Consider the following 103,184-nt stretch of genomic DNA (forward strand, 5'->3'; position numbering starts at 1 on the left):
GGGCTGTACACAGCTACAAAAAACGAAGTTGAAAATTGTGTAATTATATAGACACAAAGGGATGATTTAGCTCATAATTAAGAAACCAAGAACATCCACTTCTTGCATACATCAAAATTTCGTAGAGCATCAAGTAATTTGGATACCATGAAGTAAAAGCAATTGATATTCGCAAATGACGTGTAACAGTTGGGCATGTTCTTTGGCGGTATAATTATCGCATGCGAGAAGACGACACAAAGAAACCCTGCACCTCTATAATGATGCAGATAAAATGAGGAATCAAAAAATTACTTTCTCGGCCAAGGAAGTCAATAAAAATAGCCTAGTTAGTTAAATAATTAGTAATTACCGGACCATCTAAGTCGGCGCCATGACCGCCCAACCGCGATTCGAGGCTACTGTTTGGTTAAGTATTCCCAGATAATATTGGACTGAAAAATAATCTTCAGCAAATAACCCACTTCTTCGGGAAGTAATAGATGACTGAATGATTCACCGAGAGGTAATCATAAAAACTTATCGAAGCCAAAACAACTTCGAAACTATGGCCACCGCAATATGCATAAGAATGCGCGCGAAAGTGAGCTTCAGAGTTTTATCGTATCAGAATTATGGAGAACATATAGAAAAAACTTCTATATTGCCATTAGGAATGAAATAACACAATTAATAGGAGCTTTCTACTCGTGTTGAGCAATAAACAAAAGAATACTCGCACGCTTAGTTTCCCGGGGACGTGGACTACATTAAGTATACCTTAGGTTCTTATTCTATTAGTTGCTATCAAAATATCAATTATGTACAACTTACTTTATTTTTTTCGAATCATATTCTCCTCGGATACCAATTTCAGCAACAAAAACCAATAGCAATCTCCTGAATTGTTCAAGCGTTGCATGCTACGGCGGGAAACTACATCACCGCCAAAACCAAAATAAATCGACAATTATACACGTACGTATGTACAATAAACGTGTAACTATCGATGAGCATCAACGTAGCAACAAGAATTCCTGGTCAATAGTCCATGAGACAAATAGCCTTAGCTGCTGAAATTTGCAAAGTTTGCCCACTACTTCCCGCTACGAAATCCTGCCTTGAAAGGTATACGAAAAAATAACTGCCCGAGGAGGGCGCTGACTTAACCAGGGCGTCGTAATCTCTGATTGGTAGAAAAGTTTTCGGTAGCGGTAGGGGTGGTCGGCAGCAGTCCCTCGAGTCCCCCTACATCCCCCCAGCTGTCGCTCAGCTGATCGCAGCGGCTGCGTGTAGGGCAGTGATCAGGGAGGCGGGAATTCACTAATTCCCGCCAAGATTATGGCAATTGAGCATCTAATGAGATTAAACGGGATGATTAATTTGATTAACTTCTGCTGTTCGTGTGCCTCAAAAACTGATCTCAATCAGCCGCAGCAACTATGATAATCTACCATAATTGGCGATTAAACCTTGGCTGCATATTCTAGGGTATTTCAGCTTAGCAAATATGTGTAACAAATTGGTATCTTTGTACACAAAATGAGCTGGTGTCCTGAGGTATATAAAAAATTAGATGAAATTATTTAATATGATATGAGAAACTTTGAATACTTACAGTCGGTACTCATGTTCCAGTGATGCATCTCAGTAAAAACAATAAGAGACGATATGACCAAAGCAATGGATTGTCCAGATCAATCAAGGCAGATATTTTTCTTCGAGTAACGAAAGTGCTTTTTTACAAGTGTAGAATTAAAAAAATAAAATTCTCTTGAAGATATCCACCTGAATTTTTAAAAAAAATATGCGAATTCCAGACATAACCGCGGTTCAGATAACATATTTCATCGACATAAAATGACGTTCTAATAGATATGGCCACAATGATAAGGATCATGGACATACGACACAATTTCATGGATTGATGTATGAATGAGAATAAAAACAAAAGCATTTTCATGATGGGATATTTGCCTCAAGAGAAATAACGAATAATGAGGCCTCAAGTTAACAAAACGTAAATTCAATTGCCTAGATACAAAAACGGATTCTCGAGTATTTGGCTTTGCCTACCAGTTCAAGCCGCAGTATTACTTACATATACAATGTATGACAGTATTATCAAAATTGTTTATGCTGAATGATATGCATATACTGATTTCGTCAGTAGCGGCAGAGGTTTCCTCGCACCCATGGTGATGGCATTATTACCGGACCCAAGCAAGCTTAGCCCGGAAGCAGAATGGTTCTCAAAGACAGTAGAACCCTTATCCAGCCTTGGAGAAATGCTCACATTTTGATCCATTACTGGAACTTTACTGTTTCGGTGGCAATCAGTTGAATGCATAGAGAACACCTCATAAGTTGTCTTGAATGCAGCTTAACATGATACACATTTGAAGTGTTCCTTACAGTCTTCTACATTAGGGGTTAAGAATAAAAACATGACTCACCGAAATGAATCGCGGTGGACGTCCTTAGTCAATAGCACAGTCTAGAAATATAATTTTTCACAAATAGGCACTCAAATATCTAAAATCAAGTTCACTTTAACTGCCACAGTGAAAAAGTCACTTTCATTGATACAATTTCTGACAAATAAAAGCAGAGGGAAGTGCTTGATCCTTATGTGGAACCGAAAAAAATATTTTTCAAAATGTGCCAGAGAAAATTTCACCTAATGTTTTTATTCATAGTTTTAGGTATTTCATTGAACGGGGCAAATTTGTTCAATCAGTTGTATTGCAATTCAAATGTAAATTTGAAATTATACAATTAAGGACGTTAAAAATAAGGATATAAAAGTGTTTCTACGCGAGGAAGAAGAAAAGTCCGTTGCCCCTGCATAATAAATGGAACCATAGTCGGGGATATACATTGATAATCCCCAAACCTAGGTAGGCCAAATTAAGCTCTGCCTAATACGAACAAAAATCCAATGAGAATATTCCGCAAATAATTTGGATTAAATAGAGCCAGTAAAGAGTGCCATAGGTAAGTTACACGCATCTCATAGGAATGACAAAGATAATCGTGAGAGAAGAAGAACGCAGAAGTGAGATTTTCAGTAGAATCAGGTTTAAAGAGGCATATTTACCCTTCCCTTACATTTTTCATCTAGTCCTAAGAATTTATAAATGGCATATGCTGCAAATTATATTAATTTTGATTAAAACAAAACCGGAAACATGATTGTCGATCTTCTAGTTTAAGAATATCCTAGAAAGAACCGTACATTGTATAATGTGGAATATTTAACATCACTAACCTACGCATATGCTATTAAAAAACACAAAATATTATATTGAACTGCAAGGATGTCAAAGTCCACTCATTGTGACAGTTTTCCATTTTGACAGCAAACGAATACGTGATCTAGGCATCCAAATTTTCCGCCGTTAAAATGTAAACACTGAACAAAATCGTAACGAAATGCAATATCTTCTTCGGCGCTGTATTATGGAATCCCTTAAAAAATGTTATTTAAAATGTGAAAATGGCTTGCATGATCCTATTTTTCTACCGCATTTACAGCGTATTACTATTGGGAGAGGACTCGACACAAAAATTACTGACAAAAAATGCTCTAGGATCCAACGTAAGTTACATATATGCCTTAAAAATTTACAAGATGCTCTCATGGCATATAACGATGTTTTCAGTACTAATGTTTAAACTGTAGTGTAACCAAAAATCTTGTCATATTTTAACCTTGCTGTGAGCTAGTATCCCTAACAGCTGACTACACCAAAGATGAAGTTAAAGTTCAACGTAATGGACCAAACCCATCGGGAGTAAATGGACAACCCTTGACTGGAATAGGAGAGGCATCGTCCAAAAATCTGAAGAATGGCGACACAGTGGAAATTATTCTTGGGAAATACATTCATAGAATTTATTTTGAGACCATCGACGATACTTCTAATTATAAGCTGACAATGACATCTACAAGCAGTGAGTACATGCAGTGATATCTCCATAAGCTTGCTACCTCAAGCATTATGAAATGTCCGTTTATGATATAATTTTGTGAAAATTCTATGTGAATTACTATCAACCTTAGGTACGATGGCGACCAAGAAAAGAGCGCCTTCTCCGGACTCTTCTGTATCTTTATTTGGTGAAACCAAAAGACACAAAGTACAAGAAATTGAAGAGTCTTCACCTTGTAGTGCTACCGTTAAAACGACCCCAATTAATAGAAAGCCGTCTTTGGAGAATGTTTGGAGAAAGGTTTTCAATGGGAAAATGCTCATTTTTACGTCATCTGGAGTGGAGGGACGAGAGAAGGTAACTGTCAGAAAATCTATTGGTAATATTTTTAATATTCATAATCAGAATTATTTTTATTTCCTAAAGACGGTGTTGTGGCCTATAGGTCAACAATGCGTTGTCGGGAGCTATTTTTAGTGGTTGCTTGATTAGTAATTCATCATTTTAAAACCCTTAACGTAATGGATGGCAATAATAATATAGCGAATTAAAACGATTTTTGTGCATTTTTATCTAGATCCTATATCTATATAATTTGTCAGGTTGCTGCGTATGACATGGACGGTACCCTTATAACAACTAAATCTGGTCGTGTTTTCCCTAAAGACTGTGATGATTGGAAAATACTTTTTACCGAGGTCCCCGGAAAGCTTAAAAAGTTGTGGAGTAGCGGATACAAAATAGTTGTATTTACCAATCAGGTATGTTATTGCTGCATATTTATGTCAGATCTATTTTGAGTTTTTCAATTCAATTTTGTATAAAAACTGCATGTCTGTTGCACATGCTAATCCTTTACATCAAATAAGTACCTGTTTGCGGTGGTTTTGTCTCTTTGGAATATCATTCATCTTTTGTTATAGATAAAGGCTATGTATTGACATTATTATTCATTTACTGTGTGTTCATTTCTTTTCAATTGAAGAGTTTCTTGTGTAGATGATAGATGAAATGAACTTCCATGAAACTTAAAATAACCACAAGTTCACCTCAGGCTAAGATGGCATTTCAATCTTAATGATAAAAAATCTTTCCTAGCAATTGAACAGCCTTTACTTTTCTTGGTAAATGAGTCTCTTCAATCTGGTGAGTAGCCTGCTCCACTCTAAGTAGCCAAATTCATACCCCTATATAAGGGTTAAGGTAATAAACTTAATATGAGTTCATATAGGCCAATCTAATTATTAAATCAATTTGGCAATCAACTTTTTGTAACAGTTTTTTACAATTGGCTAATGTTCTACTCAGAAACCCAGAATCCACCTCCCAGCATGGCTTTAGGAAATCAAGATCTACTTCCACTGGCTCATATCAAGTTGTCAATCAAATATTGTATGATCTGGACAGCATTTCTAAATCTGCCGCACTTTTCTTTGACTTCTTCAAGGCCTTTGACCATGCTAACCATTAACTACTATTTTCAAAACTCACTAGCTTTTGCATAAGAGGTGTATCCTTTGATGGATGGATCAAGTTGTATTCAAGTGATAGACAATTAGTTTCACTATACAAGAATGGGAGGAGATATGTATCATCTCCCAAACTTATCAAATCCAGTATCCTCCGAGGGAGACTAAATCCCTTGCCTGGCATACTCCCAGTGCTCTATGCTGATGACACCAATGTTCATATTGGTGTCATCAACATAGAGCACTGATATGCTGCATATTGTATGCAGTATTAAATAAAAAATAACTGAAATTGAAACTGCTAAAACACTAGGAATTTATATTGATACAAAACTTAACTTGGAGACCCACGTCATTCAGAGCTGTTATAAACTGAGTAAAGCTGTTTATATGTTAAGAAAACTCAACTTTCTCATTTCAAATGAGTATCGTTTAACACTTTGCCATGCCTTCTCTCAATGTCATTTGAATTATGGTGTTGAGATATGGGGCCATTCCCAACATATTAAACAAATTTTGCCACTGCAAAAGAGAGCTATTTGCTCTCTTGCTAATATACCACCTTGCGATTCCTGTGAGCCTTTTTTATTTGGTATGGAATCATGACTGTACTTAGTTTATATATTGAATAACTGATCGAAGTACTTTTCCACTTGATAAAATTTTTTTATTTTACGACCGGGTTTCAATGTATTACATCATCATCAGGTAACAAACTGAAGTTGTGTGCAGGCTTATATACCTTTAGGATTCCCAAAGGAGGGGATAGGAGTTATTCATTATGTTTGACTTCCACCACATCACGCCTGAAACTACTCAATTTGTAGTTAACATATGTTTAAGTCTCTGATTCGTGTGAAAGTTAATCTAGAAACTGACCAATTAAGATCTCACATCCATAACTACACCACAAGGGGAAATCGAATTTAAATACTACTTATTGTTGAGTGTCATCAACTTACAACACATTTCTTGATGTGGACATACTACGGTATAACTATCTGCTCATTGAAATTGGACTGCCTACTCAACTGAAATAATCCAGAGTTTCAAGAATAGGGTGTATATCTGGTTACTTGCTCACCCACTTTACTCATTTGATGAATTCTTTTGTGACAATCTTCATCACATTTAAGAACTTATGTTTATATATCAAGTAATATGTATATTGATGACATTTAATATGGTTGTACCATTTTTCAAAATGAATAAAGTATTATTATTATTTGAAATAGAAAATAAATTATCTTGTCATGATCATAATAACAAGTCATGTTATGAATTAAGCTCCATTTGTTTTCTCATCAGCTCATCGTCAGTAATTATGTCCTAACAGCTATGTATTATGGTTATTTCTATGCACATGTAATGTGCAGTGTCAATTTTAGGCATTCTTCACCAAAAACCAGTACAAAAAAGTTTTGTGCTGTTTGAATAATGTGAGAATCCAGATCGTCCTGGGAAATCATAGGTGACATGAGAAAGAACTGGCCCCTACCCTGATGGTTGAATGTCATATGCTGTTGGGTCTAGCATCAGTTAAGCTTTGCCATCAACTATCAAACCAGCATTTGAGTTGATTACTTTGGTTTTTTTTGTTTATAGTAAGGGCATATTGGTAAATGCAAGGCATGAAAGAATGGCATTAGCCTATTCTCAATGAAAATGTGCAAACTCTATGGATATTTTATGGAATGGTTAAAGCTGGAAAGAATTCTTTGCAAATAATCCCTTCTATGTTCAGTCAGGCATTATCATCAAGGATTATATTGATTCATAATCTCTGAAGGCTAAGCTCTAAGGGATGCAGGGGTTTATAGGAGACTCATGTCATAAATAAAATCAAGGGTTTTTTCCTTGAAAGAGACATTGATTTTCAGAATTCAGGGAAATCTTCAGTTATGTAATGTAGGGAAATTATTGTCAAAGCAATGGTTATTGGTAAGAATCAACTTTGAATGGATGCATTCAATATGTTCGACAGAAATTACATATTGCTTCACAATATAAAAATTTCAATTTGCTACATTTTATTTATTAGGAGAGATTGTTTAGAGCTTCACCCTATCATTGATTTTTTAGATGCCACTTTAGTTGACCTCACATCACATCATGATATCCACACAAATTCTGTTAAAAAACAACATAGAAAACATACTTCAGGTGGGTTTAATCCATCAACCTTTTGGGGAAAGCAGTGAATGCATTACCCTCTGGACTTCCTGGATGAACATGTGGAAGGCAGTTCCATGAGATTCTATGTACTTACCTCAAGTTAAAGTCACTAGATATGGAGTTTGGAATCCATTAAATTCCTTTAACCAATTACTATTATTTGCTCAGTAGTTTTGTAGTTCTGATAGTGTCATGCATAGGCAAAGGACAATGATGCACTGACAGTCACACTCATGGTTACAGGTTAAAAAGGGGAAAGAATGCGTGCACTCCGGAGTATGCTTTGGCAAATAAAGTGATGAATTCCATTGCAAAATAAGGGTGATATTTTGTCCAATGCTGGCAAAAATGAGGGCAGATGATTTTTAAGTATGCTCCTCTGCGTGAAATGATAAAAAATTGACTCAACTAAACTGTAAAGCCCATTGCCCCAAAACCTCTGACTCACACACCCCTTCCTTGTATCAAATCAACCAACCCTCCTAAACCCCATTCCCACCGGCTCAAATTGAGATCCGGATAGGATTCACAGTTTAGGTTTCTGCTGTGGAGATTTTCAAAGCAGACTAATTAAGATTCTTTAAGTAACTTTTCATTGAGACTGCATTGAAATTTTCAAGATAATAAATCTTACCGATGCTACTAACTCCAAAAAAAATCATAATCCATGTAAATTTAGAAACCATGCCCATTACTTGAGTAATGGGTGTGTCTAATACACTTATGCATTCACCTGCGTGATGAAACCATTTGTTCCATGTTAAGCTTTTAATAAAGTATTCAGAATTTTTTACTCACGTCCTGTAACCTTTTATATTTTAGGCTGGCATTGAAAGCGGTAAAATGCGGATTGAAGATTTTAAAAGGAAAGTGGAATGTATTGTACAGCGACTTGGTGTGCCCATTCAGTTGTTTGCATGCATAGCCTCTAGTGGGTTATATCGGAAGCCAGCCCCAGGAATGTGGGATGTGTTGAAAGATATGGTAAGTCAAAATAAATGAGATAATAGACCTCAGCAGTGTTCTCATACATTGACGTATCTTCCGAGCACATTCATCCATCTTCTATAAGGGTACATAAGCTTTGGGATTCAAAGTATATCATTATTACATATACGAGGTGTGTTCAAAAAGTAAGGTGACTTTATATGGTTGTGAAAATATGTGTAATTTATTCTTCAAAATTCAAGTTTTCCCCTTCAAAGTAATCCCCACCAGATATTATGCACTTGTTTAATACACTTTTTCCAATCCTTGAAGTAATTCTGATAAGCACTTTTTGTTATAGCCTTGAGCTCTTCCAGCAATGCAGACTTTATCTCCTTAATTGTTGCTAATCTCCGTCCTTTCATAGGTATCTTCCGTTTTGGGCACAGGACAAAGTCGTAGGGTGCTAAATCCGGTGAATATGGTGGCTGAGGCATGATTGTGGTGTTGTTTTTGGCCAAAAAATCTCTCACAAGAAACGATGAGTGAGCAGGTGCATTATCGTGACGGAAAAGCCATGAATTGTTTGTCCACAATTCCATACATTTTTTCATATTGCTTCTCGCAGACAATGCATAAAATCCTTATTTACGTTGTGGTAATAACTCCTGATGCACTTTGCCACGGTAATCGAAGGAAACAGTGAGCAAAACCTTGACATTTAATCAAACTTGGCGTGCTTTTTTCGGTCTTGGTTCTCCTGGGTTCTTCCAGTGGCTTTGGTTTTGATGTCATAACCATACACCCATGATTTGTCACCAGTTATGATCCTTTTGAGCAAATCATGATCATCATTGACGTCATTCAACAGCCCTTGAGCAATGCTCATGTGATGGTTCTGGTGGTCAAAATTAAGTAGTTTCGGAACAAGCTTAGCTGACACGTGTTTCATGCCCAAAACATGAAAAAATTGCATGGCATGCGCCAACCAATATGCCAGTATCTTCAGCAACTTCTCTAATAGCGATTAGACGATTCTGCAAAACAATTTTCTTCTCTGCTTTTATGCTTTCATCTGTCATTGACGTTCTGGGGCATTCAGAGCAAAGTTCATCATTGGCATATTCTTGGCCATCTTGGAAGAGCTTGTACCACTTATAAATATTGTTTTTACTCAGAGCAAACTCACCATATGCCATTGTCAACATTTAAAGTGTTTTGGAGTACTTAATTCCATTTTTTACCCCAAAATTTGATGCAAATTCTTTGATCCATTTTTTTTAGCATAAAATTGCTGAGCACACCAAAACACATCCAACATTTTTTTTGTCTATAACAAAATAAATATGCTATGTTATTTAAACTGTAAAAAAATGTTTATGACGTGTACCAACACAACAAAAATATCAAAAATCGAATGTATGTTGCCCACAAAATTTGAAAAGTCACCTTACTTTCTGAACACACCATGTATGCTATAAAAAGTTGCTGAATCCAGCCCTTGAAATTATGATGTAAAAAGTTAAGGTGATATGACATATATGCCAATTTGTATTTCAGGTGATTACCCTCCCATCCACATTTTGATCGAAATTGTAAACTTTCCTCCTGTCAAAACCAAATTGCTATTTTTTGAGAACTTAAATATGGCAATAGTGAAGTATTCAACTTCAAAACAATATTTTCTTTGCTGGAATTGCCTCCAGAAATCATCCACAAACACCAAATTTTAAAACTGGCTAATTGGGGTTGAGATGAGTATCTAAGAGGCAGAATCCTTAGCAATTGAAGAACCAAAAAGAATTATATGTAGTGAGAAAAGAAGTGTGTCAAAGGAAATATTCTTCAAGGTGAAGTGTACTATCTGCTAACAATAGATGCCGTGAAATGAGAAAATAGTGTCATTAAAAATAGGCATGTAACATATCTACTTGTATAAGTCAATGAGACATGGGTATTTATAGTATTAGTAAAGGAAAGATTTTCAGCAATGTATGCTGGTTAATGATTAAGATCAAATATGTATGTGGATAAAAGTGTCAGTGAAGATTTCCATCTGACTTTAAGTAAAATAAATTTTATTTACAATTTTCCAGGCAAACTCAATAAGAAATGAAGGACAAAAGTCAGATAAATTCATAATTGGAAAGGAAAAAGCTCTCTTTAAATTGGCCGTTGACTTTAGTTGATGAATCTTTGAATCATTACAAAATGAGGTGAAGTTCCTGTTTTATTATGAGTATGAGGATCATGATGTGTTTTATTTGTGAAATATATGACTGATAAGTGAGCTACATTGGATAAATGGTGCAGCTTATGCACCAGCTACCATCTTACCCTGAATTTAGTGTATTTATATTTTTCATTAATTTAAGCCAAATGGCTTGTTCAACAGATAGAAGTCATATCACATTAGATAGGAAAAATCAAGGGAATTTGGGATACGAACTTAAGAAAATGAAATGAAGACGGAGTGAGAACAAAGAGAAATTCAAGAAGTAAATCTTAGAATTTTAACCATTAGTGGTGTTTGGAATATAACTGGGGCACTTATTGGATTAAGGAAATAACTCTGGTCAAATGTAATTTGTGCATCGAATACTTATGCAGTGCAAACATTGTATCTTTGAAAATACATATTTAAAATCCTTTCATATGAAAAATTTTTAAATAATGCCTATTAAAACTATGTATTAGATTTGGCTTTATCCCATTTGGTGATTAAACTATCCTTTAAATCCTTGACTTGCATTTCCATATTCTTATTTTATAACACTAGAAGTATCTTTTTACCTGTATATTTCACTTTTGCTATACTCCTACTCATTGTTTATCAGTTATTTTTCTTTCAAGATTTTGTTTTTTTTGGTATTCAATTTATATATTTTTCCTGGATAAAATACTCGATACAATAGAGTCAATTGAAAATGATTTTAAGGTGAGAAATGCACCAAAAATATACACTTGCTCTGCAAAAAATTATATGATTAATGATTAAGGTGTTTTTCTTTATTTTTATTCTGGGGACATTGCTTGTGATTCGAGTGTAACTTTTTAGCAATATATTTATCAGCTATTTTTATAGCAACTTTTAATTTTGTTACCTCTTCCTAGGAGAATAATGGAGTGCCTTTAAGTGAAAACCCTGCAGATCACATGTATATTGGTGATGCAGCAGGACGAGGAAGAGAAAATAATAGTGATTCCAAACCAGCCCGTGGATCAAAAAAGGCTAAAAAGGACTTCTCCTGCTCTGATCGATTATTTGCCCTCAATCTTAGGTTGAAGTTCTTCACTCCAGAAGAGCACTTTTTAAATAGACCTCCTGAGCCTTTCTGTCTGCCTTCATTCAATCCTGCAGCTCTTGTCGAAGAAGCCCGCCAGTGTAAATCACCTGCTTTGGCTTCCAACAGAAAGGAGGTCAGTTTTCCACTTGAATGTAATATACTGTTTTAAAATTAAATACGTAATATGCGTGGCCTTATTTCTGGTGATCTATACTGTTTTATTTTTTGACCAGTTATATACAGTGGCATCACATTCAAACTCTAATTTTAAAAAACCTTGAACTGCATCAAAACCTACTTCCCTAAATTGAATAGATGAACTTTGGAATTAACTTGAAATATACAGATTACATAGTCTAAATAAAAGAAATGGAGTTTATATAAATACTGTATATGGTATGGCATATTCCAAAACAATACAGGACAACAGGAAACATGGAATACTCAAATGTCTGCAATAGCAGATGGTTTAATTTGATCGTTGTCTCGCAGTTGTTGAATGTTTCACCCCTTTCTGGACCTGATCTCACATTAGTTACATTTTGAGATTTGGCTATGTCTTGGGACTTGCCTTTATAATGCATTGACTTAAATTCAGATTGATTTCATTTATAAATTAAACGGTTCATTACTATGCACCCACCAAGAAATCTAGTCCTGGAACTAATTTCATAATCAATAAACCCTGGTAACTTTTTTCAAATGTTGAGATTATGTAGCAAAATACCAGGGTGCCCTTTTTTAAAATAATAATGAGCCCTTTCATATTTTTCAAATTTAACTGCAGTATTTTGTAAACTTTCAGATGTGCTACTGTTCGGCAATATTCCCTATACAGGGAATATTGTCGAAACCAACCCTGAATGTGTTTGGGGCCTGCTGGGCATATTACTAACACTTAAAATTTACTCGTAGCACTTGTACCTTTGAGAAAACTGCCCCTGATGTCATTTCCTTGGATCTGTTTTGATGAAGCCTTGTTGAAGTCAACATTGAAGGAATTTAACTTTTTTCCACTTAAAAATCCTCATAAATTCAGATTTAGAGAAAGATTTTCAACTAATGATATACTAGTTGTGAAAAATTTTCTTGTTGTCTCATTTTTAGTACTTTCATAATACAGGTACTTATTAGAACATGTTGAGTAATATTAATTGATAGAATGTTGAACTCCTGTAGTCAACATATATCACCCACAGCAGGGCCAAATTTCATATGGCATGTTGAAGAAATTTCTTGCCCAGCAAAAATTTTCATGACTTGAAACTGAATCCTGAGATACGAGGAGATTTTCTGTCCAGGATTGCGATTGAATCCCAGAATTGAAAAGTCATGGAAAATCTCAGGATCACAAATTCAGACCGTACTTTAATTTATCATCCTTAAATCCATGATGTTGCAGGTGGTAGTTATGGTTGGCGGACCTGGATCCGGGAAGAGCTATGCCTCCAAAAATTACTTGGAAGGATATGCACGTGTTTGCAGAGATGAACTTGGTACCAGAGAAAAATGTGAAGCTGTTGCTAGAGTGAAATTATCATCAGGATTGCCAGTGGTGTTTGACTGTACCCATCCTGAGAAGGCCTCAAGATCAAGAGTTATATCCCTTGCGAGGTCAGCTGGGGTCCCGGTCCGGTGCTTCCTAATGACGACCACCAAGGAGCAAGCAAAGCATAATAACAAGGTGAGTGAATGTGAAGAAGGTCCTTCTGGAGTTATATTCCATGGCTCTTCTGCAGTTTGTTTTTATCTTGTTAGGAAATTTTTAATGCAACTCTGTATTATGAAAATATCGGCTCTTTTATTTCTTTTATTGGGAATTGGATGGGCAATAGCTTCAAAATAAAATTTTTAATACATCTGATTTTAATGATTCATATGTTAATTATTTTTAATAACAATAAATGCAGCATGATTGCCTCATGGGTGAAGATAAGCTGGCGTTTTTTTATTATATCCACTTATAATTATGCATATATATTACACGGAAAGGTTCAATGTAGCTCAGTCCATTGAAGTTGTAAAGCTTCTCCTGCGATACTGTGGTTGTAGAGCTTTTAGGTGGAAGTAGGATGCTATAGTTGTGTTGTGAAAGGTTTTGTGTATCATCCACTAATTACTTTTTAAATGTCTTTATTTGCAGTTCCGAGAAATAACCGACACTTCACATGTGAAAGTCAACGATATGATAATCAATTCATACTAGTAAGTGTGTATATTTTACTATTGAATGCTTCTGTAGTTATTAAGAGGAAAGACCAATCAATTTTTAATGTTTAATTAATGCTTATGCTGCTACTTCATCATTCAATATATGTAATATTATATTATGATTTATCTTTATTTGATAGTCATTGATATCACCTAGTAAAATATATATTTCTTTTAATTTCAGCTCAAAATTTGAAGAGCCTACCACAAGTGAGGGTTTTGAAGAAATAGTTCAAGTGAGATTTCTGCCTAAGTTTGATGACCCGGAAAAGGAAAAACTGTATTCTATGTATTTAATTGATAAATAAACAAAATCTTTCATTAAAAATTGCTCTTTTAATAATGGGGAAAGTTATATAACTTTATCCCAGTATTTTCGATACAAATACCCTGAGGTAGGTCTGCTTCATGGGGATGACAAGGGTGTCCTGGAAAGCATAGGGTCACTCGACCTTTAGTTCACCTGCATGACCGTCCTCTTTTTAAGAGCACCTGGATAGCATTTTATTAGAATCAAGAATTTTCTGAGCATAGACAAACTTATGTCTGTATGCATACACATAAAGTATCCTCTTTTTTTGGTCCATAATGTCCTCCTTTTGTCCTAAATTTCTAATACCTTTGACCGTAACTTGGGAGAGAAAGATCTGGTAACACTAGACAAGCATCACTTGAGGTTAAGAGACCAATGGGTACCATACATACATACTATCATATTTTTGTTTATGATTTTAATTTATTGCAAATTTATACGGCTGAGAAAGCCTACAAGACTCAGAAAAATGTTTAATAATACTTTAATTTGAATGTAGAAAAAAGAATGTCCCTACCAGCTCTCGTTTTTACACTTGTTCAGTTGCCTGCCCTAAGCAATGGAGATCGTTCTGAGTGTACGACATGATTAAGTTTAAGTCAAGTAAAAAGTAAATATTTTACTGTTAGTTTGAACTTTAATTAAAATTTGTTTATCATTGTGCCAATATTTAGGAATATGAAACAGCCAATGCAATCAATGGCATGGTCAGCAACAAAACTGAATCAGTAATATTAATTGGCAAGGCAATACATTACTTATGCATAGAGACATGAGCAATGACAAGAAAAACGTATGCACAGAAATGCATGATATTTGTGACAATGCCTTTACAAATATGACTTCCTGCATTTGTTTCCCATCTTAGAAATTCATTTATTCGGATCATTAGCCATCTAATAAATTATAATTAACCATAGCTTATGTGGAGAATCAGCATCTGGCCATTTATTACTTAGATGATGACAATTCCTCAATTATACTCCCATATTAGTGAGGACATGAAGAGTATAAATTAAAGGAACTCCAATGCAATATTTACAAGGGGGTACCTAAAGATAACTGGAATCATTTTTTGAAAGCTATGTATTTAATTTTTGTACCAAACCACTTACCAACATCAAAGTACTCTCCATCACATTTAATACATTGGTCCAATCTGCGATTCCATTCCTGGAAACATTTTTCAAACTCATCTGTTTTGATGCCAAAAAGCTCCTGCCTTTGTTTTTTCTTTATGGCTTCCACATCTTCAAAACGTTGTCCTTACATGACCCTCTTGATTTGAGGAAACAAGAAGAAACCATGGAGCAAGGTCAAGGATGTGGGGCAAGGGAGTCACGTGGTTTTTGGTGAGAAACTGGGGCACTGAAATGGCTGAAATAGCTGAGCCAAGGGTGAGATGACAATGAAGTTTTCCACTGGCTTGATGGTTGTTTGGTTTCAGGGTGGTAACCATAGTACCATGGCTTGTTACCAGTAATGACCTTGAAAAAAAAAATCTGGGTTGGTTCTTCTGGGAAAAATCTGGGAGATAGTCTTTCAATGCCCTGCAAAGTTCAGTTCGATTCTCTTTTTGCTATTCAGTCGAGACCTGAGGTATGAATTTAACAGTGATCCTTCTCATCTTGAAATGCTCCAACAAAAGTTGCTGAACCAAGTTCTGTGTCAGTCCGGATAACTTACTAATCTCTTCAACAGTCAATGGTTGGTCTTCAAGCACGATTGCCAAAAACTTTTTCAACATTTTCGTCAATTCTAGAATTTGATGGACGTCCTGAACGAGATTTGTCTTCAAGTGGCTTTTCACCTTCTTAAAAATGGAAAAACCATTGGTACACTTGACTTTTCCCCATATCACAATCCTTGCAAGCTGTTTTTAACATCACAACAGTTTCTGCGGTGTTTTCCCCAAGCAGGAAGCAAAGTTTCATATGGTGCGCTGTTCACTTAAACCCTTAAATGATGAAAAACAAGTAGCAAGCAAAACTGCTTCAACAAAATGTGTTGTTATGACTGACCAAGACTTTCCCAGACCACAACAACACCTTCCTAGAACTCATTACGAGTTGCACTATGCTCACCTAGTGGAAGAAATGCATACTACATCAGCTACACATACCATAGCACTATTCTGGTTATTTTAGGGTACCCCCTCATATTTAATAAATAGTAATAATTTAGCAATAATGTCCATAAACACATTTCACTAGGATCGCAAAATAGTCTATAAGAAATTTAATATTGGTGATGGAATATAACATTTTCTCCACTTATGATTCAATTAAATTTGCATAACCATAATATGAAACATCAAACTCATTGACTACATCCTGAGCATTATCAGTCCTATTGTGATCAAATGCTTTCTCTGAAAGTGTCTTCAAATTATTACTGATGTCATTGCATTTTGCCCGTAGACTACATGATAGGATGGCCCTGCTTTCACTCTTCACTTATTGAATATTCTTTCCTTTATAGAACAGTACTATATAGTCTCTGTAATTCTGAATGTGATTTATCCAGCATAACTGTGAGAGTATCTAGTTCACATAAACCCCAGTAGAAAGACACCCTAACGGAGGATGAAAAATATAAAGGGAATGTGCTGTTGACAAGAATAGTTTGGAGCCAGGAATACTAGATAGTGAGATTGAAAACTTCTCCAAAAACTACAAAAACATTTTTTTTATTTTGGCAGTACTTCGGAGGAAAATGGGCATAATAGTAGGGACATTACAAGAATTGTATTGATAAAAAACATTTTGCAGTGAGAAGGTAATATAATAAAAAGGTAGACTAGAGGAAACATCAATGAATATTAAACTATACATCATAGCACTCACTGCATAAACCTGAAGCCTGGTCTTTGAGGCAAAAGGATTAGTGGAATTCGGTGGCTGCTGATAAGCTAGTATGGGGAAGAATGGAGAAATCAAGCCGTAGAGAGGTAAGTGAAGAGCAGGAAGGAATAGAGTAGGCTTTTGAACAGCAGGAAAGGAGATAGAAGGGATGCGCAAAGAACTGGAGAAGGAAATAATGCAGACCAAACGAGAGGATGACCAATCGATCAGAGTACATAGTTACTAGGAGCATCCAAGACCTACATTTTATACGTAGATTATGTTTGAAATGGGTAGAACAGTTCCAAAAATTCCACTGAAAATAACAATCACTGAATGATAAAATCTCAAACATGTAAAATGATATTTATCATAATCAATTTCCGCATCTAATGTGGCACTGACTTAGGTATATGCATGCTATATTCCGTCATGAGATATACCTTACAATTATTGTTGCAGAAATCATTGTCTTTTAATGATAGTGTCATTTGCTTTGGGATTCTGACTTAACAAGATCATAGGATTATTCATGATCAGACAATTCAATTGGTACATAATTAGGACAGAAAGCTGTACCATCTAGCCAAAAATAATAGTTTCATAATAATAATATTTATTCATTCCATGTCCAACATGAAGATAATATTACACCATGATTAAGTCATAAATTACTAATGCATGTAGATACAAAGACAATACATAAAGTATACAATGGTCCCTCCAGTATAGAATCATAATAATGATCAGGTCTTTAACAGCCCTGTTATTTTTCTCAAATTAAAAAAATATGTATAGGATATGATGACAGAAGGCACATAATGACATATGAACAATGGCCATTTTAAATCTTTATTAGGGGAGATGATAAGAAAATATGATCCCTAAGTGGATGAGCTTCCATACTATACAATGCTGTCACATGGCATGATAACTGAACATCCAACCACTGTCTGGCCACATACCCACATATGCATGCATTAATGTTTTTGTGGATCAAAATACTCTAATAAACATTTAAATATATAAATAAGATTAAAATTCCATATCATGAAAGGGGCTAGAGAGGTGGAAACAAGACCAGTTTGCATAAATCTCTTTGGAATCCAGATTTGGTTGTGGAATGAGTAAGATACTCAAGAATTGGAGAGAAAAGATGAAATAAGATTAAGATATGTATCTAGGTAACCCCATGTTTTCTCATCCCTTAAATTTGGCAGAACATGATTAAAGAGGAAGTTTAAAGAATAATATTACTTTCTGAGTTCAATCGTATGTGACTTAATACATGACTGAATTAAAATCAGTGTGAATAAATCAATATTAATCCATGCATGGAATAATGTCTAGACAACAACTAAATATGAGATTTTTTAGCATGAAGATTTTCAGCTAAGCATTCAAACTTCTTGACATTTATTGAATAATTAATTACTTAATATTTAACTCAAGACAGCATGCTAACAAGCATAGTAACTTTTATGACTCCACTTTCGTATTTAAGAGTCCCATAATATCTGAATTCATCTACATATTTCATCTTGGCCATCTTATTTATCATATATAGACATTTGATTGACTATATCTTGGTGTATTATGCAGGGATTGTAACTCAAGCAACATTATATTACCATTATATACTAAACTAATCAAGATTACATTAGAAATACTAGTGCATGAGGGGTGAAGCTGAGAATGCCCAGAGGCATCCTCAGAAATCAAACCTGGGCCCTCTGGTCTGTAGCCCAATGCTCTACTCACTGGACAACCATGTCCCAGTTTTATTATAGTTTTATAGAAAAAGAAACAGGAGGCATTACTTTCTGAGCAACCTGATACTAAGAAACTACCATAGTTTGACAAATCTAGGTTTTCAATGGTTTAAAGCAATGATAATCATCAGCAAAATTAAGATTAACGATAAGGATTTAAACACACTGAGAAGTCCTTTGTGATGAAGAATGAAGGGAATGCAAAATGAAATAAGGTTTTAGCTATCAATCAACTCACTGACTCAATTAAAAACTACAAACAAAAGACAAACATATAGGTATATTAAATCAGATAAGCCAGGTAGCCTAAATATTCTAGACTGTTAAACCTCAAGAGTGTGGAAGTATACAAATAAAATATGTTAAGTGAGGAATTATGCAAAGATTCTCTACCTGAGAAAAAATGTGAGTAAAATTAGTTGTATTCAAATTTTGAAGAATCTTGGAACTTGTCAGATTTGGTGACAATATGTTGGTTTCATTATGCTATCAGTAGGTGCCTTGAAAATGATGGTCATTTCATTTTTTGATGGATTCAAGACCTAAACACTTTTAATAATATAATTATCTATGCTTAAAAAAATCATTATTTTTCCCAAGTATATTTCTCAGTTAATCAAGTAGATAAAACATTATTATGATATCACGCTTGATATTTTACTTGAAGGTTCAGATATTCCATAGCCAAACGTCGAATGTACTGAGGCACCTTAGATACAAGACTCATCCTTAAAAATTATTCCACAAAAGATTATTGAACTGATGAAAATAACTTGGGCATGACATAATATGTCTTGCTTTCAATTGCATATGTATTAAAATAAAATTAAGTACTACGTGCATAAGTTTCAACTTCCTTGTGTCTTCTTCAAACAATATTTGTGTTTTGGGATAATTTATCACACTTCCAATACATATTATCAATGATGACCATGTTAAATTTTTCCAACAATGGAAGGATTTAACGGAGATGGTCGCAGATTCCTCTTAAGCAAGTCCTGCACTGAAGTTAGTGTTTCAATTGCTCGAGCTTTAGGCAAAGTACAGTCCTGTTCATACTTCTTTACATCAATAAATTCTTTGAGGGCTGTATTACCTTGCTTCACCTGTGAAAGCCTACGTTCAAGATTTCTCAAAACGATCCATAGATTGTCATCTTCAAGTTTTTGCTGATTGCCATAAAGAAAAAAAAGGAGTATATCGTTAGAATTTATACTTGTAACCAGAGCAGCAGTAAATACAATATTATATTATTCTATGACACTACATTTTCTTTATAAAACTATAATCCATGCCTTTAAAGACGATTTTATACATTGATTATTATTGTTATGCATTCTTTGTGCACTAGAAGGATATTTTCAGTAAACTGCAACTATGTAAGACTTCTAATAAGAGACCTTTCATATGCTACTAAGGAATTGGAAGTTAGTGAAGGTATAATCTATTGAAAGATTAACCATGTATCACTGAAAAATCATTAATAATATTTGAGCAGTAACTTCCACATCAATGTATGTATAATTAATTTACCTTGAGTATTTCATACTTCGCTACAGCTTCAGATGTCAAGTCCTCAATATTTTTACGGTTTTTTATCTTCAAGTGCATAACTTCTCGTTCCTCTTCCAGTTCTTTCAATCGTGTTTGACCTTGAAGCTTCATAGCTTCCAAATCTTTTACTTCATTCGAATTCTTCTCCAATGAAGCCATTTTTGAACGAAGTGACTTGATCTCTGCCATAATTTTTCTTTCCAATGCAGCCTTCGAGTGGTACAGAAAAAATTGTCAACAGCCACTTTCTCGAATGCTTTAAATATCACAGGGTCTGCTTTTATTTATGTATAAAAACAACTTTCTCAAGACCATTCACTCACATTAAATATTTTATGGAACATTTTTATCGATCTTTGCTTTTTATAATTATTCTTCATTTCATTTACCATGAATTTAATACACAGAATATAAGATTTCCAATACTAATCGTCACAACAAAATCCATCAATCTATTAGTATCATCACCTAGACAATGGATTAATTGAATAATAGAGTAGTAGTAGTTTTTAGGGGAGGCGACCGACAACTGAGGTCATTTGCGCCATAGGGGATGGAAAGGATGAAGGGTGGAGAGAAACCCGGCGTCGGCATTAGCCTACTCTTTACGAAAGGCGCCAAGGGGTTCACAGTTTAACGTCCCTTCTGACGGACGGCGTACTTGCTCAAAGTGCCCTCCACAAAGCACCTGAAGTAGGAATCGAGATACCTCTGAAAAATATTCAACACCGCCGGGATTTGAACCCGCACCCTCTGGGTGGGAAGCCAGTATGTTAGCCCCCACACCATCTCGATCCCCTTGAATAATAGAGAGCTGTAGTGTGTTACAAAATAAAATCTTCCTTAACTTTTATAGATAGGTACTATCAAATACAATTTGAATTATTACACTGAAGAGACTATATATACTATGTATAAATCCTGTGAAAAAAGTGATGAAAGGAAATTCCATTTAATGAAATTTTATAATTTTCTGGTGCTCTGGTGATGTTTGCAAAGCATGCACGAGACTACGGCAAGAAAGTCAGTGCGACAATGCATCAAAAAATATTAATCAATTTGCATTATTTGTAAAATACTAGCACATTCCTTGAACAACTTAGATCAAGTTCCTTGGACTTATTCAAACTTCTAAACAGTATTGCTATAATAAGTCATTATCAAGTCCAAGAGATCTTTTAAAGTGCAATTAAAAAAAAAACACTTCACCATCGTATAAACCAAGAGCATTTGGTGCAGTCTGAAGGAACACCAAATAGCAACATAAAAAAATTAAAACTTATAAGAGTGAAAAATCATGTATGGCTGGAACTGTGATGTGCAGTAGATATGGAATGTATATGAATAATGTTGTGGCTGAACTTTAAGCCATCAAATGCATCCATCGATTAGCAACTCAAAGAATGCAGAAGGCCATCCTTGGGCGAGATGGTCTAAAATTCTATGAAAATGCCTATGGAGGGGCTGTGAAAAGGCAAGAGGCAAATAGGATAGACCATAGGAGGGTGCAGCAGCCTTCCTTCATAAGAGTGAAGGTGGAGACCACAGTGGCCAGTACAGCGTCACTCATCTAACTGAAGGTGGGGTAAAAATTACTTGAACAGCTGCAGGACTAAGATATGGAAGGCAATGCGATATCACTACATTACCATTATGAAGAGCAGCAGCTCCCTAATTTTCTCTTTTTTTGTATCAAATAACCAATATCTTAGAATCCTCTTGAGTAAAATATTCTAGAGGTAAACTAGTTCGCCTATTCAGATCTCTGTGTGGAGACTATGCAAGAGAGTACATTAGTCAAATTTATCAATCAATTTAGGACTGGAACTTGGAATGTCTAGTCACTCAAGGCATATGAGAGAAAATGAAAAGGCAATGAATAGGTAGAGATGCAAAGCATTGGGTGAAGACAACTTGTGTGTGAATGAAATGGCCTGAAGAAGGACTCTTTTGGCAACCCTTTTGGCCATGAATGGAAATGCAGACATGTCACAATGATGATACAATGAAAGAGTAATTATGGTGGAGATAGCAATGAAACCCAAAAATACCATAGTAGTACATGAGCAACAACATACTACAATGATGACAAAGTAATAGGAAATATAAAGGGAGAAGAAAATATAATTATACTTAGAGGCTGGAAAATAATCATTGGAGATCAGGAAGGACAAACATGAGGATGATATTGTCTAGGGAAGCAAAATGAAATTTGAAATTCTGCAAACAGTATTAATTACTGGTAGTAAACACACACTTTCAGAAGCACCCACTAAGACACTTCACAACGAAGGACTATACTTTTTGAAGTTGCAAAGAAAACTATAGGCTGAAGGAAACCTAATAAAATGAAAATATGAATCACTGATTAAGTACTGGACTCAATAGAATGCAGAAGGAAGTCCAGAAGTTCAATGACTGAGGAAGGATAGATATGATACTGAAGGTTGAGAAACTAAATCAGCTGAGAAGTTAGAAGAAAATGAAGAACCTGAGAATAGAATTTCAGCATGACCTTGCCAAGGAAAAAGTTGAAGCAGCATACAGAAACATGATACATAATTTAAAAAAATACAAAGCAAACATCAGAGACATTTGAGATGGGGAAAAGCTATGGTGAAATTCTTACCAAAGATGGAGATAAAGTAAACAGATGGAAAGAGTATTTGGAGAATCTTTATGATGGAAAAGAAATTCAAGCAAGAATACTGGAAGAAGAGGATACTATCAGTGATGATGAGTAAGGAAACTATATCCTTATGAAAGAATTTGATGCTACAGTAAAGGACTTATTAGCAAACAATGGATTAGTGATCGATGATATATCTTAGGAGCTGATTATATGAGAGGAGACACACTGATTGACTTAAAGAAGAATGTAATCATCCCTACACCAAAAAAGAAAAAGAATAAATTGTGAAAACTTAAAAACTATCAGTTTGACAACTAATGAATCAAAGATTATGGCCAGAATAATCCAGCATAAAATGGAAAAGAGGTTGGAAGAGTATTTAGGTGAAGACCAATGTGGATTAGAAGAATTACAAGAACAATAGAAGCTATTCATGTTCTCAGACTCATTGTAGAGAAAAGGATACAGAAAGATTCACAGACCTATAATAATAATCAATAATTAATTCATTGATCTGAATGTCGGAAGCTTTTGACAATGTGGACTGTAGTTGGATTCTCTAGGCCCTAAAATAAATCAATGAAATGATCTCAAATGAGAGGAGACTCTATATAAAGAAGAATGTAATTGTGTGCTCAGTATAATAACCTAGCGGCTATTATTAGATGTAGTAAAAGCAGGGAAGAAGCTAAGGTAATGAATGCCATACTGCAAGGTTGCTCATCATTGCCCTTGATAGTTGATGTGCACATTGAGAAGGCAAATAATGAGACCAGAGAAAAATAAGAGATGGCATGTCAATACACGGAGAAAGGATATACTGTGAGAAATAAGAGATACGGTGAACTGCTCCTCACAACATAGCTATTCAATCAGAGAAGATGGAAGACCTGATAAAAATGCTAAAGAAGTACAACTTCAAGATTAACAATATTAAAACCAAGGCAAAGATCTGCAATCCAAGCAGAGAAGACAATCTCTAAAACTAGGGGAAAGAAATGTTGAAACAAGTGGAAGCGTTTTACTATTTAGCAAGCTAAATCTTGCTGAAGCAAGAGGATATGGTAAGCTGAATAGGAATGGCCAAGAGGGCTTATAATCAGAAGAAGCAACTGCTAATGGCAAATAGCACTAGCATAGACATAAGAAAGTGATTCGCTAAAAGTTATACATAGAGTACACTTCCCATCGGATGTGAGACTTGAGACGCCAGGAGCAATAGAAAAAAGATAGTTGGTGAAAATGTGGTACTACAGAATAATCCTGAAAATAAGTAACTATGGAAGAAGTATTTCAAAGAGTTAGTGAAGAGAGAAGCCGATGGAGGACATGTACGAGAAGAAAAGGATATTAATCACGCACATCTTGAGGCATGATATCTTAATGAATATCATAACTGGAGGGAATATAGAGGGAAAGAATCTACAGAGGAAGGCCAGCGATGAAGTATGTGAAGCAGGTAGTGAAAATTTTCAGTGTAAGGAGCTATGGGGGAATGAAGATATCGGCAGTGGACAGGATAGTTTGGAGAGCTGCTACAAACCAAACCATGATGATGATTATGAGTATAATTGCCAAAAAAAACTTGGTATTTTCAAAAATTAGTAAGGAAGCCATTGAAATAGTGACCCAAATAACTTCAACCAAGAGGACTGCTATATGCCTCCAAGCAGATGGCAGAGATTATTTCATTATGAGAAAAACAAAATTTGCACTTTTCCAAAGATTTATTTGTAATGTACAACGCGTTTCAGTTCATCAAACCATCTTCAGGTAAAAGACAAGATTCAAAATGTGATACATCATATTTATACCATTTTGAGGAGGAAGGGGGGGAGAAGAAATGAGTGAGGAGTAAGGTAGGCGGAGACAAAGAGGGGATATATGGAAAACCCAAGGAATTAAAAAGGAAACTAAAGAAATGGAGAGGTAAAAAGAAAGGGGGGGGGGAATAAGCACTTGTGGTCATCATTTGAGAGGACTTATTTCATCAACTAATGTGATATTTCAATCCTTTGGATAGTAATGAAAACTGCAGCAAAGGACCTCATTAGCTAGTTCCTAGAATGGCAATCAAACCATCATTACATGAAGACTACCATAGTGAGATGCAAAAATCATTAAATCTTAACAGAGCTTGGGTTTAACTGGTAGTACCCAGAGGTGTCATAGCCCAAGAGCTTTCCGACTGATAGTCTAATACTCTACTCACAAAGCTACCAAAGAAAAGTTTTACTATACCGACACAATCAAAGGCTGTTATAACCATATTTTTTTCGACACAGTGCAAGTTTTCTAAATTTAAAAAAATGCTAAGTTTCCCCTAGGGATGACAAGTAAGATGCTTTTGATCATCAAATTTTTGTTATAACTGGATGACTTTTTTGTACGTTTCCCTTTTACACTTGAAAACTCATTACTTCCTTATCTCATTATATAAGTAAGGTGTCACTCAAAAATGCCTTCCACAGGCATGTAGGGAAACTTATCTTTCATACAAACCAATACTTGTTATTCAATCAACCATATAAAACAAATGAGCTGAAGAAATTCAGCTAACCAAGTTGTGATAGCAACAACACTGTTCAAGGTGTGACAATTATGCAAGAATGCATATTATTGATCTTAATAAATTACAGGTTTACGTAATGCACATATATTATTATGTCCAGTGCACTTAATTTTTTTTTTGATTTGACATTTACTGAATTCATGGCAGAGAATGTCAAATAAAGTTTAGTTATTATGATAGCAAAACAACATTGCTTATGTATCGTGACAAAGCATGAGCGACATATTATTTATCTTCATCAATCAAGGATTTTGTTAATGATATTAATTTTAAAATTAGAATATTATATGCAACACATTTACAGGATGTAGCAATATACTTGTGACATCCCTGAGGACAATTGAAAAGGTTCTGTGACAGTGATTACAGCAACAATGCTGATGATAACAAAAGAGCATTCATTATTTTATATAAATTTGGGTTATCTTTAGATCTCAAGATAGGCCATCATTTGAGCATCTTAAAAGCCTTCTTCTCCCTTGTATTTATATCCTACGCTGCTCCATTTTTGTATAAAAAATCTTCTTCTGTTCCTGACGAATCCTACTTTCTATAATTACATGAACCGCTGCAGAAGCAGTATCCATATAAATGGTCAAAACTTAACCTGTTCTATTAAAGATCCTCACCATTACACTTCCAAAATTTACAATAAACTTTCAAAATCAACTACATCTATTATTTCTCCCACTAATATTAAAGCAAAAGTGTGTAAACTGTTACAAAGCAAGTTGTCCTACAATGTGGATGAGTTCTTTTGACGATGATCTCAAAATGTGAATCTTTAACTATCAGCATCTATAATATTGTTCATTATCTCCTTGCTTTAGGGTTTTTTTCCTATTTCCTACATTATTTCCATTGTGTCCATGTAAATAGTCCAATACTGATGAGTTCTATGTCTTTCGACCATTTTGAACAATAAAGTATTATTATTAGGGTGGAATATAACAACCTACTAATATTCATCCCTCCATTCACAAATGTAAATGAAAAAATGCATTAAAACAATTTAGATAAAATACTATGTGATTGCAAGGACACAAATTGGTGAGTAATGTATGATTTGATTTCAATTTTACATCCCAAAACCAAGAGTAGATCTATTTCTAAACCCTTGATTAGAGAAAAATTCATTTTCACTCATTAAGTGTTCTGGTATTGTTACAAGACACCACTGCCATCTGTATCTGCATTTTCCTGAAATAAGAGCTTTAAGATGAAACAAAACTTTCCGTGGACCTGTTCCATCCATGATAACAAGAAATACGTTCTGCCTGCATTGGAAAAATACAAGCAAGTTTTATCAATACAAAGATATGTTTTCAAGCAAGTAATAAATTTCATGCATGTTCATGCACTTACAAATTGGCAAGCACTGTGAAGATTCAGCATTTATGCAAATAGTATTAATGTATGTGATTACATAATAATTAATTTATTACATACATGCTCAATGTTCATGCAGGACAATCATAAACCTCATATCACCCATTGTTTTATCCTATTAATTTCAAAACAATGTTCATTATTACAAATTCATTAGAACAGATTCATTTCTCGTAAATTTTATAAACCAAAATATTTTCTAAAGTCACCTTAAGAATCTGTTTCATGCATAAAAATCCGATACAGTCCCAATAGGGTGGCAATTCTTGGGTACCAGAGGATTACAGAGACAAACCAAAAGACTTATCGAGGGGCTTCCAGTGCTTTCTTATTGTGACATGAGTTTATTTAAAAATTCAAATAAAAAAAATGCTCAAAATCATGGATAATCAAAGAAATATCTTATGAAAAATATAAGGAAGGAATAGGGTGGTCTAAAGAAACTTGTGATCTGTTCGACAAGAGTGGATGAAATACTGAATAAAAACCTTCCATGCAATTCCTGAATAGGTGTGAATGAAAAAATATTTATTTAAGAACTTGCTTCTGGTAGTAATTTTGATGGGAGGCGACTGACAGCTAAGGTCATTTGCGCCATAGGGGAAGGACAGGAAAGGATGAAGGGTGGAGAGAAACCCGGCGTCGGCATTAGCCTACTCTTTACGAAAGGCGCCAAGGGGTCCGCGGCTTAACGTCCCATCCGACGGACGGCGTACTCACTCAAAGTGCCCTCCACAAAGCACCTCAAGTAGGGATCGAGATACCTCTGAAAAATATTCAACACCGCCGGGATTTGAACCCACGCCCTCAGGGTGGGAAGCCAGTACGTTAGCCCCCGCACCATCTCGATCCCCTTGCTTCTGGTGATCATGCCATTCACCCTTAGCTAACAAAGATGGCTCACCATGTTGCGCTTGTGGAATTCACTCGATGAATCAGCTTGCTTTTCAATTTGATGATCACCCACACTTACACTTTCTTTAATTGACCAGATCTCATCTAACCTGTTGAAAAAAAAAATCAAAATTTTAGCATCACCATCATAAATATTTCATGTAGATTAATTGTAACACAAGCGTAATCAGATTTGAATATTCTTAAGAGACTAAATTTTAATGGAATATGTACTGAAGATTCACATATATGAGCTCTCACAGTAGGTACATGAAGCACTTACGACGGCTGCAAGGATGTAGGATCTGAGAGATGCTTTGTAAATTTTAACAAAGCCTCTACAATTGCATTCTCAGTTGATTTGATACGCCCCTCTTCCTTCTGGCATTGCTCATCCACACTGGTTAGAAACTCTTCTATTTCTTTCTCCTTGCGTTTTGTGGCCTGATACTCCATTTGATTTTTGTGGGTTTCACCCCCCTCCACCTATCACCAAACAAAATAAATCATGACACAGGTTGCAGTGACAATCAACCACATTCCATATAAAGAATGACTGATTTTATTTTACTGTCTAGGAAGACAATCACACAAATACATTGTAAAAATGTTTTACCATTTGCGCACCAACTTTCTGACTGAAAGATTCTGTTTGACTAACTTCAACATAACTTGATTCATGTGCAATGGGTTCAATGAAAACCTTAAAGGACAAACTACCTTGATTTTCATCACATAACTTTGTGTGCTGTGGTAATTACTGTGGTGACACTAATCATTTTCCACAAAGTTTTCATTTTATGAATGAATTAGAAACAACAATTGGCAAGTTACCATAGCAAAGGCTGCCTGAAAACAGTTCCTTATGCATTTATTGTTTTGAAAGGAGGGAGAGGAGAAGAGAGGTGAAAATTACAATTGTCTAATTACCAACAATGGATAATTATTGTGATTAATGTGTCATTCCCATTACGAGCATAATTAGTTTTACTCACATTGAGTAAAACATTTAAATAAAGGCCTCTTAATATGGCCTATTAAGCTATATGCTACAACTCAGCAGTTAGTGCAGAAGCCAACTGCTAAATGGCTTTATATGTAAAATGAATTGTTTTAAAAAATTCCAGCCAATATTTAGAGAGTATTGAATTAACTGGTAATCAGGTAAGTTCTTGTGTTAACTGCACATTTGGAGTCACAAACCTGAAGCATGCCAGCCAAGTCCTGCCTTAACCTTTGGGCTTGTTCTTCAGCTTCCTCTGCCTGTCGGATAGCAGTCACTGTCTCAATATTATCACTTTTCACTCTTTCCAGCAACCGGGCCTTCTCTTCTTCAAGAGATATCTGCTTCACGTCACCATGAAGAACTCCTAAATTTGATGTTATCAGAGAATCTCTTCTTTCCATAGCCTCTTGAATTTGTTGTTTTACTCGTACAGCATCTTGCCTAGACTTTGGAGTAATAAAGCAAGTGTAATTACCATTGATAGGAGCAGCATTTTCTCTGATTTTATCCATCAATTAACAATTTTAGGTACTGATTCTGGACAAACAGAAAAGGTAACCCAACTGCCAACATTGTAAATATGCAATGAAAACAATAATTACACAGTTTATCATGAGGTAACATATAAATATCATAATTAATATGGATAAAACATCATGGATGCAACAACATGCAAAAATGCAGAAGGGGTGGGGGAGAGTAACCTTTTCTAATACTATGAGCACTTGGATTTTCCAAGGACTTAGTGCATGACCCATGTATAATGGAATTCTTCTATTTTACGACAACTTTGCCCATCTTTCTCTAAAATATTTCCAAAATAGATTAACTGTTGCATTTTACGTTCATTAGTATGTGGTGGATGGGTAGCAAAAAATGTTCAAACAATACTGACTCACTAAGGTTGAGGAGTAGGTAGCTTTGAGTGGCAAGATGCTTTAGCGGATAGTGTTTTTACCATGGCTATAACATTTCGCTTTTTTCAAAGATGTAGCTGTTAGTGTAGCTCCTACAAAAAAGTTTGCTACACGCAGCTATTAGAAAAGCTACTTTCCATAATCTTTCCCAATGAACCACAGTGATCAATATCACTTGAACAAATCAGCAAGTAGTGTCATTTGGAATGCGTAATCCTTAAAGAAGTCTTTTAGAATCTCCAAAAATATCTGAATCACTAAAAAAAACCTTGCACTACCACTCCTCTTGTTCTGCAGCACATTTTCTCACTTTTAAATTGAATGGCTAGATGTTTTTGTTCCTTTACAAGGCAGGTCATATGCACAAGAGAGGGAAAAAGTCCTCTCTTGCTTTCTTCTCTACGTTTAGACTGGGAGTTCAGACAGGTTATTGAGCATACTGCAAAATTTAATCTCCTATACTATGCAGGGAAATATCAAATGATGAGGAACAAACAATTACTGCATCTACTTCATCATCTTATTACAGAATCAGCAAATAATGGCACCCAATTTATCATCCCATACTCAAGCTAGCATGGCTCAGTGCAAAATAGCGTGATTTGGATTGCTGCATAAGCTATGCTGAGTGTATGCATTGCAAAACTTTTATTTCATGGCTCGGGTATGCTAAAAGAGCTTCAAGAAGTTCAAGGAAGGAAATGATAAAGGCATTCCTTTGCAAGCCATGGAAAACAAATGCAATTCCTAAAATATTTTCCCACAAATGGGAATGCATCTTCAAGGGAAATATATTTGCAACATCTTGTTAAGGTATTAGGTCACTAGCCAGTGTTTTACTGCATTATTATTGTATAATATAAAGTAAAACCTCAATGCAGATTTCAATCATTCTTAATTTGAAATATCACGTAACTTGTGGTTCAGAGCAGCCCCAAACTAAAAGTATAGGAGTTTGCATATTTTTAGCAAAGATACTGAAATGACCCATTACTAGCAAATACACCATTTATTTAGAAAATTTTCCATTGGCACTTCTAGCCATCAGAAACTTGTGAATTAAAAATTCAAAAGTATACATTACAGAGGCAGTGCATATAATACAAACTAATGTAGTCATAGATTTCAGTTGCGGGACTAGTAAGAATGCTTTTGGGGAGAAATGCTCCTCTTCAGACAACTTAATCCACGGCTAAGCTATCTTCCTTTATGTCATGTCCTCTTTCTATGTCTAATCTTGTTGGCCTAAGTTCTTTACCATACAGTTTTGGTATATATTCCTTCCATCTCTCTTGGATCTTTCCTATACCAACTATTATCTTACCCGACTTATCTCTAACTGTTAGCAGAGATCTTCCCTTCTTACAACTCAATAGAGATTTAACCTTGCTGTACAGTGCACCAATTGCACCCTTCCTCTGCAAACTTTCCATATCCTCGCATTGCATCTTCCACCATGCTTCTTTTCTTTGATTTGTTGCCCGTCTCAAATTATTATTTGACTCTATGTGTTTCCTCTTGTTTAACTCTATTTACATTCTTCCATTTTCTTTATCTATTTTTCAAATCATCTCATCCGTGATCCATGGTTTCCTTGTCTTTTTCCCATTAACGGTTCCTAATTTTTTTTGCGGCTTTCAATATCCCTTTCTTGATACATTCACATTTCTCATTTCTCATAGTTCTCAGCTCTTTAACGTCACCCATGATTTTCTCTACAGCCTGCTGATACTCCCTTCTTTTCAATCCATTAAATGCTTCTACATTCCATTTCCTAACCCACTGCCCCTGCTTTATATTTTTGTAATGAACACCACACTTCATAAAAAATAAATTGTGGTCAGACTCTGTATCTGCTCCTGGGAAGCTATGAAAATTGATCACAGTGTTCCTGAATCTATGCCTAACCAGAGTACATTCTAGCTGATACCTTCCTGAGTCACCTGGCATTTTCCATGTATACCTATGCCTTTTTTGGGGTCTAAACCAAGTGTTGGTGATGACTAGCCCCTGTGTCCTACAGAACTCAATTACTTTCTTCCCACGGTCATTCCTCGTACCTAAACCATAGTCCCCTACCTCATCACCATATCTTCCTTTGCCAACAGTCGCATTCCAATCCCCCATCACTATCAAATATTTCCCTGCAAGAACACACGCGATTATACCCTCTAACTGATTGTATATCCTATCGACTTCTTCCTTTGTATGATTGCTTGGTGGCAGGTATACCTGAACAATGATCAAGTTCATCCGTTCTGCTTTTATTTCTACTAGTAATATTCTATCTATTGCTTGTTCTATGCTTTGTCCTACCTCTTTATTCAATATTATGGCAACCCCTAGTTGGCTCTCGTCCCCACTGTATATTATTCTATAACTATCACTCCAGTAATCCCCACTATCCTTCCATCTCACTTGGCATGAACCTAAAATATCTATATTTCCTCTTTCCATTTCTCACTTTATGTTCTTTAAATTTCCTGTCCTCAACATTGTCCTAAAATTCCAAGTTCCTATTCTAACTAAATTGGTCTTCTTCTTCTACTTCCTTTGTCCTGCTGCTGTCGGTTTTCTTTTGCATGGGTTTCGTGAAATTGAATTTCATAGTTACCCATGAAATGAGAATAGACAATTGAAACCCTTATTGATGATAAGGGCCCAATTATTTCTCAAAGCCCTTTGAGACACTAACTGAAATACTTCGAAATGTATTTAGAGACCATATCCCCCTTTTTTCTTGTGAACTGTTCTTTAATTACATAAGACGTTTTGAGAAGAGAGGAATATGTGTCATTACACTACATTTCCTTAAGAAGTTAAGGGCTCACAAGACTCTTCCTAAGATTCATTATATCACTACATAGAATTTTTGTAAGAAGAAGGAATACTAATTATATTCAATGACCAAAGAAATTCTGGTGCAAAACTAGTATATATGGTGATATATATTCTATCCACTTCCTACCTTTTCTTATCCCCTCCTTATGGAATGCCTTCTACTCTGACTGTCCCTGATGAAACTGTTGCTTCAGAAATATTTAAGCATTTATCAGCCCATAAAAACAGTTTCAAAATATTTCTTTTGTTTCAATGAATGAATTTCAATACAACTAAATTAAAAAAAGTTGTTTCTCTCCAAGTAATGTACTTTATAAAGTACTAACACGTGATTGAACTGATCAATAATCAAAGAGAAAAATATTTTTGTCAAACCGAAATGAAATTTTTTCTTCCTTTTACAAAAAGATGCATGTTTAATATCAATGATAGTACCGTGGAGGTGAAGGAATCAATTCAGGAGTGGATGATGGAGCAGAATGGGTTGAATAATGCAGGGAGTCAACATAAGAATGATTGTTGGGACAGTGAAATGTGGTATTTCAGTATGTGTATGAAATCACTGCTGTGAGCAGAGCAAAGAGGGATGTGAAGAGAGAAACAAGGATGAGGATACACAACACAAGAATATTTATAATATTTATAGGATAAACATATTTAGATCAGAAGTTTCCATTGATAGAAGAATGTGGAATTTTAAGTCTTGAATTGTTCAACATGTGAACAAAGGAGAACGCCCATGTGCGAACCTAAATAATGACATCATAGGGCAGATTACAAAGATGAGGAATGGGGGATTATGGATATGAAAAATCAGGAGGACACTCATGGAGTACTGGTGCAGGCAGTTTATCAAATTAAGGAGTAGTATTTAGGCATGGAGGAGTTGTTTATATCCTGTGAAGACTGCTTTTAATGCTATCAGGTAAGTTATTTTAGTGAAGCCATAGGAGATAACCAAAATATACTTGACTGCTGTCCTCATCTTCCCAAGAATTACAGGAAAGTGAGGGTCACCTATTGAGTGACAAGATCTTAACTCAACTGTTCTTATCCAGTGCACAAAAGCCTAGCAATTATTATTTTTTTTCATCCCCACAATCTGCCTGCTGGTGCATTTCAAAATTTGCATGCTCTCCATAAGCTTCATTTCTTTCTACCACTCTTTAAAATCCCCAAGGAAATAAATGTAAGCTCTAACCATGGAATGCTAACAAATTTGCATTTTGGGCTTCGAAAATGAAAGATAACTGCTATGTCCTTACTTACTTAGTAGAGCCAGGAACATTTTGGAAACAATCCTTTGCAAATTTTTGATTTCATTTGCCTTGAAAGTTCAATTTATTTAGCAAATGAGAGAATGGGACGAATAGCCTGGGAGAATGGGAACTTACAGGGTGCTATATCAATGGAGGTCTGTAAACATCAATAAATATTAACAGCCAAAGACAATGTTGATGTTTGTTTAGGTGTCATTTTAACCATGAGATCCAGACAAAATTTTTGCTACCCATAATTAACTAAATATGTATCATGGGAAAATATTAATATAGTTGAAATTTATTTTTACAGTAACGGTAAAGTGGATAATGCCATTTCATATTGATGAAGAAAAGGTAATTTGAAAAAAAAGAGGAAAATAATACATTCATTTCCCACTTGGTGTTACTTGAGAGCCTCCACCACTGGGAAGGGAAGATAAATGACGCTTCAATCTCTCTCCCATTTTAATGCTATTCCAAAATCACATGCACAAATTACACTTTACACACTTGAAATCCAAGTCAACTCACCCGAGAAGATGCTATCTTGGTTTTCAGAACCTCTCTTTCAGAATTTAAACCATTCATCTTACTCTGTAGCATCTGTATGCTCTCTTGCATTTTAGTCTCTTCCATCTGCAACTGTGAATATAACATTTGCTCATCCTCACCTAAACTTTCAATCAGCATTTCCGCCACTTTTTGTTCCTGAAAGAAAATACATACAGAATGCAAGCCAAGGATTAGTATGGAGTCAAAGGGATTTTAAAAAACTAACAGAAGTTCCATAGTAGTTTAATCAAAACATCAGGAATAAGGATTTATCATTCATTTAATCTTTAATTTTGCTTCATTTGGCTACTGCAAAGGTAAAAATATGAACTCTCCTCAATAATTTCCTTTGCTCATTGCATTCTGTTCAGTGACTGCCTCTTCTGACAATTTTATTATGAGAACCTGGGCTCAGATCAGGACATTAGACACGATTGGGAACACATTATTAGAGACAAGCAAAAAATAATGGTAGTCAGTACATATTATATGTTACTCTAGTTTGGTCTAAGGTCTGATGTAGAGCATTTTTTCGAGAACCTTTTTGTCATCGAAAAGGGTTCCAGGTAGGTAAGTTTTGAAGAAATACCTTGCATGTTGTTGATGCCTGTTTATCAGTCACTAAAGTATGTGCCCAGTATATGAATCGCATACAGCACGCATTATTGGTAATTCAGGGTAAACTTAGGACTGTATGAGGTCTCCAGATGCCGCAGTGAAGCGAAACTAATTAAATATTAAAAAGATATTCTGTGAAATACAATCCATATTGAGCTAATCTCTCCCATGGACTACAACCTTCACACGATGGAAGGGATTGTGCATTCCAATGATCCCTAGAGCTGTGCTGGCCATAGCAATGATAATTACTCCTGGTAGGGTCACCCATGCAAGATAGGTCAACGATTAGGTACCAGACAAGTCCACACAGCATCTGTTCCTCAGTGAAGGGGCTGCAAAGGCATCTGACCCCAGTGGGATGGCCATTGAGCGTTGGTGTCATGTTAAATACACTATTGAGGAAGGGTTGTCCATTATCACCGATGCTGTTCAATGTATATGTGGAGGAAATGATTAAAGTGGCATAGGAAGAAAAGGTGATAGGAAAGAAATTCAGAAGAGAATTTGTAAAATCAGTTAGGTTTGCTGATGACCAAGCTCTAATTTGTCAGTCAGCCAAGGGGTTGCAAGCATTGCTGAGTGAATTAGAAATTCAGTGCAATTGATATGGGATGGGAATCAATATTAATAAAACAAAGGTTCTGCAATTTTATATAAAGAAAAAGGCTAAGCTAAACATTAAAATAGGAGGGCAAAAACTAGAGCAGGTGGAACAGTTTACGTATCTCGGAAGTGTTTTGGACCAACAGGGTCAAAGTAGTAGGGACGTCAGGAGAAGAAATGAATTATGCAAAGAAGCTTTCACAAGGAGGAGGGAGCTGATGACATGGACGTTGAATAAGGATGCTAAGAAAAGACTCGTCAAAACTTTGATATGGAGCGTAGTAATGTTTGGCACAGAAATAGATAGATAGATAGCGGTCTTTATTTGGGCGAAATTGGAAGAAATGTGGTCACTGAAGCAGGATGATAGAAGTAGGTTGGAGGCTTTGGAAATGTGGGTGCGGGGAAGAATTGAGAAGGTGAAGCGGATCAAAAGGAAAACAAATGAGGAAGTACTAGGTATGGTGGGCAAGGAGAGAAGATTGTTGGGAGAAATCATAAGGAGGCAGGAAAAATGGATGAAGGGCGTATTGATCAGCAGTCGGATTTTGAAGGCTGTAGAGGGGAGTATGTTAGGTAAACGAGGAAAGGGAAGGAATAGGATAGGGATGTTGGACAGGATGAAGGAAGTATATAGAGATGAAGAGGGACTTGTTTCCGAGTACGATGTTGGGTTGTGTTTTGTTAGGAGAAACAAAATATTTATTTCATAGTTGTGTCCATCCAAAACCTACCTTAACCGGTAGATAACCTAATAATAATTGTGTTACTTTCTAATCATCATTATGGAATTCCACTATGTTATTTTTTATAGGAGTCATATAAATTGTCGTAGCACAAGGTCATTGCACATTATAAGATCACAGGCATATGAATTGCTGATTCAAAGAGATAAAATCAAAGTCATACTCTGAAATGTTAGATAAGGGAGTTTGCATAAAAATAAAACTGAAGGAGCTACATGACAACAGGTTTCTGACTAAATATTCTCAAACTGTATCAATGGCATAAATATCTTCAACCATTTGAGAATTTAAACCGCACTTCGTACTACTGATATTCATATAATGTCTTTCTAATCCTACTTACCCTTTCTATTTGCTCCGAGAGAGATTTTGCCTTTTCTTCAGCTGATTTTCTCAAAGAGAAAAGCTCTTCCACTCGCTTGCTCTCCACATCATTTCGTGCTTTCAATTCAGCCAATTCTGCTTCTGCTTCCCATGTTCCTCCACCACCTAAACCCACAGATTCTACTCCACTCACATTCACCCTATCCAGGAGGAGGTTGTAATCCGAGAGCTGGCCTTGCAATTCTTGAAACACCGGATGAAAAAGAGGAAAGAAAAAACAGCATATTAAGTTACAGGAGACTTTCCATACATTCATTACCAAATGATTCTCTGACATTAGAGTACAAGTGAGTGATAAACGCAAAAGATCCAGTGTTACCTGTGAGCTCTGCTGCCATTTCCTTCACCCTCTTATCATAGAGTGCAAGGGTTGCCCTTTGGGATGTCCCCGCTTCTGTCTCCTGAGCCAAGTGGGTTATTTCAGATGTAAGTTCGCCAACTTTTGAACGAAGTATGCCCATGAAGTAAGAAATGTCTTTCACTTGACGTTGAGGCCCGCGACCTCCACTTCCTAATCCTCCACTACTCTTAATTCCATTGGATGAAAGCCCACTTAACCCTTGCTGGGTGACTGGACGGTCCATGACATTCACCTACGGATGTCAAGTTTATCACAATAAAGGTGGCACCAAAAATTAATACAAGAAAACTCATCATATCATGCACAAATCCTGGATTTGCATAACACAAAACTAATTTTATTGAAGTTAAAACCTTTAATTACTCATTTCACATGTTTTAATTTTTACTGATTTACATCCAAACATGTTCAAAGACTACAATTAGCAGCAACACTGGTCTACTATTTTGGGTTACATTCTCCTCCAGCTAAAATCTTGATTGCAACAAAGCTTTGCTAGTCATTCTTGGAGAAAAGATAGACTAGAGGATAGGGTATGCAAACCCTGATCATGGATTCCAGCCTAAAATCCCACGTTATGCCCACAGACTTAACTAAAAAACCTATAAGGAACCATAGGTGCCACTGGGAAAAGGTGCTACCTCCCTCTTCTAGTACATATGTGAATTTCAGCATGCACTAATGTAGGGTAATCCCTGTCATCTATAAAGTGAAACCTACATCAGAATTTATTACGGTGGGGTTAAGATTATTCAAGGAATCTTTAATAAGCAAATATTTCAAGATATGATAAGCCATTACACAGTATTTTCCCGGAGACAACATAAAAAATAAATATTCCCCACAAGATTCTTTTGGAAAATTTAATATGAACCTCAATACTTACATACAGAGGGCATGGGAGAAGGGAGCAAAGTGCCAGGCAAGAATGGTTGAGCTGATTGTCCACAGGGGGGAGGGGGGAAGTAAGGTCCACTGGGTAGGAAGGAAGGTGATTAGGGGATAAGAAAAGAGAGGGAGGGCATTTGGGGTATTACTGGGTGTAGCAGACATCAAGAGGAAGGAAGAGGGAAAACATATAATTTGCTAAGTGTCCATTAGCACAATTTTTTAAATTCAGAATTGCTCCAAAACATCCATTCTGCGGCCGTTGACTTCTTGATAGAGGATTTCGGAGTTGAAATTGCTATTATGCCCTTCCCACTGTTGTTCACAAAATAGGAGTGTGCAATATTTGCTGTGGTAAAATACCATTTCATTTCTTGACTTCTTCCCCTCATTCCCTTGGCTCCATCACTAACAACCTCTCCCTCCTCTTCCTCTTTTTACCCTAATTAAATAACATCTCCCATGAAATCCTTTCACCCCCCTCCATCCCAAACCAAGCCCCTTCCTCCAAAATATCCTCCTACCACATCCATACGTGTGTAAATATAAGGCAAAAACTGTATTTTGTACCTGATGATGTTGACTGTTTGACAAAACTGGTCATTTTAAATAAAATTCAGTGGAACTAACAAGTTTTAATTTAAAAAAAATTCATCATGAAGATCTGTCAAGTTCAGCAGAGTACCATTTATATATTGACAACTAATACCGTTAATATCTTGACATCTAAAAATAATTTCCTATAGCCAGAAAGACAAAAGAGTGACCATTCTCAGGCGGTAATGAAGTACTGAGAGAAAATGAAATCTTTCCTCTTCTCATACTATACATTGCAACTCTAAGATAGGGCCCATCTCAGACTAAATGAATCATGCAATTAATATGTGCATCCTGCCTAGTAGATGGCTAAAAATCTGATACACACTTTTTTGCAAGAAAAACTAAATACATGATATATGTAATTACCAACAAACTCTTCAGAGATATCTTTAACATACTTGGATATTTTTATCCAGCAGCATTTCACCAAATTGCAAACAGGAAGGTTATTTATATAGGTACAGTAGGTTTTTTTTTCTGAAGGCCCGCCTGACCTCCGCAAAGGGTTAGTCAAAGTTAGACAGCCATTAACAATCGCGCAAGTAAATATTCAGTGCCTTAGGAACAAAGTAAACCTGCTTGAAGTGGCTATGAACGAGTGTGAACCAGACTTTTTGTGTATTACAGAGCATTGGTTAAAATACGAAGAACTTAAGGTTATTTCACTCTCAAATTACTCCCTAGTGTCGTCATTCTGCCGGGCCACGTATAAAAATGGAGGTGTGGCCATTTTCGTGCATAGCAGAATAAAGGGGACTATTAACTCAGTTCACGTGCCTGTGAAGGAAGAAAAAACCTTTGAATGTGCAGTGTGTTTCCATGAAACTCCAGTGGGATTGCTTGTGCTCATCTCCATCTATAGATCACCAACTGGTGATTTTCATTCATTCATTAAAAACTGGACCAACTCATTTGCTCCTTATATGCAAGCAACAGGATACTCGTGCTGAACGGCGATCTCAACTGTAATCTCTTAGTTGACTCCCCTCACAGATCAGAATTGTTGAATCTGTTCAAAACTTATGGCATGGAATGTTTTAACAATAATCCTACCAGAGTCACTCCCACATCTGCCACCCTAATTGATTACGCTGTGACCAACTTTAACCATGAAAAAGTAGTCACAACTGTTTGCGACCTAGGTATAACAGACCATTGCATGGTGAAAATAAGTATCGATACTAACCAACCAATGGATAGTCCAAATGATAAAACTTACCCAAGGCGGTCTCTCACTCATGGAAATATGCAGCATTTTCTGCTCCTTCTTCAGTCCCAAAACTGGGACAATGTCTATGACCTTAAGTCAGTAGACGAAGGTTTCAATTACTTTTATTCAATTTTCAAACACAATTTTGAAATGTGTTTCCCAGTAACACATCATAAAATATTTCATAGAACTAAATGTAAGCCATGGCTAACTGATGAGATCCGTTATTACTCAACTATCCTTAAAAAACTTGCTATCTCCAGTAAAAGTTCAAACAATCATGAACAAAGGTTACTCTATAAGGAATTTCAAAAGTATTACCGTAAACTGATTTCTACCACGAAAAGAACCTATAATGATAATAAGTTACTTAATTCCAATAACAAGTCCAAAACTGCATGGGAAATAATTAATGACTGTAGAGGTAAGAAAAATCCACAACTCACTCTCCCAAAACTTTGTAACCCTGAAAATAACACTGCCATTAGCTATTCATCTCTAGCTAATAAATTTAACAAATACTACGTATCAGCTCCTTGCCTAACTACTTCTCCAGCCAATGTGCTTTTAGCAAATGCACCATCGTCAATGTTTGCCAAGCCCTGTTCTGAAACCAATCTAAAAACTATTGTCTCCTCACTCAGAAACAAATCCAGTACTGGCCCAGATGAAATTCCTGGTAAAGTTGTTCATCATTGTTTTGAAGCCATAAAAGCACCCCTTTTATTTTTAATTAATGAATCTTTGATACAAGGGATTTTCCCATCCCAATTAAAAGAATCAAAAGTAGTGCCTATTTATAAAAACCATGGCTGTGTAAATGATTTGAATAACTACAGACCAATAGCCGTCCAAAATACATTTGCTAAAATATTCGAAAAAGCCATGTATATGCAAATAGCATCTTATCTCGAAAAAAACTTCCTACTTTCTAATTCTCAGCATGGATTTAGATCGGAAAGGTCTACCACAACTGCCATATGTCAGGCAATCGACAGCATACTTAATTCATTAGATGCTAAACGCAAAACTCTTGGAATGTTTTTTGACTTGTCAAAGGCTTTTGATAATGTAAACCACAATAGACTACTAATTAAACTCAATAGAATAGGAATTAGAGGAAGTCCTTTAAACTGGTTGAAGTCCTTTATTCATAATCGCACTCAAAAAGTAGTGTTATCAGTTGATGGGTCAAAATATTCATCCGAAGCATACCAAGTTAACAAAGGTGTTCCACAAGGCTCAACCCTTGGGCCACTCCTCTTTCTGATTTACATCAATGACCTACCTAACTGCTTACCAAATAATGATGGAATAATACCAGTGTTGTACGCTGACGACACTAATATAATAATATCAACACAAACATATCCCAGCCTTGTGGAAAAAGCTAAGTCTGTCACACTTGCTATAAACAAGTGGTGTACAGACAACCTTCTAGACTTAAATGTAAATAAAAGTAAAATAGTAAACTTTACACACAATAAGAACATATCAGATGATCTGCTGGTAAAAATCAATGACCTATCAATTGAGCGTGTGACAGAATGCAAATTTCTAGGTATTTCTCTATGTGCAAATATTTCTTGGGATACTCATGTAAAAGCCCTCCAACACAAGCACAGTTCAACTTGCTACTTATTAAGACACCTGTATGAAACTACAAGTAAAACTGTACTACTCAATTTGTACTATGGGGAAATTTACTCAAATATAACCTACAGTATAATATTATGGGGATCAGCTGCTATTTCTCAAACCATCTTTAAAATGCAAAAGAAAGCTATTAGAATCATCGCCAGGAAACCTTACAATGCTCCATCAAGGCCTATTTTCCATGAATTAAATTTGCTACCACTCCCATGCATCTACATTATGTTTTTAATTCTATATATAAAAAATAACATCGGCAACTATTCTCTTAACTCTGCCTATCATCATCATTACACCAGAGGCAGGAATGACTTCCATTATGGGAATATAAGAACTAAAGCATTGAAATTAGGACCCAATGAAATGGGCATCAGATTATTTAACAAACTACCCAAAAGTATCAAGGATACACAGGGAACTGCCGTATTCAGGCATAAACTAAAAAGATATCTACAACGCAATATGTTTTACTCGGTTGATGAATATCTCAACAACATTCCCGACCAGTAAGTTCATACTTTTAGTTTCTAGCAATGGTAATGGTCTGATTCATGTTTGTGATCAATGATTTTTCTGAATTTGATATTGTATGTGCATGTTACAGCCGATGTTCATGGGTTTGTACCAAACACTTATGTAACTATGAGCATCTATTCTTTTATGTATCTTAACTGAGCCTGTGTCTTTGCTCCTCATTGACGTGCCTTATATCATGTACATACTTCACCCACCTGGTATTTTTGTATTGTGATCTCTGGGCAAATAAAAGGTAATAATAATAATAATAATTTCAAATTTGGGTTAAATCAAATTTCAACCCCCGTTAGAATTGATTCCTCAGACAAAAATTTAGCGCAAGTGGTGGAAAGTATGATATTTGTCATGCCATTGTATGAATAATGCACCCATACTAGAACATAAATGATATCAATCAATATGTGGCAGTCATATTCCTATTATCTCCATTAGGAGCTTAGCTATATATCTCACCCTGGATTTTAGTTGATTGAAGTAAAATGTTCTTCTCAAAACCAAACCGTCTCAATAGTCTACATTTCAAGGTTTAGATAATACCTCCTCTCCATGTACATTCTTAAAACGATAATTCTAGGAATATACAGATGTTTTCTATCTCATATTTCTACTTCACTTCAATGAAATTTTTATACATATGTTTATTTAGCATTATTCCGAAAACAGCATTTTGGCCTTTACATCAGACTTTGAACATTGATATAACAATTTGACAATTATATACACCCAAGCCCTAGGTGGAGGAAAAACCACTTAGGCGGGAATCGAACCTACGACCTCTGGGTTGGCAGCCGCCACCGGGGCCGGCAATAATAAATTCCAAAATATTTTAATGCTAAATTCTCCTTTATTGGACACCTAGGATTCTCAAATGATAATATATATTGTAAGCCAATGTAAAAAGCCATAGTTTTTGGATGCTTTGTGAAATAAAGTAATAAATGAATCAATATTTATAATCTTATTAAGGCAAAATATGTACAAATATTACTAACAGAAAATTCTTTGTTGTTAATTAATATATAATAATTATTTTACATTGATGATGATTTTCACTGTCAGGTAATACTGGCAAACCATCCCACAACATTCAACAATGCCTGTGCACACAGCCATCCTTTAAACTGCCCTGATCACCAGAAACGTGGAGGAAATGCACAAATGAAATGTTTTGATTCTTACTTTTTGTTATAACCTATGACTCTCCGTGAAATAACAAATATAGAAGTGCACACATTTAAAAATAAAATCAGATTGCAAACAAAACTGAAACATGAAAAAGTAAATTGAAAATGTACCCTATATCATGGCAAAGGTCGAATAAATTGAAAAACACTAATAATTTTAGTATGGAAATCACAGTTTCTCGGGGATCGGAATGGTGCGGTGGCTAACATTTCCCTCTGATAGGGCCCGGGTTCAAATCCTAAAGACAACAAATATTTTTCAGCAGTATCCCGATCCCTACTTGAGGTGCTTCATGGAGAGCACTTGAGTGAGTATGACATTCGTCGGATGGGATGTTTAACAGTGGATCCCTTAGTGCCTTTTGACAAGAGTAGGCTAATGCCAACGCCAGGTTTTCTCTCCACCCTTCCTTTGTCCATCCATCCCTAATGGTGCAAATGACCTTAGCTGTCGGTCGCCTTTGATATAAACTACTACCACAATTTCTCTTCCAGACAAAACAATAGAGCCTTTCTTATTTTACAATATAATGAAAAACAAATAATACTTAAAAAGACCCAACAGAAACTATTTGATGGAAGAATAGCAGAACCCATGGGTCAAAGAAGGAGGCAATCCATTGCATTTGTTGCTGTAAAGGTAAAGATAATGATAGTTACAGAAACTATGAGATAAATCAAATAATAAATGTTCCTGATTGTGAACTGACACCTGAAGCTACTCAAGACACTACTTTGTTCTTAGTGATTATATTTATGAAAATAGGGCAGATTGGTATTCTGATTATCAATTTATGGGAAATTAAATGAATTAAAATATGCATAAATAAACAGATTTGCAAACTTTTATAAGTCAAGTTAGGGCAGGAAGTAGCAGAATATAAGGTTCCAAGTATCCAATATGTTGGGAAAGGAAGATGAATACTGCAGCTTAGATGTAAAATATAATCACAGCTTGAATTGAAAGGATTTAAATTGATGAGGAGGCCTTCAGTAAGGAGAGAAGTCTACCTTCTTCAACAGTAAGGAATTGAGAGGCCATTACCTCCACCATTGAGGAAAAGAACGGTGCAAATTTTAGCATCATTTTGAGTGAAAATGTGGAACTTTAGACAGGAAGACGAAGTAAAATTGGAAATACCTAAAATGCGGCCTGAGCAAAAAAAGAATCACATTAAATATCAGCGAAATTGAACAGGGAACTGGATACTATGGAAATGCTTATCGGTGGATGGAAAGGAATTTGCATGGTAAAAAAGAATGAGAACATTCGGTGTGCCATATGTATACGTGAAGGTTAAAAGAAAATATGGATGAATGAAAAGGACAGGAAGGTGTGCAAGGCTATCTTATGAAGAAATACCTAAATGGTAGTTCAAATAACATGTACTCACCACAGTTGATAGACCATATCCTGTTCCAATTTTCATCTGCTGACTCTGCACAGAAGATGCAAGACGAGATGCTGTGCCTGACATGGGTCTCCTAAATTGTCCTGACATCGCCGTCCCAGATCTCGTCTGGTTGATCATTCGAGCAGTTGATGGTCGAGAAATTGGCACAGGAGGTTTCTGATATGGCATGGCTTCCTAATTAATTCAAAAACAGCATTTTAGAACGCGTGCGAATTTTTTAAAATGTCATCTATAAGTTGCGATGTCTGTGGTTTCATCAATAATATATCTAATTTACCCCTCTTCTAGAAGCTGGACGTCCGTCTTCGTGTACCAATTGCATGGGGGTTCCCATTGTGTACTTCTTACTTTTTGAAATATTTAATTATTTCTTCTAGTTAAAATAAAGTCCGAGCACAGTTCTTTATGGACAATTTATGACTGCCAATTTACATACAGAGCGAGTATGAGAGCGAAGGAACCGCACATTGTATTAGTATTTTCGATCAATAACTAAATTCTTTGGAAACAGAATTCAACTTCCCTGCAAACGACAAAACAACAGCAAGGAACGCAGCTGCTCACAGATGGCAGCACAAATAGTGGTTCTGTACAAATATGGAGGTGCATGTAGCATTAGTGTTGTGAGGAAATGTTTAGTCTATTTTCATTTAGGTATAATTTGAAGATTTGCCACAACTTCATACTTAAGCAAATGATGCGTTTTGTTTAGAGCAAACATGCATAATAAATGTGTAGTTATTGTTTTGTTCAAATTGTGAGGGATTTGGTGCTCGAATACTTAGGTTAGAATACGTTTTTGTTTATTAATTGGTTCTTTGGCCTGTTAATGCACAAATTTCTTTTCGCCACTCTATATTATTGTTTTAAATGTCATAAAGTTAATGCTGATGTTATTGACTTACAGTGTGACTTACCTGTCTTAGCATAGCCAATGTCATCCAACACTATGAAATGGTTAACAGTACTGTTGAGTGTACTTTATCCAGGTAACCTTAAATTTTAGTTTTGTGCATTCAAACTTCTATGTAGAGAAATTAGCACGTTTCAGTTTTCGAGGACATGTTTTCATTGTATTTATTTATAGACTGTTAAAGAGGGCATAAAATGTCAAGCCTCTCAAGGAAATAATATTATTCTTTCTATTCCATTATTTTATGTAAATGGAGTCTGTAGCCTACATAATACTTCAATCTGCATTTTCCAACGTTTTCGAGGCTATGTTAATGTTTTCATATAATTCTGAAATATTGGCTGGCCGAAGTTTTTTATGGAAACAAATATGATTATATTTTCAGTGCATAACTTCGGGGTCAACGATGGCAGGAGAAGAGAATTGTTGGATCAAACAAATACCTTTCAACTACAGGGTAGTGCACACTGTGGACCTGCCCTGCGGACAGATTCTAGTGGAATTATTCAAAGTCCTAATTACCCTCGTCCATACCCTCGGCAAATTAGCTGTACATGGTGCATTATGGCCCCTCAGCAGTCAAGGCTTAGCATAAGGTATTTGTCTCACCCACTTTGTTCAACATTGAAAGTGCATCCACCACCATTGGTGGTTGATGCACATTTTTGTTCCAGTTTACAAGGGTTATAGGATAGAACTATTATGACAGCAAATCTTATAGTGGCTATTGGCGTAAATATCTAACCACTGTACTAAAAGTACTTATTTTATTAAAAAGTATGAAACTCCTACTAAAATAAAAAAATCTTGCATTCAAATTAAGAATTTCAAGCTAGATTACCTTTTGACAAAATTTATTTTTCATAGGTGTTTATTTTGCCACAAGCATCTGTGGTAACTCAATTAATCAAATAAATGCCAGAGTAGTTTCCAAACCAAATTGTTGTTTATTTGAAGCATGAAGTTGAACTACTTTTACATACAAATACTATCGCAAATTAGGCCAGCTTCTTTGTTATCATATATGTCTTTGGGATCTTGAAATCGCGATTTACTAGTGAAAAAGAAATGGATTCACACTCACGCTGATACACTTATGCATGTGTGCGTTGGTCAACTGAAACTGCCATTTAAAGCTTCTACATTTAACTTGTAAAATACGCGCATTTGATTATGAAAAGTTAAGGTCTCAAATATGTAAGGTATCTTATGCACTTTGTCTTACTAATGAGGAGTGACACCTCTCAGTCAATTTTTCTATTTCATTTATCTCATGGTTCATGAATTCATGTGTCCTTGTCGGCCTGTATTAAAATGTTTTTTCAATGTTTGTTATCATGGGAGGTTCATTCTGAATTGATTGGTGAGCACTTGATAATGCCAGAGTAGTTAATTTCAGCTTTATATTTTATCTAAAACGTCCTAATTAATCATCTGCGTCTTAGAATATGTAAGTTATATTTTGGTAATATGATTTCTGGTGGGCTTGTCACTGCCTTTATAATTTACAGATGAAATATCTTTTAAATAACATCTTTTCTGAATAAATGAAAGTGGAATACATATTGATTGTCAGATTGGGATAAATTTGACTCTAAATTGATTGCTTGTTGTTATAACTCCATTCTTTGTAATAAGCATCAGCTGATGCTACTATGTCATTTGCCAATACCTTTAATCACTGATACAAGCATTTAAACCTGTGTCATTTGAACAGTGTGATTGATCTTGATTTGGAAGAAGATCAGGATTGTCAGCATCCACCATGCTGCTCTCAAGACTGGCTCTCATTGCCCATTGGCAACCCAGCCATCAAAGAGCCTGGTATGTTTCGACAAATCTGTGGTCGAAATATTACCATTCCCCACATACTTCTTCAGCAGCAAAAGGCTGTGATTGAATTCCATGCCTTTTCTAGTGAAAGTATCAATAGAAGAAACCCTGCCAGAGGTTTTCAACTTCGTTATTCAGCAGGTAAGCACATCTTTAAGAGAATGAAATTGTGATAGTTTTATTTCTTGCCAATAGTGCTAAGCATGAGTACTTCAATTTTAGCCCGTTTCGGTTATGAAAGATGTTGCTTCAATATAGGCTAATTTGCTCCCTGAGTTCTTAGCAATAGTGCATTGTCAAAGAAAAGTTAGACCGCTTTATAGGCATTGAATTGATAACTTGCAGAGGTGAGCCCTCAGATTCATGTGAAAAATCTTGATCGCTCTTATACTTCAGATCCTCAACCATCAGAAAATACATTCAATATATCCACTTGTGACTGCAAATCATGAAAAGTTTTTCTACTGTCCTTCTTTTTCTCCATTTTTAGTATGCTTCTTATGCACTCCTTACACATTCAAAACCAATGTATGTGCTTGCTGTTTGCCAGCGAAAATGTTAGTGCCCTACTACATGAAATGGTTTAATCTTAAGTCAGTTATCAGGTAAAAATTCTGAATGATCGAGACGAATAGCTTTCACTAGCCAAACAAATGAGGCCCAATTATGTGTTCCATTTCTAATAAAACGATTGAGATCTATGCATGTCATTGATCATTTTTGCTGAAAAGTAACAATTTTTTTCATTTCAAGAATGTATGTAATTGAAAATGAAATAGATACTCGAAGTTGGAATCATTAGTGCCAAGATATTTTTAATGTATGATAATTATTAATGCCAACTGTTTGGTTTCATAAATGTTTGCCACAATAATTTGCAATATGACTCCAATTCAAGGGAAAAATTTTTCTCTTCTTTCAAGTAAATCTCTAACTTATTTTGCGCATCTGATTCAGTAGTTTCTAGGTTATCATTCATTAATTGATTCATTTTCTGCCATTAGGAGTAGTAGTCATCTTTATTTTATTATCACAGGTTTAATTAGCTCCATGTGTAAACAGTTTGTGCCACAAGAGAGAGTTGTAAAATGCATATGATACCCATAACATAAATTTTGTACCAACTAAAGAATTCTTTTACTTTTCTGCATGAGATGTGTCTTTCTGTACTTGTTAACAATTTGCATCATCAAACGTATTAATGAAACAATTTTCAGTTCCTAGGTGCCGTCCCCCTCAACTGTTGTGTGGTTCCTCAGATGATTGCTACACACTCAGTCAACGTTGTGATGGCACAGCTGATTGCACCGAGGGGACTGATGAAAAGGAATGCCATTCACCCACCATTGCTTCTGCTCCCATTCCGTGCAAGAACGAGAATGGTGAAGAATTACCCCATTGCGACAATGGCCTCTGCCTTCGAAACGGAGCCTGGTGCAATGGGAAGGATGACTGTGGTGACGGGAGTGATGAAAGAGGGTGTATTAGGGTATGTCATGCCAAAATATTCATTCCTTTGATGTAATGATGCTCTGTGCTTTTACATGTGATTATTTGAAAATATGCATGATCACCTAACAGGCCTAGAGTGTACTTTATGGGAGAACAACTGCTGAGCACAACATTCATGTCAGTGAAGGAGATAGCTAAACAATGTGTTTTTTTTAGATTTTTTTAAATGGAAAAATTTGTGATTTAAAGAGAAGTATACTAAGGCTACCTTTCAAAATGGACAATGTTTCTCAGCAGTCATTGTTCTGATGCCTAGACTCGGTCCAAATGTTTGTTTCATAAATTAGTCATAGACTTGATGCTAAATGTGAAACTTGACTTGGAGATAAGAGGAGCAGTGAAATTTTAACTGCTCCGATTCCACTAATGTTGTTGGTAGATTGAAATCCATTCCCAGTGGTAGTTGGGGAATCGATCGTACATAGGTGTTTCAAAATGTGGAAGACTTGTGCATCTCTAAATAAAGAATGGATGAAAAGAATAAAATTGGCATATAGAAAGGAAATAAAATGATTCTATGCAAATATGGATTTGAAAAATTTGTTATTTGTTAAAAGTTTGCTCTCTCATGAGGTGCATTGCTTTAGCTCTTTGGTGTATGAATGTATGAGAAATAAGCCCTGATGGTTCTTTCCACAGAATTCAGTTATAGCAGCAGCAATCATGGGTTCCCTGCTTAGCAGCCTTGTTTTTGTGATTGTCGTCGGTTGTACCTGCTGTCGCCTGCGTCGGTTTCCTGCCTTCCTTTTCCCACACAATCATTTGCAACATGGGAATTCCCTCATCAATGGTAGTTCACCCACTGCTGGCATCCGTGAGCTGCAGCCCCCTACTTCTCCTTATGGGAGACATCCTCTACCTCCGTTAGATGAACGTGTATTGGCGCGAGAACCTCCCCCACCATATACAGCTGCCGTTTCTTCAGAAAATACACTGTCTATGGATTCTTCTGTTGGTGTTCTGCCTGTGAGATGCATTCGGAACAGTCCGTGTCGGCCTCATGCATCTTCACGTCATCATCATCAACAGCAGATATTTCATTCCCAGAGACACCTTACTTGGGTACGTGCTGTAGTGGAGAGAGCAATTAGAGATAGTGGATGGTTTGAACCCTTAATACTTGAAATACTTAATGATGTGTTGTTTAACTCCGACTCACCCCTTCTCAACCTCCCTTGCTTTCAACCATCCTCTAACAGTCACTGTGCAATGGGGTGCCTGCATCCCGAACACCACAGTTCCTCCTCCCACTCCCCCGCCTACCAATAACCATCACCATCCACAACGCCCACCCCATCCACCAAGGATATATACAGGGTGCCTTAACATAACTTCCCTTTTTGAAAGCATTTTGCCTTTGAAAAAAGGAAGTTATTTCGCCACACCGTGTATTAATTTTAATCCCTGGATGTCTACCTGATGATGAGGCTACGTGCTGAAATCTAGATCATCTAATATATATATATATTATATAATTTGTGTGTAAATACAAAGTGTATTCTTTTGAGTCTGGTAATAGAGGTTTTAGTTATTCTTTCAAAATTAAAAAAATAAACATTCCAAATTGTGAATGCAAATAAATAGAATTTGTTGGTAATGTTTTCCTTTACACAAATACATAATTTATGAAATATTGATATAAACCTTTATAAGTATCTCCTTTAGATGCATGGTTGTTTCATATGATAGTTTTCTGAAAATTAACTCTAATGGAATGAAGTTATGTGCTAATATTAGTGGTATATATTTAACTTCCAGCCATTAAGCTTCTAAATAAGTTGGGTTCAGATATAAGTGAGTGATAATTAAGAATGTCACTGGATTTTTATCACTAAGATGGATTTGCATTCATATCCATACTGTAAACTATCGTTTATCCATGTATGGATTATCCTAGCTATTCTATTCCTAGCACCTCAAAATAAAATTGCATTCATAAAGATAAATAAATGCTTTCAAATGTGGATGTACTTTTAAAACAAAATACAAGTTTAATATACCTGGGTTTTCCTAAAAGTTTTTAATTTCATTCAATAAAAAGTTATTATTAATATTTGTTTTAATTTATAATTTTTTTATTATCCGTTCCTTCATTTTTTCATTTCCCTTGCAGTTATTAGCCTTGAGAATTCCATTTTCTCCTTTAAGGAGATCAAATGTATACATATTTGTTGCATAGCTTTACTATCCAATGAGCCATTAACTATATACTACGAATTATTTTAATTGGTATCATGTGATGAATATGAATCCATCATGAATATGAATCAGCTATCATTTTTCAATATTTTTCATTTACCAGTCTTTTCTTTTTTTCCTGCCTCCGCGATTGGTTTAGCTTTTGAGGAAAATATGTTCTATCTGCTATCTGCTTGATTAATTAATTCGGTGTCCATGAAAACTATAATTCCACCTTTATAAGAATGCTTGAAAAAATGGAAAACAGATGTATTTTCCAGTGCTAATAAATGCAAATTAAACACAAGGAGTGTAAAAGGAGTATCCATATTTATATTCATTCATATCATGTCCATATTTTCCAATTATTTCAATTATCCATGATTCATCATGCATCCATTAGCACGAATAATTTAGTTTACCGTACTTGTAATGCCGAGAATGTTTCTGATGGCATACATGCTTCAAACAAAGTCTAGAAGATTAAGGGAATGTTCCATGTAACCAACTCTTTTGTAAAAAATGATCATATAATTAGAATATGCTATTGGTGAAGCAGAAATTATTTTTTTCGTTTATAGAGAATTTTTTAATTTCCTGATTTATATAATTAACGCTGTTGTGGAAAATTCATGAACATGTGGTAACTGAAATACTTCTTCATTATCTACTTCAGTTTCATCTCTATGGTGACTATGTTTGGTTATAATGACAACCTCAATTCCTTCCTCCTGCAGTTTTCTAAAGTATATACAGCGGACTGAGTCATTTTTTTGTTATTGTGTGTATACATATACACACACACAGACAAAAAAATATATATTTATACATTCATTCACATGGAAATAGATGATAAGGGAAAGGGATAGGAACACATATAAAGGACGAACACGAGAGGTGGGGAAGGTGGAATCGAGCGGATCACAAATACAAAAATATTTCTTTGACTGGGGCTTGAACACGGGATCTTTTGACGTGCCGGGCTGATGCTCTTACCACTTGAGCTATCTAGTAAACGTAATTTACACAGATATTCTTTATTCAACTGAGTGCCCCGATTCTTTGGCCAAGAGATGGCGTATATATTGGGGTCACTGTAATCCAGGGGTAGAGCGTTTGACTACTGACTGGTGAGCCTGGGTTCGATTTCCGGGCAAGCCTCTCTGGGCACCCTCAGCTCCACCCAAGCTTCGTGATTTTTCCGGTACCAGGTCTTCCTGGGAAACCATAGCCGGCGCAGGGAAAGGAACTGGTCCCCCCACCCTGATGTATGAATTTAACACACCTTCAGGCTTAGTACTATGTATGTATATATGTATGTATAAAAAAAAACTCAATGCCGATATTTCGGTCCACTCGGTGACCATCAACAGGGGTGGAAAATTTGACTACGGGAAAGGCAATAGTGGCCAATTACTGCCCATCATCAAGTGAAGTGTTTCTTGTGAGTGAAGTGTTATGTCTTGGCCTGGAAAGTGCCTGTATGATTTCCATGCTTAATTTCTTTTGTCCAACTTCTCATTTCAGGTTGAAATGGGAAATGGTAATGCTGCAAACTCTGGCAGCAGTGGTGGACGCCACCATCCAAACCTGAGGCGCCATCAGCGACGTCAACGGAGGCGATATTTTCCGTCAGAGTCGCAGATGCAACGATCAAATGAGGAAGCCTCTGCATCAAATTTATCTTTCCCCCCTTCCTCACTGGATATACCTTGCCTTCCACTTCCTGCAGACACAATGGAGCCAAAGCATGGCAAGTGCATGGTGGGCCATGAAGGTATGCCTTCCTTAGTATCACACCGTAGCCCTAACAGCATACCCCTTCTGACCTCATCTCCCTCTGCAGGTTCGTCCTCTTCCTCTCACGTCCCGCCCTCTCCTGAATCAGCCCCTCCATCACCGACCACTTCAGCCTCGTCGGCATCTACCAACCATAGCCTTGTGTCATATCTTTCCATGAATTGTGATGATTCTCAACTGTTGATGTAACTGTCAAATGTGCGTGTGTGTGTGCAACGAAGGAGGCATGAATGGGGACTAATTTATTGGTACCTCTTTCAATGAAGTAACTGGATTTCACATGCAGGTTTCAAGCCTTCCCTTTAAGTGAAATCAGTTGCTCTTTTAATCTTTCCTAAGGTTAAGGCTATTGTCCAGAAAGCAGTCTCTTGCCCCTTTTTTTATTAGGCATTCATTAATGATTTTGTTGATACGTTTTTATTTATTGAATTTATACTTTTAATGTGCATGACTAAAGAAGATTGTATGTTTATCTCAATTTTGGCTTGCTGGCCATGCATTGAAGAATTCTAATGATGATAATGTTTTTACAATTGCTTTCATCCATCCCCAGGGTAGATTGAAGTCACACAATCTCATCATGACATATCGGGAAGTATTTTTTGATACTGTAAGTACTTAGAGGTATTTTTAATGGCATATGTTAACAGGTAATTGTACAATTGATGAGAGTTAATGTTATCTATGGTTTAATATTTTTTTTCTTTGCGACTTTGCGAAAAAGACCCAGGCATGTCTGAATTAGGGATTAATTTAACTTACTGAAACATAAAATTCTTGACTGTTCATGCCAGTGGATTTAATATAAGTACTATTAATGAAACAAACAATAATGAGGAAACTTTTTATCATAATTACATTCATGAAATTATAATAAATATTTCACAAATATGTACATTATCCAAGAAATGATAAATTCATATTTGTCATTGTGTATCTTCGAGTTTGGTTTAGATATGTAATAGAGAATTTAATTACTTCACTATTGTATATCTCTTTCTCAAATGCACCAAGTAATTATTTTGGATATGTCCTATAATTTCGTTTTGAGAGAATTTTTCTTTGATCAATATAATAGCATCATGACTTTTCCTGGCTTTTCAATTACCCATTGATGTCATTGGAATGCATGATAAGTATAGCTATTGATAGAGAAAAGGAATGGAAACCTTGAAGTTTTAACATTTTTCTGCTCTATTCTTTGTATTCATTAATTAATGACTGCATTCAGGAACACCATCCGGATAGGGTGGCTTGGGTTGGATGGGTAGTGGCATGCGGTGCATTATTTTATGCCAGGTTGATTTTAGTTTTAGATGTTAATTGAGTTTTACCATTGTAAAACCTTAAAATGGGCCTTTGAATTTTTAGTAGCAAACAATACAGAGGAGGCTGTTGCTCAAAGTGAAGGTAGAAGTCACATTTAGTTAGGAGCATGCCTATAGCCATCGATTGTGTTTTAGTGAAGATGACCAAGAGCAAATTATAGCAAAAAAGTACTTCATATTCAAAATTTGGAAAGTGCAGAGGTAAATTGTACAAAGATTACATTTTTAATCACTTCAATACATGTATATGTTTTTATTTATAAAATTACTCAGACTGAAACAAAAAAAATATTTCATATTTATCTATTTGTAACAATAAGTATGCATGGATTGGGTTTGTTTCTGGCTTCTGTAGTGAAATCCAAATTAAATCATTTATTTTCTTCCTTCTTGGGATGGATGAATGAGAATGTAATTTGAACAGAGGTGATTGAAGTGTTTGTTATAGGATTGCCTCACACTTTTACCATCAAAATGTTTCTGAAAAAAATTGAAATGACTGGGTGGATGTAGTTGGTGTTTCTGAAAGCATCCCGTAGGAGGAGATTCCTTACTGTGATGTGTCCCCTGGGGTTTATTTAGAGAGCAAATGATCTTTGAAATTGCAATTTTTATTGTGTCAGTGAAATTGCCATTATGTTACGAGTGATTGGTACAGTGATTTTTATCTAAGTAATAAAATCGCTGGATGCCTGATGTGTTTCAAGTCTTGTTTGAGAAAAGTTGGTGTAATGTATCTTGTAATATTGTTGAATCAATAATATTGTTGTCTGTAAGTTGATGAACATTTATTTCTTAACTTTTACTCATGAAACATTGGTGCTTAGCTAACCGCATTAGTTGATGCGCTGTGTCAAATATTGATCTGTAAAAAAAGAGTAGCAGAATTTATGTGATATCTATAAATATCAGAGGTGTGGTTGCAATTTGTTTCATGGGTTAAACAGCCATTATACAGTTTTAATCTCCAAAACTTTGTACTTTTGAGATTACAAACAATTCAATTATCAAATCAGTATTGCACAATCTGTTAAAATGGATAAAATGTCATCCAGTATTTTTGAATTAATGGCTAGGATTACTTACATATAGGAAGGCATTGCTGTGGTGTGCATCCTGATAATTGCATTAATTTTTTGTTTTGGTAGCATATTCCATGAATTTGGAAATTGTTTCCAATCATGTAGTTCAATGTATAATGAGTACCTCAAAATAAGAAGGATATTTGGTCGTAATCCTGTAAAGAATGATATCTGATATTTTTGTATGCTTAACTAGCCAAAACTCGAATATTACAGCTATATGTTATTAATTTAAATATTTCAGAGTGAACGTGATTTCTCTGTCTGTAAATATTATGTAATTAGCTCTAATGTGTAAAATTATTAAAGTGTACGAATAGTACTTTTTTTACAAAATACTTTGTTTCTTTTTAATACCTAGTATGAGTAATTAATAATGATGAACTATATATTGACAGTCATTAATCCATTTGCATTGCAATATTGTGTGCATTCTTTTAATTCCATTTTGGCAATCAACCACAATTCCCTTGTGCTATGCAGAATATGCACAACTCCCTGCTATTTGGTCTTACTGCAAGAAGCTTCATCTTGTCTTTTTCAGAGGGGCATTCGAAAACTATTCATTTACTATGCATGTATAATTATGAGCGTATTTAATGTATTAACCACCCTTCCTTAGTCTCTGCCTTACTAGCAAAAAAGAAATTTCAGAGAAATATAAAAACAAAAAGAGAAGGTGATTCATTATGATTATTTATGCCAGAATTAATTAAAAAAAGGGCTTGTGTTGATAATTGAAGTATAATTTAATATAAACTGTCTTTTGAAAGGTAGTGGTATGATGACTGCCAAAATTTAACATTTACCATAACCAAATGCACTAAAATGATAAAAAGAGATATCATCATAACATCATTCTATGTAATATATTTTCCTTTTATATTAAAAACCTTTACCAACAGAATATTTTTATATCTCCACAGGATATCCTTTGAAGATAATTTCAATGTTTTAGCATTGCGTTACCTATCTAACAAGGGCTTTGAAGTTTCTGAATGTCAAGGTACTTTCAATGTTGACCTTATCTGATAGAAAGTCTAACTGCTAAAACTACACAAATTGAATGTTTTGGATGAACCAAGTGTTTTCAGTCTACAATAGTGTGAGCTCATCTCATTATTCTAGTGCTTGGCAGCATTTCTGTTAATCTCTGCTTTTTTTTAAAGAAAGCAATGTTATATATAGAAATTTAAGGGTAGATCTCCATTTACAGAATGTTATTACTGTATCATGGTAGAATCTTATGAAGCACTAAAGACTTCCATAATGAGAGTAAGATATTTCTTCTCATATTCTGCATATAAATTGGCCAAATATTGCCATCATGGAAGTGTATGCAGACTGCTGCTGGGTCACCCTGCAATAAGATCCTCGAGTGACTGAGGCCTCCTGTAGGCACTCTGTAGTTCATATGCCACTATCTGCCAAGATGGCTGCAACACCAACAGTTCACTTTGGCTTCAATTACTACATTCTGTTCTGTCCATATTATGCATTTCATATTCTAGTACATACATGACGCTAAACCGAAATGGATTGTATAATAGAAAAGGAGTGGGCAGAATGAAATATATTTCCTGTAGCATTACTAATTTATCATTTTATGATCAATACCCAAATTTTCCCTAATGGCCAGTGTCTGACTACCCTCCCCAGTATTGCTACATTACATTACAGAGTAATAATGAGTTTATTAATAACATCGATGTAAAACTTTGTCGGTAATTCCACATACAAAATAAACAGTGAAACCAAGGTTGAATTAAAGTCCACTTTACATGTGGAGTTACAAAGTGTTACTTTGATGTTATTTATCATGGAACAATTCCATGAAGTTATAACTGAAATGATTAATTATGACAAGTTTTTGCAATAGTTCATTTTTAAAAAGCTAATTCACAGTTTTAGGCACAGGGTACTATAGGCATGTGTTTAGCATTACAAAGTTATAAACATGTGGTCTCTAGAGAGTCTTATCTACCAGTTGACAAACTTTCATGCACTAACTCCTGAAATTACATGTTCCAATGCTTAACACAATTTTGTAGGAACAACCATCGACTTGAGAACTCATTGGAATGATATGGCATTTGTATGGAATGTTGGACAGAACAAAAGGACAACAGAAGTATGCGGTATTGAAGAAGGGTTTATTGTGGTGTTGGGTGCCAATTTGTTTTATATTAAGAGAATTAAAGAAATGTATCATTGTTCAGTCTGCATCCATACAAAACGTTAAATGGTAGAATACAATAATAATTAAAGTAATAATAAAGAAATTTTTTTAGTATTATCTACGTATTTACTTATATCGAAGTAATATACTATCAGGATCAAAAAAGAAACATGGATATCTCTGACATCAATTTTTGTCAATGGTGTTTGTAAGTCTTAGGCAGATTCGTACTCTGAGAATACAGGCACTTACAAGGCTTTATGAAAATGATTATGCCAAAGGGTGCAGGATAGGAATATTTTCTTCGATCAGATTATTTTTTCACTGGTTATATAACCATGTTAGCATAATTTCAACAAAACTCAATATGCTTTTCAAGGGGATATTGAGGCAACTTCTCACACTAAAATCAATGGTTTTAGGGTATTCCCAGGTAGACATGCATATTGAATTGCCTGAATACTATGGATTTCATACTGCAGGTTCATTCCCCACAAAGTGAACTGTATTTTACCTAATACCTTCCTCTCTCTCACTGGTGTAGAATTCAGTGTAGCAAAATATGAAATGTCACGTCGTAAATTATTATTTGAGCGAAAATAAGGTGATGGAGATCATTGGGATTATTAAACTTGGTTGGTCGACAAAGATGTTTGACATTTTTTCAATTATCTGCTTAATTCAAAACCAATATTTTGAAATATCATCATAAAATAAAGGATTTCTTTCTGAAGGTAGAATGCATAACAGAAGGCTGTACACTCGTAAGTGATTCTCACAGGAGAGGCGCTAATGAATGTATGATGCTTGCGAGGTGTCATTCTCATGGCCCATTCATGAAGTGCTTGTGGTTACCTATAACTTGTTGCTATCATGAAAACCACTTGGAATCAACTCATTTTTAATTTTAAGAGTACCCAGAGAAATTGCTCAGATAACATTAGATATGTGGTGTAATTCTTTGGTGCTGAATTACCATACTTAGGGTGGGCCTTGATTTTTCTCCCTATAGGTACCAAGAAGAACCCAGTCTATTCTGCTAAAATTTGGTGAAAAACATCATATTCTGGAAATTATAATACATAAAAATATCACTTTATTAATATGCAAACAATTCATATATAATCATTACCCTTAATAGCTTATTTTAAGTACTGAATTCAAAATAAAACTTAACAGAAGGTCAGCATGTATGTTTCAATGGAGGAGAGAGAGCCACCTTAGAGAACATATGTAATTCATCATGATGACAAGAACTCCATGGGAATTTGAGAAATTGATGATAATTATCTGGCATTGTTCCCGACATTTTAGGGTATGAACAAAACTCCATGACTAGAGCTGATTTTGTAGGGCGAGATATTCTGAAAAAGTGAAAAATACAATGAGCGTAGAATCAGAAACAAATTTTCAATGAAATCATAACATTTACATTTCAAAAATTTTTGACATTTTCATTTACTACTACACATATTCAAATTCAAGACATTAACATGGGTGCAATTTACTTGATGTCAAATAGACTTATGTCAACATCAATATGAAAGGTAAGATATTAGTCTTTACAAATCCTTCAACCAACTCTAATACCTGTAAAAATCTAACCATCAATCATTTTCATCATAAATATGTATAGTCAAGTGGCAAATATATTTTGAACTTCTGGGCTTCCTATAATGTCACTTTACCAGTACATTGAGAAAATAGAGCAATTTACTTGTGATACACCTACCTCTTAGCTCTACCTTATTTATGACAGGATAAAACTTTTATAATTTCCTGCACTTAAAACTTATTTTAACTCACACTAAATTAATTACAGACCAAACATTTCTGAGATCAACAATATATTTACCAATTTGTACTGTAAAAGGTCCTACAATTGTATTGTCTCGGTACATGCCATATTTTTAACATTTTAAGCAAAGTGTACTGGTTATAAAGATAATGAATAAAAAGTGGACTAATAACAATTTTAATTGATAATTCAGAATAATTATTTCAATCATTAAAAGCCTTGATGCTTCAGAGCATTCAAAACAACTGTGTAATTCCTATTCCTAGCATAAAAACAATGACTATGTTAAACACGATTGCATCAGTAACAGACCCTCATATTAGAGTAACAGATTGGTGTAGGAGAAACTGGCATTAGTCCAATTCCAGTTAATAGTACTAATAATTAATCTTTAGCAACATCAGATGGAAAAACCAAATGAATTTACTTTAGCATCACTCCTGCTCATTTAATTGCAATATTTCTAATTGATATTTTAGGCTAACTATGGATTGCCATAAAAATTCCTATAAACAGGCCAATTACTTCCAATGATACATTGACAACACAAAAGGAATGTTCATAAAAATACAAGGTTGCTGCTAATTGATTAATCCTCTTAAATAGCCCTAGCAATATTACATCTTTTTTGTTATACTTTTTTTAAATTTAGACTTGACTGACAAGTGTGAGATAGAAGGCATTAGATGGCTTCAGGTTAACTTTTAATTCAAGTTTATATTTTAAAATAGTGATCACATTGCCAAGTATGTAATGCCATGAAGTGCTACAGAACATAATTATTTAAAAAACAGTATTGACTTACCTGCTTAAAATTTTGTTCTTCATTTTGTTACAAATAGCCATTGTCACATCAGGCAGAGTTATAAGCATAAAACTGAGATGTATACATCTGTTTGCCACTTGAAGAAGTATTTGGTTAAAGTCCTCCTTTTTCTTTATACGGCTATTATGCATAACATTGTAGTTTGTAATGACAATGCTTTCAAGATTAATGCACTGGGAAAGCGATACCAATAAAGCTTTGATCTGATCAAAAATATAAGGCTGGTCTAACCTGTATTAAAAAGATAAAAAATAATCAAATGCATTCCATTGCTGAAAAAACTTGCTAAAATCTATCAATGCGCAAAAATACTCTGTGCTATGACAATAAAAAATGAAAAAACAAGAAAATGTGGTTAATTTCCATTCTTAACAATTGTTGTTGCTACAAGATCAGGAAGTTTTATGTTCTATAAAACACATTCGGTGTTACCATTTATAATAATTACTGTAATAACAATAAGAAACAAAAAACTCAAAGCATAGTAAACTATAACAAAATAACTATCTTTTACAATCCTGCTGATGAGTAACCGCAAAAGCAGACCATTCATTTGTATGAGGTACCTTCAAATTCTAAAGCCTAAAAATATTTTCCTGGCATACTACTAACATCAAAAAATTGTTTGTTGAAGTCGATGGTCCTCCACTTCTCGGTTCTTCATCGGTCTTCTTCAAGGTTTGTCCAGACTGGAAGCAGTTGTACCAACGAAAACAATGTGGCTGACTCATAGATTCATTGCCAAATGCTTAATATTGTCCTTTTTCATAAAGATAGTGCAAATTGTTGATGGCACTTGATTAAATTTGTGCACTAAATTAGCCGTGCTCACACCTTGTTTTCACTTTTCAATGATTTTACTTTTCATTTCTAAGGTTATTTTCATTCTTATATGGCTGTCTTCATGTGGCTTTTTCTTTGGGAACATTTTTAAAACAATGAACAAACTATTATTAAAATTGGCACAAAAAAATAACAAATAATATGTCTGAACACAAGCTCGGAAAAATGTGTCATCATTAGTGACACTAAAACGCTAGCGGAACAAGTGCTAAACACTAAGTAAAGCAGCAGCTGCCATGTAATTATTCTGAGAATACCCCTCTCCTGGTCACTCTTTAAGCAAAAAGTCGCTCGCTAAGCGAGTGGATTTTGGGCAAAATTTTTCCGCTCATTATGCAAATCACTCAATATGCAAGGTTCCACTGTATACTCCCATGAAGATATTCTTACCTGAAGTGCTTCAGAGCTTGGCAGTTGGAAAGTGCAACCACAATGTCTTTCACATAGCCACAGTAACCTTTGGTGCCAAGATTCCTGAACCTCAGGCTGGTTAAATTCTTGCAATTTAATGTCACCTGTGTAAATTATAAAAATAAAAAAATCTCAGTATTTAAAAGAAATAACTTAGTTCTTGTCCACACTTTTCAATGATATACTTTGATCAGATTCAAGGCTTGCATACCATTATCAAGTGGGCCATAAAGGTAAAAGGGCACTGAATGCCCTAAACCTACATTAAGAGGAAATGGGAGGGACAGGTACAGAGGGAAAAGGTGACTGATAGATATAAACCAACTAGTTCAACAATTCTGAACCAAGTTATTAACAAAAGGTTAAGATTTCAAAATTACCCATAATTAGGCACCTTTCTCACAAGCATGTAAAAGAAGAGGCTAATATTCAGAGAAGTGCACAAAACCTATTAAATGCTTGGCTGACTATTATTGAATTACTATTTTGTATTATAATTTCATGCTATGTCATTTTCATGGCTTAATATGCAAGCATATGTGGTGCAAGTTGCATGAGTTGATGCCAGTATTGTGTCAGCAATAGCCATTGAAAGCTTACACATGCTCAGTTCATCTACAGAAACAATGGATGTGGAAAGTTTTGTCAGAACAAATCATCAGCTGAGGCCTACGTAGTTGTAGATCTTACTTTAAAAAATTTCTAATTTTAACTATTCCAGTATGCATATTTTCCATGCTATTATTATTGTACAGCATAACAAAGCCATGCTCAGTTTGATAACCAATGCCGATGTACAAAGGCACAGCATAAGCGGGTGTAATGACTTGAGGACAATTACTCACAACTTGGCTATGTTTGCTAAGAACCCTTGTTATGCTGTCATCAAATTCCTGAAAGCATTACCAAGAAAATTATGGGAAACAGAATATTTGTGGTCATTTAAATCTTAACTTAATCAGTTTCCGTGTGAACATAAATTCTACACAGTGAACGAATTCATGCTCTCTCTGTTGATAAATAATTTTATTCTTATGTACACTGTTACTGCTCCTGTTTACTGTTTTCTTTCTTATTTGACACTATCATTTCTATTCAAACTCCAATTGAATATGTTTTTGTGTCTGTCAGGAATATTTGCAAGCAAAGTGATGAGTTCCATACATTTCTATTCGGAACTAATAAACATCAACCAATTGCAGAGTCTGCTCTTTCCTATATATTTATTCAACGACTTAATGGGGCAAGATTGAGACTTTATAGTCCCTTCTTCCACCTTACCCTTAGACACTACATTGAAGACAATTACATACACCCAAGCCCTAGGTGGAGAAAGACCCACCAAGGCGGGAATCGAACCTGCGACCTTTTGGCAGGCAGGCGAGGACATCGCCCCACCGCCACCAGCATTCTATAGCACAGCCAGAAGATGGTTTAACTTAAAAGTCTAATTCAAAGGAGGGTAAACTCAGGAGCTCCAGTCACTGCTCTCATGGAAGTAAGCATTAACATTTCTATTCTCCATCCAATAATAGCATAAACATCATTATCAGAAATATTGATGATTTTATGGGATGATGATGGCAACAGAAATATTGCACATGAGAAATGTTTGTGAGCGGTGGGTTCCCTGGAACCCAATGTGAAATCATGATTATCTTGTGACAATTAATGTGGTGTTTCTCATCCTCCCTCTAGTCCTGCTCTACTCTCACATGAATTTTTTCTATTCCCAAATAAGAAAAAACAACTTCAAGGAAGCCATTTTTTCAACATCAGAAGTAGGTGTACGTGAACTGAACACATTCCAAATTTCAATGGCTACCGCTCATGCAATACTGGGGTCAAATGAATCAAACTTGTGCCTCACATATATGTGCATTACATTTACATATATAACAACAATATAAATTTAAAGTAAATTTTTCCACAATAATTGTATGCCAATAAATAATTTTATACAACTCTTTACTGAACAGTCCACATTGAAATATGATTTCAGAAGGGTTTCCTACCTGATGAAGGTATTGGATGGAAAAATAAGGTGAATTGAGGCTTACCCACATTGATAAGGCACTAAATCCATGATTTAAATTTTTGGATTGAACATTACAAAATTCACCTGACTTTTCTCACTCATATTATGAATAAAAAACCATAAACACAGTAATCAACCCAAGGGTCGGTTTTGGTAGTAGTAGTATTTAGGGGAGGCAACCGACTGCGGAGGTCATTTGCGCCAAAGGGGATGGACAGGAAAGGATGAAGGGTGGAGAGAAACCCGGCATCGGCATCAGTCTACTCTTTACGAAAGGCACCAAGGGGTCCGCAGCTTAACGTCCCATCCGATGGACGGCGTACACACTCAAAATGCCCTCCACAAAGCACCTCAAGTAGGGATCGAGATACCTCTGAAAAATATTCAACACCGCCGGGATTTGAACCCGAGCCCTCTGGGTGGGAAGCCAGTACGATAGCCACCGCACCAATCCCCTCGGTTTTGGTAGGTGATGGTAGAGTTCACCCAGTACTAAGCCCAACGGCGTGTGAAATTCACACATCAGGGTATGGGGGCCAGTTCCTTTCCCTGTGCCAGTTATGGTTTCCCAGGAAGACCTGGTACCCGAAAAATCACATAGCTTGGGTGAAGCTGCAGGTGCCCAGAGTGCCTTGCCCAGGAATCGAATCCGGGACCCTCCAGTCAGCAGTCCAACACTACCCCCTGGACTACTGCTACCCATTATGAATAAATGACACTGTTTTGACCATTACTCGGTGGAATTTCTCAATTGGGTACATAACAGACACAGAAAATTCCACATAATATTTATTGACGACCATAGTTTTACCCGTGTGGTATCATCAGCACCTCTCTGTTATCTATACAATATTACAAAGAGTTTCTTGGTGAACAAACATTATTCCCCTAAGATATAAGCAGGCTAAATAATTGAAATGCAAAATAATTCTCCGAAATGACTTAAATGCATGAATGGCATTAACATAAACCACTCAGATCTAAAAAAAACTTACCAACTTGAACTGATGCAATGACCTCAGATTTGTTATCGAGTCTATGGTCAAACATTTCAACGTGGGCCATACTGATATGGCTGCAATGTAAGGAATCCATGTTCCAAAGTGGCATAATACATCATAACTAGATGGGAGTGGACTGCAAAAGAATTTTCACAACACATATGATACTGCATAAGAAAACCTTTTTCAAATTAAACAAAATTTCAGGCACTTATGAATGATCCTTAATGGAGAAATGAGTTTTGTTTTGCTTTCTGAACATGTTTTGAGAGGCCTGAAAATTTGATTTGGTATGAAGCTTCACATTAACTGATCACATGTTAATATATCCCAATACTTACAATGGGTTCATAGAACAGAAGTCATACAGAAGTAAATGAGAAAGTAGATATCATAAAGGGCATAACACTTTCAAAACAAAAACCTAAAATCTGAAATGAAACTATTTAACTCTGTCTGCAAAGCCTCAAATAACATGTGATCCCACAAGAAATATGGTTCTTATAAACAGCGTTTTTAGTCATATCCTATGTTGCATCTTCCACATCTCACCCTCCATGAAGCACCCATTAATGTCAGTAATTTTTACAGAAATTATGTGAAAAATTAAACCTTCATACCAAATATCGGACGGATTCCCAACTTCAAATAGCTCCAAGGAATTAAGGCTAAGCATTTCTGATAGTTTCTTGCTAACTTGAGCCCTTTCAGTATGGGGTACAATCCCATGGTCTCCTACATCCAACTGCTGAGAATTGGTGGCTAAAAATTAAGGAAATAGTTTGGTAAGTCTTAAATAATAAGACTATTGTCTTTAGAAAAAGCACATTCTATCCATATTAACTCTACATGAAGTTAGAATAACATATTCATGTATAAATATGACACCGAAATATGGCACTGAAAGAACAGTTTGTTTTCAAATGGAGGGGTCAAAAAGTATTATTTCATTGAAAATCAGGCCCCCATAACTTTTAATTAGAATAGGTGAAGATGCGTTTGTGATAACTAGGGTATGATGCTGCATTCCCTGATGGAAATTATGGTAAACTATAAAAACAGACTAATTGATGCTTTCAACTAGAAAGTATATGACATGGATCATACACCATTGGGGCGCAGAAAAATAGCTGTAAATAAGAATGCTCTAAGTAAAGCAGACAAAAGGAGTGAGGAATTAGGAAGTACTGATGAGAATATGAGAGGGAAGAAAACTTCTAAGAGAGATCAAAAGAGAAAAATATCTTAATCAGGTCATACATTACATGAAAATTACTAGCTGAGAGGAGTCACAGAGGAAAAAAAATTGAAGCTAAGAGATAAAGGAAAAGGAGGAATTCGAATGCTTGTTGAGATAAGACATGGCAAAAGTTAGAGAAAATGAAAGACAATTCTCATGATTAAGTGCGATGGAGACTATACAATTTAAACCTGTCGGTGAACAGTTCCACTTAAGGGAGATGGAGAGAGAGAGATGGGAATATTGAGGATGAAATTAATAGGTTAAGAGAACAACAAAGAAGTCTGATGAGAAGTGGGCAAAGAAGTTCATGGAATAGATCAACACTTGCATGAGGGAAAGTAATTGTACATAATGGTAATAAGTATTTATGGAAGGAAGCAAGGAAGTGAAGGATTATAGAGCACACTATGGCCAAATTAAAAATTGCACGAAAAGAAGACAGTGGAAGAAAATAAAAAAACAAAGGGATTTGCAGATAAGGGAAACAAGAATTCCATTCCTCGTTAATCATAGACGATGAATGTTATATTTCCAAGGCATGCTGAATCAATACAGCCATCATAAGGTAAAATGCCTCCAAAAATAGGAGTAAAATATTCATCACACTGACCAAAAAACAGCAATAGATAGTACCGGGAAAATTTTTATTATGTTTTAATTATAAGCAAAAAATAAGATTCAAAAACTCAAAAATTCATTCACTAAAATTTTATGACCTATTTGCTACTGGTGGTGCCTTGGAAAATTTCTGAAATCAAGATGGGAAACAAATTAACTGAACAATGACATTTAAAACAGGAATAATATCAAGAGCAATACACAAACAAGACCACTGTAACCAAGTCGACAGTGTGAGAGGTGTGATATTGAAGAGATTTCAACATGAGAAAGGGGTCCTTACACATAATATTTTTTGTCATATGAACACAATTCTTTATGGGAATATGATTATATTCCTGCATCAATGTTCTCCAACTTCCTCCCTCAAGCTGTGGTTTCACAGCTCCCTTCAAAGTTGTCCTCTCATAATATACATTTTACATGCATGCCAGCTAAACTTAAGGTCTCCATTTCAAGTCTCACCAAGAGAATTGATATTTAGTGCATTTAAACTTAGGTACATTATCTTCTGGGAAACCTGATGAGAAGTCAAGGTGGCTTTAACAGGATTTCAGTAGGTACACGAGTCACCAATGGTATAGCAGATCAAAAAGCAAAAAAGAATTCCCAAACAAAGAATTTGACCATGCAGCCAAATATTAAGCTAAAATCGACAATACGAGGGACTACTTGACCTTCACTGCATTATTGATAGACCCCTTAAGTAAACATTATGACACCTTCATCTGCGAGAGACTCTCTATCTCATACTACCCACCAATTTTAGTCTTTAACACTCACCCTTTTCAATCTTTGGTAAAACACATGGTGCCACAGCCAGTTTTTTCAAAGTATTAAGGGATCTGAGGGCCAGCCATAATTTTTCCAGAGAGAAATAATCTCCACAATAATGTACTCCACATATATTTATTTCAACTAGATACTCTGATGATCCAATAGCAGCATTGACCCAAGAATTGAGCCCCTGAAAAAAGAAAAAATAAATTGAAATCATGGTTACTGAAACAGTTAAAGTAAAAAGAGCATGCATTTGACACTTATTTACCCTCACGACAAATATTGATGCTATAACTAGCACGAGAATCTAAAATCAGTACCAACCATGGAAAATATATTGGTGAGGATAGCAAACTTCTTCAATTTTGGTGCAATTGCAATTAATGGAGGAAAGTTCACTTCTTTCTCACCCGAAGACATGTCTATTACAAGCTGTGAAACAGGTAGCTCACTGCGGATTGTGGCAAAGTCAGTTGAATCAATTACAATACTCTTGAGATTTGTTGAAATTATGTTGAAATGAGGTGTGACCATCTCATTTCTCCATGGTATCTGGCTGTAAGCATTGGTCCAAAGGCATTCCCAAGCCCTACATAGAATAGAAACATATCAAAATACGTAGGCTTAAAAAATGCCAAATTTCTGTAGCAACCTACACCAAACCTGATGCAAGTGAAATACCATGAATATGGTTAGTTAATCTGTGCATGATAGAGAAAATTTCCTCTGAATCAATAAATGCAAAAAGGACAATATAGTATTTCCACCTATTGGATCCACCCTTTTTACCACATTGGCCCAAATATATTGTTAAGTTTTCTCCCCCAAAATTTACCTCTAAAATTCTCTGCACCATACATGTATTCAACTACAGGTTCCAAGGATATGAAAAATCTGACTTATACAGATTTTTACTAACAAACAGTTATTGGGAAGCCACCATCAGATGGACCATGTCAACTGCATCACTTAACTATGCAAAATTAAGATGAAAAATCCTGACCCAGTGGATCACCTAGAAATAAACAATTTCTGAAAATTTGTAGGCAAACTGACTCTTAAGTAAAAAATATGACTCACGTAATGCTTTACAATACTCAAATATTCACCTAGTCTTTTAGAATAAAATGTATGCAGCTACTACTTTCAGAAGGCATATTCGGGAAGTTTTTAAAATATTACAGCAAAATTCAGTATACGTTAAAAAACCAAATGTGTTTTGCCCACTTAGGCACTACCTATAAACATACCACTACCACAGTTATTAATTCAAAGGTTGGTTTGATAGGTGAGGGTAGAGCTAACCTACCTGTAATACTAAGGCCAACGGCATGTGAATTCCACACATTAACAGGTTAATATGGGGGGGCCAGATACCTTCCCTTTGCCACCTATGGTTTCCCAGGAAAATCCGACTCCCAAAAAATCACACAGCTAAAGTGAAGCTGAGGGGGCCCAAAAGTGTTCCCTGGGAACGAAACCAGGCCTTATGGTCGGTGGCCCACATGCCTACTAGACTACCACATCTCCCTATAAACATTCATAAAAGTCGAAATTTGTTTGTTTCTTAGTCTTCTATGGGCTTTTATAATACCATTCAGCACATTCACATCAAATTTGACAAGATTATAATTCAACATCTCGAAAAATTATCTTCAATGGCCTCCATGCCCCCAACCTCCACTAAAGACTACACCATTGAAGAAGAGGAAACCTACATTTAACTTATACTTCTACTTGATACAACAGAGTACTTGGATTCCATTGTCAAAAGAAAGTAAAATATTGATACAGATTTTTCTGTTCAGCATTCTATACTGTCATATGAATCCTCACCAAACTTTCCACGAATATTCTGGACATAGCTTTCTCTGAGTGCCTAAATTGCTTTGGGAGACCTAATATCTAGGTATGTTGGTGAACTCTACCATAGCTATTTTCAGTATTGATCAACCAATTGGGGCATTTTCTTATTACTGAACTGTGTATTCATTGATTAACTCGCTAGTGTCTTTCACTCACCTATCAACAAATATGAATAGGGAGGAGGATTATAAGAAACATTAATATAAAATTAAGGCAAAGAACCATTGGGGCAATTGAAGTTATAGAGAAGGAGAAATGCATATATGGAGAGGAATTTCCTTGACAAAGAAAAATTTAAAACCCAATTTAAAAAATGCGAAATAACTGAGAAAAGATTAGAAAGAACAAATTATACGAGTTGTTAGAGATTTAAAAAGAATAAATTATCAGCAACTCGAGGGAAGGTAGGGAGAATACAAAGAAAAAAATACACACAGAAGTTAATACTCTGATAGATGTCGACTAGGAGGTGAATTAGACAAACACATTATTGAACTTCTTTATCACTGGATATTTAATGATGTAAAATTAAAATTTTGTTCCAATATACATCAATTTTCAAAGAAATCATAATTAAATACATATTAATAATATATAATAATGATCATTACCTCTATTCAATGGAACATTACCAATTAAATTTCAATGGGTATACCAGCTAGTTTTATGAAATAATTAGAAAAATAAGGACTAGAACAGTAAAATTTCGAGCAAGAATTTAAAACCCCACAACTCTAAAATGATCCTACTGTCTAAAAATAGGAGCAAGAAAAGGAAAGTAGAGAATCGAACTTCGGAGACATGACATTATAGTGGTCTTCTTTTCCCCCAATCTTAGAAGAACTTTGGTAGCAATTCCAAAAGAGATTCAAGGCGACTTAACATCATCCATAGATCCCTTTGCTTACCCCTCCATTGCAATTGATTATACCCTACAGTATATGCAGCCCCTAACTCAAGATTTCAAAAAGAAAAGAAAATATTGCTAAGGGTCATGATACCTGATCGTGGCTTCCAATTTTTTTGTTGTACTCTTCTTTTGATTTATCTATGCAAAATCTCTAGTTGACACATTGAAATTTTCATTTTACTGCCACTGAGTACACATCCACCTGCATGCTAATTTTATCATACCCATCAAAATCACAGCACACACATAATTTTATTTGTTAGGTCTTGCACGACTGAGGAGATTTGCAGCACAATTGCTCAAAATTTTCAATATGCTCTCTCCACTGATGATGAGGATTTGACTCTTAAGGGCAAAGGATTTGCTCCATTGTGGAAGAGACCCTTGAAGCATCTCGACCATATACAATAATTTTCATCCATAACCTCACCCATTGTGGCAAGCCTTTACTGGGACATATGGTGGTTGGGTCCTTAAGGGGTCGGCAGTTAGGTGCCAATGTGGCCAATGTTGATAGGGACACGGGGCTGGTACATCTCTAGGGAAACAGGCATATTAAGCGCATTATGCCACAAAGTGACAAACTTCTGCTGTACTAGTGGAAATGCAGGGTTAACTCGAGAACTATCAACAATTATAATAATAAGAGAAAAACTGACAGTAGTCTCTGCTAAAAACATTCTCAGGCACATTTAAATGTGCCCACCAAAAAGTATTTAAAAAAAATGTTTTTGAAAATGCAAACCAACCTTTGAAATCCACCACAGTTGAGCCAAAAGTGCTTCAACATTATTCCTAAAGATTCTTCTATGTTACGATTGGCCTCCGGGTTTTTAGCATAGGAATTTTGCCAAGCAATCAATGAATTCAACTTTTTTGAGCCAGATAAATGTTCACCGGCACTTGTCTACATGAAATTAGAAAAAGAAGAAAATAAGAACATTTGAAATGTCCTAAAAAGAAAAGTTTAAATTTCAAAACCAATCCATGTTTTCACTGAGACGTGCATAAAGAATCTAAATTATCAATTAACAAACACAATTCCACAACTGAGCATGTATACCTTGGGCATTGGCAATCGTGAAAAGGATGGATCAACTTCTACTGTAAGATGAGTCAAACTATGGCAGAAGCCATAGAGTTCTCGGGCAGCAAGACACCAAGGATGAGGAAGGCGGACATGTAAACGCTCCAACCCAGCCAATGTCATCCTTTCATCAGCTGGTAGTTCTGACCAGCATATATCTCTTGACTTACTTCTATCGTCATCTTGCCACGCCCATGACAATTCTCTCAACTACTTGATTGAAAAAATGTCACATTAGTAACAAATCTCTGATCTTCAACTTTCAAATGCTGCACTTGCATTAAAGGCTGGGCCAACTATGTAAAGAAGATTGTCATGAGTGCGTACAGAAGAGTGGGATTCTTCTCAAAATTTGAAAATTTTATCGTTCCATTGCACCATATGATGATCATCTGAACAAAAGCAAAGCACCACTGAGATTTTTTAATAATATTTAGAGGACAATATTAAAATTGACTGAAGTTCTTCACTTCATTTTCCTAAATGGTATTTAAAAATTAGCAAAAAGAAATTAAACAAATAATAAATGGCAACCTAAATCTAATTTTTTTTACGTAGCAGTAATCATGAATAAAATACTGAAATACATACACACAGAAAGTGCTTAATTGATTCTGCATACATATAAAGCAATTTTGCAGAAAAATGTTTGACTCCAGCCATAATTCAAAATATGTATGCTTGTCAAATATTGTAATATTTTGCAACTTGTTCAGAAAAGGTAAAACTACAAAAATATTACCTTTATAATGTACCTTAATTATATGCTTTGGAATGAAAAATCTTAACATCGCTCATTCACATGTTCTAGATAAAAATTTTAAGTATGTTTGAGGACACATTTGAAAAATCTAAAAATCAATCAAGAAATATACACCTTATTAAACTCGTCCACATAAGAGTTTAATGGGACTTTGGATCGGAGGGAAACCAAAATTAGGAATTGAGAAATGTATCTATAATATACAATACATTAAGGTCTAAGGAGACATTTTGTGGTTCTCAACTATTTTCAAAATAAATATATATTTGTATAGTTCAATAACATTTTCTTGTCAACCTACCTATGTTTTGACTCTTGCAATCTTTGATAATGGCATTGTGACAAAACCTAGTCGGGTCAACGTAAAAAAATTCAGCGGGAAATACATAAATTTTATTTTGAAAATATTTATCTAAAGCAGACAAAAGTGAGATTTGTACATCAAACTGTCCCATCCGATGGACAGTGTACTCACTCAAAGTACCCTCCACAAATCACCTCAAGTAGGGATTGGGATACCACTGAAAAATATCTGCCACCTCTGGGATTCAAACCCGAGCCTTCTGTGTTTGAAGCCAGTACAATAGCCACCGCACCATCCCAATCCACCCCTTATTTTATGCCAATACTCTACCAATAGTTCAGTCTGGATTTTACTCCTTAGCCCCCTCCCATTCCACCTTACTTCCCCACATCACATTCCTACTTCAGTGACCACCCATTATCTCATGCTACTCAGTCTCAGTTATGGCAACCATTTATACTACGTGCACCTGCTTTTAGTGTTACATATGGTCAAAGACCCTCCACTGAACGATCAAAGCCTCATGAGTTACCATTTCCATGTTCATCCCTCTCCCATTCCATTATCCCAACTTTCTCCCTACTTCATTATCATTGACCAAAAAAATCCCTCAAAAATACTATTCCGGAGTGGAAATCATCTCAGGGATTTATAATACATGAAAGATCTCATAAAAAATAACACATTTTTCCAAAACCTCTTCAATAGCATGTTTATCAAGTAAACAAAATGATTTGCACTTGAGTGCCTTCATTCCAAGAGTAAATAATCACCATAAAAACTGCAGAAATGAACATGAATGTTAGGCAGAAGTAGAGTTTACCTAAGATGAAACCCCATACAGAACATGAAAATCACACATATGGGTAAGAGGGGGGCACTTCCTTCCCCTGTGCCACCTGTGGTTTCCCAGAAAGACCTGGTACCCACAATATCATACAACCACGTTTATGCACTCAAGAGGCACGACCCATATTCAAACCTGGACCCCCTGGTTAGTAGCCCAGTGCTCACTGGGCAACCACAACCCCTAAAACAATCACTAATAGTAATTTCAAAAATTCAGTCACATTACCTGGTTGGACTCCTTTAATATTTTTGAGAGGTTCATCACTGACATATTAATATTCATTACATTCAAACTGAAAAGGTTTGATAGGTTCTTCGTCATTAGCAGAACTTTTGATGTGGGTATGCAGTGGCTTGAGTTAATGCTTAAGGAGCGAATAAGTTGCCGTCGCTTCCGAAAATAAAATCCAATGTGATCCAAACAATGTTCCTGACACTCGAGTGAAATTTCAACATCCCTGTTGAAATAATTTCATTGTTAAGTTGAAAAGAATGATGGCACCAACGAAAGTGTTTCAGAAAATGCAAAATAAACTTAATATTACTCTACAGTTCGGAAAATAAGATTTTTATGCGAGAGCATCAATTCACAATCAGGTTCACTAAAATTATAAATTATTGGATTTTCCTGGTGTCATTTTTCTTAGCGCCAAAATTAATACATACAAATATATTTGTACAATTATATAATGCACAATTTATGGCTACAAAGCGAGTGAAATTTAAATGAAGACTAAAATTCCCACTGAGACTGGAGCATGAAAACCAGGTGCATGAGGGAATTAAAACTAGGAACTGCATAATGTAATACTTTGGCTACATAAAGTTCTTATTCACATCACTACTTTTTGAGACAAAGAGGAAGGATTACCCAGAAGCGTTGGATAAAATTCACATAAATTATAGATAAGAGCTGGTACTTCATAAAAACTGACAGAAATAAGATAAGGTAAATGCAAACATGATGTCAACATCTATTTAGAGGAATATAAGTTTAAATTGAAAAAATCAGACTCAGTAAGAGGTACATTTGCATCTCATTTCTCTTACATATTATGTAATCAATTTATTTTACTGTACTAAATATAAAACAAGCTATTTCTCTTGTGTTGAAATTTGGTACCCAAAGTTATATAGTCTCTGACAGCAGGGAACAAGATATGCAGCCATCCAGTAGCTTATACAAATATGTTTGTATGTTGGCCATATTTTCTAACATACATTCTCAGGAAACACTGTTGAATCTTAAAAGACGAATAATGTGAAAATCACACTGAGGTGACTACGATTTTTTATTAAATGGTTTAATAAACAGATATAATGTCAACAATGTAATTAATGAATCTGTATTTTTGCTACCGTAATTCATGCGAGAACCCCAGCTAATGGAAACAAATCTGTAGTTGTATATCAGTCTACAGCTAATAAAGAAACGATAAATTGTGGGCATGGTAAACAACAGTAGTATACCACTCACAAATTGACGAGGAGCTAACACGGCTCAGGATGGTCAGCTTGACCAATATTAGCGTCTTTATACAATGATTGCACAAATAAAACTGGATGACACCAAGGAGCATTTCATGACATTTTCCAGAAATGCAGAAGACTAATTGCACATCAAATTAAAATGTAAATGTTTTACTCTAAGACTATAAGTATTTAAATGAACCAATCTATAATAATGTTTTGTGCGTTAAAACATACATTGCTGGAACAGACCACTCCAAGGATTAGTAACTGCCGGATCTCTTGTCGACATTTAAATTAATAATATATTCCAACATATTTCTATGCTACCGGGGATAATAAACTCCCGAAATAACAGTACAAAAATCACACTTGACTATTACCACTTACCTACACAACCTCCTGTCCAACAAAATCCTATCAAACCGCCGACAAACTTTTGAGAGAGAAATCTTATCCTTGGTATTTAAAAATTGAAATATCATAACCAAAACTTCATCACTAAATGATATGAGGTATGACACCCATTCGTCGTTCGTGTTCTCCTGGGCCATGACGTACCAGTTGTCCCTGAGTTCTCAGACAAGACACTCAACTGTACCTTGTTGAACTCTGAATAAACTTAAGCTCTACAATGCAAAATCACAATTGGAAAGCGTTTGCATGACTGCCAAAGGGATATGTTATGTCAATATGTTAAGAAGTTGAGGATTCATTCCTTTTATAAATATGCGTAAATCGATGTTTGGATTCAATTCGGAACGCCTATCCAGACGCATACTCTAGCAAAACGCTTAACACATAGAAATTTAAACCACACCGAATGAACCGGTTCGCTCGTAATCCATTTTCATATTTCCTGCCACTTGCAACATTTACATGACTTCAAATTCATCCCCCCTTCGCTTCGTATACGTGTGCCCACGGTGGTGACTTCAGGAGTTAACAATAGCTGAGGAGTTGCTGAAACGCGAAAGTGGGTAAAGCGCATTGAGAAGGATATTGGCGCATCTCAAGTTTGGAAAATGGAGGTTTTTGGAAGAGAAGAATGAATGTGATTACTTGTTGTTGACGATACCAATAGACTTTAACCGCTAGAAAAAATGTTCGAAGCACATAGTATCAATGCGGAACATAAAGATCTTATCCATGATGTGGCTTATGATTTTTACGGCCAAAGAATGGCAACTTGCTCTAGTGACCAGTTTGTAAAAGTAAGGATATTTGTTCTATTTTTGTATTATATTGAATGAGAATATATGCTGATGTATGTACACTTTTAAAAGGTATGGGATCAAGACGAACAAGAGAAATGGCATTGTACTGGTAACTGGAAAGCGCACAGTGGCTCAGTTTGGAAGGTGACATGGGCACATCCCGAATTTGGGCAGGTTCTGGCGACGTGTTCTTTCGATCGAACTGTGGCGGTTTGGGAGGAAGTCGGTGAGTTTAAGTTGCAGCCTTTTTTTTAGAACATGGAGGTATTCTAACGCCAAGGATTCATATAGTATCACATATCATAGATGTGTCTCTGAGATTTAAGAGATCTCAAAATTTCTAATTATGCCTCAGAGACATTTGTGTGTGGTAGGTTTCACTGTAAAATGTTGAGATATCCAATAGGGGTCATTATCACCGGGAAAAGGGGCGCGCCGGCATCCCATATATATCTCAGAGATGCCTCTATGCTTCGCAGTTATGTGGTATTATTTTATTAGTGATGTGGTGATCAGCTAAAGCTTCTTTTCTTGAAAAGCGAATCTGAAGCCTTTGGCATTACAAATGGTTGATCGATTCCAATTATTTCCAATTGAACATATTCATGATCAAAGAAGAGTCCAGAGATAAATTTAAATGTTTAATTACAGTTGGCGATGCTGGAGGGACCCCAGCTGATCGAACGGTCGGGCGTCATTGGGTTCGAAGAGCAAATTTAGTGGACTCAAGAACCTCGGTGACAGATGTCAGATTTGGCCCACGATGGTTGGGTCTTTTGTTAGCAGCTTGCTCTGCAGATGGTGCTTTACGAATTTATGAAGCTCCAGATGCAATGAATTTATCGCAGTGGACTTTGCAGCATGAAGTTTCTGCTGGGAAACTTTCCTTATCGTGTCTTTCTTGGAATCCTTCGTTTTCCAGGTATTTAATCCACATGGAATGCTATCAAATATTTATTGCATGATCACTGCACTTATTTCATGCTGTCAATGGTTACTTAGTTTTTGACAAAAATTATCTCCTGAAATACTGATTGTTATTCAGGCTTTCCATACTTTTTCCTTAGTAGAAAATTCGTTAAATTGAAGTTGGTTACATAAAATCTAATTGCCACAATCTCTGAATATGCCCTCAAGGGTTGAGATTATCCCAGACTGCCAGCTTTCCTGTTGAATGGCAAATCATTGCAAAAAATGGCAAAACGTTTCTTGTCTAGCAATGAAAAATCAAAGTCATCCTTGCTTTTTTATTTGCTTTCCATTCCAGGTCAAGATTATTTGTGATAACATTTTTCAAACTTAATTTTTATTACTTTGCTAACACAGAGCCTGGAAAATGTCCCCCTTAGAATTTGTCTCTTTGCAACAATATCATGTATCTTTTCTAGCTTGGCTCTAAAGGATAGTTCCATCTTATCACAATTTGTAGATGTTCAATTCACTGTAATCCTTGCGTGAATGTTTTAATTGATCGTTCCAATCAAATATTATTTTGCTCTTGATAAAAGCTCCCTCATCATATATGTACATTCTGTGTAAGAAGTGTGCCAAGATATACAATTTTCAAGTTATCCATGTGAGTTTTTTAAATACACAAATTCCATTTCTTTTGCAATTATGAGAGCCTTTTCTGTAATAATGTCCTAGATGGAGTACTGAAAATGGAATATTAAACAAAATATCCCTATGAAACCATTCATATTTTACAATATCAAAAGTCCTTCACTTTTTGGGATCTTTTTGACATTTTCCATTTCCATTCAGTGTCCTCTCTTATTATTTTTTCAATATTTTCCGTACTCAAAATTCCATCTTTCTCTGAGGACATGAGCATTTAACTTTTGTCTCCAGCACAATAACAATTTCCATATTCTCAGATAACCAACAATACATTAATAACCAACAACAACATAAATATAACCATTGTTTCTCTCATGAAAATCAGAGAAGCACTGAGGTTTTAGGGAAAGGTGAGGTATGTACAAATTGGCATAGCAATTGTGGATGGTAAAATTGGTCAAACAGGAAAAATATTTAAAAGAGCCCTAGGGAAAGGGGGGGATCTAGAAGTCCTCTATAAACCTGATTGCACCTATAGTCCTTCCTTTATAGATACCTATCAGGATAACTCATACACCTACCCTAACCTCTTATTTCTCCCCATGCATTTGATTCTTCTGTGTAGTCCCACAGTCTATCAAGTATTTGGAAAGGAAAAAAAAGCCACATTTATCCATAATTTGAGTGATGTTAAGGAGTACCTAAATTGAAGCTACCTTGAGCAAATCACTTTAAGTTTTTTTTAAGTGCAATAAAAATTTTCAAATCCATTTTATTCTGCACTGGTGCCCATTCATACTTATCCAGCAACTGCATCACATCCCACTTTCTCAGATAACTTCACTCATTCCTGACTTGTGCAATATCGGTGGTCTTTTCTCAAGAAATTTATACTTGCAAACTTTTCCCCTCCCTATCTTTCTTATTAATCTCTCCAGTCTCTCTGCTTCACCATATAAATTTGCCATGTTTAGTTTATGCATGTGATGACATTAAGTGTTAAAATTTGAGCTGTGAATTTATAGAATCTGCCACCTCTTTTCTTCAATCCTGCTTGTTGACATTACATATCTTGCCGATATATGCTGGTAGTGTACTTGGAGGCACAAGCCAAGGCTCCAACAACACTTGAACCTCATGTAATGATCTTCATTTAGAAGCAGAATGAATACACTAACTGAAGACTTCAGTTTCATCTATGTTGCTTAGTTTGTTTTGATATAAATATTTTTCCGAGAAATATGTGTTGGTCAATGTGATCTTTGAAATATTTTGACCGAAATTATATCTCAGTATGAATGTCTGATATTTAGCCCATATAAGTTTTTCATACAATACCCAATGGAGTCCAGTTCTTGATATTTGTTGACCATTATTCTCTTCTTTATAGACTCCATCCACCGATGCTTGCTGTTGGAATTGATGATGCTAGTACATCGTCGGGTGCTAAAGTCCTCATATTTGAATATGGCGAAGGCAGCAGGCGTTGGTCACGAACAGAGGCTTTGGGATCAGTTCAGGATGCAGTTCATGATGTGGCATTTGCTCCAAATCCTGGCAGGTCACGTCATCTTTTAGCCATTGCTACTAAGGATGTGAGAATAGTATCACTGAAACCTTTGCAGTAAGTACAAGGATTTACTTCATGAAATCATGTAGTAGCATAAGATCCTAGTTAACAAATGGAATCATTTTTTTTGGTACTGTTTTTGTTATTGCTAGATTTGATGAATAAGTAAGTTTGCAAGTCTTGTTATGAAGTTCCTTAATTCATTGTAAATGCTTGTTCACAATCATGGTATGGTCGGAAAACTGGTTTAATTTGGAATTCTTAGATTTGATGTGCTATTTTTGCATATTAATATCTACTACTATAAGTATCTATTACTAAAGTGTATTGGCAATAAGATTATATCTCTTCTATGATGCCATGTAGAAAACCATTGAAGGAATTTGCTGTAACAGTTCAGTTGGGAAGCATTGAAATATTGTGTCCAGGACTCAATTGGTAGCCATGTACTGGAGTCCTGATTAAGCCCCTATTAATTTTCTGTCTTTAGTGAAGTGCATATCAGCATATTTTGGGATGGATCAACTCACCAGTTGTTATGACAAGTGTCTGGTCCAATAAAGGAAATCTCATGCATGGAAACATGAGAAACTCCTGTGAAAACGTTTTGCACATAATTATTATCAGCACACATTTTGTATATTGGTACTGTACTAAGTTTGATGCATTATATTGAGAAAATGTATCGGCATTTCTCAATTGAACTGAATTTAAATTTAATTCTGCTTATCTAATTTGACAATATTGGGAGGAGAACCTCTGAAGAAGATGTTTGTTGAGTTTCTCTTGTCATATTAACTCATTATTATTTTCACATGGTATTGCTGAAGTATTAACATATTCGTTCTTAATTTTAATATTATTTAGTCTTTTTCATCAAATTGTATCACACATGTGTTCTTAAAGTCATAGGCATTACAGCCATGCACAACTCTGACCCCTCTTGAGGCTGAGGAGGTGGGCACATACCACCAAAATGGCTTCAATAGTTCAGAAAGGAAGCTCTTTATTTGTTTGATGTGGCTATTTGCTAATGTTCAGATTACTATTAGCACATTTGTGGTGTGGAATGTATATTTCCTGAACAAGGGCAACTATTCCTATGGGATCAAAAAAGGAAAGACAAATGGTGATGTAAGGGTAAGATACAATGAAATTGCCCTGAAATGGATGAAAAGAACCTTCAAAAAGGAGAAAAGTGAGTAAAAGTTGAAGAAAATTATTTGTCAAAGGGAATGTCAAGCAAATTTGAAAGAAATGGTGGTTCTAACTCAACATAAATGAAGTAAACCAAAACAACAGATGTGCTTGACTCTTAACTTTCATGCCTATTATTACTATATAAAATCAGTTCAATGCTACTAGGTTCATAGTCACTACTATAAATTTCAGAAACAGTATTGGTATCAGGACAGTTGAGTTAGGATGAATGGATATATCTTTTGCATTAAATTGTATCCTCCCTTTCTTCAACCCTGTCAATATAATGTTGAGGAGTTAAGTGAAAGAAGGTACTATAAAGTCTCAATCTATTCCCAATAAAGCCCTCAAATAATTAATAAATAAATAAACCCTTGTTTCTATGAAGTGCCCATGAAGTCCAAAATATTTTTCTTTTTAAACTTGGTCTTCAAAGCTGTTTTAATTTCATCCGGGACATTTTTATTGTTACTTTCAAGGTTAATGCTATTCAAATTGTGATTAAAACTAATTTACAGTAACTATATTTGTCCTTATAAACTTAAACAATTGCGACTCAAAAACAATTTAGTCACTTCCTTCTAATGGAAGCGTACAAGGTGTCATTTCAGTTGGAATTAAATATGATTTAATGAATCGATTTTGATTAAAGGGACAACTTGGCAACTGGCTTACCAAACACAGGAGGAACATTAAGTCTAGGAGTTGTGCCATCACGTTTTGAGGTTCAAGTTATCGCTCAGTTTGATGACCATTCCAGCACAGTATGGAGAGTATGTTGGAATGTCACTGGAACTATTTTGGCCTCATCTGGAGATGATGGCTGTGTTCGTCTATGGAAAGGTAAGTCATGAATAGTGAAATCAAAACTAGTGCAAATGGTATTGCTCATTACATCACCCATGTTAATACATTGGTATCATTGCTGGGTTTTGTAGCAAGTTTTGTAAAGCACCAGGTCCAAAAAAGCAAAGCTGCTTCAAACGTTATATGTAATAACAATAAATGTGAACTTTTCCGGTATATATCGGGAAAGGAGACCTTACTAGATGATAGACGAGAGTCTGTACTTTTATTTTTAAGGTTTGGAAAATATCTGAAAATCTTAAAGGAAATAGTCAAATCAATGCAACTGACTTGGTGTTTCTATTGCAGTCAGAAATAATTTTAAATAGAAATTTGGCAAAATGATCTGACCCAAATTGAATTAGGATTCAACTAATTCAAGCTAAAACTTTCCTCAGGGTGGTTGTGTTTACATACATTATCATTAAAATCAGTGAATGTGTAATTCAATCTTTCAGGTTGAACAGTTTTTTTGTCCAATTCACTGAATGCATATTGCTTGATGTATCAATTAATGTTTCTTGAGAAAATAAAATTCAAATTATAGCCTTCATATTCCACTTGCTCTCAAGAGAAGTCCCGAAAGAGTTCATGAACAACCTCATGTATAGCTCTAATCACTTTCACAATTATTTTAGGAAAAGAAAGACACGAATACAAGCCCAAACAATGTAATAAAGACATTGAAGTTATAGCGGGAAATTCAGGCAAAGCAAATAAATTTGCTAAGTATTTGTCTGAGGTGTACATTAAACCTGATCCAATGATAGTCTATTTAACTTTTCTGATTCCTTGAATTCAATACCACCTCATGCTCTGAACGTTATTACTTTTCTTTGCTTGCAACTAAATTATCAATAGGTTATTTTGAAGTGTTACGTGGAAAATTGCAACTGTTTTTATCTCTGTTATTATTTTGAAGTATTGAGAAACTTAACATCATCTCATCATTTCTATATAGTAACCATATTAAATTATTCTGAACCACTTACAGGTAGGCTTACAGCCAGATGGCAAGTTTTAAATTAATTTTAAAATAAATTTTAGTTTTTCATTTATTTTTCCTCTTAATTCTATTTTTTAACGTTTTGACATTGACAGGCAGGATGTAAGAATTCTTGTAGTAATGAGTTCCATTTCTTTTTCCTGAATACCTCTATTTACAAAGTAATACTTCTCTGTGTTGGTCTGTTTTTCATGTGTTGATTGTTTTATTTTTTCATGTAAATGTTGGTTTTCATAACCTTTTACTCTAAGTTGTTTCCGTGTGTTAATATCCCACATATGGCTGATACATGCCTCCTAATCTGGAACCTCCTCTACTTTCCCTTAAATATTCCTATCCCGAAGAGTTAAGCATTCCAAAAATACTCTCCTCCCTACCTTGTGTTCATCACAAAACAAATGATTATTTTTTTAATAGTTGCTTATTTAATGTATTTTTCTTACATTTATGGCATACGATTGACTGTATTAACAATTAAATTTGAATAATACTGAAATGTGTTAATGTTCTTGGGCTTCTTTAATGAGACCATCATTTTATTTTGCAGCCAATTACATGGACAATTGGAAGTGCGTGGGAGTGTTAAAAGGTGATGGCACACAGAAAATTCCAATGGGACTTGGTGTAGGGGCTGTGAGTGGTTCAGTTGGTGGGCCAACAGGGGTTATGAGTACGGACTCAACTCCTGCCACAGGTGTTTCATCAGTGACTGGCTCTTCCCTTGTTGGGTCCTCAGTTGGGATGAACCAACAAGGGGTGACCTCAACTGCAGCTGCACCAGTTGCGGGGATCTTGCCTTCTGCCTCAAATACCACTGGGCAGGGTCAGTCAGCCAGCAGTGGTGGAGGAGTGTCAGTTGCAGCAGGAAATGCCGTCCTTTCATCATCAACCACACAGGGGACAGCCAGGTACCTCAAACTTGGAACCATTAGCAATCCCAATCAAGTCCCATGGCATTGACAGCGTGTTTGTATTTGTAGTGAAATCCTGCTCCTTTATAAGGAAGTAATCTTGTGTGCTGCAGAGTTTGATACAAGATGTTTTTTTTAAATAAGTCATTAGTGTTTGTAACTTGAAACCAAATCAGAAATTTGTATTTGTCCTGAAGATATATTTTTAAATCTCCACCTGCACTGTTTTCATTAATAACATTATTGAGATGGATATTGAAAGTCATGTCTTGAATTGTCTAAAAAGAAGTCTTGTGAAATCATATTTTCAACTTCTTTTAATAATGCATGTAGTTCATCCTACTTCATTCATGCTCCCAGCAAAAATTATTCCTCTTTACCATTCACAGAAATTAGTTGTCACCATATATTAAACAACAATGAGCCAAATTAACTGGTTGGTTTGTATGGTCAAGTGAAACCTTACTCACCCATTTGTTTTTAAGAAGGTTGTTTCGGAATGAATTTGATATTATGGGGGCACCTACCCTAACCATTTAATACTTATTACAAGACATGCATACATTACCCATAATTGTGTCGAATGAATACATTTCAATCCTTTTATTTGACTAATTATCTACTTCTGAAAATCAGGTGCTCTATCTAAAGATACAAATAAAATTTGACATATTGTAATTCTTAGTTTTGATCCCAAATATTGTTTTGTGAATGTTTTTCACTGCTTTGTAGCAATTCTCCTAACTTGTTTATTTAATTTGTGTCAGGTTTAGTTTAACCTTTATAACAAAAATGGAATTTCTAGCTTTTTAGGTTTATATCTGTGAATGTCATCACCTTAATCGTGGAAATTAAGCTTTCATGTTTTTTTTTTTATGTTGGCCTGCTATTGTCATCAGCTGTGCCATTCATTGTTATTGCATTTAATCCTGTATGCCTCTCAGAGCACTGCATTTAAGCTTCTTGTTTTCTGCAATTTTTTTATTGAATTTGTTTGTAAACTGTGAGTTTATATTTTTGTGCTGATTTGTAGTAATAGAATGAAAGTTTTCTTTATGTTGTGCTGCCATAATAAACTTGAATTATTTTTAAAATTTATTTGTTGCCTTTCAATCACTGCCATTGTAATAATTTTGGTAAAATCAGTGCTTGTAATTTTTTTTGGACGTTGAGCTTTTGCTATGGTTGTTATTATTCCTTTGCCATTATCTTAGGACCTATGCAAAATGTAAGTTATGTAGTTTTAATCATTGTCTCATGCACACTATAATTTCCTATATGTTCAATCGTGCCTTCATCTCTTAAAATGGTCATTTGTGATCATTTATAAGGAAAACTCAAGTTTGGTTCATACTGAAACCCTAAAGTTTACATCCATCACTAGTGATGCCTCTTGTAATGAGATTTTATGAAGTCCCATCTTAGATTCCATTATTTTAAATTCCACTAATCCAGCTGACTTGGTGTCTTCACTGGAGTCACTACTTTCAAAGGCTGAGAGCATAGCTTATTTTAGCCTCCGTTAAGTTAAACTAATGGCCTAACTCCTACGACAAGTATAACTAATGAATATTAATGACCACAATGAATGTAGAAATGATCAATCATGAACCAATGTAGTCCTAAATCTGATTACAGTTCTTATGCCAAACTTTCTGCCCTATTGGTAGTACCAGTCAGCATATTCAGATTATGTAAGGAATAATCCTGAAGTGGTGACTCAAAAAAAGTATCAATTCAAACAAGTGTAGTGGTAAATTGAAATCAAATTTTATTTCATGCAACAAAATTGCTCAAGCAGCAGTATGTTATTGACCTATCTATTTCAAGTGCCATGGCTACAGAAGTGTGTGTGTTGCAAATCATAATGGGGTTTGAATGGTATATTTACTGAGAAAATGGAGTTTATTTTGGAAATAACCATGTTTTTGGGTTTGCATGTTCATACTTAACTTTATATAAATGCCAAATTATTTAATTGTTGTTATGGCATCACCCTTTGGTTGGATTTGAGGGCACTCTCGGTTTGGCGTTTTTGTTAGTCTTTTTCTGACATCCATAGAAGGTCCTATCAACATGCTCCCATGTGCGTATTGGAAAAATTTGTGACTTTAAATCTGAAACAGTATTGTTGCTAATTAATATTAGGTAGGTCAATGTCGTGACATTATTTTCATCAGTGAAACTATCCTCTGGCCTTGTTTCCTCCCTGAATGTTAAATACAACTCTGAGGTAGACATTATCATAGCTAGTGCAGGGATTTCAAAATTGAAAGCAGCTTGGCAACAATAGAAAAATACCAAAGTGACTTTCTCATGATTTAGCGAAGGCTAATTCACTCATTTAAGACGATTTCCATCCATGTGCCTATTGTGTTCTACCATTGCCAACTGTGAACTCATAAAAAATGGTTCAAGGCAGGAAAGTTGGTGAACAGGTTTGAATACGTAAACTGGAATAATTTTATTCAGTATTTAATGCAAGACTTGCCATCTCCAGGGTATTACTAAATTGATAAAAATTTCCCTGGGAAAATCATTGATAAAATCACGGCTGGGATCTTGGGAACATTTTCAGATTGGAAACTCTGTATTTTTTAAATGCAAATTTCATAGATTAAACCAAGAATTGAACACCAGAAGTCCATGCCTCAAAATTACCACGTTTGAAAATGCAATGTAGAAATTTTATACCAGATAATATAGATATCATGCAAATCTTTGTATTTTTACAGCTAAAATGTCATTATAGGTCTCACTATGTGGTGACTACAAGGATTCATAATTATTCTCAACAAGAGTCATATCACGGCCCAGTTTGCCAATGATTAAAAGCAAAATAGTAATGCTGCACCTCATTGGCACATATAACAATACACTGTTACAGAAATGGTAGAATATAAAAAAAGTCCCGAATCGTTCATCAGATCTGTTTTATCATGTCTTTAAAATGTGGTATCCCAATTAATTAGTGTGTGCCTGCATATGAGCATTCACTAAAGAAAGATTTTTATATAATATGTTAAAATTTCAATGCATCACTCGTATGTTTCCTGTTCTAGATCACTGTAATCCTTTTAGTTATGCCCTGAGAATGATGAAACAAATGATTTGTTAGAGTAGCATTAGGAGTTCCATTGTACATAGGCAATCTCTCATTTAGGCTGTTATTAGAGCAGTTAATGTAATGCCATTTCAAAATTTACATTTAAATGTACTTGGAAAAGCCACTTGGTGACCACCTTGTAAAGTATAAGGTATTTGGGCTTTTTTGGATGCATGTTTCAGGTTTCGGAATTATTATTAATTTAGACAAGAATGTTGGTCGGAGTATATTCTTTAGACCAATAGGATTTTATTGTATAATGCCAATATTAATTATATTTATTGCAAATATTTAATTTTGTAAGAAGTCAACACTGATTCGGATATAGTTTTCTTAACTTCATAGAGAATAACTTTGCAAATGATTGTTCCCTCCTAAAATATAGTATAATAAAATAATACTTAAAAATTAAGTACGTAGGGTGACAAAGGTGTGCATGCTAATCTTTGCGAAGTCAATAGATGGAGGAGTGGGTTCATTTATTGTGACATATTGTTAATGTACGAAGTTTCATTTGTATATATGTACTTGGAAATATGGTTGGTGATAAAGGGGTGCATTGACATGTCAAGCTTTTTTCTTTCAAAAATAATTCAATTGGATTCTTCAAATTTCCATTTTCTAAAACATTTCAACTAGAGCTCTTGTCTAAAATAAAGAAAAAATTTTGCATGCTCCACTTGTTTATTAAAGTATACAATGCACTTTTCAGTGCCTTGGTATAATTATCAGGCTTTGAATTGCCATTAATTTCTTACCTGATGACAAACCCTAGATGTTGACATTCATGTTGTGTATTCAATTAAACAAGTGGACAGTACAAACTCAGCTCTTCATTTCATACAATGCTGTTCCATCACTTCAAACTGAACACAGTTGAAATAATTGACTGATGTTCCCCTGGTTGCGTAAGTGTAATTTAGTGCAGTTTAGTAGTGTAATGTAGACTTAATACGTACATTTTTTAATTTTAAAACCATCCGTGGATAAATTGCAATTGCTCAAGACCAAAAACTTAAAAAAACTGGAATTTAAATTTATATCCTAAATAATTGTATCTGTATATTAAATTACAGTGCACTGTGAAATTTTTCATAAAGAGAAAAATATTTAATCAGCATTGCTTGGATGTGGATATTCTCAAGAATGAAATTTTCTCTGTGTTGGCTCAAATTAGTTGATGTAGATATTTAAATTGTTTTCCATCATTGTATATTCCCAACATAATTGATTAGATTCATTTGGCAAGTTTCATTGTTCAATGGCCAAATTTTAATATTAACCCCTTGAAGTTTGAAATTGGAGGAATGGTAGGGAGGACTGGGTCCTGGAGTCATTCAAGGAAGGGGTGTGGCTGAGTAAGCTTGGAATACTCGGCCAGGCTGTGGCCATATCAATTGGCTGCCTAACCTCTAACTAAAATCTAGTTATTATGATATGTAGGCATACAAATTATTTGAGCTTAATGCTGGTAGAGGGAATAATTTTAGCCCTACATTACATTGGCAGCCAAGATCACTATGAGAAGGTAAGGGGATTTGGCTCCTGAATGGTAAGGTATCCTTTTTTCCCTCTCACAAATTATGACCGCAATAATGAGAAACATCACATATAACAATTTGAACTTGAAATAAACTTGACTTTTAACTTGGTCAAAGAGCCATGGGAGATGCTGTAACAGTAACTTAAATGGAGTCATTTGCTAATGTACATTAAAATGTATCAATTTCAAGGTGTAAAAATAATTTGCCTTGACCTGAACTTGAGCCCAAATCCCTCAATATCCAGAAATCGAGGGATTCGGGTTCAAACCCGGTCAAGGCAAATGATTTTTACATTTTGAAGCATGCATTTTATTGACTTTGAACTATGAATAAAATCATACCCATTAATAATGATCATCAATTGCCCTAATGAGTGTTGATGTAACCTCCCCTGCCACACTCCCTCATGTCAGCTTGCAGGGTAGGATGTAAATGTAGTTAAGGTTCCTAAAGTGTTCTTGCTAACCCATTTATTTCACCTGATAGCTTAACAATACAGATGGGATAGTGGCCTTCTCCTATCACCCTAGTTACTGCAACAGTTCCTGGATGTGGAAAATCTGTGATACCAATTCCCATGCTTTATAAATAAGAAGATCGTCTTCCCTTAAGTTAGGAAGGCCAATCTTTATGTCACATTGGCATCTTGCCATTTTGGAGGGAGTGCTGTTTAAAGGCAGGACCTTATTAAGGGATATTACCTATTTTTAACCATCGGAGGATTGTTTTGTTAACAACTGTAGTATTATAGCTAGGATTCAGAAAGTATGTTTGGTGAGGCTAGAGGGCACTAGGAAATACAAAGAATGTATTCCTAAATGAAATGAAAGTAATTCATTTTAAAAGTTAATTTTAGTTCAGGTAATAAGACTCCTTAGAGAATATCAAATTGAAGTTACACTTTTGTCCCCAACCTCTACCTTCCTCAGTATAACCATGGATAGGTTATGTTGATTATAGGCTAGTAGGTGTGGGCAGAATAATCATTATCTCAATCTGGGAATCTATGAATCTTTTGACGTGTGGAACCATGGATAGAAACTATTTTGACCCTAATGGAGGAAGACAAATCAGCTATGGGACAAGTTGGACCTTTGGTGAAGTCGAGAGATCTGTAGTTCATGAAATAAATAAACAATTTTTACTTTGAAGCTGGAAATATGAATTTACAAAATACCGCAGGACCACAATGACAAGAGAATATCTAATTATTCAACAGGTCCCTTATGTTTGGCCAATTCTCCAAAAACATAATAAAACCTTCACTGCTTAAGAGAGCTCCAAAAATTGCTCACCCCCATCCTATATTTTAGTTACCTTAGTTTTAGGAAATATTTATGGCATTAGTGCAGCCAATCAAACAGTTAATGAATAATCAAGAGACTAACATTTGGCAGACTGTATGATCACAAATTGATTGGGAACCAATTTCTTGAATAGACAAAAAAAACATAAATTTCACAAATTAAAACAGATATGAGTACTTTCCATTAGGAAAACCTCTTGGTAATGATTTCTGTAGAGAGATGCTAATAGACTAGCGGAAACCTAGTCATGACGCTGTGATTTGGAGAAAGAAGATAGCCATCTTGAAGGGAAGGTGTCATCTAATCCCTGTTGATTTTTTATTCTGGGTATGATCACAGTTGCATTCATAGTGAGGTGGTGTCAAAATTCATGGGTTGGGAATATATTCTGGTTTCCAGCATGGCTGTCCTTGGCCAGTGGAGCCAGGTTACTTTCAATGACAAGCAAGATTCTGAATGACCATGCATTAATTAATTAAGAACTCTCTGGTTGGATAAAGATAGGTAGTTGAATGATTTTCTGTCACAAATCTTCGTGTATTATCTAATGTTTATTGACCCCATTAGTCTAAAAGAATACAAAAAATGCAAGTCGAGTTATGTACATGGCAAGATAAAGCATGTAGGTGCATTCACTATACAGTTATAATGATGAATAATGAGGTGCAGTATATCTGCAAATAAGATTCATTTGTATATCCCTATAAATGGTTTGATTTTATGAAACATATTCATGAAACTTAAGAAAACTCAAAAGTTAAGTGAAAGTACTTAAAGTAACTCAAGAGACTGAGAAAGAGTGTAACATAGCCTTTTCAACTGATAATATTTTACATGAGCTCTAAATTAGCAGATATTCTTCATAGCTTTTATGTCCTTGGGCTACAATCTTTGACACTGTATGCATAATATAGGCTTTTGTCTACTTATGCCAATTCAGTTCTTCTGTGGTTTATTTTATGATTTAGTCCCAGCTGGTACAAATGCTCTTGGTTATTTAGTGTGAGTTGTTCCATGTAAATTTTTACAAAAGTAGTAGCCTCCAAAATTAATGCACAGGGTAGAATGAGTGAGTGTATTGTATTTGATAAAGAATGTTTTGCAAGATGTTATATTAATACACCAGTAATGGGTCTAATAGTCCTTTGTTGAAGTTTAAATATTCTGTTGCATGGTAGCAGCTACTGCAGAATATACCACCAAAACTCCTTCATTTGTGAGAGGTGGGCATAGTTCACTACTGATGAAATATGTTTACTGATACCATATCATGAAGATTTCTTAACATATAAATGCGGGAATGTAGAATTTTTGCTATGTTGCAATTAGAATTGCCCAATCTAGAGCCTCTGTTTGCATAATCTCAAAAAATTTAAGTTTTTATTGGTATTGGAAATGGGTAGGTTCATTTTGAGGGCTGAATAATCAACCTTTTTTTGGTATGGTCAGGAGGAAATGTTTTGTGTTTTCTCATGATAATGCTCAGCTTGTTTTGAATTGCGCCATCAGCCATTTCTTTTATTTCTTGATTGGCAGTTATTTCTAATAATTTGGATGTAGGAGCAGTAATTATGTGATACATGCCATCAGCAGATTACTAAATGTTCATTATGTACAGGGTGCAGCAACATAACTTCCTTTTTTCAAATGCAAAACGCTTTCAAAAAAGGAAGTTATGTTGCTGCACTCTGTATTTGGAAGGTTGTCATTAGTATAGATTGTAAAGAGAAGTGGACACAGAATCCCAAGGAACTCTCTTTTAGCTCCAACTTCTGAGCACAGCCATTGTAAAATTTTTGTCTTTATATAATGCATAAATCTTCACACAATGACATATAAATCACATTCAATCAAACTGGCAATCACCTGGGTCATCATTAAAGTCATGGACAGTTGATTTTTCTTTTCCTAATTTTTACTGGGTTTCTGAGTAAAACAATTTTTTTAAGTTAGGGATGGTAGGTATAAAACCCAAAAAGGGTAAATGATTTGATTAATGGAGAAAATATTTAGTGACTCAGTGTTATGACGTATATGAGTAAATCCCAGAAAATCTCACTGACTATTGTTTTATGAGTAGGCGGACACAATAATCGCAATAATAAACATACACATCATATAACCAGGAGCAGATAATCAACCATAAAAGGTACCATTTAATGGGTGATCAAAAGTAGATATTACAGTATCATAATCACTTGATTCCTAAGAGAGTTCAATAACTAAGCCATGCAGGGATTGCCTATTTCCTACGTATTCACAAACACATCTTTATTTATCATTAAATTTTGATTCAAATTCTCAATCACTGTTTATTTTAGGTTTTGGAAGTATATATTAAAGGATATTAGTCAGTATCTTATGTTAACGAATAAACATAGTGTTTGTATTGTTTGTTCATATTGGTTCACAGTGATCATTGGAAGCATTCCTACAAGTGAAGTGTGATGGTCCTGATGTTCATGTTACCAATAGAGATTATGGCACATCAGTCAACTCTGATTATTAGACATGAGTGAAATGAATGAAATCACATCCTAATGTTGTTGAAGGAGATGGGAAGAGCAATATAATTGGAATGGAAGCAAGTGAATTTTTTCTATAAATATGGAGTAACTCCTAAAAAAATTTTCCATTTGTTTAACACATTTCATCCAGTGTCCAGATGGTTTTAGAAACCCATATTGAGAGCAACAGCAGATCTTTATGACTAAACCACAACTTCTCTGCTCACTTGGCAACACGGAATTTCAGGGAATGATATGGGATAAAGTTGACTTGCATGTTACAAAAATGTGGTAAGTCAGTGGTTAAAGTGCTGAGCTACTGACCAAAGGTCCTGGGTGATGTATCTGAGCACAATTTCACCCAAGCCGTGTGATATTCTGGGCATCAGATATTCCAGGGAATCCACAGGCATCACAGTGAAAAGAAATGGCCCTCCTATACTAATAAGTGAAGTCAACATGCTGTATATGGCTTAGTATGTGGTGAGTTCTTTCCTCAAATATCCAATCAACCTACAGATGGATAACTATTGTTATGGATTGACAAGCTGTGAAAAAAATGTTCACTCTGCATAATAGACTTTGGCATTGGTACGTTTTCTTGAATTTTACATTAAATTAGTTTTGCTAGTAGAAAAGTGAACAAAATTGGGAAATTCAAATATTTTCCAACATTATATGGATAACTCTTTGTCACCATGAGCAATTCATTAAGTATTTTATATGCGCTGCAATGTATAACAGGCTTGCAATTACTATTTTAGTGGAGCACAGTAGTTTTTTTTAAATTTGCGGAATGAATGCTGGGTTATAATATCTAGTTCAGTGACACATCTGCATGTGAGTATCTGCATCCAAACCTAGTATCAAATCATTGATAATTGCATGTAAAGCTATCACCACTCAATCAGTGTTAACACTCTTTATATTACCCTTGATCTATGTGTGTATTTCACTAAATCACTAGGCCCCTAAAATTTCATGTAAACAGGGAAGGGAAGAAGAGGCTAGTAGAAATAATTTTTAAAAGTATTTGATTAATAAAACCAATATATACAAATCAGTTGAATATGAGAAATGCAAATCTTTCTAAAAATTTGGTTAAGTTACACTTTTAATGAGTTATTATAGATTGAAGTTATGATAAACATTAATTTAAGTGCACGTGGAAATAAAAAATGTTATTTGTTGAAGTAATAGAATGGTTTGAGGCATCACTTTGTGGAAGCGATTCATATTGGAAAAGAAAATACTTTGTTCTTCCACATATGTGGAAGGACAAAGTAGTTTCGTTTCTGTTGTTGAAGCAACATTCAATGGCATCTGGAAATTCCATTTACTAGCAATCTATGAAGATTATTAATTTTCTAACCAATTTTATGAACTTGTATTTCAAAATATATGATTGCACACCCGGGTGTCCCTTTGGAAGTTCTACTTAGGAAATACTGAATTTCGATATTGTATTAATTTTCATTTTTCTCCCAGCAAATTCAAATTCACTGCAGTCATTTTCTATTAATCTCAGTAAACCATGATTTCCCTAAGTAATTTGCAAAGTAATGTTATCAAACTTGAGTAAGTACTGATTAATGACAGCATTTTTCATACAATAAATATTGAACTATCATAGTCTGTACTGTCAATTTTTTCAAGGGAATTAACTATCAGAATGGGTGAACATACTATGACAAATTTACATGGCGAATTTTCAATATGATGGGCTTTATTTAAATATATTTTCTCTTCTACAGGTAGTAGTTTTGCCTTTTTCCATCAGGTTCAATGGTGTGATAGACTAGGTTATAAATACTGTTAATATACATCTCACATTTATTAAAGGAATATTCAGACAATGCATGTAAATATGGTTGCCCTATTTTGGAGCACATCATGTTGGACCTAAGCATTAAACAGAATTTGAAGAAAGGTTTTGGCAAAGGAAGAATTTTACATGTAATACCTACACCTCATTCAGTAGTAAAAAAAAATGTGAATTAGCTAAAAAAACTGGTGATGGGTTCCACCTCTCCAGGCCTGGAAATTCCTATTTCATGGACGAGAATCACCTACATATCCTAGTGGTTCGCACCAAGGTAAATTTTTACAATGAGCCCAAGCTGACACCATTTCTTGACCATCTCATTATGGCTTGATCAACAATTAGGGGAGATAAACATAAATAGCAGTTGCTTTAGTTAAGGACTAAAAATGAAAGGATAAATAGTATGTCAAAGACAGTGAAGTAACCATCTCGATTTACTTCACTCTGGAAATTGCTCACTATGATGCAATAGAAATATTGAGCCTAAAACGTTCATATAATGTCAACCTCAGAAGCCACCAGAGCTCAAAATCACTGTGAAAGCCTTCAATGTATGCATATGAATAAATCATTCATAGTTTACCCCTCTGATCAAAAGCAATTATAATCCTTTATTCACTTTCACTATATATGCTTGTTGAATTATTGAAATTGGTGCCTTGAAAGGAGAAAGGCACTTAATGGGGTGAAACTTGTTTGATAGAAAATTTATTTCATTTTAAATAACACACTTGGGACTAAGAACCAGGATGTGCCATTGGGAAATGTAATGAATTGAGCGTTGAAACCGGTCGTACGCTAATAAAGAACAGTGGAAAGTTACTTTGTATTTTTAATTTCATTAACATGAATTTCCACAAAGTTGAGCCAGAAACAATTGAATAAATAAAAATCAGCTTCATAATTATTCTTAATTTTACCTGTATGCACTTAAATGATCACTAGGTACATGTAAAGGTAACTTCACCGCGAAGTAAATGAGTATATTAATGTCCAAGTTTGCAAATAATTACCAGTTTATTCCTCAGGAACAAAATGAACAGAGAATGCATTTCACCAGCTTATGCCAAAATTGAAAAATTTTGGGGGAATAAATGAAAAAGGTTGGAAATTGTGAGGTAAATTTTGAAGAAAGCAGAAAAATTGGTTTTACTGACTTGCTGACATGATGGTACGGAGTTCTTAAGTAATGTATTTGAATTCCTCAGCCAAGATTTAGTCATTTATGAGTGGCTTAGTGCAGGAATGCCTAAATGACACAGGAAAGTAATTAATCGATGTACCAATCCATTATTCTTGGCTTGACATGCCTTATGACTTAATCAAAACTATCTCAATGGTTAATGCCTTTTACTGAAGTTGAACTACATTACAGTAGGCATATGTGTAGACTAAAGAGGGAATTAAGGGACAATAAAAAGACTGCATAACTGTAAAATGCTTCAACACTCCCGGACACAGCTCACTGTGATAATTTAGTTTCAACTAATGCTCATCATTGTATGTAAACTACCACTCAAAGGTGGGTTTGGAGTGCCCCTATCAGAGGTTAAGCATCTATATTATCTAGCACTTAAACTTCTGCTTATTGGACCTATATCAACTCGTTCTTCATACTTTTTGCCTTCTTACATCTTATTCAAAGAGCTCTTCCATCCTTTTTGTCTGCCTGCTTTACATTCTACCTTCTTTTATGGTCTGGAGCATTCCACTACCTCTCAAAAAGTATTTCCTCCATTCACATTATCTGCCTCCTTTGAATTTCTCCTGGCAACTTCTTACCTTCTACTACTACATTTAAAACTTTGTTGTTAGCTGTCTATTCTGTCCAGTTTATTTTCTCCATCTACTCCATGCCTGAATCTCAAAATCTTTTAATCTAAAGTTACCTTCTTGCTTCAAAGACCATGTTTAAAAATCATATAATACTATCCTCCATAGTAAAGTCTTTATTTAGAATACTCTCTTATTTAATTCCCTTCTTATTGCAAATGATCTCTTGCCCAAAGCTCCTCCTAATGTCCCCCTTATTATACCCATTTTCATCCAAGTACCACCTAAATACTCTTAACTTCCAACCGCTCTAGTTTATTTCCTCGTTTTAATGTTTAAGTTAGCCTTCCTACTCCTTGAGAACCTTCTAATATATCTTACTTTGATCTTTGTCTGATTAATCTTTACACAATTTTTCTCATATCGATCTTGTAAAGCTGAGGTACCAAACTGGGAAAACATTCAGCTCCCTTTCAGTAAGGTTCACATAGGGCTTATCAATGCTTGGTGTGCCAGCATGGAACACTTAGGTTCAACTCTCTTCCTTTTCTCTGACCAGCCACACAGGGAGCCTACCTGAAAGTGAATCAAAAGCACAAATGAGTTGAGTGCCCCTGCTGAAAAGAATAAATAATAATTGCAACCTTGGCCAACAAATTAATGATGATCATTCTTTTAAATTTTAAAGCAGCAATGATCATTAACAGTTAATGAGATGGATAAAAATAGGAATGATGGAAAATATCACCAACAAGTACATTGCCAAAAAAGATCAGTAATCTTCATGAAGAATGTATTAAGCCATACCTACTAGTATATTTTAAAGCAATGATTCCTCTAGCTGTGGTAAAAAATATTACTAATGAACTCAAGTAGCTGTTGTAAAGGAAATTAATTTCATGTAATGTACAATTATTGTGGCCCTAGTTGCTATTTTTGACCAATATGATAGGGAAATAGTATCCCTGGTCACAATAATGGGTGATTGTAGAGATCCAATTTCATACAGACACTGGGGAAAGGAATTAATCTATTCTAGCAGAGCCTCACTACTATCAACATTTTTGTCTCAGTGTAAGTGCATTTACTTGCTGGGGTCTGAAATCCTCCAGCTTGACATGAACTAAAGCTAATAACGGGTTGTGTTTTCTTTTTATTTCCTTCCTCCTTTTCAAATATAACAGATCAGCTCATTCTGGAGTCAGTTCTCTCCAAGGACCTTTTGGACCATTTGGAACAGGAAAATGGGCACCTTGTCCCACAGTCACACGTGGTCGGTTCACAAAAACAACCTGGATTGGAATGGAGCCTCCGATTGCAGAAGCTGGGGTTGTTGGAAGTATGGTTGGTGGTGTGACAGAAGGAGTTGTTGTGATGGGTAGTGGTGTGAACCAAAGCTCCAGTATTCGTCAACAACAGCGTTCATCAAAGAGAACATAATCTTTTGAAGAATTATTACAAAAACTACAGAGGTTCTGTGAATGTAACAAAAGTTTTTTTTTTCAATTTAAGAATTTCAACTTTACCACGTTTTTTCTCCTTTTTTATCACTTCATTATTTTATAAAATGTGTATCTTAATTTTGGTTAATTTTGAGGCGGTGAGCATATCCATAAAAAACCTCATTCCCTTTTTAAAAAATGTGAAATACTGCTGTCACAAATGTGCAGGTTTCTTAATATAATCAACAAAAACTATTCCACTCTTTCTTAGGATAATCTGCAAGGCTTATAGTTTGATTGACATTTAAAATTTAAATAGCAAATGATGAAGGAGTGGGTCAGGCCTCATTTGGCTGGTAATTTTTTATTTCTATTCTAATAAAATGATACGGCAAGTCAACTTTCACACTTGATTCACTAACCATGTTTTCAAGTGTCATTATCAAGACCATATCTCCTTAATATGCGATGACTTTCTGTGTTGAAGTTCTTGAATTTTAAATTGTCTTTTTCTACGCTAAGTTTGGTTAATTAAATTGTCATTTTTTTAAATTTAGTCCATGAAAAATATATTAAAATTATAAATATTTGCTGTAAATTTAATATATTTATTATTTTTCCTTGTGTATTAATCAGATAAGAATTTACTTTGTTTCATTACAAAAATCTGTTCATATGATGTCAATAAAAAGCTGCCCATATAAAGAAAGGAGTTTTTAGTTATCCTTAACCTTGTATCAAACTACCCATAATGGTTCCCAAAATTTAAACATTTTAAATTTCTGATTCATTTTGACTTCCACTAACATTTTCCTGGAAAATAAAAGAAGATTGCTTAGGGGTAGAGTAGAACCAAGTCAAATGACCATGGGAATATTCCAAAATGATTTTTGCTCTAGTCTAGTCAATAACTTTTCTATCACAATTTAAATAATGAATTTGCTTGAATATCTATGCCAGTTTCTTTTGAAGTAAAATGCCTTGGTTAATTATGAGTGGTTTATATCACTTCGTATGATGTAGTTTATGCAAATGTGAAAAGTGTGGGACCATGTTTTCAACTTACTCATCTTGTAGTAATTTAATGCTTGTTACATTTACCTCACATAAAATTTGATCGTGTTAGAGAAAACATTTACTCTTCCCTGATATCATTTTCACAATTCAGCAAAGAGTCTTGCAAGTACTTTGTTATACATGTGGTGTTGATATGTCCTCAAATCTATTTCATTTTCTTGAAACAGAATTTGAGTAAGCATGTCTTTGGGTAAGTATGCAGTTTTAACATTTTATGTCAACTTTAAAATATATTTGAAAATAATAACTTACAAAAGCTTAAATTTCTACTTTTACTGGTGTCCACACAAATCTTATACCATGAAGCCTCAAGTAAGAGAACCTAATTCATCAGATTTATCTCATTTGGCCCAAGATATCAACAGATCATTCAACGGAAGCGATCGGTTAATCTAGAGAAAACATATTTCCTCCATTTTGTAGAAGTTCTTGGGCATCATCTATAGATTCTAATGATAGACACCGAATGAACAATAAAATTGATTTCATATTTATATCTGAGGGATCTTTTTCATCAAGACAAAAATGAATAAAAGGAACGGTAACAAAGGCCATATGAATATTTTGGGAAGAACCAACCCCAGCTGTACTATTAAAAGTGGGCAAAGGATATGGTGAGAGAAATGAGAGAGGAAAAATAAATATATCATTAAAATTAAATAAAAATATAATGATATTGGGGGTTATAGCAGAACAAACGATTAAACCAACATATGATAACAAAAATGCTCTGGCTAAGGTGTACTAGATAGAATTGACCCTCTCCCTTATCAAGCACTCACCCAGACTGCGCTGGGGAGAGATTTCTCCCTGTGCCAGCAGCCCACCAATCTCAGGTAATAAAATAAATGCAAATAAATCAGGCACTCTCTAGCTTTGATTTACTAAATAGCATTGATCCTTGCTAGTCTCAAGCACTCACACCCACCCAGGAGTTACAAGAGATTTCTCCTAGCGCCAGCGCAGTCAATCAACACACATAATAAAATAAAATAAATGTAAATTAATCACTCATTCTCTAGCTTGGATGTACTAAATAGCCTTAATACTTGCTAGTCACAGGAACTCACACAACCAGGGCTTGCAAGAGATTTCTTCCTCCACCAGTGGCTTGTCAATCACTCACTTGCTTGGGTATGTGTGAACGCCATAACCCTTGCAAATCTCACTCACCCAAACAGGTCTACTGTGGAATCTCTTCCAATGTTAGTCCTGTAACTCCTACTTTGGGAAAGGTAAGGGAGGCACCCAGCTTAGCTTCTTCTTGCTCAGCCTTGCCCCTTGGACTCTTGTCTTGCCTTCTGCCATGGTATGTTACCCCTCTACCCAATCACATGTTTTCACATCCCATCCAAGCTGCTGCCCAAGAAAGGAGTGATAATACATGGCAGTCGGGAGTTGTCATGCATGAGACCATGTGGTATTAAAAGGTTAACAAATGGGACAAAATTAACTTTGCTCTAAGGATTGCTTGATTTGTTCGGACTTTAAAATTATGTAATTGTGAAAATAGATGTATGTACACATATATTAATAGAATAAACAAGATGTGTCCAGGTTTTTTACAGATGAAACCCTGTTTTTGTCATAAATTTTAGAAAGTTAATTTCTTCAAGACTGGGCAGAGATCATGCCTTACTGAAACCTTCATCAGCCATCAATTTTCAGTCAGCAGTCTCTTCAGCCTTGCCCTCCACAACCTTATTTTTTGTTCCCCTCTGGCTTCTTTGAGTTGTCCAATTTGAGTACCAAGTAAAAAGAGGCGTACTTGAAATACAAAAGAGATTATTATTATAACTGAATTAGGTGAGCAAAAAATAAAGCTTATAAGGATTTTAATTTGAATGCAAAAAATAAACAAAAGGCAGAATGGAGAGTAATCGAACAGGAAGTTCAGTGATCCAAGATCATGAAAATCTTCCTTTTACCCTAGATGCTATAAATAGTTTTTTCTTAAAAGCTATTGAAGAATATTTGTTCTCTGGAAACGTTGATGCTGCCAATATTGGCAATATGCTGCAAAATCTTCCTCCAAATAATTTAAATTTCAAATGTAATTTTGTTACTCCATTTGATATTATGTCGACTGTTAAAAATTTTAAAAACCAAACAGTAAGGATATTTATGGCCTATCTAATTCCTTAATCAAGGATATTATTGTGGTCATTGCAGAACCATTAGCTATTTTAGTCAACTTATGTTTTGAGAGAGGAAATTTTCTGACAGCTCTGGAATATTCCAAAATAGTACCTGTCTATAAGAAAGGTGATAGAGATGGTTTAACTAACCCCATTTCCATAGTCCCTGTTTTTGGCAAAATTTTTGAAGCCACAATGAAAGATCAAATATGTGATTTTTTTCGTCAAATAATCTGTATTCCAAATCACAGTATGACTTTTGATCTGGGAAATCTAAAATTTTGGCATTAGAGTCCATAGTTAATTATACAATTAATGCATTTGAAGAGAAGGAATCAGTCTCAGTGACACTATGTGATCTTAGTGAGGCTTTCGACAGTGTTAATCATTATTATTATTATTATCAATATAACTATCAAAGCTAGAATATTATGGTATTAAGGGAGTTGCACTGAAACTAATGAAATCATATTTGGATGATTGCCACCAATTGGTTGAACTTGATGGTTGTTGATCTGCAGGTCTCAAAGGGCTCTGCGCTTAGCCCAGTACTTTTCATCATCACGGTTAATGATTTGACCTGTAATATGAAACCCAAATCTGTTTTATATGCTGATGGCACTACTTTTGTTCAAAAATGTCAACATCTAGATGATGCAAAGGTATGATCTAGCTCTACCTACAGGCTAAGGAATGGTTTGATATTAATTATTTACATTTAAATACTGACAAAACTCAGCATATTGTATGCAGTCTTAAATAAAAAATAACTGATATTGAAACTGCTAAAATGCTAGGAATTTATGTTGATACAAAAATTAACTGGGAGACCCAAATCATTCAGAACTGTAATAAACTGAGTAAAGCTGTTTATATGTTAAAAAAGCTCAACTACAGGTATCTCATTTCAAATGAGTATCGCTTAACACTTTACCATGCCTTCTTTCAATATCATTAGAATTATGGTGCTGAGTTGTGGGGTTATTCCCCACATGTTAAACAAATCTTACTACTACAAAAGAGAGTTATTCGCTCTCTTGCTAATATACCACCTCGTGATTCCTGCGAGCCTTCTTTATTAGGTATGGAATCATGACTGTATTTAGTTTATATATCTTTAAGGCTTTGATTCATGTGAAAGTTAATCTAGAAACTGACCAATCTCACATCCATAACTACACTACAAGAGGTAAGGCGAATCTAAATACAACTTTTTGTAGATTGCCATCAACTTAAAACACATTTCATAATGTGAACATACTATCTATAAATATCATCCTATCTATAACGATCATACTATGTATAAATATCTGCCTACTCCATTGAAATTGGACTGTATCCAGAGTTTGAAGAATAGGATATATACCTGGTTACTGGCTCACCCACTTTACTCATTTGATAAATTCTTTTGTGACTAACTTCATCACATTTAAGAAATTATGTTTGTATATTAAGTAATATTTATATTGACAGCATTTAATATGGATGGTCCAGGATTCTACTAAATAATTTTTGCAAGTAATAGAATCCTCATAATATGAGCTCTCCCGTTATCTTGCACATGTCATCTTACATACTATGATTTTGCTTAGAAAATATTCAAGAACAAAGTAGGTGTTCCTTTCAATTACATCCTTTTTTTAACCTCTTGAAATTCCAAAATGCTTGTCCTCATTGACAATGCTAATCCTACTAGATGCCTGAGGGCATACATTAAAATATTTCAATGCAGAATAAATATGTACATAGCTTAAATCAAATACACATGAATATGGATTTTTCCATTGTTTAAATAAGCCTAAAAAACTCTATTAATTAATCCTGTATTTATAAATAGTCATTAATATGATTTTTGATAATGCTAATACATAAGACAGGGATGGGGCAGTCCAGTGGTTAGACCATTGGACTACTGACTGGAGGGTCTAGGTTCAAATCTTGGGAATGCCTCTGTACAGTAATGGCTTCACCTTGGCTGTGCGATTTTTTGGGTACTAGTATTTATTGGGAACCCATAGGCGGTACAGGGAAAGCAATTGCCACCCCCCCCCCCAATACCTGAATGTGTTAATCTCACATCACAGGGCTTAGTACTCTATGAGCTTTACCCTCATCTAGTATTGCTACTCCTACCACCCACATCTAGTACTCAAACTGACCTTTGGGTTAATAACTGTGGGTAATATATAAGATATGTCCTTGCATGTTTGTTGTAATTCTTAATTTTGTGAGTCAATCATGTGCACCAATCCTTATCCAGAAGAGCTTCATTCCATACTAGCATGGACAAGATAAGACGATTTAATGTTAACACATGAATATAAGACCAGAATGGAGGGAATTGAGATGAAGAAAGAAAAGAATTAAGAATTAAAGTTGGTGGTACAGCAGCACATATTCTGAGAGGTAGGGATAGATATCACAACCTGGTCACCAGTCATTATTGTCTTCTCAAAAATTATCTCTTGCATAATCTGGTAATTTTTAAATAGATGAACCTTTCATCCGCTCATACAGGATTGCTGACACAGGTTGAACAGAGGGTATCATCCTCATCATTCAGTACATAGGTTTGAAATCCATCTAGGACATTGATATTGTGATGTCTCAAAATAGTTTTTCTGAAATTGGCATAAATGGTCCAAAATGACTTCCGTCACTTGAGCACCCAATGGGCTTGTACACTATTCTTTCTTATTGCCTGTTCTGAGTTTAAAAAATGAAAATATTATTTCACAGTTTTTCACTATGTTACTCAGTTCCCAAGTATAGCAGGGAAAACATCAAAGCACTCAACCCTTTCTTGGAATGAGTGAACTGATGCACAGGATGTCATAAGCAGCTTTCACTATTTTGCTCTGCCTTACCCAAAAGATAAACTTCTCTTTTGCTAACCCCAGATATCTGTCCTCAGGAAAATCTCTGATTAAATACCAGTTGTGGGTAGGCCATAATCTTTTAGTATATGTGTTTTTCATTCTATGGGCAAGAGGCTGTTTTTCATTGCATAACATTTAAAAAAATAAAAATAATTTTTGGTTTTCACAAAATAAAATCATTAATAAAATTGACATTTCATGAATGAATGAAATATTCAATTAATACTATAAATTATTGATGATCGTTATCATGTAATATCAGTGGCAATCATTATAAGTGGAAACAAAATAACTGCAATATTCTTGATTTTTATCTAGTGACTTCATAGAAATAACACAGTTCTGGTGTAATATTGTGGAAATACTTAATGGTGTTGATTCATCTTAATTTAGATACCTACATTATATGGAACTGTAGTACGGTACACTATAACATCGACTGGAAGCCCTAGAACTCTGATTAAATGGCTAGTTCCCATCAATATTTAAACATATAGGCACTTCTATGAACTCTCTCCTTTTCATTACATGCGTACAAAGAACCTAAAGAACTGAACAAGCTTGCGGCATGCAGATTGCATGAATACAATGGATCATTTTTTGCCGCATAATGCATAACTGTCAGTTTGGAATCTATTCCCATTGTTTATCTTGGTTCTTTAATTTGCTTGGGCAACTTAACTGCGAGGATTATTTAGAATCATCGATGTAAAGGAATTCCCTTTACGAAACATCAAGGCTTTTATTGAATAATGTCTCGTTTTCGGCATTTGGTGTCCTCTCTTTTATAGAAAATATTACAGAGAGATTATACATTCGCAAAACACTTAAGTAAATCGATTTACCACAACCACTAACATTTTGTGGTCAGATCACGCTAAATGAAATTTAGGGGGCATTTTTTCCATTAT

The 103,184-nt window shown here is 35.1% G+C and overlaps 6 protein-coding genes across 10 annotated transcripts in view; 3 read left to right on the forward strand and 3 right to left on the reverse strand.

Moving 5' to 3' along the window:
• CycE (cyclin E) overlaps positions 1-1,067 on the reverse strand; it is a 17,987-nt gene extending 16,920 nt beyond the window's left edge. Inside the window, exons 1-2 of one of the 2 annotated variants that reach the window (XM_071587690.1) lie at positions 814-1,067; positions 1-13 (exon numbers count right to left, since the gene is read on the reverse strand). The exon at positions 1-13 is cut by the window's left edge and continues 47 nt beyond it. The gene's annotated coding sequence lies outside the window, so the exon portion shown is untranslated. Of the gene's footprint in view, positions 14-352; positions 545-813 lie in introns of those variants that run through there. The other variant, XM_071587692.1, reaches the window with a different exon arrangement.
• Positions 1,068-3,424: 2,357 nt separating this feature from the next.
• Positions 3,425-14,306, forward strand: PNKP (Polynucleotide kinase 3'-phosphatase). Of its 2 annotated transcripts, none has more exons than XM_071587790.1 (9): positions 3,425-3,580; positions 3,709-3,936; positions 4,046-4,272; positions 4,518-4,676; positions 8,382-8,543; positions 11,601-11,906; positions 13,176-13,457; positions 13,917-13,978; positions 14,169-14,306. In XM_071587790.1, the coding sequence occupies exons 1-9, from the start codon at positions 3,442-3,444 to the stop codon at positions 14,290-14,292; spliced, it is 1,689 nt and encodes a 562-aa protein (XP_071443891.1). In that variant the 5' UTR covers positions 3,425-3,441; the 3' UTR covers positions 14,293-14,306. The 2 variants fall into 2 exon arrangements, with proteins under 2 accessions (XP_071443891.1, XP_071443892.1); XM_071587791.1 differs by having other exon boundaries at positions 3,721-3,936.
• Positions 14,307-19,562: 5,256 nt separating this feature from the next.
• On the reverse strand, positions 19,563-45,244 carry LOC139690705 (intraflagellar transport protein 74 homolog). Its single transcript, XM_071588213.1, has 10 exons — positions 45,011-45,244; positions 44,713-44,907; positions 37,205-37,478; positions 36,845-37,068; positions 34,511-34,687; positions 29,157-29,405; positions 28,237-28,439; positions 27,964-28,063; positions 20,446-20,676; positions 19,563-20,081 (listed from the first exon to the last, which is right to left on the reverse strand). Exons 1-10 carry the CDS (start codon positions 45,065-45,067, stop codon positions 19,848-19,850), a joined length of 1,944 nt encoding a protein of 647 aa, XP_071444314.1. The 5' UTR covers positions 45,068-45,244; the 3' UTR covers positions 19,563-19,847.
• Positions 45,245-45,329: 85 nt separating this feature from the next.
• On the forward strand, positions 45,330-55,674 carry LOC139690632 (low-density lipoprotein receptor-related protein 12-like). Its single transcript, XM_071588117.1, has 7 exons — positions 45,330-45,518; positions 45,641-45,722; positions 46,032-46,242; positions 47,364-47,620; positions 48,697-48,968; positions 49,631-50,053; positions 52,697-55,674. The coding sequence occupies exons 2-7, from the start codon at positions 45,668-45,670 to the stop codon at positions 53,156-53,158; spliced, it is 1,680 nt and encodes a 559-aa protein (XP_071444218.1). The 5' UTR covers positions 45,330-45,518; positions 45,641-45,667; the 3' UTR covers positions 53,159-55,674.
• Positions 55,675-58,713: 3,039 nt separating this feature from the next.
• Positions 58,714-75,270, reverse strand: LOC139690327 (uncharacterized). 2 transcript variants are annotated; one of them, XM_071587720.1, is made up of 11 exons: positions 74,756-75,270; positions 73,122-73,353; positions 70,956-71,189; positions 70,642-70,799; positions 67,441-67,705; positions 67,120-67,303; positions 65,096-65,237; positions 64,470-64,611; positions 61,416-61,540; positions 60,162-60,413; positions 58,714-58,922 (listed from the first exon to the last, which is right to left on the reverse strand). In XM_071587720.1, exons 1-11 carry the CDS (start codon positions 74,917-74,919, stop codon positions 58,742-58,744), a joined length of 2,079 nt encoding a protein of 692 aa, XP_071443821.1. In that variant the 5' UTR covers positions 74,920-75,270; the 3' UTR covers positions 58,714-58,741. The 2 variants fall into 2 exon arrangements, with proteins under 2 accessions (XP_071443821.1, XP_071443822.1); XM_071587721.1 differs by lacking the exon at positions 74,756-75,270 and having other exon boundaries at positions 70,956-71,192; positions 73,122-73,230.
• A 105-nt stretch (positions 75,271-75,375) lies between these two features.
• Nup44A (nuclear pore complex protein Nup44A) lies at positions 75,376-96,843 on the forward strand. Of its 2 annotated transcripts, XM_071588150.1 has the most exons (7): positions 75,376-75,579; positions 75,652-75,808; positions 76,234-76,504; positions 78,533-78,766; positions 80,565-80,755; positions 82,312-82,672; positions 95,922-96,843. In XM_071588150.1, exons 1-7 carry the CDS (start codon positions 75,469-75,471, stop codon positions 96,175-96,177), a joined length of 1,581 nt encoding a protein of 526 aa, XP_071444251.1. In that variant the 5' UTR covers positions 75,376-75,468; the 3' UTR covers positions 96,178-96,843. The 2 variants fall into 2 exon arrangements, with proteins under 2 accessions (XP_071444251.1, XP_071444252.1); XM_071588151.1 differs by lacking the exon at positions 95,922-96,843 and having other exon boundaries at positions 82,312-83,773.
• Positions 96,844-103,184: the final 6,341 nt, after the last annotated feature.

The sequence above is a fragment of the Hetaerina americana genome, unplaced genomic scaffold, assembly GCF_022747635.1.
Source record: "Hetaerina americana unplaced genomic scaffold, ioHetAmer1.1.p SCAF_3, whole genome shotgun sequence".
Classification (NCBI taxonomy): domain Eukaryota; kingdom Metazoa; phylum Arthropoda; class Insecta; order Odonata; family Calopterygidae; genus Hetaerina; species Hetaerina americana.

What these genes read in the sequence shown, in the direction of transcription:
- LOC139690327 (XM_071587720.1), bottom strand. Translation starts at nt 74,919, where the DNA reads ATGGCCCAGGAGAACACGAACGACGAATGGGTGTCATACCTCATATCA. An exon ending in TTTACCAAAGATTGAAAAGG is followed by an intron (nt 65,238 to 67,119) that starts GTGAGTGTTAAA and finishes CTTAATTTTTAG; the next exon opens with CCACCAATTCTCAGCAGTTG. An exon ending in CAAGCTCTGAAGCACTTCAG is followed by an intron (nt 60,414 to 61,415) that starts GTAAGAATATCT and finishes TTTTTAATACAG; the next exon opens with GTTAGACCAGCCTTATATTT.
- Nup44A (XM_071588150.1), top strand. Translation starts at nt 75,469, where the DNA reads ATGTTCGAAGCACATAGTATCAATGCGGAACATAAAGATCTTATCCAT. An exon ending in GGCGGTTTGGGAGGAAGTCG is followed by an intron (nt 75,809 to 76,233) that starts GTGAGTTTAAGT and finishes GTTTAATTACAG; the next exon opens with TTGGCGATGCTGGAGGGACC. An exon ending in TGGAATCCTTCGTTTTCCAG is followed by an intron (nt 76,505 to 78,532) that starts GTATTTAATCCA and finishes TCTTCTTTATAG; the next exon opens with ACTCCATCCACCGATGCTTG.
- LOC139690632 (XM_071588117.1), top strand. Translation starts at nt 45,668, where the DNA reads ATGTCATCCAACACTATGAAATGGTTAACAGTACTGTTGAGTGTACTT. An exon ending in GTTGAGTGTACTTTATCCAG is followed by an intron (nt 45,723 to 46,031) that starts GTAACCTTAAAT and finishes TTATATTTTCAG; the next exon opens with TGCATAACTTCGGGGTCAAC. An exon ending in TCAACTTCGTTATTCAGCAG is followed by an intron (nt 47,621 to 48,696) that starts GTAAGCACATCT and finishes AACAATTTTCAG; the next exon opens with TTCCTAGGTGCCGTCCCCCT.
- PNKP (XM_071587790.1), top strand. Translation starts at nt 3,442, where the DNA reads ATGGAATCCCTTAAAAAATGTTATTTAAAATGTGAAAATGGCTTGCAT. An exon ending in AAAATGCTCTAGGATCCAAC is followed by an intron (nt 3,581 to 3,708) that starts GTAAGTTACATA and finishes GCTGTGAGCTAG; the next exon opens with TATCCCTAACAGCTGACTAC. An exon ending in AAGCAAAGCATAATAACAAG is followed by an intron (nt 13,458 to 13,916) that starts GTGAGTGAATGT and finishes CTTTATTTGCAG; the next exon opens with TTCCGAGAAATAACCGACAC.
- LOC139690705 (XM_071588213.1), bottom strand. Translation starts at nt 45,067, where the DNA reads ATGGGAACCCCCATGCAATTGGTACACGAAGACGGACGTCCAGCTTCT. An exon ending in GATATGGTCTATCAACTGTG is followed by an intron (nt 37,479 to 44,712) that starts GTGAGTACATGT and finishes TGACATCCGTAG; the next exon opens with GTGAATGTCATGGACCGTCC. An exon ending in CCTACATCCTTGCAGCCGTC is followed by an intron (nt 28,064 to 28,236) that starts GTAAGTGCTTCA and finishes TTTTTTCAACAG; the next exon opens with GTTAGATGAGATCTGGTCAA.